Source organism: Bufo gargarizans, chromosome 7, assembly GCF_014858855.1.
Source record: "Bufo gargarizans isolate SCDJY-AF-19 chromosome 7, ASM1485885v1, whole genome shotgun sequence".
Classification (NCBI taxonomy): Eukaryota; Metazoa; Chordata; class Amphibia; order Anura; family Bufonidae; genus Bufo; species Bufo gargarizans.
Genome location: NC_058086.1, coordinates 83,464,232 through 83,608,410, shown reverse-complemented (window position 1 = coordinate 83,608,410; position 144,179 = coordinate 83,464,232).

Genomic DNA, 144,179 nt, shown 5'->3' with positions numbered 1-144,179 from the left:
CTTCTCGTTGTCAGGGATTATGATCCTGAATACAGCTGATAAAAACTTTAGCTTTATAATAAAGTAATATTTAAAGGGCTTCTGTCACCCCACTAAACCGTTTTTTTTTGTTTTTTGTTTACTTATAATCCCTATAGTGCAATTTCTGCACACATAAGCTAAATAATCATTTTGGTTCAGTAGAATTTGTTAAAAACTTAATTTTAAAATATGCAAATTACCTTGCTACCAGCAAGTAGGGCGGCTACTTGCTGGTAGCAGCCGCATCCTCCGATCCTAAAGACGCCCCCTCCGCATGTTGATTGACAGTGACAGGGAACGGGATCGTTCTCTGCTGGCCCTGTTTGAATTCAAAATCTCGCGCCTGCGCCGTACCTGTCTTCAATCGGCGCAGGCCCACTGAGAGGTGGCCGCTCGCTCGGCCACTCCATCCTCAATGCGCCTGCGCCGGGTGTAGATGTGACGTCATCGGCGCAGGCGCATTGAGGATGGAGCGGCCGAGCGAGCGGCCGCCTCTCAGTGCGCCTGCGCCGACTGAATACCGTTACGGCGCAGGCGCGAGATCTTGATAGCAGACAGGGCCAGCAGAGGACGATCCCGTTCCCTGGCCCTGTCAATCAACATGCGGAGGGGGCGTCTTTAGGATCGGAGGATGCAAACTATAGCTCCTATTCTTTAAATATGCAAACTGACCTAACTCACTAAAACAAATTATAAACTATTTTCTGTCAGTTGTTTTGATATATAATATGCATAGTTTCACATGAATGGGGAGATAATGGCAACTGTTGTGGTTGGCGTTTTTCTTTCCTTTTATTATTTTATTATCTAGCACACAATTTTTTATCATTACTTTTTAGCATAAAAAGTTAGGGATATTTGCCTTTCTGGTGAAATTTATAGAAAATGGAAAAAGTTCAAGCTACAGTGATATTATGTCATGGAAGTAGGGCATTTAAGTAGAAGCATGCAATGGTGATTTCCTCATCTCAAACAATTTATTGAAACAAAAGCCAACAAAAATGTTGGGTAAACCACCACAAAAATGTCAATGTCTCAAAAACTTGTCATGTAGCCTTGAGCATCAATTGCAGCTTGACAGCGACATCTCATGCTGTTCACAAGTCAACCTATTGTCTGCTGAGGCATGGCATTGCACTCTTCTTGAAGGGTGGCCCTCAGGTTATTGAGGTTCTAAGCTGATCCCATAGCTTTTCAACAGGAGAAAGTGCAGGTCACTCCATTTGAGGTACACCATTCTCCATCAGCCTTTGCCTAATGATGTGACCTCAATGAGCTGGTGTATTGTCATTTATAAAGATGAAATTAGGCCTGTGTTGTTTATGCAGAGGCACAATGACTGGATTAATGATGTTATTCAAGTATTATGGGATTGTCATTGTACTATTCACAAAGTGGTAGGCAGTTCTATATTGACTAGACACACCTGCCCACACTGTAACACCACCAACACTAAAGGCAAACAGTGGCTTATGCATAGCAGTCTCTTTCATGTCTCCAACATCATTGGCGGCCATCATTTCTGCTCACCGTGAATCAACTTTCATATTTGAGCAGCACTGAGGTCCACTAATTCCTTGTCCAGCGTAGATGCTCCCTGGCCCATACAAGAAAATGACACCTGTGGTCAGGTACCCTTGCAGGTTGTCTATCATGCAGACCACACTGATATAAACAGTTTCGAATGGTCCGACGTGACACTTGGGTGCCTCTCACCTCTCTTAGATGTGCCTGGAGTTGTGTGGCATTCATTATCCGGTTCCGCAGGGCATTCTTCACAATAAAGCGATCATCAGTTTGGGATGTGGCCAAAGGACGTCCACTTCCATACCTTTCTGTGACTCTTCCAGTCTCTCCATATCTCTGTTGCAACCTGCTGATGAAACTCTGTCACACTCTAAGCTCAGTGGCCACTTCCGTCTGAGAACATCCTCCTTAAAGCCTTGCAATGGCAAGGTACTGTTGATCAATTGTTATGTGTCGCTTTGGTCTCATGATGTCAAAATGTGAACATTCAACAGTTGGACATGTGCATTCAAAAGTTTAGAGAAGGTCACATTAAGTTCACCTGTAAAGTTTAGAGTGCATTTTAGGTTCATCCTGAAATTTCACCCACTAGCCAAATATGCCTAACTTGTGAGTATTTTGGAAGTTGTATTTTAGCCACATAATATATATCCCAAATGGTTATTAAAAGACCTTGCTGGACACTGACACTTTTTTTTGTTGCACCATACCGTTTCATTTTTTTCTTAGTATTTTATAATATTTTTTTATCATTTGTTTACTTATTTTTGCCACATAATATGTCACCAAAAGGTCATTAAAAGACCTCTTCCTCTATCTACTGAATAGCGCTCATAGGGGTTGGATACAGTCCTAAAAGATCCCTGACTTTTGCAAAGAAAATGAAGTGAGGATGAGTATAGAATCACCATCCAGGACCACCACCAGCAAACTCTCTACTACCTATCTTCCTTCACCAATTCCCTCAAGGCCAGATGGATTTGGCTGCTAAATCTAGGATCCAAGTTATCTCTGCAGAGTACGGTAGCAGAAAACAGGTGTGAGCTCACAGGTAGTAGGCCTATCAGATGAATGGAAATAACAGGAGAGTTAAACAAGCCAGGACAAAAGTCAATAGCAAACAAAACGCCAGACAAGGGTTTAAGTCAGAAGAAGAGCTGAGAAGGGAAAGCCAGGAGAAACATTTACAGCCGATTAAGTTGTCAATCTGTAAATCCAGAATCTAGCCAAAGGATGGTTGGCTGGAGGGACCAACATAAATGCAGCACAGTTCTGAGCCCATAAAACTCAGAGGAAATCACAGGCAAAATGTCACGGAAGGTGTACAGAAAACTAGAAGACACAAAATGAAGATCCGATTGATTGGATCCAAAACTAAAGAACCAAAGGGAGAGCCCTGCAACAGACCTGGCTCTCTCCCTAACTGCTCAGCCTATGCAAAAATCTTAATGGTAGATGATCGCATATCCTCGTTCCTCGACTGTATAACACCTGAACACCCTATAATAGTGAGGGGACATGACCACCGGCTCCCTACACTAGATACGGAGGGAGTCAGGGTCACCTGGGATCCAGCAAACAGGAAAACACAAATGAATGAACAAAACTTATCTGTAGAAGACTCAGTAGTAGCATCCAGCATGCACACACTCCAGGAAGTTGTATAAACCGCAAAGTGATGCAGTATGGGAAGGGATTTAAAGGGATGCAATCAGTGCAACTACATGACAGCTGAGAGAGGCTAACGAGATGAGAAAACGAAAGCAAAACAAAAGGAACCTCAAGGAGGAGGTTCTGAAGAACGTCTGTGAGAGCTTCTCAGATGTCTGGTGGTGACACAAAGACTAGAGTAAGCACAAGGTTTAAATTACAAACCTGGCCCTGGAATTGGACACAGAGTCAGAAACCTGATTGTAGTTAGTCTCACAGATAAGTTGACCAGCCAAGGGCATGGCTGGTTGGCATAACAACCCTCCTAAACAGACATGCACTGAATCATGGTAAATTCCTGACAGCCTAATTTGTACTGTTGCGGTTGCATTAATAACCAGTACAGTTTATGTAGTGCCCTAGAGCAGGGATACTTTGAAGTCCAGATGTTTGTGGACATTTGCCCTTTTTACCCTATACAAATTCATAAACTCCTTACTCCGATGGGGACAGTCGGCCCTTATGTGCCCAGGCTCGTGACACTGCCAGCAAACCACCGGGGCTGGGTCTGCAGGGGATATGTCCCAGGCGGGTTTTGTTGGCACCGGCTGCCGGGTCTAGGGTGGAGATTTCCGGGGTTTGATTGGCCCGCTCCCAAAAGAACCCCCCTGCAGATTTCTGGTGGCGTTGTAGCACTCCACCAGGTCAACCATCTCTAAGGCATTACTAGGAGACACCTGGCCGATCCAGTGCTGGAGAGGGTATGGCAAAGCCCTCCAAAACACATTCGCCAACACACAGTCCAGCACAGCAGTGGGAGCCAATATGTCAGGCCGCAGCCATTTCTGCAACCGGTGTAGCAGATCATAATATTGTGGTCTGGCGGGTTCAGCCGAGTTAAATTCCTACTGGAGCACCCGCTGAGCCCGGACCAATACATTCACCCCCAGTCTCACCAGGATCTCACCTTTCACGGTCAGGTAGTCGGCCGCTTGATCATCGGGGAGATCAAAAAACACTTGCTGGGGTCCAGACGCCAGGAACGGAGGGACAACCTCAGCCCACTGGTCTCGGGGTAACTTCTCCCTCAAGGCCATCTTTTCGAACATCACCAGATAGGTCTCGCCGTCATCCGTGGGGGGCATATTAGGAATCACGACCGCCTCTTTTTTTATCCAGGGACACGGTCGTAACCTTGCCGGCTTACTATAGGACATTCACTTGTGCCCGGGAAAACCTAAAAAAACTTTTTGGCCTTCGGGCCTGCCTCACTGCGTTTGCCTGCATCCGACACCAATTGTGGGGTATTGCTTTGGTAGACAGGTTAGCGGACACGGTCTAGAGGCAATCACAAAGTCTTTAACTTAAACAGTTCGGTGTTTATTTACACATAAGGATAAATAAAATGACCGTTCACAGTCTTGGTGTTTGTTCACCATGCAATGTCCATAGAACAAAATCTTCACCTGGTTAGCAGTTTTCCACCCGCAGTCCACAGCAGGCTTTAGGGGCCTGTTTCCCGGCATGCAGCTCTCAGCCCTTTAACACAGCGTAAATTCACAGGTCAGATGGAGGATAAACCACACCCTGCTGAGACTGCTGGGTGGGTTTTATATAGGCCAAAAAAGACCCGGCCTGGAGCGTGGGGAGAAGCCACCCACCCTGCACTTTGGCTACTCCCAGTAAGAGCCACCCGGATCGGCTTTACAGCCATACTAACAGGGGAGCAGTCAGAGCCCCTAGTGTTCTGCAGTTAGGGATCAGTACTTAGAAGTAGAGACTCTGCCAGACTACTTGAGCAACCAGAAGAAAACGCTGAGACAGGGATACTCTGCCACAGACCCTGTATCACCTTGACAAGGATACCAGCCATCTGAGAGAGGGACACCTGGCTCAAGCCTTTCCTCAGAACCAAACGTTCTTCCAGGGAGGAGACTGGAGAAGCCAGCTCAGTTTGTTTTGCACTTGAGATCCCCCAGTAAAGAAGTACACTGGTTTACTGAAGACCCTGACTCTCTAGACTTATTTCCCATTGAGGTGCACCACGCCTTACCATCCCTTCCAGAGAGCTGCAACATGTGGTGACACCTCTATGGTGTCTGGGGGACCCAGCGTAGCGTTGTGGCTGCCCAAAACTTGGCCACTGCAGTAGCAGGCCAAGGTTTTCCCGTGCTTATGCTAGGTGACAGATTTTTTTTGTGGAAAAAGAGGAAGACATTTAGGACTGGCCTATTTATCATCTGTCACAGCAGATTGATATTGATGTTGGACATTGTGCCTTTCAGCCAGGTTTCAGCACATTCCTCCTGCTCCTCCATGCAGTCCCATAGAATCCTTTCATTTACATCATCTCTGTCTTTACTGCTCCTTTCCAGTGGTGCGCCTTCTTTTTTCCTAAGAAGCGACAACACCCTGGGTGCTATGAAAGATAGTCCAGATAGTCATCCTGTTGATGAGTTGTGTGAGAAAAGTCAGTATTTCGAATGCAATGAGGAGATAGATTCAGATGGATGCGGGAGACCTGATAACTAAAATGTATAGCTGTATTGGTTTTCGCAATATTTTGCTAATTTGTGGCCTAATATTCGCCATAAATTCGCAAAATCTAGAATTCGTTATCTCCAGTCATTATTTTCTTGATTGCGAAAATTGGCAGTGTAATATGGGCGTATTGCATGCACAATACAGGTGTGGATCACTTTTGCTACAATTTTCAAGCTGCTAAACAAAATCCCTATCACAGCACAGTAATTCTTATCACACTACCTAACACCCTGCACTGCAACCTATCAGCTACACTATATCACTATCTAACCTACACTGACTATCTTCCACTAGCTATCTGTATTATATAATTGAATAATAATCCAGATGACTCAACAAAGCACAGAGCACAGCAATGACACTGTTCTCTCTCAAAACAGGGAGTTTCCTATATAGCAAGGGGTAGGCAACTTTCCTATTGGTTGCTAGGAATGTTGCTAAGCTCAGACAAAGATATTGAAGCCTTCTCATTGGTCCACAAGCAAGAAGCAGTGAGGGTACTGATGAAAAAAATCTAGAATATTTGCGATTACGAAGATATAGCACTATATTCTAGATCTTCGTGAATTCTCGAAGTGCCAATATTCGCAATAAAAATTTGTGATTAGACTATTTGCGATCAACACTAATAGGTAGTTGTACTAATGGCACTTGTAGGCTTGGTGGTGGTGGTGGTAGGGACATTGCTATACATGGTGGTAGTGGTACGTGGAGCAACTACAGAAGAGGGGATAGTGAGAGTGGGCAAGGAGCCCATGACATATCACAGACTGAATAAAGAAGCCGGGAGGATGGTGACTCATAATGATTGGGTGTTGGGACAGGTACCGGTTGTGACAAACCACCCGCCAATCCCGTCGCACTATGCCACACTTGCCATACAGGTCTCGTCCACTAGAGACTTCTGGAGGCGAATCCACTGTGAGCACCGTAGACGTTTAAGATTGGTTGGTGTGCCCATACATGATACAATCAGAAAAATAAAATGATCAATTTCAAGCTGGAAATCAGATTCATTTGCAGCCACCACTCTTCGTATTGAATCGGGGCGAAGAGACCCCGGCTAGCTAATCCTAAAGGGATGAAACGGTTATTTGCAACCCAGCTAACCAATTAAGAATTTATAAAAAATAAGAAAGAAACAAAATATATTTTGTGTGGTCTTCCAAGCGGCACAATCAGAAGCAGTCCCAAACAAGAGGAGTAGGTATGTTCTCCTTTTTTAACCAAGATAAACCACAATTCAGGGTCCGCGCTTGAACTTCCTCAGTAAGAGACAGTTCACACACAGCAACACTTCCAAAAGACGATTTTATCTCCATTCAAAATAATTCCAGCTCATCGGTCTCAATATCCACCAGCAATCACAGCTCTTTTATCCTTTAAAAGGAACACGACCCAGTGCAATACCCACGGGTTATTGAAACAATACAGATTTTATTTTAAAAATAAAGCATAATTAGAGCAGCTCTCACCTGCCTGGAAATTCCAACCTTTGGGGCACGGAACCGCTTCCTCACCCGGACTGTGAGCAATGAAGGTAAGTGAAAAAGAGGAGTTGTCCAGCCTTTCTTTGTGGAATTCCAAAAGCACTTTATTGAATATCAAATATTAAAAACATCCAAGTACAGGTTGCATCAGTCTACGTGTTTTGGGCAGAAAAACAATTTTAGCCCTTACTCATGACCGCTAAAAATACACTAAATCTTTACCTTTATAGGATGAGAAAGCCACACCTGGGCCAATCAAGGGGTCATGTGGCTCCTCCCTCCTCCACAGGTGCATGACGGTAAAACAAGCTTAAAATATCATCATAATAATAATAAATGGCTTGAAGATATGGGAAACCAAATGTTAGTATTGTAAGATCAGGTCTAATCTTTTGTTTAACCCTTGAGGTTGGCGACTTTCTAACCGGAAAATACAGTAGGTTTCTCTATTTAAAAGTTTCCTTTTACGGTCACCTCCTCTTGCTGGTTTATTGACCCTTTCAATACCTTGTACAGACATATCTGTGGTGTCACCACATGAACTACCACGAAGTGAAGACTTGCCGCTGAAATATTGCGGCTTTCATGGTGTGGCACATCTGAGATATGTTTCCTTATCCGTGTCTTTATAGCATTCGTTGTACAACCCACATATTGTAACATACACTTGGTACAGGTAATCAGATATATGGCATAAGTTGTATTACAATTTAAGAATGATTTCATCACAAAGCTCTGGCCATTAACACAGGATTCAAAGGATCTAGAAGTTTTCATACATTTGCAGCAAGTACACACAGAGTGCCCACATTTAGTTACCTTTGGTTGATAACGAAGTACTTTGTGATGTCAAAGTTGTTGTTTTTTTAAAAAAAGACTTGGGCTCACTGTTTTGGCTACAGTGGGGGCTTTACGTGCCACACATTTTACACCATTTTGTGCTACTTACATCCAGTTTTTATCACATGCTAGCACTGGAAAATGTTTTTTTTCACTGCTGAATTGTGTAACAAAGACATTCTTCTTTGTGTAGTTTGTATCACAATTCATCTCCATTCTTTTTACATTAGTTTTCTTGGGGCCAGCTAAGATCAGTTTGTCCCTATTCATATCCAGAACCTCTTTATTGTGTTTTATCATTATGTGTTTGGAATATGCTCTACAAGACACAACCACAATGAAAAAAACAACATACACGCCATACTCACGGCTCTCATGTCCCATTCGATATTAAGACCTGCTGGTTGTAGCGTGTTTGAAGGGGCTTCACTGGGAATTAAAGGGGTATTCAGGTAGGTAAAAGTTATCCCCTATCAAACAGGATAGGGGATAACTATCAGATCGGCTGGGTCCTGCCGCTGGGAACTCCACCGATCATGAGAGTGGGGGTCCTGTGCCCCTTGCAGGCCCCCTGCTGGTCCCCTGAAATGAACAAAGCAGCCAATTGCACATGCACATGGCTGCTCCATTCATTTCTATGGAAGTTTTGGAGATAGCCCAGCAGTAGGACCCCCACCAATCTGATAGTTATCCCCTATCCTGTGGATAGGGGCTAACTTTTACCTACCAAAATACCCTTTTAACCCCTTTAGGACACAGCCTTATTTCACCTTAAGGACCAGGCCATTTTTTGCAAATCTGACCAGTGTCACTTTAAGTGATGATAACTTTAAACCGCTTTGACTTATCCAGGCCATTCTGAGATTGTTTTTTTCGTCACATATTGTACTTCATGACACTGGTAAAATGAAGTTAAAAAAAAAAATCAATTTATAAAAAAAATACCAAATTTACCCAAAAATTGTAAAAAATAGCAAATTTCCAAGTATTAATTTCTCTACTTCTATAATACATAGTAATACCTCCAAAAAAGTTATTACTTTACATTCCCCATATGTCTACTTCATGTTTGGATAATTTTGGGAATGATATTTTATATTTTGGGCATGTTACAAGGCTTGGAAGTTTAGAAGCAAATCTTGAAATTTTTCAGACATTTTCAAAAAAACAATTTTTAGGGACCAGTTCAGGTCTGAAGTCACTTTGTGAGTTTTACATAATAGAAACTGTGACGAACTGCGACCGCCGCAGCCACAATACGTCACTAAACCGTCACAGCGCCCCTAGTGGTCAATCCGCAAACAGGCCTCCCGCCCACTTTCAGCACACCGACAGTTTAACTTGAGTTCGTACAGTCGATAGGCTGAAAGCGCAGGGAGTGGACCGCCGACCGACCGCAAGTAAGCGTGTGACGAACTGCGATCGGAACCACACACAGGATAGTTTAACTGCCACCACCTTGCAATTTATGGGAGCAAGGAACCCACTATCTAGATAACAGAACCGAGTAGCTTTCTCTTCGGAGAGGCTAGGGTAAGTTTTTGCAGTGTTTGAAAACAGGCATATGGCTAGAGAAATGACTTGGAGGTCATTTATTATATATCTATATACAATACAAATTATCACGATGCACAGTAATTATAACACAATAATCAAGGAAAGTATAGTCCAATAAACAAAAGTGAGAAAAGAAAGAAAATACGTAGTTTCCGCAGAAAAGATGTCCGTTGGTGAAATAGTCCGTTGCAGGGATAAAGTCCAAGAAGCCTTTGTCCAGTGTAATATGCCTACAGCCCACGGGTTCTCTGGCTGAGGCCCTCTTCAGGTGTTGTTAAAAGTGGAGAACTCCTTTGGCAGATTCTAGGTCTTTGTTATAAAGGGTCCCAGAATCAAGGCGGGGAATTGAGAGTCCGCCTGCTGGGCAGGCTGTATTCTTGAGGTGAATGTCAGTTCTGAAATATGGCATGTGCCATATCGCGGGATGTCTCCGCTGTACACAAGTAACAAGCACATATTCACATTCCCCACAAAATATGGAGTTCAGGGATACAAAATATTACTATTATAACTGGTTCTATGATGGGGTAACACCATAACTTTACCTGGGCACATCTTAGAGTTATGTTTGTCATATGTAATGTACGATGATGTAATTTTTACGTCCGTAAGATGCACGGTCTCTCTTAAAAAGGTAAAAATCATATCTCAGATTCATGTTGCAATCTGGATACCTTGGTGCCGGCCTGTCTGCAGCAAGCTATCTTACAAACCCCTTATGGCAGCGACACCAAATGGCTCCCCCCAGGTGCAGTCTTCACACCTAGCTGTGATATCTCTGCAGAAAGGGAAGTTCTTTTGTCAACCTGAGGAAGCCAGCTGTAATTGTGTTATCTGCTGGGCATCTATTGACTGACTTGAACAAAAGGGCTATTTTGTTCTCTGGGTACACAGGAGACGCTCTGAGTAATCAAATTGTAGGTTCTGGGGCCTAGGGAAATAATTACTGTTTAATAGACCTACTGCTCAATAAGGGAGAGTAATATTGATAATATTGGGAGGACAGTTCAATATTCTCGCGGATCATCCGTGACAGAAACCACCCAAAAATGACCCCATTCTAGAAACTACACCCCTCAAGCTATTCAAAACTGATTTTACAAACGTTATTAACCCTTTAGGTGTTCCACAAGAGTTAATGACAAATGGAGATAAAATTTCAGAATTTAGATTTTTTGGAAACTTTTCAATTTTAATCCATTTTTTTCCCAGTAATAAAGCAAGGGTTAACCTTAGCCAAAAAATTGCTATATTTATTCCCCCGATTCTGTAGTTTGCAGAAACACCCCATATGTGGTCGTAAACTACTGTACGGGCACACAGTAGGGCGTAGAGGGAAAGGTGTGCCGTGTGGTTTTTGGAAGGCAGATTTAGCTGGACTGGTTTATTTACACCATGTCCCATTTGAAGCCCCCCTGATGCACCCTTAGAGTAGAAACTCCATAAAAGTGACCCCATCTAAGAAACTACACCCCTCAAGGTATTCAAAACTGATTTTACGAACTTTGTTAAACCTTTAGGTGTTGCACAAGAGTTATTGGCAAATGGGCATGAAATGTGAGTTTTTGGGCCAAATTTTCAATTTTAACCCATTTTTTCCACTAACAAAGCAAGAGTTAACAGCCAAACAAGACTGTATCTTTATTTCCCTGACTCTGCCGTTTACAGAAACACCCCATATGCGGTCGTACACTACTGTATGGCCACACAGCGGGGCGTAGAGGGAAAGGAGCGTTGTGTGGTTTTTGGAGGGCTGATTTTTATGGACCAGTTTATTTACACCTTGCCCTGTTTCAAGCCCCCCTGATGTACCCCTGGAGTACAAACTCCCTAAAAGTGACCCCATCTAAGAAACTACACCCCTAAAAGTATTCAAAACTGATCTTACAAGCTATGTTAACCCTTTAGGTGCTCCACAAGAGTTATTGGCAAATGGAGATGAAATTTAGGAATTACATTTTTTTGCCAAATTTTCAATTTTAACCCATTTTTTCCACTAACAAAGCAAGAGTTAACAGCCAAACAAGACTGTATCTTTGTTTCCCTGACTCTGCCGTTTACAGAAACACCCCATATGTGGTTGTACACTACTGTGCGGCCACACGGCGGGGCGTAGAGGGAAAGGAGTGCCGTGTGGTTTTTGGAGGGCTGATTTTTATAGAATGGTTTATTTACACCGTGTCCTGTTTCAAGCCCCCCTGATTCACCCCTGGAGTAAAAACTCCCTAAAAGTGACCCCATTTTGGAAACTACGGGATAAGGTGGCGGTTCTGTTGGGACTATATTTATGGTACATATGATTTTTGGTTTCTCTATATTAAATTTTTTTGAGGTCAGGTTACCAAAAATTTAAATTATGAAATTTCATCTCCATTTGCCATTAAGAGTTTGAGGAACACCTAAAGGGTTAATAAAGTTTGTAAAATCAGTTTTGAAAACCTTGAGAGGTGTAGTTTCTTAAATGGGGTGTAGTACTGTAGGGGTGCATCAAGGGGGATTCAAAAGGGACATGGTGTCAATAAAAAAGGCCATCAAAATCGGCCTTCCAGAAACCATGTCGGTCCTTTCCTTTTGCGCCCTGCCTTTTAGTGATACAGCAGTTTGTGACCACAAATATGGCATTTCTGTAAACTGCAGTATTAGGGTAATAAATATTAAATTTTGTTTAGTTGTTAACCCTTGCTTTGTTACCGGAAAAAAAGGATTTAAATGGAAAAGTGCCAAAAATAGCTGTTTTGGCACCGTTTTAAATTTTCTTTTTTGACCGTGTTAATTTGGGGGTTTTTTATAGAGGAGATTCTTACGGATGCGGCGATGCCTAATAAGTCTACTTTTTTACAATTATTTAGGTTTTAGACTATATTATCCTTTTTGATACAAAAAAAATAATTGTTTTGTATCTCTAAAGTCTAAGAGTCATTTCTTTTTTGTTTTTTAGCCAATTATATTAGGTAGGGGCTCATTTTTTGCGGGATGAGGGGACGGTTCAAAGGTCATGGGGTATTTTTATAGAGGAGATTATTACTGACGTGGCAATACCTAATTTGTATACTTTTTTAAAATAATTTTTGTTTTACCAACTTTTTGAACAATTTTTTTTGGTGTCTCAAGTCTGAGAACCATAGTATTTTTTATCCGATTGTCAGTGGCTAAATTGGGATATTAATTTAGTACTCCATGGAAGTGTGGTACTCTCTGAAGCAACCAATAATGCAGAGGCCCGTGTCACATTGAGTAGTGGTGTCCTTTCGTATCCCCCTTCCTTGACACACTCTGCACCTTTTTTGGTTCCGTACCTTCTTTCCAGTATGGGAGACCACACCTGGAAAGTGTTGGCCAGGCACGATCCGGGCACCTCCAGTTCCTGAGGTACTCCGGCCTGCTCTTTCCCGGTCAGAAAAGATCAGGGCCTTGAGGACTGCCTCATAGAACTGAAGGAATGTCCCTGTGTTGCCAGCGCTCTGGGACAGCACAAAAGAGTTGTACAAGGCAACCTGTACCAAGTAGACCGCAACTTTTTTGTACCATGCCCGGGTTTGAGGACTTGGCTTGAGGACTTGATTAGAGAAATCAACTCCTCCAATATACCGATTGTAGTCGAGGATACAATCGGGCTTGAGGACCGTTGCCACGGTACCTCGCACAGGGACAGGGGTGATGCCATTACCATGAATTGTGGACAGTACAAGGACATCCCTCTTGCCCTTATATTTGACCAGCAACAGGTTTCCAGTGGTAAGGGCACAGGTCTCTCTCCTGGGGATAGGTACCTGGAGGGGATGGGCAGGGAGGCCTCGTTGATTTTTCCGCACGGTCCCACAAGCGGACGTTGATCTGGCGGCGAGGTACTGGAACAAGGGGATACTAGTATAAAAGTTATCCACGTACAGGTGGTAACCCTTATCTAGCAGTGAGTGCATAAGGTCCCACACAAGTTTCCCGCTAACACCCAGAGTGGGGGGACATTCTGGGGGTTGAATACGGGAATCTCGCCCCTCGTACACAAAACTTGTAAGTGTACCCTGAGGGGGGGGGGGGACATGCTGCATTATCTGAATAATGCAGGCATTTCCGGGTGGCCTCAAACCGGGAGCGTGTCATGGCCATACTGTAAAGTGGGGTCTGGTAGAGGACGTCCCCACTCCAGTAATGCCTGACACTAGGTTTCTTGACTAGGTCCATATGCAGCACGAGGCCCCAAAATGTCCTCATCTCGACTTCACTGACCGGTGTCCAGCCACCGGGCTTAGCCAAAAAGGAGCCCGGGTGTTGAGCAACGAACAGGTTCGTCTGCTCTACCATTAGATTTACTAGTTGGTCACTGAAAAAATGACGAAAAAAGTCATATTTAGTGAAGCCCACTGTGGAAATCTGGATTCCTGGTTGGCCTACAAAATCAGGAATCACAGGCTCAAATTGCTCTGGGGTACACCAGACAAGTTCACCGGCAGGGGGCTCCAGTGGATTTAACTGGTGGGCTGGAAAACTAGTACGAGCCCCAGAGCTGCTTGTACTAGGGTGGGCCACAGGGTCCCTATCATGGCGGTCCCCTTGCTCCGCCTGGCAGCGTCTTCGCCGCCTTGGGGGCTCATCATCATTGCTAGATGATGAGAAGGACGCGGATGACAACAGGAAAGTGGGGTCATCCTTGTCCTCACTGGGACTCTCGGACTCGGAGGCAAGCTGGGTATATGCCTCTTCGGCTGAGAATATCCGGCGGGCCATAGGGGAGTGTGTGTCTGCGTGTGTGTGTGCGTGTAAGTCTTTATTCAGTGTGCATGTGTGTGGGGGCGTGGGTGTTTGCGAACTCATCCCTAAAACTAACAGAAAAAAAAGACTAACTAAAAAAAGGGCAAAAAATGTGAAAAAATAAATAAAATTCAATTCAAAACCGCTGATCAACCGTCCGAAGTTGATCAGCGATGGGGTGTGTGATGCGCTAACAGTGGCTGGACGCTAAGAGTGCCGGCCACAGTCAGCGTACACAAAAAAAAAATGCCTGCGCCCCAAAAAAGTTGTGGGGGGGGGGGGGCAGGGGGGAAAGTGGCAGTACCCCGGGGGGGGGGGGGGGTCACACAGCTGTGCTGTGGACCCCAGGCACCCTATTTAGGGTGATGCAATCAAAGTTTTTCCCCCCACTAACTTTCCCTTTTATATCCCTGCCTAGCCCAACCTTTCCCTAGCCTTTCCCTAATTACCTGGCTGACAGGCAGGCAGGCAGCGCTCCTCTCTCCTCTGCTTCCCGGACACAAAAGGAGGAGGAGAAGAGCGCTGCCAAGGTTTGAACCTCCCGCCGCCCGCCCACCTCAGGATTGCAGGATAGTGATTAGTGGTGTAAAATCACACCACCGATCACCATTCTGTTCTGGGTTATCGGGTCCTCAGAGACCCGAATAACCCGGAAATGCAGCAAACCGCAGGTCTGAATTGACCTGCGGTTTGCTGCGATCCTCGACATGGGGGGTCACAGGACCCCCCGGCGCATCTAGCCAAGGTGCCTGCTCAATGATTTAAGCAGGCACCGGGTTCTGATCACCGCCCGCCTGCCGGGCGGCGGTGATCGGAACTATACATGACGTACCGGTACGTCATGTGTCCTTAAGTACCAGGACAACATGCTGTACTGGTACGTAATGTGTCCTTAAGTACCAGGACAACATGCCGTACTGGTACGTCATGTGTCCTGAAGAGGTTTAAGGGCATCTGTCAGCAGATTTGCACATGAAACTTGCTGACCTGTTGCATTTGCGCTTCACAGCTAAAGGCATCTGTGTTGGTTCCATGTTCATATGTGCCCACATTGCTGAGAAAAATTATGTTTTAATATATATAAATGAAGCTCCAGGAGCAGCGGGGGCGTTGTCTTTAAACCTACAGGGAGTGCAGAATTATTAGGCAAATTAGTATTTTGACCACATCATCCTCTTTATGCATGTTGTCTTACTCTAAGCTGTATAGGCTCGAAAGCCTACTACCAATTAAGCATATTAGGTGATGTGCATCTCTGTAATGAGAAGGGGTGTGGTCTAATGACATCAACACCCTATATCAGGTGTGCATAATTATTAGGCAACTTCCTTTCCTTTGGCAAAATGGGTCAAAAGAAGGACTTGACAGGCTCAGAAAAGTCAAAAATAGTGAGATATCTTGCAGAGGGATGCAGCACTCTTAAAATTGCAAAGCTTCTGAAGCGTGATCATCGAACAATCAAGCGTTTCATTCAAAATAGTCAACAGGGTCGCAAGAAGCGTGTGGAAAAACCAAGGCGCAAAATAACTGCCCATGAACTGACAAAAGTCAAGCGTGCAGCTGCCAAGATGCCACTTGCCACCAGTTGGGTCATATTTCAGAGCTGCAACATCACTGGAGTGCCCAAAAGCACAAGGTGTGCAATACTCAGAGACATGGCCAAGGTAGGAAAGTCTGAAAGACGACCACCACTGAACAAGACACACAAGCTGAAACGTCAAGACTGGGCCAAGAAATATCTCAAGACTGATTTTTCTAAGGTTTTATGGACTGATGAAATGAGAGTGAGTCTTGATGGGCCAGATGGATGGGCCCGTGGCTGGATTGGTAAAGGGCAGAGAGCTCCAGTCCGACTCAGACGCCAGCAAGGTGGAGGTGGAGTACTGGTTTGGGCTGGTATCATCAAAGATGAGCTTGTGGGGCCTTTTCGGGTTAAGGATGGAGTCAAGCTGAACTCCCAGTCCTACTGCCAGTTTCTGGAAGACACCTTCTTCAAGCAGTGGTACAGGAAGAAGTCTGCAACATTCAAGAAAAACATGATTTTCATGCAGGACAATGCTCCATCACACGCGTCCAAGTACTCCACAGCGTGGCTGGCAAGAAAGGGTATAAAAGAAGAAAAACTAATGACATGGCCTCCTTGTTCACCTGATCTGAACCCCATTGAGAGCCTGTGGTCCATCATCAAATGTGAGATTTACAAGGAGGGAAAATAGTACACCTCTCTGAACAGTGTCTGGGAGGCTGTGGTTGCTGCTGCACGCAATGTTGATGGTGAACAGATCAAAACACTGACAGAATCCATGGATGGCAGGCTTTTGAGTGTCCTTGCAAAGAAAGGTGGCTATATTGGTCACTGATTAGTTTTTGTTTTGTTTTTGAATGTCAGAAATGTATATTTGTGAATGTTGAGATGTTATATTGGTTTCACTGGTAAAAATAAATAATTGAAATGGGTATATATTTGTTTTTTGTTAAGTTGCCTAATAATTATGCACAGTAATAGTCACATGCACACACAGATATCCCCCTAAAATAGCTAAAACTAAAAACAAACTAAAAACTACTTCCAAAAATATTCAGCTTTGATATTAATGAGTTTTTTGGGTTCATTGAGAACATGGTTGTTGTTCAATAATAAAATTAATCCTCAAAAATACAACTTGCCTAATAATTCTGCACTCCCTGTAGAGGCTTAGCTCTATCTGCAACTGCTGCGCCCTCTGTGCTTTAATTTACAGGGTAGGTGTGATGACGTTTACACTGCCTAGCCCAATCAATCAAAATAGAAAGGGTGTGGCAGAGAGAGCAGAGCCTCTAGGTGTGATATCAATTTCCACATTGCTCCTAAAGGATCATTTGCATATATTAAAGCATAATTTTTATCAGCAATGCGGGCACATATGAACATGGGACCAACACAGATGCCTTCAGCTGCCAAGCGTACATGCAACAGGTCAGCCAGTTTCATAGGTACAAATCTGCTGACAGATGCCCTTTAAGGCCTTTTCAGGCCTAGTCACTAAAGGGTTAACCAATGAGAGCTTTCCCTGCTAGTAAGGGAACATACTTCCTAGTTACTGCAGGACACCAGTCACACAGATATAACTTATAACTGGAGAGGAGGGGGGGGGGGGGGGGCAGGAGGTAGTAATCACCAATGAGTGTCTTCCTCTTTAGTGAAGGAAAGTGCTTGTTTATTAATAGGAGGCAGGATGGAAGGAAATGTTGCCACTTAAGCGTCCATTACACTGTATGATTTTCCTTCCAGTTGCTAGGAAAAAGTATTCATAGGAATGCTCATTCATGATAACCAACCTGTATAATTGTGCCACTGATCAGCTCTTAAAAAAAGACTCGTTTGTCAGCTGATTTGCATCTTTTATCAGAATGAAAGGCGTACGCTAATCGGCAGCACATTTCTATGTGTAATCAGGGATTTACTGCCAATAATCACTGAATCAGGGAGAAATGACTGTGATAGTGATCAAATCTCCTCACTTGTATTGACCTGTATAATAGGCTGATGCAAACAAACCATTATCGACATTCTTTTTTTCTGTCATGGAAATAGAGCAATGTGACAAATGCAGCCCACAAACCTAGCCTCGCCCCCAAGCAGTGCCTGTGAAAACTTTACATCCCCCAGCTTCCTACTTCAACTTATGTGTACAGTCATGGCCAAAAGTTTAGAGAATTACATAAATATTGGAAATTGGAAAAGTTGCTGCTTAAGTTTTTATAATAGCAATTTGCATATACTCCAGAATGTTATGAAGAGTGATCAGATGAATTGATTAGTCCTTCTTTGCCATGAAAATTAACTTAATCCCCCCAAAAAATTTCCACTGCATTTCATTGCTGTCATTAAAGGACCTGCTGAGATCATTTCAGTAATCATCTTGTTAACTCAGGTGAGAATGTTGACGAGCACAAGACTTGACTTGTTAAAAGGAGGGTGATGCTTGAAATCATTGTTCTTCCATTGTTAACCATGGTGACCTGCAAAGAAACGCGTGCAGCCATCATTGCGTTGCATAAAAATGGCTTCACAGGCAAGGATATTGTGGCTACTAAGATTGCACCTCAATCAACAATTTATAGGATCATCAAGAACTTCAAGGAAAGAGGTTCAATTCTTGTTAAGAAGGCTTTAGGGCGTCCAAGAAAGTCCAGCAAGCACCAGGATTATCTCCTAAAGAGGATTCAGCTGTGGGATCGGAGTGCCACCAGTGCAGAGCTTGCTGAGGAATGGCAGCAGGCAGGTGTGAGCGCATCTGCACGCACAGTGAGGCGAAGACTTTTGGAAGATGGCCTGGTGTCAAGAAGGGCAGCAAAGAAGCCACTTCTCTCCAAAAAAAAACATCAGGGACAGATTGATCTTCTGCAGAAAATATGGTGAATGGACTGCTGAGTCATATTCTCCAATGAATCCTCTTTCCGATTGAGGCATCAGGAAAAAGGCTTGTCCGGAGAAGAAAAGGTGAGCGCTACCATCAGTCCTCTGTCATGCCAACAGTAAAGCATCCTGAGACCATTCATGTGTGGGGTTGCTTCTCATCCAAGGGAGTGGGCTCACTCACAATTTTGCCCAAAAACACAGCCATGAATAAAGAATGGTACCAAAACACCCTCCAACAGCAACTTCTTCCAAAAATCTAACAACAGTTTGGTGAAGAACAATGCATTTTCCAGCACGATAGAGCACCGTGCCATAAGGCAAAAGTGATAACTAAGTGGCTCGGGGACCAAAACGTTGACATTTTGGGTCTATGGCCTGAAAACTCCCCAGATCTTAATCCCATTGAGAACTTGTGGTCAATCCTCAAGAGGCGGGTGGACAAACAAAAACCCACTAATTCTGACAAACTCCAAGAAGGGATTATGAAAGAATGGGTTGCTATCAGTCAGGAATTGGCCCAGAAGTTGATTGAGAGCATGCCCAGTCGAATTGCAGAGGTCCTGAAAAAGAAGGGCCAACACTGCAAATACTGACTCTTTGCATAAATGTAATGTAATTGTTGATAAAAGCCTTTGAAACGTATGACGTGCGTGTAATTATATATTTCACTACATCACAGAAACAACTGAAACAAAGATCTAAAAGCAGTTTAGCAGCAAACTCTGTGAAAACTAATATTTGTGTCATTCTCAAAACTTTTGGCCACGACTGTACAGTTAGACCAACAGTCACCATCTTACACCATCACTTTGTTGCATCAGTGTGAGCATTTGATCCAGCATATAAAAAGGTAAAATTCCAGCAAGTTGGAAAATTCCAGATCAAGTGCTGCAAAGGCAGACCGTTTTGTCCCAGCAAATCTAGGAGGTCATTCTTAGCCAAAAAACAGCTGAAATCTGCACACACTCTCTTGAACATAGCACTGCTTGCCTGCCAGTGTGTGTGTCAGGCTCACAGCCTTGCAAGTGCATAGTGTCACCAGCGCAGCTCATATCTGGTGTCACATTCGATTCTATTTTGAAGAAAAACAACAATTTTGACTGAATAAATAGCAGTCAGTTGCACACACGTGTTTGCGTGTCTAAGGCCCAGTGCAGTGCATAGTGTCACTTCAGCGCCATTCATATCTGGTGTCACATTCAAATACATTTAAAGAAAAACAACAATTTTGACTGAATAAATAGCAGTCAGTTGCACACACGTGTTTGTGTGTTTAAGGCTCAGTGCCAGTGCATAGTGTCACTTCAGCACCATTCATATCGGTGTCACATTTGATTATATTTAAAGAAAAACAACAATTTTGACAGTGAATAAAGAGCAGTCAGTTACACACGTGTTTGTGTGTTTAAGGCCCAGCTTCAAGCGCATAGTGTCACTTCAGTGCAACTCATATCTGGTGTCACAGTAGCTTGCACGCATAGTACAACTTAACTAATCTAAAAAAATGACAGGCAGAGGCAGGCCACCCCGCGGGGGCCGTCATGGCCGTGGTGCTGTGATTCCCTTTGGTCCTAGAATAATGCCCAGTGTTCAGAGGCCACGTACCCTGAACTCGAAAAGTTCTGAGGACATAGTTGACTGGCTAACACAGGACACCCAATCTTCTACAGCTTCTGCTCGGAACATCCTCCTCCAGCTCAGCTTCGGGCACCTCTTAACTTACCATTCGCCTGCCTGCCGCCACCACCAACACTAGCACTACAGCCGCTTAAACACAAATGCAATGGCACTCTTCAACCAGCACTCTGCCCTGCCTCTATGCTGGATGTTGAATGAGGCATTAGTGTACATTTTGGCCAAAGCGTAATAAGCCACTCACCACGTCAAGGTTGCCTCTATGAGTGGTCCCTAACACTAGTTCCTACCTCGGATCCAGGGATGCAAGTACCAACATGCATGCTGAGCCCACTATATACAAACCGGATTCCAAAAAAGTTGGGACACTATACAAATCGTGAATAAAAACTGAATGCAATGATGTGGAGGTGTCTACTTCTAATATTTTATTCAGAATAGAACATAAATCACGGAACAAAAGTTTAAACTGAGAAAATGTACCATTTTAAGGGAAAAATATGTTGAATCAGAATTTCATGGTGTCAACAAATCCCCCAAAAGTTGGGACAAGGCCATTTTCACCACTGTGTGGCATCTCCCCTTCTTCTTACAACACTCAACAGACGTCTGGGGACCGAGGAGACCAGTTTCTCAAGTTTAGAAATAGGAATGCTCTCCCATTCTTGTCTAATACAGGCCTCTAACTGTTCAATCGTCTTAGGCCTTCTTTGTTGCACCTTCCTCTTTATGATGCGCCAAATGTTCTCTATAGGTGAAAGATCTGGACTGCAGACTGGCCATTTCAGTACCCGGATCCTTCTCCTATGCAGCCATGATATTGTGATCGATGCAGAACATGGTCTGGTATTATCTTGTTGAAAAATGCAGGGTCTTCCCTGAAAGAGATGACGTCTGGATGGGAGCATATGTTGTTCTAGAATCTGAATATATTTTTCTGCATTGATGGTGCCTTTCCAGACATGCAAGCTGTCCATGCCACACGCACTCATGCAACCCCATACCATCAGAGATGCAGGCTTCTGAACTGAGCGTTGATAACAACTTGGGTTGTCCTTGTCCTCTTTGGTCCAGATGACATGGCGTCCCAGATTTCCAAAAATAACTTTAAATCGTGACTCGTCTGACCACAGAACAGTCTTCCATTTTGCCACACTCCATTTTAAATGATCCCTGGCCCAGTGAAAATGCCTGGCTTCTTCTTTGCACTGTAGAGTTTCAGCTGGCAACGGCGGATGGCACGGTGGATTGTGTTCATTGACAATGGTTTCTGGAAGTATTCCTGAGCCCATTCTGTGATTTCCTTTACAGTAGCATTCCTGTTTGTGGTGCAGTGTCGTTTAAGGGCCCGGAGATCACGGGCATCCAGTATGGTTTTACGGCCTTGACCCTTACGCACAGAGATTGCTCCAGATTCTCTGAATCTTCTGATGATGTTATGCACAGTTGATGATGATAGATGCAAAGTCTTTGCAATTTTTCGCTGGGTAATACCTTTCTGATATTGCTCCACTATCTTTCTGCGCGACATTGTGGGAATTGGTGATCCTCTACCCATCTTGGCTTCTGAGAGACACTGTCACTCTGAGAAGCTCTTTTTATACCCAATCATGTTGCCAATTGACCTAATTAGTGTTAATTGGTCTTCCAGCCCTTCGTTATGCTCAAATTTACTGCTTATTGCTACTTGTCCCAACTTTTTGGGGATTTGTTGACACCGTGAAAATTTGAATCAACGTATTTTTCCTTTAGAATGATACATTTACTCGGATTTAACGTTTGATCTGTCATCTACGTTCTATTACAAATAAAATATTGACATTTGCCATCTCCACATTATTGCATTCAGTTTTTATTCACAATTTGTTTAGTGTCCCAACTTTTTGGGAATCCGGTTTGTACTTCTCCTGGAGCCAAATGGCTACTGGTAGGTGCTATAAAAGCAGACTCAGTTTTATACTGACTTTAAAACCAGCCTCCAGGGCAGACTAACTGGTCAGGTGTGCATGACTGCATGGAGATCGCCACACCTCCAATATATACTACGAAGAAAAAATGTGGGGGGTTCAGTCAGCACAACCCTGTATGCAGGTGCACATTGCTATGGCAAAATACACATACAAACACAAAAACACAAATGCAATGGCACTCTGCAACCAGCACTCTGCCCTGCCTCTATGCTGGATGTTGAATGAGGCATTAGTGTACATTTTGGCCAAAGCGTAATAAGCCACTCACCACGTCAAGGTCGCCTCTATGAGTAGTCCCTAACACTAGTTCCTACCTGTTATGGGCCATGACAGCCACACAAAGTCCAGGGAGTGCAGGTACAGCATGCACGCCAGGCACACTCTGCTTTTAACCCCTATAGTGCCATAACAGCTTCCATCGGATCCAGGGATGCAAGTACCAACATGCATGCTGAGCCCACTATATACTTTTCCTGGAGCCAAATGGCTACTGTTAGGCGCTATAAAAGCAGACTCAGTTTTATACTGACTTTAAAACCAGCCGCTTCACTTGATCTGTCAGAGGAGTTATTTAGACATCAGTTGGAAGAAATGAGTGATGAGCAACTATTATTGCAAGAGGATGTAGATAACAGGGGTATGTCTCAGTCAGGCAGCATTACACAGATGGACGTACTGTGTGATGATGATGATGTTGTACCTGCTGCTGCTTCCTTTGCTGAGTTGTCAGATGCAAGTGAAGCGGTTGATAATGACGATGTGTCCGTGGATGTCACGTGGGTGCCCGCTCGAAGAGAAGAAAAACAGGGGGAAAGTTCCGATGGGGAGACAGAGAGGAGGAGGAGGAGACGAGTTGGAAGCAGGGGGAGGTCGTTGCAAGGAGCTAGTGGCACAGTCAGACAGCATGTATCAGCACCCGGGGTCAGCCAGACAACACGCCAATCAACGCATGCTGTTGCCACCATCAGAATGCCGTCATTGCAAAGCTCAGCAGTGTTGAATTGTTTTGTGTGTCTGCCTCTGATAACAGCGATGCCATTTGCAACCCGTGCCAAAAGAAACTGAGTCGTGGGAAGTCCAACACCCACCTAGGTACAACTGCTTTGCGAAGGCACATTATCTCACATCACAAACACCAATGGGATCAACACATGAGCCACCATCCTCCTCCTGGTCCAGAATCTTTAGCCATGTGAACCACTGCTGTCCTCCTTACCCCCTCTCAACCACCCGCCACTCCGCCTCTCGCCTTGAGCAGTTCCTGCTCATTTACCCAAAGTCAGGTGTCTGTCAAGGACATGTTTGAGCGTAAGAAGCCAATGTCACAAAGTCACCCCCTTGCCCTGCGTCTAATAGCTGGCTTGTCGGGAACTCTTAGCCCGCCAGCTTTTACCATACAAGGTGGTGGAGTCTGAGGCCTTTAAAAAATTGGGACACCGCAGTTGAAGGTACCCGGACAAAATTTCTTTGCACAAGAGGCAATCCCCAACCTGTACTCGATTGTGCAAAAGGAAGTCATGGCATGTCTGGCACACAGTGTTGGGGCAAGGGTCCATCTGACCACTGATACCTGGTCTGCAAAGCACGGTCAGGCCAGGTATATCACCTACACTGCACATTGGGTAAACCTGCTGACGGCTGCCAAGCATGGAATGCATGACTCTGCAGAGGAGTTGGTGACACCACCACGACTTGCAGGCAGGCCTGCTGCCACCTCCTCTACTCCTCCTACTCCATCCTCTTCCATAACCTCCTGGGCTGAGTCCTCTTCTGCTGCTGCATCTTGCTCCACATCAATGGCACCCCCCCAGCTCCCCAGGGGCTATTCCACATCCCGGATATGACAGTGTCATGCAGTCTTGGGGTTGACTTGCCTGAAAGCAGAGAGTCACACCGGACCAGCACTCCTGTCCGCCCTGAACGCACAGGTGGATCAGTGGCTGACTCTGCACCAACTGGAGATTGGCAAAGTGGTGTGTGACAACGGAAGCAATTTGTTGGCGGCATTGAATTTGGGCAAGTTGCCACATGTGCCGTGCAGGGCACATGTGTGTAATCTGATCGTACAACGTATTGTGAATAAGTACCCAGGCTTACAGGACGTCCTCAAGCAGGCCAGGAAGGTGTGTGGCCATTTCAGGCGTTCCTACACGGCCATGGCGCACTTTCCAGACATTCAGCGCCGAAACAACATGCCAGTGATGCGCTTGATTTGCGACAGCCCGACACGTTGGAATTCAACACTCCTAATATTCGACCGCCTGCTCCAATAAGAAAAAGCCGTCAACGAGTATTTGGATGACCGGGGTGCTAGGACAGCCTCTGCGGAGCTGGGAATTTTTTTGCCACGTTACTGGACGCTCATGCGCAATGCCTGTAGGCTCATGCGTTCTTTTGAGGAGGTGACAAACCTAGTCAGTCGCACCGAAAGCACCATCAGAGGAGGAAGAGTTGTGGTCACCATCATCACCACCAGAAACAGCCTTATCAGCATCGCTTGCTGGACCTGCGGCAACGCTGAAGAGGAAGGAGTATGAGGAAGAGGAGTCAGAGGACGAATGTGGCTTTGAGGAGGAGGAATACCAACCACAGCAGGCATCCCAGGGTGCTCATTGTCACCTATCTGGTACCCATGGTGTTGTACGTGGCTGGGGAGAAGAACAGACCTTCAGTGAGATCAGTGAGGACGAGGAACGGGACATGAGGAGCTCGGCATCCAACCTTATGCAAATGGGGTCTTTCATGCTGTGTGCCTGTTGAGGGACCCTCGTATAAAATTACCGGAAGTCGGAAAGGATGCAGCAGTTCCAAAATAAATTAAAAAGTATGCTTTACACAGCATATAAGGGTAATGTCACAGCACAACGGGAATCTAACAGGGGAAGAGGTGAAAGTAATCCTCCTCCTATCACGACCACGCCGACAAGGACAGGACGCTTTACAGACGTGTTGTCGATGGAGGACATGCAGTGCTTTTTAAATCCTACGCATCGCCACAGCCCTTTGGGGTCCACCCTCAGAGAACGACTCGACCGACAGGTAGCAGACTACCTCGCCTTAACTGTAGATATCGACACTCTGAGGAGCGATGAACCCCTTGACTACTGGATGTGCAGGCTTGACCTGTGGGCTGAGCTATCCCAATTTGCGATAGAACTTCTGGCCTGCCCCGCTTCAAGTGTCCTGTCAGAAAGGACCTTCAGTGCAGCAGGAGGTATTGTCACTGAGAAGAGAAGTCGCCTTGGTCAAAAAAGTCTAGATTACCTCACCTTTATTAAGATGAATCAGGGATGAATCCCGAAGGGACTGACAGTGGGTGATACATTCGACTAAAAATGGCCTGATGACTGAGATGAGCTGCCTTGGGCTAAAAATGATCCACACGCTGCTGTATTTTATCTCTGAATGCTGGATGACTTGCGTGACAATGTGTCAATTCCCCTTTGTGATCGTTACCTTGTTGTGGTGAAGGGGCTTGCGTATCTCAATTAAGCGACCACCTCTATGAGTGTGTTGGCAATAGCTATGTTGGCACACCCCAGATGATAAGGTCGTTGCTTCATTGTGAACAGAACAAAAGTGATCGGCTGGATAATTTTGCATAGAAAAAACATACATTTTCTTTGTGATCATCTAAGGTGATCATTAAAGCCTACTAGACCAACAATGGGCCCACACTGCAGAATCATTGTTTTCTGGGTCACTTAACTGTCACTTAACTACCTCAGCACGACCACAGGCTTTGAAAAACCGCCATCACCTGCAATCTCCCAAACGTGCGCACAAGCACAGTCATCACTACACCAAGATTGACGCAAAGAGGAATAAAATTTATGTCATGAGTGTGATAGGGGACGTAACAGGGATTAAACTGATAGGAATAGTACTACTTAACACACCTTATAATAATAATAATAATACTAGTGAACGTAACAGGGATTAAACTGATTAAAGCATCTTTTTCCATCTACCGGTTCCGAAAATTGATTCCATATACACGTCCCCTGATAAGGGACGTAACAGGGATTAAACTGATAGGAATAATACTACCTAACACACCACTCATATCTGGTGTCACATTCGATTGCACACGCAGTGCCCCAAATTGGAAGTAGGAGGACCAACCAAGCATCTTTTTACATCTCCCGGTTCCTAAAATCGATTCCATATATACGTCCCCTGATAGGGGACGTAACAGGGATTAAACTGATAGGAATAGTACTACTTAACACACCACTCATATCTGGTGGCACATTCGATTGCACACGTAGTGCCCCAAATTGGAAGTGAGAGGACCAACCAAGCATTTTTTTCCATCTCCTGGTTCCTAAAATCTATTCCATATACACGTCCCCTGATAGGGGACGTAACAGGGATTAAACTGATAGGAATAGTACTGCTTAACACACCACTCCTATCTGGTGGCACAGTATATTTCACGCGCAGTGCCCCAAATTGTAAGTAGAAGGACCAACCAAGCATCTTTTTCCATCTCCCGGTTCCTAAAATCTATTCCATACACGTCCCTTGATAGGGAACGTAACAGGGATTAAACTGATAGGAATAGTACTACTTAACACACCTTATAATAATGCAGAGAGAGGCAACGCAGAGAGAGGAGTCCAAACACAGCAGGCGTCCCAGGGGGCTTATTGTCACCTTTCGGGGACCCTTGGTGTTGTACGTGGCTGGGTGGAGGAAAAAACCTTCAATGACATCAGTGAGGACAAGGAATGGGACATGGCTAGCTTGGTATCCAACCTTGTGCAAATGGGGAGTTTGCGGTTTTGCAAATGGTCTGTTTTCAGTTGTATGAGGTGCGTTAAACAGGGAGTTTGGTCTGTCAGAGTTTGGTCTGTCACTGTGAAGCGGGCGTAACCGTTACACTACCTGATCGATACAACATCATACCTTATGTTTTAAAGCACGTTATTCCAAACAATTTAGGAATGTTAGGTGATTTATGCCCTTTATGGATTAAAACCCGACTCTGCGTCAACTACGTAATTTTCCATGGGAGTTTTGCCATGGATACCCCTCTGGCATGCCACAGTCCAGGTGTTTGTCCCCTTGAAACAGCCTTTCCATCACTATTGAGGCCAGAAAGATTCCCTGCCTATTGAAGTCAATGGCGGTTCGCCCGGTTCGCACGTTCGCGAACATTTGCGGAAATTCGCGTTCGCAAACAGAAAATTTTATGTTCGCAACATCTCTACATAGCAATGGTACAATGCAGAGAGCATGTTTTATATTCCACAAATGAGTTCAGCCACAATGTTCCTGCCATTATCGCTGACTACATTGATCAGTTCCACTTGTTGGTGAGATGTCTAGCGGGAACATTGATGCTTGATGCATTGTGGCATCATTATTTTTAAGAAAGCATGGCAGCACTTCAGCCTACACATATGATAGGAGGGTGGACAAATGGAAGCAACCTGGGATGGGAATAGGTCCATTGAGGAGAAGAGATGTCCCGAACTATTCGCCGGCGAACACGCTTGCTCATGTTTGCCACGGCGGGTGAACATATGCGATGTTCGGTCCACCCCCTATTTGTCATCATTGAGCAAACTTTGACCCTATACCTCACAGTCAGCAGACACATTTCAGCCAATCAGCAGCAGACCCTCCCTTCCAGACCCTCCCACCTCCTATCAAAAAGCAAGGACATCATCCATCTTAGATTCATTCTGAAGCTGCAGTGTTAGTGAGAGCAGGCAGAGTACTGCTGCTGCTGATTTAATAGGGCAATCATTAGCTAGGCCAGTGTTCTGTGTCCACTCCAGTCCTCAAAGAGTCATCTGATCTGCTGTAAGGACAGCGTCCTGACAGCACCCCAAAAAGCTCTTTTTAGGGCTAGTACATCCGTCTGCTTTTTTTCTTCTTCTCTGTAATATAATTGCAGTTGCCTGCCAGCGTGTGTCAGGCCCACAGAGTGTACTGTGCCCACTGCCAGTGCCCACCACCAATTATATCTGGTGGCGTAGTAGCTTGCATTTGAAACAGTAAAAAAAAAAATCTCTGTAATATAATTGCAGTTGCCTGCCAGAGTGTGTCAGGCCCACAGAGTGTACTGTGCCCACTGCCATTACCCACCACTCATATCGGGTGGCACAGTACCTTGCACACATAGTACCACTAATCTAAAAAAAATGACAGGCAGAGGCAGGCCACCCCGCAGGGGCCGTCATGGTCGTGGTGCTGTGATTTCCTTTGGCCCTAGAATAATGCCCAGTGTTCAGAGGCCACGTACCCTGAACTCGAAAAGTTCTGAGGACATAGTTGACTGGCTAACACAGGACACCCAATCTTCTACAACTTCCGCTCGGAACCTTGACGCACCATCCTCCTCCAGCTCAGCTTTGGGCACCTCTCAAGTTACCACTCGCCCGCCTGCCGCCACCACCAACACTAGCACCACAGCCGCTTCACTTGATCTGTCAGAGGAGTTATTTACACATTAGTTGGAAGAAATGAGGGATGCGCAACCATTATTGCCAGAGGATGTAGATAACGGGGATATGTCTCAGTCAGGCAGCATTACACAGATGGACGTACGGTGTGATGATGATAATGTTGTACCCGCTGCTGCTGCCTTTGCTGAGTTGTCAGATACAAGTGAAGCGGTTGATGATGACCATGTGTCCGTGGATGTCACGTGGGTGCCCGCTCGAAGAGAAGAAGAACAGGGGGAAAGTTCAGATGGGGAGACAGAGAGGAGGAGGAGACGAGTTTGAAGCAGGGGAAGTCGTCGCAAGGAGCTAGTGGCACAGTCAGACAGCATGCATCGGCACCCGGGGTCAGCCAGACAGCACACCAATCAACGCATGCTGTTGCCACCACCAGAATGCCGTCATTGCAAAGCTCAGCAGTGTGTAATTTTTTTTGTGTGTCTGCCTCTGATAACAGCGATGCCATTTGAAACCTGTGCCAAAATAAACCGAGTCGTGGGAAGTCCAACACCCATCTAGGTACAACTGCTTTGCGAAGGGACATGATCTCACATCACAAACGCCTATGGGATCAACACATGATGACGAGTACAAGCAGCACACAAGCTCAAAGCCACCATCCTCCTTCTGGTCCAGCATCTTCAGCCACATCAACCACTGCTGTCCTCCTTGCCCCCTCTCAACCACCTGCCACTCCGCCTCTCGCTTTGAGCAGTTCCTGCTCATCTGCCCACAGTCAGGTGTCTGTCAAGGAAATGTTTGAGCGTAAGAAGCCAATGTCACAAAGTCACCCCCTTGCCCGGCGTCTGACAGTTGGCTTGTCGGAACTCTTAGCTTTTACCATACAAGCTGGTGGAGTCTGAGGCCTTCAAAAAAATTTGGGCTATTGGGACACCACAGTGGAAGGTTCCTGGACTATTTTTTTTTTTCACAAAAGGCAATCTTCAACCTGTACTCTATTGTGGAAAAAGAAGTAATGGCATGTCTGGCACACAGTGTTGGGGCAAGGGTCCATCTGACCACTGATACCTGGTCTGCAAAGCACGGTCAGGGCAGGTATATCACCTACACTGCGCATTGGGTAAACCTGCTGACGGCTGCCAAGCATGGAATGCGTGGCTCTGCAGAGGAGTTGGTGACACCGCCACGACTTGCAGGCAGGCCTGCTGCCACCTCCTCTACTCCTCCTACTCCATCCTCTTCGCTAACCTCCTCGGCTGAGTCCTCTTCTGCTGCTGCGTCTTGCTCCACATCAACTGCACCCCCCCCCCAGCTCCCCAGGGGCTATTTCTCATCCCGGATACGACAGTGTCATGCCGTCTTGGGGTTGACTTGCCTGAAAGCAGAGAGTCACACCTGACCAGCACTCCTGTCTGCAAAGTGGTGTGTGACAACGGTAGCAATTTTTGGGCTTACAGGACATCCTCAAGCAGGCCAGGAAGGTGTGTGGCCATTTCAGCCGTTCCTACGCGACCATGGCGCACTTTTCAGATATCCGGCGAAACAACATGCCAGTGAGGCGCTTGATTTGTGACAGCCTGACACGTTGGAATTCAACATTCCTAATGTTCGACCTCCTGCTTCAACAAGTAAAAGCCGTCAACGAGTATTTGTATGACCGGGGTGCTAGGACAGCCTCTGCAGAGCTGGGTACTTTTTTTGCCACGTTACTGGACGCTCATGCGCAATGCCTGTAGGCTCATGCGTCCTTTTGAGGAGGGGACAAACCTAGTCAGTCGCACCGAAGGCACCATCAGCGACATCATCCCATTTGTTTTCGTCCTGGAGCGTGCCTTGCAAAGAGTGCTGGATCAGGCCGTAGATGAGCGTGAAGAGGAAGAGTTGTGGTCACAATCACCACCAGAAACAGCCTTATCAGCATCGCTTGCTGGACCTGCGGCAATGCTGGAAGAGGAGTCTGAGGAAGAGGAGTCAGAGGAGGAAGACCAACCACAGCAGGCATCCCAGGGTGTTCGTTGTCACCTATCTGGTACCCGTGGTGTTGTACGTGGCTGGGGGGAAAAACAGGCCTTCAATGAGATCAGTGAGGATGAGGAACAGGACATGAGTAGCTCGGCATCCAACCTTGTGCAAATGGGGTCTTTCATGCTGTCATGCCTGTTGAGGGACCCTCGTATAAAACGGCTGAAGGAGAACGACCTGTACTGGATGGCAGACTACCTCGCCTTAACTGCAGATATCGACACTCTGAGCAGTGATGAACCCCTTGACTTCTGGGTGTGCAGGCTTGACCTGTGGCCTAAGCTATCCCAATTTGCGATAGAACTTCTGGCCTGCCCCTCTTCAAGTGTCCTGTCAGAAAGGACCTTCAGCGCAGCAGGAGGTATTGTCACTGAGAAGAGAAGTCGCCTAGGTCAAAAATGTCTAGATTACCTCACCTTTATTAAGATGAATGAGGCATGTATCCCGAAGGAAATGACAGTGGGCGATACATTTTTACTAAAAAAGGCCTTATGAGATGCCTTGGGCTAAAAATGGTCCACACGCTGCTGTATTTAATCTCTGCATGCCTTGCGTGACTTCTCCGCCACCGACTAGGGTTCAAACCGCAATGTTTTAGTGCACTTTCTGCCTGGAAAACATCAATTTTTCCGGCCGCTGTTACTGTAGCATCTGCAACAATACCTAATTTTTCAGGCATGTGTACATGCCTAATTTTTCTGGCCTCTGGTGCTGCACTGTGGCTGCAAAAACTAAACAAAAAAAAGGCACATACATGTGTCAATTCCCCTTCGTGATCGTTACCTTGTTGCGGTGAAGGTGCTTGCGTATCACAATGAAGTGATCACCTCTATGAGTGTGTTGGCAATGCAATGTTGGCACACCCCAGATGATAAGGTCGTTGCTTCATTGTGAACAGACCAAAAGCGATTGGCTGGATAATTTTGCATAGAAAAAACATAAATTTTCTTTGTGATTATCTAAGGTGATCATTAAAGCCTACTAGGCCAACAATGGGCCCACACTGCAGAATCATTGTTTTCTGGGTCACTTAACTGTCACTTAACTACCTCAGCACGACCATAGGCTTTGAAAAACCGCCATTGCCTGCAATCTCCCAAACGTGCGCACGAGCACAATCATCTCTACACCAAGATTGACGCATAGAGGAATAAAATTTATGTCATGAGTGTGTCAACTACTGACAACTCTTTGTGGTTGTCTAAAATCTATTCGATACACATCCCCTCATAGGGGACGTAACAGTTATTAAACTGATAAGAATAGTACTACTTAACACACCACAAGTGCAGTGCCCCAAATTGGAAGGAGGAGGACCAACCAAGCATCTTTTTCCATCTCCCGGTTACTAAAGTCTATTCCATAGACCGGCCCCTGATAGTGGACTTAACAGGGATTAAACTGATAGGAATAGTACTACTTAACATACCACTCATATTGGGATTGCACAGTACATTGCACGGCGCACGTGCAGTGCCCCAAATTGGAAGTAAGAGGACCGACCAAGCATCTTTTTCCATCTCCCGGTTCCTAAAATCTATTCCATACACCGGCCCCTGATAAGGGATATAACAGGGATTAAACTGATAGGAATAGTACTACTTAACATACCACTCAGATCGGGTAGCACAATACATTGCACGGTGCTTGAGCAGCTCCCCAAATTGGAAGTAGGAGGACCAACCAAACAACTTTTTCCATCTCCCGGTTCCTAAAATCTATTCCATAGACCGGCCCCTGATAGAGGACGTAACAGGTATTAAACTTATAGGAATAGTACTACTTAACACATTAATCATATAGTGTGGCACAGTACATTGCACGGCGCACACGCAGTGTCACAGATTGGAAGTAAGAGGACCGACCAATCATCTTTTTCCATCTCCTGGTTCCTAAAATCTATTCCATACACGCCCCCTGATAGGGGACGTAACAGGGATTAAACTGATAGAAATAGTACTACTTAGCATACCACTCAGATCGGGTAGCACAATACATTGCACGGCGCACGCGCCGTGCCCCAAGTTGGAAGTAGGAGGACCAACCAAGTATCTTTTTCCATCTCCCGGTTCCTAAAATCTATTCCATACATCGGCCCCTGATAGGGGACAAAACAGAGATTAAACTGGTAAGAACAGATTTTTTTTATTTAAAAAAAGGAGGACAGTCTCTGCGGAGCTGGGTATTTTTTGGGCGCGTTACTGAACGCTCATGCACAATGGCTTTAGGCTCATGCGTCCTTTTGCGGAAGTGACAAACCTGGTCAGTCAAACCCAAGGCAACATCATCAACCTCATCCCATATGCCTTTTTTCTGGAGAGTGCCCTTCGAAGTGTGCTGGATCAGGCCGTAGATGAGCATGAAGAGGAAGAGATGTGTCGTCACCATCACCACCAGAAGCAGCCTTGTCGTCATTGATTGCTGGACCTGCGGCAACGCACAGAGAGGAGTCTGAAGAAGAGGAGTCAGAGGAGGAAGGTGGCTTTGAGGAGGCGTAAGACCAACCACAGCAGGCGTCCCAGGGGGCTTGTTGTCACCTTTCGGGGACCCTTGGTGTTGTACGTGGCTGAGTGGAGGAAGAGACCTTCAATGACGTCAGTGAGGACAAGGAACGGGACGTGGCTATCTTGGTATCCAACCTTGTGCAAATGGGGAGTTTGCGGTTGTTCAAATGGACTGTTTGCGGTGCGTTAAACGGGGAGTTTAGTCTGTTATAGTTTGGTCTGTCACTGTGAAGCAGGCGTAACCGTTACACTACCTGATCGATACTGATGTTTTAAAGCTTGCTATTTCAAACAATTTAGGAATGTTAGGTGATTTATGCCCTTTATGGATTAGAACCCGACTGTGCGTCAACTATGTAATTTTAATAATGATTAGGACCTAACCTGGGTAAGGTTTATTAACAAATAATTTTACAAATGCCTAGGAAGGCAATATGACCTATCTTGACCCAGGTGAAATTTAATACTTCATTTTTATTATTATATATATTAAAATCTGAATTACTAAGTGAGTGCTCATTTTATTTACCTTTATTAACTATTTTACAAACCAAAAAAATACTATATTAAAATAAATAAAATTTTGGTTTGTAAAATAGTTAATAAAGGTAAATAAAATAAACTACGTAATTTTCCATGAGAGTTTTGCCATGGATCCCCCTCCGGCATGCCACAGTCCAGGTGTTAGTCCCCTTGAAACAACTTTTCCATCACTATTGTGGCCAGAAATAGTCCCTGTGGGTTTTAAATTTGCCTGCCTATTGAAGTCTATGGCGGTTCGCCCGTTCGCGAACATTTGCAGAAATTCACGTTCGCGGAAAATTTTATGTTCGAAACATCTCTATGGAGGACTTGGAGGAGGTCAATAAGTCCCTGGTGTGGGAACCAGACCTGCACAACCATGGAGGTGTCAGTAGTACTTGGCTGTGTTAAGGTGGTGCTGTGCAAAATGTGCTTAAGTGGCCACTCCTTATTCTCTGCCTGTAGAACTTGCACACTGTGATGGTTCTGTTGGCTGGCAATGTTGTGAAAAATTCCCACACACAAGATGCCCTCACAGAGCCACCACATGAACTTTCCCTAGGTCTGACAGCTTTTTTGACACTAAAACAGCAGTGGCATTACTTGTTCCCGAACTGACCACAGAAGCAGATCTGCCCCTGGCAGGTTTTTTCAATGTTTTTTGTCACCCTGATCAGGTTCCCAGGTCCTGTCCAACAAACAATCAACATAGCTATCATTGTCATCCCCAACAGTATTCAGTGTAAAAAATAACAAGGAATTCTGCCAAGAGCTGCTAATGTAGAAAATCAGAGTCATTTATTGACATGTATTAAAGCAAAGATAGGCTATAGAAACAATTGATACAGACATGTTGTTAAGAAGGGGTGGGAGAGGGAAAAAGGGTGCAAAAACCAGGCAAAATGGCTTTTGACCCCCAGAAAGCCATAAAAAGACATAGTATTAATGATTAAATAAGACACGAGGAGTTATAAGTGTATAACAAAATAGTCTAATAAAGTACAGCAAGAGGAATTGATACACAATATAATTATTAGTGATGAGCGAAGTTATGTAAAATTTGATTTGACTGCTTTGCCAAATTTCACTAAGAAATTTGATTCGCTACTTTGTCACATAGCGGATTCCTTTTTATGTAGGAGACACAATGACAGGGAACGGCAATCGCGCTGCCCCCTGTCATTGAAGCCCTCAGATGCCGTGTTCAACCCTGATCAAGGTATCTGATGGTATAATTGAGACCTTTCAGGGGTTAATAAGGGTAAAAATTCCATCTTGATTGAATACACCATACGAAATCTCACGTGGTGACGTGGTGACATCATCACGTCATTACACTGGCCCAGTGCGGTGACATCATCACTGATCAATCACTTCAATCAAGATGGCTGCAACGGCCTCTCCGCGAGCATATGGATGAGGTATGTTTTTTTTTTACCGCTATTTCAGGGAAAATAGATTACGGTAGTTCCCACAAAATGCGAGGAAATGGACTTCCAGTTCCGGCACGGGCATGTAGAGACGCTGGAGACTGATGCTCCGCTCCACCGCCGAACATATCTGCTTGTCCTGCTTCTCTGAGAGCAGCTGGAGGGTCATCGCTGATAAAGTGAGGCTTTGGCGATTGCATAGAGCGATATCTGCTGAGAAGTGGGCAGAAATCTACTACCCAGGCAGCAACTGACACTGTGAGTACAGACGGGACCTGTCCTAAGATGGCGCCATTTCCTCCCTCCTCGCCGAGACATGCATCGGCAGACGATCAGGACGCCCCAGCTACTAATACACAGCTGAATCTATTTTAAACATTTGGCAAAGCGGTAGATGTCAAATTGTTAGCAATTGAAGTGGCGAAACAGTTAGCACCTGATATTATTGCCTCGTTATCTACTACCCTGCATGCGGCGCTTAACAAGTTACAAGAGGAGGTGGAATTGCAAGACCACAGGGTATCTGAGGTGGAGCAGTGGGTGGCCTGTATTGAGGAGGAGGCTACTGACACTGCGCAGAAGATGCAGGACTTATTTCAACTGGCTGAAAAGCTAAATGATTGTGTTAAGGACCTTGAAACCTGGTCCAGGCCCAGCAACTTACGCTTGGTCGGTATACCTGAATCTGTGCCACTGCGCCACGTTTTTGAAGTTGCCTTAACGCAGGCTCTGGGTCTCCAGGGAGGAAGAAGGAAGGTGGAGAGGGCTCATAGAGTGGGACCCTGGAGGGATCAAACGTCGTCTGCCAATCGTAGAGCGGATCAGAGGCCAAGACAGGCAATTTGTAAGTACCTGGACTACTCCGATAAGGAGGACATTCTGCGGGCTTACCGTGCGAGAAGGGAGCCATTGATTGTAAAAGGTACTAAGGTCCTGCTGTTCGCCGATTATTCGGCGGAAGTGGCGCGAAAGCGGAGGGCCTTTGGGGCAGTCTGCACTAACCTCTATAAGGCCGGGACCAGATTTCAACTGGCCTACCCTGCTATTTTGAGGATACAGCTGTCTGATGGAGGCTCCAAGCATTTTACAGATCCTATGGAGGCGGAGGAGTTTATACGAATTCTAGCAGGCAGGGATCTGCTGACATGGAGGAAGTTCGTCGAGACACCAGAATGTGGGATGGAGGCAATGGGTGGCATCAGGTGCCGCAGATTTCTTCATCTCTTCCACAGAGGATGTCTAAGTTTCAGAAATCTTTGGGAGCAGAATTTGCGAGGAAGACGGGAGGACTGTGATTCCATCGTCAGGTTCCGTCATGGTCAATTGGACCTATTCTGCTAATCTTGTGTTATTGTTTTTTTCCCCCCTTTCTAGTGTTCTAGGAATGCTTACAGGGACATTTTATAATTTCTGGGGACTTTCCGCTATAACAACTAGCTGGCGGTGGTGTGCCGCGTCTAATGCCAGAAAAAAGGGAGTTCTTGAGCTAATTGTGGTGACTAATAACTGTTTTTTACTTTTGTTAGAGTTGTCCGCTTTTCTTAGCCATCGTTCTAATGTGGCTTTTTTGTTTTTTTCTGTTTTGGGGCAATGTATGAGCAATCAATTTGTGATAATCCATTGAGTGCTGTCGGGCTGGGAGGAGGTGCTTCGATAGATACCTTTCAAGCTATGACGGAGAGGTGGGAAGAGGTTCTCTGTCGACAGGTGGGTCTTGCGTTAGTGACAAATTTATGAGAATAATCTCGTGGAACGTGAAAGGACTGAAGTCTCCTAACAAGTGCATGAAGGTTCTGAGACAATTGCGTAGGATGAAGGCAGATAGTGCCTTGTTGCAGGAGATCCACCTGTCGACAGCGGACTTCTATAGGATGAGGAAGCTATGGGTGGGAGAGGTGTATGGTTCTGCGGCTGTAGATAGGAAAGCAGGAGTTTTAATTTTAATTGGTCGTCACTTGTCGCATATAGTTAATTCGGAAGAAGCAGATGACACGGGGAGGGTGGTGCATCTTCACATTTCGGGTCCTTTTAGTGACTTTAGTTTATACAATATTTATGCACCGAATCAGGGCCAAAAAGCCTTCTTTGACTCTCTGGGTACTAGAATCTTGCAGGACACGCATGGTGCAAAAGTAGTGGGAGGGGACTTCAATGCTGTGATGAACCAGAATGAGGATAGGAGGTCAGCTGGTGGCCATAGTCATCAATATTCTCTGGGGGACTTTGCTGAGTCGATGTCTCTCAGGGATGTTTGGAGGTACTCTAATCCTCAGGGGAGAGAATTCACACACTATTCGCATGCGCACAAGAGCTGGTCCAGAATCGATTATTTGTTCTTGTCATCAACGATTTTGCATAGAGTGGCGGACATTGCCATAGGTGATATGGTAATTTCAGATCATTCTCCTCTTCTTATAGATATTAGGGAAATGTATACTGGGGGAAGTGAATTCATTTGGAGGTTTCCCAATTATTTGGTGAAGGATGACGAGTTTGTGAAACTTATGAAGGGATGGTGGATGGAATTTATGGATGACAACAGGGAGCATGCGAATGATCCGGTATTGTTTTGGGAAACGGCTAAAGCTGTTTTGAGAGGGAGGCTGTTGGCTTACGTCTCTTCCATCAAGAAGGTTGCTAGGACGCAGTATGAAAAAGCGAGTGCATGTTTAAGGGAGGCTTACAGCAACTTTCTCTTAGCCCAGACCCAGACTGCCAAAGAATGCTGGGTTTCGGCTAAGAGAGACTTTGATGCATGGGCAGAGAAACTTGAGATTTCAAAAAAGTCTCAGCTAGATGCTAATTTGCATAGATTTGGCAACAAATCTGGAAAGTTGTTGGCCTCATTGGCCAAGGGTAGGTGTCCATTAAATCATATTCAGGTGGTGAGGAAAAGTGACGGGACCAGGGAGCACAGGCTGCAACAGATCAATAAGTTGTTTGGACACTATATGGCAGCATCAAAATGCTGGGGATAGGGTGGAAGAGGGGAAGGCTTTCTTAGGGCGCATCTCTTTACCAACTCTGACAGCAAAGCAGCTAGATGCTCTGAACGCCCCATTAACGGCAGTGGAAGTGCAGGCTACTGTAAAATCCTTTCCCTCTGATAAAGCCCCAGGCCCGGATGGGTATACGTCTGACTTTTACAAAGTTATGGATGCTCAGGTGGTTCCGTATTTGACGTCGCTTTATTCTTCTCTAGTCGAGGAGGAGGTGTTGCCCGAGCGAATGAATACAGCCCACATAACATTACTTCATAAGGCTGGAAAAGATCCGGAAAGCCTGACATCTTATAGGCCAATATCCCTAATAAATCACGATCTTAAAATTCTATCGAAGTTGCTTGCTAATAGGTTGGCAGGTGTTCTCCCCACTTTAATTTCTCCTGCGCAAGTAGGTTTCATTAAAGGTAGGGCGGCTGTCACCAATTTAAGGAAGGTACTGCAAGCCCTTTCAGTGGCAGAGAAGGCGGAATACCGGGGGCAAGATCCAGCCATTCTCACTTTAGATGCAGAAAAGGCTTTTGATAGTATTAACTGGAAATGGCTGGGTCTTACCCTGGATTCGGTAGGTATTAATGGGATGTTTCGTACGCTTCTAGATGGGTTGTATTAGGTCCGAGGGCAAGGGTATGTACAGGAGGTTGTCTGTCTGATTCTTTCTTGTTGCAAAGATGAACCAGGCAGGGTTGCCCTCTATCTCCTCTCTTGTTTGACATGGCGATAGAGCCATTGTCAAGATGTCTGGATTCAGAGGATTTGTTTGAGGGTTTGTGGGTAGGTAAGAAGCAGATGCGTTCGGCTTTATTTGCTGATGACATCTTACCTTTCATGTCTAACCCTGTTAGGGATATTGGGAGGATTACTGGGGCATTAGAGGAATTTGGTTCTCTATCTGGGCTAAAAATCAATAGATCAAAGAGTGAGTTCCTATTCTTGAAGGGCAGGGGGTGGCAGGTGACGGCGGGTGACGGGGAGTGACCTGGGGGGTATACCAATTGCACGTTCTCACATAACTTACCTGGGTATTAGAGTGGGGGCCACTCCTGAGTCCATATATAGACTTAACTATGACCTGTTAATAACTAAAATAGTTAAGGAACTACATAGATGGCATGATCTTCCGCTGTCGTTGCTGGGGCGTAATCATCTTATTAAGATGATGTCAGTCTCTAAATTGCTTTATCCCATGCAGACTATCCCCATTTTGTTAAAACATAAAGATGTCTCAAAAATTGTTAAAGCATTCAAGAACTTTTTGTGGCATGGCAAGAGGCTCAGGATACCAATGCGTTCCCTAATGAAGGGGATTGAACAAGGAGGGATTGCTTTTCCTGATATCAGGAGTTATAATTTGGCTTGCATGGCAAGGGATGTCTGCGACTGGATAAACGGTTCTAGTTTCTACTCAGCCCTAATGTTAGAGAGGGAATTCTGTGCTCCCTGGTCTCCAGTGGCGTTGCTACATTCAAGGTTGCGGGTGATTCCGTTGTGGATCAAGCAATCTTTGTTGTTCAAAGATACAATAGCTGCGTGGAGGATTCAACGGAAAAAGTACTGGCTGTCCTACAGGATCTCTAAGCATCTTCCTTTATGGAATAATTCAGAATTTGTACAGGGTAATAAGAATAAATTGTTTGAGGAATGGAGGCGGAAGGGGATTTTATATGTGAAACATTTATTACATGACACTGAGCCTAGATGGCTGACAAGTGAAGAATTGATTGCAAAGTTCTCTCTGTCGTTCTTCCAAATTATTCAATGGTCTCAGGTGAAGGTGGCTGTGATAAATCAACTGGGGTTGGTGCAGAAAGAGATTCGTAGGAATAATCTAGATAGGATCCTGGATTTAGGAGGTGGGAAGGTCTCGATTTCCACAATCTACACTGACATGAGGAAGGAAGATGGGACTAGAGATAGGAGTAACAGTTTTGGGAAATGGGCCGAGCAGCTGGATGATGGGGATATTGAACAACAGATAGTGAAAGGTTGGGAAGTGGTCAGGAGGCATGTTGTTAATGAGTCATGGAGGCACTTATGTATCAGGCTATCTATGGCTTTAATATCCCCCCTCATCCAGCGAAACCAGATAGGATAACTAGCTGCCCGTAGTGTGGAGTGGATTTCTCTGACTTATTTCATGGGATTTAAACGTGCCCACAGAGTAAGTGGTTGTGGGAGGATGTGGGGAATTTGGTTCGGAGGATCTGGGGAAAGGAGTTTCCATTGTCCCCCCAACTATATTTATTTCATTATGAGGAAGGAGAGGCAGGTCAAGGGGGGCTACCCCGTTTGTTTCATATGGTGTGTATGGTAGTGAAACGCAGTATTCTGCAAAAATGGCTGCAAGCTGATGCTCCGGGGTTACAACTTATAATAGAACAACTAAAGAATGTATTTCATTTGGAGAGATTAAACTCGCTGTAAAAGAACGACAAGCTAAGTGGTTGTTTCAGAAATGGAAACCGTTTATTGTTCATTGTATGTCCAACGAGGAGATACAATTAATTGTGAGACTGTTCACACTTACGGAATGGTACCTTGTGGGTCAACTGAAGGGGACCTTGGGTCGTCTGTTGCTCCGATCTGCTAGTCTGTCTTAATTCTATGGGAGTATTGCTTAATTATGTCATCATATCTTGATTGCTTGTACTGATTGTACTTTATTTATAACTGCATAATGCCACTATGTATGTTATTGAATTGCTCATTGCACTTGTAGTGCTGTTTTGTGTTCAGAGATGTACACTCTGGATGTATTGTCCGTCTTGTTGATAAAATAATAAAGAATTGATAAAAAAAAAAAAATGCGAGGAAATTCGGCTTTGAGGCAAATTTTTCCTGAACTACAGATCAAAGTCAATTAGTTTGGCTTCAATTCACTCACCACTAATCAAAACAATTAACCTAACAAAAGCTTAATTAAAGGCTTAAAATAAATAATTATAAAAATAAGCAAGATCCATTAAGAGGCCCACATTTCATAAAGATAGCTTTACCATATCATTAACGCCATTGGGCTGTAGGCTTGACAATTTGTATGTCCACTTTGTACATTTTCTCTGTCTTAGGGCTCATGCACATGACACGACCGTATGTATTTTGCAGTCCGCAAAAAAAGATCCGCAAAAAAGATGACATCCGTGTGCATTCTGTATTTTGCGGAAAGGAACAGCTGGCCCTTCATAGAACAGTACTATCCTTGTATGTAATGCGGACAATAATAGGACATGTTCTATTTTTGTGCGGAATGGAAATACGGACATTGAAGTGAATGGTTCCGCATACGGTCCACAAAAAAACCCGGAACGGACATGGAAAGAAAATACATTTGTGTGCATGAGCTTTTAGTTTCAGGAATCGATTTGGAGTATTAACAGGTATCTGTCCAATAGGGGTAATGATGATATCTAAAAAAAACACAGCTATGCAGCTGCACAATGACGGGACATGCTGTTTTAAATAACCTTTATGAACATTGGAGCTGTGGCTGTTCATTCTTCACCTCAGAGTAATGTGATCAATGTATTGTAAACGGCAAGAAGATTGGAACAAATAGAAGACATGGTCAGAACAACAATTAAGAAAATTCATAATCTCAAATTATTTATTGTATACTAGCAGGGCCAGCTTCAGGTTCATGTGGGCCCTTGGGCAATAAATCCCAGTGGGCCCCCTTGAGGCATTTTTGTACATTTACATGTCCCTCTGTGGCTCCCACGCGGTATAATGACACTAGGGGTTATACTGTATGGGGGGGGGGGGCACTGGGGGTCATTATACTGTATGGTGGTCACTGGGGGTCATTATATTGACTGGGGGCTCTGGTGGTCATCATACTGTGTGGAGGGTCATTGAGGATCATTGTAAGGGGCCCTCACAGCGTAATGACCCCCACAGTGCAACCCTCACATACCTATCATTGCTGGAGCGCAGGGGAGCCAGCGGACCTGTTATTCACTAACCGCAGCTCCCTGCGCTCCTTCTCTTCTCAGGCCTGCTGCAGTAGTGAGACACACATCATGACGTCACTGCTGGGCTGGGCCTGGAGGAGAGAAGGAGCTGTGCAGTGATGTAGCTAGAACTGCCTGGGCCCCACAGACAATTTTAGTGCGCCCCTCCAGTGGGTTCACATCACGTTTTTCCTATCAATTTTATGTATACAAATGTGCAGCACTCCACGTTTTTGTAGTCTGCAGAGTCCAGTAAAAAGTTAACGTATATGTTTTTTTTAACCATGGAACTGTATGGTGAACGGATGCCACTGTACGACATCAGTCTGAGGCATCTGTTAACATATACATTTTTAGTATGTATTAAAAGGATGGCAAAAATGGGACGTGAACCCAGCCCTAGTGTCAGAATAAGCACCAGTACACAGCGGAGCAGCAGGACGGAGAGGGGAGGCCGCCATGACTGATAGAGCTCTAACTGGTCCCGGTGGTCAGGGGTGAGGACTGTGTTTCCCAAGGATCATTTATCTGCTGAGAAATACAGGGCACAGTATAATACACTAGAATCTATATAATATAAAGATATTAACCCTACCCCTGAATAATAATAAAATTTGGGGGTCATTTATTATATAGAAATACGTCCATATTTGTCGTATTTCTGAAACAGATTGGACTGGATAAAAGGGTATAAGAGGGCACAGAACAAGGAATGACTAGGGGCACTGTACAGGGTGTGGTAAGAGGGCACAATGCAGGGTATAAGGGGGCACAGTATGGGATGAGGGGCACTGTACGGGTGGGTGGCACAATACGGGGTGGGGGGCACAGTCACATGACCCTGTGGCACGTTAGAAGGTCCTTATGGTGAATGTGGTTCAGACGCCAACATAATGAGAGGCAGAGGAGTAAGACAGGGGCCCGGGGCACTGGATGGAGAGGAGGGGTGAACACAGCAAGTAGGTGGAAGGGGCTCTGAGGGGGATTCATACAAGAAGTAGTGGCAGGAGGTCTGTGCAGGGCAGCAACAGGAGATAGGAGGGTGGAACAGGAGATCTGGTTACATGAGGGAGGAAAGGAGACAGAAGGGGATCCATGAGGACGAGATGGGACAGGATATGGGGGGGGGGCAGGTGTCATGGAGGCAAACTGCTTAATGAATCAGTAAAACAACTCAATAGCATTAAGTAGCATCCAGCAGCAGCTCGAATAGTTCTCCCCTCTTGTCCCAAAGAGAAGAGACAGTCACAGTTCAGGCTGACGGAAAAACTCTGTGTGTCTGAAGCTGGTAAGGTAACCTGCTGCTCTGCTGAACAGAGTGAAGAGGGGGCGTGTCTGAAGCTCTGCGGCAGCCGCCTAATGTGACTCAGAGGGCCCACCAGAGGGGTACTGCGTAAGTGAAATGACAGCAATGAGTGCTTCCATCTGTATTGATGAAAGTGCTAATAGCAGCTCAGTGAGCCCCCTCAGGAGCAGTGGGCCCCGGCATTTGCCCGGGGTTTGCCGAGTACTGATGCTGGCCCTGTATACTAGTTTACCAGTAGTGGTAGGTCTTTCTACACTGGTATTGCTTAGCAGGATCCCTTTTTATTTTTTACACTGGTTACCCATCATTACTATCTGCGGAAATCTCTGAGCTGATACCCCATAAGGTGGGGTGGATTCATTACCTCCTATTCCTCTTTGTTGTCGGGGTCATTGTGCTACATGGTGCCATTTTTTTTATTTCTTTACAGACTGTGATATATCATAGACTCTTTGCTCTTCCTCATAATTTTTTCGTTCCGCTACCACCACAGTTACCATTGCGCGTTCCACAACCACCATAGCTACAAGTGCCACTATCACCACAAAGCTATACATTTCAGTCATTTTGTCCTCCTCCAGCTATACCTCCTTCTCATGGCAGTCCAGACCCTGACTGTTCTCATACAGCTCGTCAACACTATCTGCAATATCCTCCTTTGCACCCGGGGTGTTGTCTCTTGGTGAAAAAAAAGGCACCCAACTAGGAGTGGTCGGTGAAGACAGATGATGGAAAATAAATTCTTTCATCAAGCCTCAAATTAACTGTTATGGAGGAAGAGCAGGAGGAATGCGCTGATCACTGGTTCCATGACACAGTGTATGACTCAGAGGCAATGTCAACATCATCATACTGTATAAATAGGAGGGTAGGTTCAGTGCTCCACAAAATAGTAAATCCTTTATTTAGAAACCGGAACACATTAAAATCAATTCAGCCTACATGTTTCAAGTATAAGTCATGACATACATAAAGGCAATCTCCAAATGTTTAAATACACATAAAGCTTGGTGGGAAAAGTAACACATAGAAAACTACAATATAGAAATATCCAAGTCACCATTAACATTAAGGCTAGGGCTACCCAGCAACCCTCAGTTGTCTTTTTTCTAAACTAAATTACCTTTATGTTGATAATCTTTCTAGGTACTGTAGTCCACCCATTCCAGTTATTACTTTGGTTGCCCTCCTTTGAACCCTCCCCAGCTCTGCTTTGTGTGTCTTGTTCACTGGAGCCCAGAACTGTACACAGTACTCCATGTATGGTCTGACTAGCGATTTATAAAGTGTCAGGACTATGCTCTCATGACGGGCATCTATGCCTCTTTTGATTCACCCATAATCTTATTGGCCTTGGCAGCAGCTGCCTGACACTGGTTTCTACAGTTAAGTTTGCTGAAATTCCTAAGTCCCTTTCCATGTCAGTGTTACCCAGTGTTTTACCATTTAGTATGTACTGGTGACATGTATTTTCCCTTCCCATGTGCAGAACCTTCTGCCACTTCTCTGCCCAAGCCTCCAATCTATCCAGATCCATCTTTTTGCTTTCCTCTTTTGTGTTAATTACTTTACTGTCATCTTCAAAAATTTATATTTTACTGTGCAAGCCTTCTACAGAGGGGCGGATTGACCATATACCCTACAGAGAAATTTCCCAGTGGGTGGATGCCCCAGGGGGGCCACTCAAGTCCTCCTCTCTGCCACTGACAGGGTACATAATAAGCTCTCAACAGTAATTAACACTTTGAAAATCAGGTACTCATGTACCCAGCCAGCGACTGTCCATGTCCTCCTGAATTCAACTGCTGTGGACCACACCTCACCTCCTAAGACCCCTGCTCCATAGACAACTGGTGGAGAAGGATTGAAGATGGTAGCTATTGATGACTAGCACACGAGGGACAGCTTTTGGTGCAGTATATTGTGCTCCCCTGTGCTATTGCTGGGATGGTATTTTGCACTATGGTATTGTCGCCTACTTGTGTTGCCCCGTCCTCTGTTAATTTGGACTTGCCTGCAAAATGGGGCCACTTTTAGTTTTTTTTTCCAGGGCCACTTTAACTTCCCAGTCCACCCCTGCTTCTACAAGATCGTTAATAAATATATTAAAGAGAATAGGGCCCAATACAGACCCCTGTGGTACCCCGCTACGCTGGCGGAGACCCAATCTGATTATGTACTGTTAATAACCACTCTCTGTTTTCTATCACTGAGCCAGTTACTTACCCACATTTTCTCCCAGTCCAAGCATCCTCACCCCAGTCCAGTTTAGAACTTACCTTGTCATAGAAACTGATTAAATTCGTTTAGCAGGATCGATCTCTCATGAGGCTATGCAATTCGGGGTTATAAACTTATTATCATTGAGATACTCCAGGATAGTATCTCTTAGAAAGCCTTCAAACTGTTTACCCACTATGATGTTAGACTTACCGGTCTAACTTCTAGGCTCTGTTTTGTCTCCTTTTTGAATACTAGCACCACATTTGCTAAGTGCCAATCCCTTGGAACACTCCCTGTCATTATAGAGTCCTTAAAGGGCTTCTGTCACCCCACTAAACTTTTATTTATTTTTTTGGTTTACTTATAATCCCTACACTGCGATTTCTGCATACATAAGCTAAATAATCATTTTGTAATTTTAAAATATGCAAATTACCTTGCTACCAGCAAGTAGGGCGGCTACTTGCTGGTAGCAACCGCATCCTCCGATTCCAAAAATGCCCCCTCCGCATGTTGATTGACAGGGCCAGGGAACGGGCTCGTCCTCTGCTGGCCCTGTTTGAATTCAAAATATCGCACCTGCGCCGTACCTGTCTTCAATCGGCGCAGGCGCACTGAGAGGCGGCCGCTCGCTCGGCCGCTCCATCCTCAATGCGCCTGCACCGGGTGTAGATGTGACTTCATCGACGCAGGCGCATTGAGGATGGAGCGGCCGAGCGAGCGGCCGCCTCTCAGTGCGCCTGCGCCGATTGAAGACAGGTACGGCGCAGGCGCGATATTTTGAATTCAAACGGGGCCAGCAGAGGACGATCCCGTTCCCTGGCCCTGTCAATCAACATGCGGAAGGGAGTCTTTAGGATCGGTGGATGCGGCTGCTACCAGCAAGTAGCCGCCCTACTTGCTGGTAGCAAGGTAATTTGCCCTTTAAATATCAAAATAAAGGGTCTGTCTATGACACCACTTAACTCTCTTAGAATACTAGGGGGGTGTATAACATCTGGATCCGGCAATTTAGCTATTTTAATCTTAATCTAATTCTAAATTCCTAATTGTAATGTTTAATCTGATCTTTAAGACGCCACTACACTTCTTCCTGGGTCATACAGGCCACATTTAATGGGGAGTTTACTTGGATGCTCTGTGTCTCATCTGACAGTTCATTTTCATCAGTGAATACAGTGGAGAAAAAAAAACTTGATAGATTTGTTTTTTTACTCATCATCCTCTACAACTTCTTCCTTATCATTCCTTAAGGGGTCAACACTTTCAGGTTAATTTTTTTTTACCATTTATATAATTGAAGAACATTTTTGGGTGAGTTTTACTCTCTTTGGCATTGAGTCTCTTTGTCTCCAGTTTGGCCTCTTTTATCACACTTTTACATATTACATTTTTTTCTTTATAGTTTTTCAACACTTCCGCAACCCCCCTGTTTTAGTGATTGTGAGGAATTTGGATTAATATTTACTGTCAGCCATGTTCCAACACCAACCATCTGCTGAAAGGTAGCAGAGGTAGTGAGCTCCACAGGGGGGGCCTTCTTCAAAGCCCAGCCAACTGTCAGAGAACTTCTTGCAGGCCACCTTTTTTTTAAATATAATTTCACACATCTATTAAGCCAGCCAGGAACCAAGCTAATGGAACAGGAAAGACCTCTCTGCAGGGGGTCTAGGCCAGTACCCAGTTCAGTCAGAATTATCAGACATATTGGAGCAGGCGATTTATAAGGAATTATGAATCGCCCGGCCATCACAGGCACAGCCCAGATACATATTTATGTCCTTGTGGCCAAAATGAACAGGCCCGTGGTCATAGCCTGGCGGTGGGATGCCAGGGAGGGGAGATATACATATCTCCCCACAGAAACCACATAATGGTACTATGATAATGGTTCCCCAAGTAGAGCCCCTCTGTAAACACACACACTCTCAGACCTAGAGGTCCCCTTTACTCTTTTTTTAAAAGAGAAATATCCTATTGCTGGAGCTGCTACCTAGTTAATTGAAAATGACACTTTCCGGTCATAAAGATAAGGACATGAGCTTCAAAAGCCTCCTGCCAAGGGCATCGTAAAATATTAGATCCTGGAATAGCACGAGTCAGACCTTCTGACTACAGTCCCAGCAGGATACCAGGGAGAGATGTGAAAGCGACCTCCCATCGACCTATTAGGAAATCAAACATTGTCATTTTTCATATCTCGGGTTGCATGCATAATTTGCACTGACTAAGGCCAGATTCAGCCTCGGTGGACCACTGTGGTCACGAAGGTACCGAATAGTACGTCCCTGTGCCTTTAAAGGCTGAAAAGCCAGCTTTAAGCCATCCTGGGGGAACCACAAGTCCCAGCAGTGTCAAGTTTGGTCTTGTTAGACTTGTAAAATCATAATGGTCATTACAGTATTTTTCGCCCTATAAGACGCACCGGCCCATAAGACGCACCCAGGTTTTTGGGGAGGAAAATAAGAAAAAAACATTTTTTAACCAAAAGGTGTGCTTTTGGTGGGTTTGGAACTAATGGTGGTCTGTGGATGGCACTATTACTGGGGATCTTTGGATGACGGACACTGTTATGGGGGATCTGTGGATGACGGGCACTGTTATGGGGGGAATCTGTGGATGACGGACACTGTTATGGGGGATCTGTGGATCACGGACACTGTTATGGGGGGATCTGTGGATGAAGGACACTGTTATGGGAGGATCTGTGGATGACAGACACTGTTATGGGGGTATCTGTGGATGACGGACACTGTTATGGGGGTATCTGTGGATGACGAACACTGTTATGGGGGTATCTGTGGATGACGGACACTGTTATGGGGGTATCTGTGGATGACGAACACTGTTATGGGGGGATCTGTGGATGACGGACACTGTTATGGGGGGATCTGTGATGGACACTGTTATGGGGGGGATCTGTGGCTGGCACTGTTACAGGGGGGATCTGTAGATGGCACTGTTACAGGGGGATCTGTGGATGGCACTGTTACAGGGGGGATCTGTGGATGGCACTGTTACAGGGGGGATCTGTGGATGGCACTGTTACAGGGGGGATCTGTGGATGGCACTGTTAGAGGAGGGATCTGTGGGTGGCACTGTTATATATGTGCCATCCACAGACCCCCCAACCCATAACAGTGCCATCTACAGACCCCCCAACCCATAACAGTGCCATCCACAGACCCCCCCAGCCCATAACAGTGCCATCCACAGACCCCCCAGCCCATAACAGTGCCATCCACAGACCCCCCAGCACATAACTGTGTCATCGAAAGACCCCCCCAGCCCATAACTGTGCCATTCACAGATCCCCCCCGCCGCTCCAGTATACAAATATAATGTCTTATTCAATTAAAAGTTATTACACATGCCCCCAAACTCATAATAGTACCGTACATCCGCTTCAGTACAACAAAGGCATGCAGGCCGGGCAGCGCGTCACTCACTGATGTCACTTGCCTGCGCCGCCTGCTTCATTCATAAAGTAGGCGGCACAGGCACGTGACATCAGGGAGTTACGCTGCCGCCCACCCGGCCTGCCTGCCTGCATTCTACTGAAGCGGTTAGGATGTAAGGTACTAATAGGAGTGAGGGGGCATGTTTAATAACTATTAATTGAATAAGTAACGAAAAATGGGCAGCACTCCGGTCTTGTAGTGAAATATCAGTGATGTTTATTCACACCCCAAAGCAATGCAGCGTTTCAGCTCTCTCAATGGAGCCTTTGTCAAGATATTTTTTTCTTTTGTCTATTAATTGAATAAGACATTTCATATTAGTATACTGGAGGGCGGGGCTATACAGGGAGTGCAGAATTATTAGGCAAGTTGTATTTTTGAGGATTAATTTTATTATTGAACAACAACCATGTTCTCAATGAACCCAAAAAACTCATTAATATCAAAGCTGAATATTTTTGGAAGTAGTTTTTAGTTTGTTTTTAGTTTTAGCTATTTTAGGGGGATATCTGTGTGTGCAGGTGACTATTACTGTGCATAATTATTAGGCAACTTGTAAATCTCACATTTGATGATGGACCACAGGTTCTCAATGGGGTTCAGATCAGGTGAAAAAGGAGGCCATGTCATTAGTTTTTCTTCTTTTATACCCTTTCTTGCCAGCCACGCAAGTACCCACGGAGTACTTGGACGCGTGTGATGGAGCATTGTCCTGCATGAAAATCATGTTTTTCTTGAAGGATGCAGACTTCTTCCTGTACCACTGCTTGAAGAAGGTGTCTTCCAGAAACTGGCAGTAGGACTGGGAATTGAGCTTGACTCCATCCTCAACCCGAAAAGGCCCCACAAGCTCATCTTTGATGATACCAGCCCAAACCAGTACTCCACCTCCACCTTGCTGGCGTCTGAGTCGGACTGGAGCTCTCTGCCCTTTACCAATCCAGCCACGGGCCCATCCATCTGGACCATCAAGACTCACTCTCATTTCATCAGTCCATAAAACCTTAGAAAAATCAGTCTTGAGATATTTCTTGGCCCAGTCTTGACGTTTCAGCTTGTGTGTCTTGTTCAGTGGTGGTTGTCTTTCAGCCTTTCTTACCTTGGCCATGTCTCTGAGTATTGCACACCTTGTGCTTTTGGGCACTCCAGTGATGTTGCAGCTCTGAAATATGGCCAAACTGGTGGCAAGTGGCATCTTGGCAGCTGCACGCTTGACTTTTCTCAGTTCATGGGCAGTTATTTTGCACCTTGGTTTTTCCACACGCTTCTTGCGACCCTGTTGACTATTTTGAATGAAACGCTTGATTGTTCGATGATCACGCTTCAGAAGCTTTGCAATTTTAAGAGTGCTGCATCCCTCTGCAAGATATCTCACTATTTTTGACTTTTCTGAGCCTGTCAAGTCCTTCTTTTGACCCATTTTGCCAAAGGAAAGGAAGTTGCCTAATAATTATGCACACCTGATATAGGGTGTTGATGTCATTAGACCACACCCCTTCTCATTACAGAGATGCACATCACCTAATATGCTTAATTGGTAGTAGGCTTTCGAGCCTATACAGCTTGGAGTAAGACAACATGCATAAAGAGGATGATGTGGTCAAAATACTCATTTGCCTAATAATTCTGCACTCCCTGTAGTACACTGACTGCACCGCTGCGCCGCTATTGCCGGCCCCCAGCTCCTCCTCCCAGTCCCTCCCCCGCTCTTGCATACATCGCAGCCAGCGATGTAAAACTACCGGCATTCACCCCATAAGACGCAGGGGTATTTTCCCCCCATTTTGGGGGGAGAAAAAGTGCGTCTTATGGGGTGAAAAATACGGTAATACCTGAATGTCATATCTGTGTTTAATGGTTCCACTGAGTTGTGGGCTATGCCAGAATAATGACATTCTGGGTTGGCCCTAGCTGGGTCATCAGCCTTGATGACACCTCCTCTGCCCTGCTCACACGTTGGTACAATTAGTGGGCAGAATTTCTGACACCTCCTGTTTGAGAACTGTTAAAAGATGCTGGCAGGATATTGTGAGGTCCCTGCCTTACCACCTGGATTTTATTGCATTCTGAATGTCAGTGATCAGGGTCCACTGATATAGTACCAATTGGATTGTACAACAACTTCAAGGACTGAATCAGAGAAACTAAAGTATAGTTTTCATCTGTTATCCCGTTTATTTGAACTGTCGTAAATTATTGTCTTGAATAGTCTTTTTTTCTGTAAATATATATATGCACTGTTGTTTCTTTCTATTTGCCTTTTTATTAAATAGATAGAAAAATCTTAATTGCTAAGTCTTCCATGTTCTAAGCAAAAAAACTAACTAATTAGGGGAAAGAGGGGAGTAACGTTACCATTGGTGTGAGAAATACCATTTTGCTTGTTGCTTGGCTGAACGATTGCAATCAGTCAGCAAGCGGTAGCTGGTTCATTCCCTGCTCTGCGTGAGGGTGAGTGACCGGTAGTTGGTTTGTGTGCTCTGTTTAATCCTGTTTGTACCATACCACCTGTATTTGTTACCTCAGACCACTGTATGTATCCTCGTGTGTATAATGTATTGTCTAGTGAGCCCTTAAGGCGATTAAATATATAACTTAATCTTGTGCTGTCTGGTATCTCGATCACGAATCCCCACATCCGTGTTTCGGCCTAGTAATACGCTACCGCGGGTTGATTTCTTACCCTATATAATCCTGTTAGCGGACCGGGCTTATATCAAACAAGCGACTGAGAATGCGCTGTTTCACTGGGGCAGTGAAAAGGCTCTCTCAGCTTGTTGCCCCTCTGTGCCCGTGTGGACAGGAGGAGTCTGTGAAAGCTGTACCAAGACTGACCTTACCCACTCCTCCAGGAGGGCGTAACGTCACGCCTTGGTAACCAGTGACCATACTGTATCTCGCTGGCTCTACGTAGTTGACGTCCGACGTCAGTTGGGGTACGGTATTTGTCACAGTGATTTAAATACTTTCTTTTTTCATTTATTGCCCCCTTTACATTGTATTTATCCACATTGTCTTTTTCTTGTTTCTCACCCTTTTATTCCCATAAGGTATGTACCTCTCATATTTAGAGTTTAGAATACTTTTAAAAATATCTCATTTTGTGACTGTATTGTTATTTTTGAGGACATTCTCCCAGTTAGTGAGGCCAAAGGCCTCTGTTAGCTGGCCAAATTTAGCTTTTTGGAAGTTTAGCGTTTTCGTGCCTGTCACGTACGGGAACCGCCCTGTCACGTGACCCAGGTGTGACAACCAAGGGTCAATCTATTTCACGCACTCAATCTCTTGCACCCCTACATACAGGCCTCAGATTGAGCCTTGATCACACCCTGACACAGCCTCTCATGCACCCCAACACCTTGCCACCATCTATGACATTTAAATCAATACACAAATTAATTAAGGGCTCATAGAAAACCCCACAGAGCCCCACTCGCAAGCAGACTCACAGTGGCACAGGCCACATGTATAGCAAATACACGGTAACGCAAACCGCACTCATACACTTAAAAAATGGAGGTTACTGGGCTCGTTCAGGGCACAAGGCAAAACCATTAAATATGTGCTTTAATGTACTAAATATGTACAGTACTTAGTTACAAATAGTTAAAAGAAATAAGACATACATAAACGTGCACAAAACAGTATAAAAATAAAAGGATAAAAAGAAGAAAGGTTCTTACTCAACGATTTGTGTGATCAGAGTTCCTTCTGGTTTCCAGGGACAGGAGGAAAGTGGAGCACAACCCAATGCTGATCGGATCCCCAAATTGTGTCAAAGAAATGCTCCCAATAGTTAATTTTTATCCCCATTCGGCAGAGGGTGGAGCTGAGAGGAGTCTCCCTCCTATTCTATCCCAGCCTTCTGGGATTGTCCTCATTACCTTTGCAAGCTCCACCTCTCTTACTCAGCTGGCAGACATGAAATATTATTAAAACATGGCTTCCTGTCCACACTAATGGATATTCAGGACCCAACTTGTTTTAATAATCTATATTATATCCGGCTGATCATTTTGATGTATAGAAATAAAAAAGGAAAAAACGAGGGTCAGTTAGATCCTAAGGATATGTAAATCCGAAAGATAAGGCAGACTAGGAGGCGCCAGTGGAAATTGAGTATTAGCCGTGGGTGGCCTTTAAGACTAGGAAATTAGACTATCTGCGTGTGAAATCAGATCTGTGACAACCAGTTGATGAGATGTGGGCCCATCAATCATAGATGGACACCTACAAACCAGCCAGATGCATGACCCAACAAAAAAGCGCTAAGAACCCCTAAAGTGGACCATACAGGAAGAATAATCACACCAATGTTAGTAAAGTAGTTGAAAATAACTAGTGCAGAGCTAGTTGAATATTGGTGGAATGTGATCATGGAAAGAAATCAGAGCAGCATAGACGCTCAATGGTACATAAAATAGAAAGTTGTAAATAACTCTCATAAAAGAATCGCATTTAAACAATTGTGTTAAAACCAGATAGGTAAAAACCCTCCCGATAAGATTCAATATTAGTCAAATTCAATATCGATGACATGTTTACTCACCTCACTGGAGAGTGGTTTGCCACATCTCATCAACTGGTTCTCACATATCTGATCATTTTGATACCACACATGACCAGTGTGGTTGTCCCAGAAGGTGAGATACTGGTTATGTGGGCAGCATGGCTGCCAGCATGGCCATCATGGATGGGATGTTTAGATCCCCTATGATGCCCACATCATGCAGAATACAATGATCACAATTAATATGTGAGTTGTATCAGAGATGAGTTATTGCTTATGAGATAATTTCTTCATCCCCTGTCACTGTATTTGAAAAGCTTCTGGACCCCTGTGGGGTGAGGTTCCAGGCTGTCTGAGTGGCTGCATTTCCAGGAACCACCTAATTACCAAAGGGCCAGTTTTTTTTACATTCAGGTGATAAACTGATTTCCTCCAAGGATAATGCGTATTCCAACTGCAGACCCAGACAGAACGGCATGAACAATCACAGAATGGCATCAAAATGTATAGGATCACATGACAGTTATAAAAACATACACAGATAAAATTTTGAGACTTGTTGTCCATTTCTCACAGTGCCTCCTTGAAGAAAGACATCCAAATATTTTAGTTTCCCAATCTGTATCTGGGAAATTGAAGTCCCCCATAATAATGACCTCATTATGATTTGTCGACTCGTCTATTTCGCTTTTAGTAGCAGATTTTCTGTAGTGTTGCAGCAAAATAGACCCCTATAAAACATAACTTTTATTCATAAACAGTTGATGCGAAGAACCCACCACAGTGGTTCACCAGTGGAATCTGTGAAGGGAAGATAGTGCTCAGATAAAGTGGATATCTACATAGGGTACCCAGCTGTTGAGACGGTTATGCAGATAAGCGTAACAAGGGCAAAAATTGGGGAGTGTCAGAAGTCTCACCTGTCCCTTCACTCTCCCTAAGTTAAATCTCAGCCCGGGGATGTCCCCTGATGGTGGGGACTCCCTGTCCTCGAGCCTGGACTGACTGCCCTTAGCATACCCTACTGCTAACATACAATATAGGGGTACCCTATGGTAAGACAGAGACCATATCACGGGTTCAGAATATCACACGTAATAAAAAACAGCCCATTTAGGTATATTAAAAAAGGTGCTGGGGTGTATAGTATCAGCTACATCACCATACACAAAACCCTAACAGGGTGCCAAGGTATCTAATATCTCTCTCGGCTTAGTAAACACAACCCCCGATGCGTTTCCCCTATTCATAGGTTCATCAGGGGGTAGGTATATAACAAGTCATGGGAGAAAAACTGTCAAAAAATAATCAAGTGAGATATACTCATGATACAAATGGAGGATCCGCAGCCAGATAGCGAGGATACTGGTGTGAACACAGGACCAAGGGGAACAACAGATAAGTCCCACCTGTGAATAGAAGGTACAAATGTATCAGGGGGAGAGATCTCAGAGATAATCACCACTAATTACCCCCGTTACAGCACTTACTTAGCTCAAAGCATGAGGTCAGATAAACCAGAAACCCACAAGGATAAGGGGCCAACAGTCTGCCAAAAGCTGTAAAGGAATAATGAATCACTCCAATGTCGACATGAGATACACCTTGCTACATCAAATAAAGGTCCAGTACTCACAATGCCTCGCGTTCTAGTGCCATCCTGCTCCTCCAAATCGCCACACAATGTAGTGGCTGCTTGATCCCTATAAATATCCCATGTTCAGGTGTTCAATTTGCGCACTGGGATGCCGGAAGAATTACTTCTGGTCTCGTAGTGTCCCCTAGTGCGTCACTTCCGGTCTATGGAACGCAACTGCTCGTCACATCCGGTCTGTTGAACACAGTACTCCTAACTGCTGTTGTTTTCCATCGCTAAGACAACGGAAACGTCACTTCCAGTCCATGGTGCCTCCGTTAGAATGCAAGACTTGGATACAGGTAAATAACTACACTGCAGCAATGAAAAAATAACGCAAATTGCGCTAAGATGTCCCAAAACATACAGATTAATGGGCATCCTGTCAGAGGACAGACCTAGTAGATTTTCTGTGGTATATTAGATGACTTAAACCAAACTCCTATCAGTATTTTATTGTTGTTTTTGCCTCCATGTATTTCTACCCTACATGTTCATTTCCCTTGCTTATATAGTCCTGGAGTATGGGCTTTAGACAGGACTTTACATAAAGACAAACCCCTTCCCCACTTCAGTTTTTGTGATCCTTTCTAAACAGTATGTAACACTGTAAGGTAAACCGCCCAGTCATATCTATCATCCAGCCATGTCTCAGTTATTCCTACTATGCCATAGTCCTCCTCAGACATTACTAATTCCAGTTCACCAATTATATTAGTCAGGCTTCTGGCATTAGTATACATACAAATAAAAGGTTTTTGGATGTTTTTACCCTACATATTTCCTTATGAACTGTTTTAGTTTCTCCCTCTCTCCATTCTACCCCAGTTTCATTACCTTGCCCCAAGTCACCATCTTCCACCCTATAATATAAGTACTTCCCCCCTCAGTCCCTAGTTTAACCAACTCAGCTCCCCTAGCTTAAACCCCCTTAATGACCAGACCACTTTTTACCATTCTGCCCTAAACTACTTTCATGGTTTATTGCTCGGTCATACAACTTACCATCCAAATGATTTTTTACCTCCTTTTCTTCTCACTAATAGAGCTTTCATTTAGAGGTATTTCATTGCTGCTGCCGTTTTTATTTTTTTGATATTAATCAAAATTGACCGAAATCTTTGCAAAAAAACGTCATTTTTCACTTTCTGTTGTAACATTTTTCAATTAAAACTACATTTCTATATAAATTTTTCTCTAAATCTATTGTTCTACATGTCTGATAAAAAAAATGAAATAAGTGTATAGTTATTGGTTTGGGTAAAAGTTGTAGCATTTACAAACTATGGTGCAAAAATGTGAATTTACACACTTTGACTTTCTGAGCACCTGTCATGTTTCCTGAGGTTCTACAATGCCCAGACAGTAGAAACACCCCACAAATTACCCCATTTCGGAAAGTAGACACCCTAAGGTATTCGCTGATGGGCATAGTGAGTTCATGGAAGTTTTTATTTTTAGTCACAAGTTAGCGTAAAATGATTTTTTATTTTTTATTTTTTTTCTTACAAAGTCTCATACTAACTTGTGACAAAAAATAAAATTTTACATGAACTCAACATACCCCTCACGGAATACCTTGGGGTGTATTCTTTCCAAAATGGGGTCACTTGTGGGGTATTTATACTACCCTGGCATTTTAGGGGACCTAAAGTGTGAGAAGTAGTTTGGAATCCAAATGCGTAAAAAATGCCCTGTGAAATCCTAAAGGTGCTCTTTAGAATTTGGGCCCCTTTGCGCACCTAAGCTGCAAAAAAGTGTCACACATGTGGTATCGCCGTACTCAGAAGAAGTAGAGCAATGTGTTTTGGGGTGTATTTTTACATATACCCATGCTGGGTGAGAGAAATATCTCTGTAAATGGCAACTTTTCCCATTTTTTTTATACAAAGTTTACAGAGATATTTCTCTCAAACCACATTGCCCTACTTCTACTGAGTACGGTGATACCACATGTGTGACACTTTTTTGCAGCCTAGGTGCGCAAATGGGCCCAAATTCCAATGAGTATCTTTTAGGAGGGCATTTTTAGGCATTTGGATTCCAGACTTCTTCTCACACTTTAGGGCCCCTAAAATGCCAGGGCAGTATTAATACCCCACATGTGGCCCCATTTTGGAAAGAAGACACTCCAAGGTATTCCATGAGGGGCATGGCGAGTTCATAGAAGTTATTTTTTTGCCCCAAGTTAGCGGAAATTGTTTTTTTTTTTTCTCACAAAGTCTCCTTTTCCGCTAACTTGGGACAAAAAGTTCAATCTTTCATGGACTCAATATGCCCCTCAGCGAATACCTTCAGGGTGTCTACTTTCTGAAATGGGGTCATTTGTGGGGTGTGTTTACTGTTCTGGCATTTTGGGCGGAGCTAAATTGTGACAACCCTGTAAAGCCTAAAGGTACTCGTTGGACTTTCGGCCCCTTTACGCACCTAGGCTGCAAAAAAGTGTCACACATGTGGTATCGCTGTACTCAGGAGAAGTAGGGCAATGTGTTTTGGGGTGTATTTTTACATATACCCATGCTGGGTGAGAGAAATATCTCTGTAAATTGACAACTTTGTATACAATTTTTTAAAAAGTTGTCAATTTACAGAGATATTTCTCACACACAGTATGGGTATGTGTAAAAATACACCCCAAAACACATTGCCCTACTTCTCCTGAGTACGGCAATACTACATGTGTAAAACTTTTTTGCAGCCTAGGTGCGCAAAGGGGCCCAAATTCCAATGAGTACCTTTTAGGAGGGCATTTTTAGGCATTTGGATTCCAGACTTCTTCTCACGCTTTAGGTCCCCTAAAATGCTAGGACAGTATAAATACCCCACATGTGACCCCATTTTGGAAAGAAGACACCCCAAGTGTCTGACAAGTTAGCTGAAAATGATTTTGTAAGAGAAAAAAAAAAACATTTTCTGCTAACTTGTGCCCCCCCCCCCAAAAATATTCTAGGAACTCGCCATGCCCCTCACGGAATACCTTTGGGTGTCTTCTTTCCAAAATGGGGTCACTTATGGGGTATTTATACTGACCTGGCATTTTAGGAGCCCTAAAGCGTGAGAAGAAGTCTGGAATATAAATGTCAAAAAAAATTTACGCATTTGGATTCCGTGAGGGGTATGGTGAGTTCATGTGAGATTTTATTTTTTGTCACAAGTTAGTGGAATATGAGACTTTGTAATAAAAAAAATAAAAAATAAATTAAAAAAAAACTATTTCCGCTAACTTGTGACAATTTTTTTTTATCTTCTATGAACTCGCCGTGCCCCTCAAAAGCGATCTTTATAGTGCCGCAGCGATTTTACTGTGTTTTTGCAGTGATCAGAAAAAAATTAAATTGCGGACAAGAAAAGGCATTTTCTATATAGTTCTGGCAATGTGCGGATCCGCAAAATGCGGAAAGCACATTGCCGGTGTCCGTGTTTTGCAGATCCACGGTGTCCGTGTTTTGCGGAAAACACATACGGACGTCTGAATGGAGCCTTACAGGGGGGTGATCAATGACAGGGGGGTGATCAGGGGTTAATAAGGGGTTAATAAGTGACAGGGAGGGGGGTGTAGTGTAGTGTGGTACTTGGTGCTACTTATTACAGAGCTGCCTGTGTCCTCTGGTGGTCGATCCAAGCAAAAGGGACCACCAGAGGACCAGGCAGCAGGTATATCAGACACTGTTAACAAAACAGCGTCTGCTCTTAGGCACCTGCTAATCAGACGATGATATGCCATTTAACTGATAGGAATGATCGCTGGTTATAATCCTATGTGCATTTTACTTATTCATTGTATTTATGACCATCTGCTTGTATACATTTACTTGTACACAGCCACGACTTGTAATTGGGCTGTTTTTGTCTCTTTGATGTATTGTTCTTTTCTTGGCTCTCTCAAATAAAAGAATTTGAACAAAACAGCATCTGATATACCTTTCAAGGGTTAAAAAATATCGCATCTACAGCCTGCCAGCGAATGATCGCCGCTGGCAGGCTGTAGATCAACTTGTTTACCTTACGATCCTGTGAACCCCGCGCTCCTGCGAGCGCGCGTTCACAGGAAATCTCGCGTCTCGCGAGATGAAGCGCCGGCGCGTCAACATGGAATAACCGGGCCGCCCGCAGGACGCAATCCTGCGTTAGGCGGTTGGGTAGTGGTTAAACACTTCTTGAACGTTCTAGCCCTCTTCGCCCCCAAAATAGCTGTGCCTTCCCCACTGAGGTACAGCCCATCCCTACGATAGAGCCTGTAGCCGACAGAGAAGTCGGCCCAATTCTCCAGGAACCCAAACCCCTCCTTCCTACACTAGTTCTTAAGCCACTTGTTAAACTACCTAATCTGCTTCTTTTCTGGTGTGGCTTGTGGTACAGGTAGTATTTAAAAAACACCACCTTTAAGGTCCTTGCCCTGAACTTTCGATCTAAGGGCCCTTGCAGACGAGTGTTGGTCACGCTGCGAGTTCGCATATCAGCTCTCGGCCTGAACTCCCAGCGCTGCCGGGGGTCACATAGCATTATATTGATTTATGATGCTATGTAACCCTTACAGTTATGGAATGTATTGGATAACACTGGCAGAATGCAGCGCTGGGAGTTCAAGCTGGGAGCTGCGATGTGGACTCGCAGTGTGACAAACGCTCGTCTGCAAGGGCCCTATGTCCCTGAAATCATTTTTAAGGACCCTCCTATCGGCCTGTCTCTGTCACTGCCGGCCCTGGGAGAGATTTTAGAAGTTCAAATATACGGAAGACTCAGGAGTCTATCTGACAGATTTCTTGTTTTCTCCTGCCTGCCAGGGTGGCTCTAGATTCCAAATATATTGATGTATTGATGTAGTTTGTCCTGATGCACGGTTTTAAATCTAATGCACTGGACAAAGAGATCTCAGTGTTCGCTATTGATTCTGCTCCCCTTTCTCAAAAAACTTTGACTCACATGGTGCAGGATATCCATTTAAGGGTGGGGGATTCTCATGTTGAGGGTATTTCTTGTTTTATACTGAAGGGACTGCCGGCATCTCTGGTGCTAGGGTTGCCATGATTGACCAAACATAACCCTACCATTGATTGGCAAGCGAGACAGATCAAATGCTGGAGTGATTACTGTATGGCCAACTGTCTCGTCATATCTGTTGCTGGGATATCCACTAAGATGTTACCCCCGTTTCTCTCATATTTTTCTGATGTGTTCACTGAGAGTGTGGATCAGGAGTTGCCCCTCGAAGAGAATATGATTGTCCTGTCAATCTGATTCCTGGAGCTAAGTTGCCAAAGTCTCGGTTGTATAACCTTTCTGAACCCGAAAGAGTTGCTATGTGAAAGTATATTACTGAGAGTTTGGCAAAGGTACACATCAGACCATCTAAGTCACCTATGGCGGCATGGTTCTTTTTTGTAAAGAAAAAAGATGGGACATTGAGACCGTGTCTAGATTTCTGAGAGTTGAATTGCAGTATTTCAACATTTCATCAATTACATTTATCATCATTTGGTGGGAAGGTTTGTTATCGTATACCTGGATGACATATTGATTTACTCGCCCGACATGTAGAGTCATCAGGATCATTTGTGACAAGTCTTGACGATCCTCCGGGAGAATAAGTTATATGCCAAGTTAGAAAAATGTGTGTTTGCTGTTCAAGATATTCCTTTTCTGGGTTAGTTGCTTTCCGCTTCGGGCTTTCGCATGGATCCCGAAAAAGTCTGTGCGGTCTTGGAATGGGATCTGCCCGAGAAACAGAAAGTGCTTATGAGGTTTTGGGGGTTTACCAATTACTACAGAAAATGTATCTTGAATTATTCCACTGTTGTCAAACCTCTGACTGACATGACTAAGAAAGGGGTGGATTTCTCTGTGTGGTCGGAAGAGGCGTTACATGCTTTTTCCACTATAAAGAAATGTTTTTCTTCTGCTCCCATTTTGGTGCAGCTGGATGTGTCTCAGCCATTTATTGTTGAGGTGGACGCATCAGAAGTGGGAGTTGGTGCAGTTCTGTCACAGGGTCCTTCTCCTGGCAAATGGCACCCTTTTGCTTTTTTTTTTTTAAAAAACTCTCCTCTGCTGAGAGAAATTATGATGTTGGCAATAGAAAGGAATGGCGTCATTAGTTAGAAGGAGCGATTCATCCCATTACTGTATTTACCCGATCATAAAAATCTGGCCTACCTGGAGTCGGCTAAATGTTTGAACCCAAGGCAGGCCAGTCTTTTTTTTTACCAGATTTAATTTCATTGTCATTGTCACTTTTCGCCCTGCGGTCAATAATGTCAAGGCGAATGCCTTGTCACGTAGCTTCCCTGGGGGGGAAGGGGAGGATACTGAGGATCCTGGATCCTGGTCTGATTTTGGCTGATGGGGTGTTGTATCCACCCTATATTCTGAACTGGAGGCAGAGGTGTTGGAAGTTCAGGGAGAGGCACCTGATTCCTGTCCCCCAGGGAGGTTGTTTGTTCCTTCTGAGCTTCATCACAAGGTGTTTAAGGAACATCATGATACTGTCCTTGCTGGACACCCTGGGAGCAGATCCACTGCTGATCTTATTAGTCAGAGATTCTGGTGGCCAGGTTTACGTAAGAGCATTGAGGGCTATGTGGCAGCTTGTGAGACCTGTGCACACGCCAAGATGACTCATACTCGGCCCTCAGGATCTCTTCTTCCTTTGTCAATCCCGTCCCGTCCCTGGATGCACTTGTCCATGGACTTTATCACCGATTTGCCCAGTTCTTCGGGGATGACGGTGATTTTCGTGGTGGTCGACCGCTGCAGTAAAATGGCACACTTCATTCAATTTTCTGGTTTACCCAATGACAAAACTCTGGCTCAGACCTTTGTGGATCACATTGTGAAATTACACGGTATTCCCTCTGATGTGGTGGCTGATAGAGGGACTCAATTTGTGACCAGATTCTGGAAGGCTTTCTGTACTCGCCTGGCGATTTGTTTGTCCTTCTCTTCGGCTTTTCCCCCTCAGTTGAACAGACAAACTGAATGCACTAACCAGAATCTGGAGACATATTTGAGTTGTTTTGTTGCTGAGAATCAGGAGAAGTGGTCCTCATTTTTGTCTTTGGCAGAATTTGCTTTGAATAACCGTTGTCAGGAGTCCACTGATAAGTCACAATTTTTTGGTGCATATGTGTTTCACCCTCAGTTTGGTATGTTCTCTGGGAATAGTTCATCTGGTATACCTAATGAGGAGAGATTTGCTTCTTCCTTATCATCTATCTGGTGGAAAATTCTAATCAATTTTAAAAAGATAGGTATAAATGTATGGCTGACAAGAAACGTGTGTCTGGTCTGGACCTGAATGTGGGTGATTTGGTGTGGTTGTCCACCAAGAACATTAAGTTGAAGGTGCCATACTGGAAGTTAGGTCCAAGATTTATTGGTCCATATAAGAGCTCTGCCATTATTAATACGGTTTCTTTTCGTCTTGAACTTCTGCAAGCTTGGAAGATCCATAATGTCTTCCATAAATCTTTGTTAAAGAGTTATGTGTTACCTGCTGTACCTTCTTCCTTGCCACCTCCACCTGTCTTGGTTGATGGGAATCCGGAGTTTCAAATTTCCAGAGTTGTTGACTCTAGTGTCCTTTGGGGTTCCCTTCAATACCTCGTTCATTGGAAAGGTTACAGTCCGGATAAGATAATGTGGGTCCCAGCAACTGATGTGAATGCCAGTCGGCTTATGAAGGCCTTTCACAGAGCCCACCCTGATAAAGTTGGTCCTGATAAAGAGGGCACCAATAAAAGGGGGGTTCTGTCACCACCAGCCCTGGGAGAGATCTTAGAAGTTCAAATAGACGGAAAACTCAGGAGTCTATTTGACAGATTTCTTGTTTTCATTGTTGCTGACAGGTTCCACCCCTTCGCAGATGCTGCTCATTATCAGTCAGGTGCCTCTTTATATGTTCCGCCTCTCATTTGTTTCATTGCGGCTGTTAGCTCTTCTGTGGAGTGCTCTGCTTGTGTGGTGGTTCTACTGTTCCAGTTACATCTTAAGCTAAGTCCTTTCCCTTTTCTCTGTGTGTCTGTCCTGACTAGGCCGCAGGGAGACAATAGCTCCTTCATAGGCGTGTGCAGCCTATTGCATTAGGGTGTGCACCCTAAAGCACAAACACACACACCACACGCGTGTATGCATGTGTGTGTGTATATATATATATATATATATATATATATATATATAGCCTTTATGCCATTAGCCCCATTATCAGCACTTATGCCTCATTAGCCCCTCATTATGCCTCTCATTAGCCCCCATTATGCCTCTCATTAGCCCCTATTAGGTCTCATTAGCCCCCATATGCCTCTCATTAGCCCCCCATAATGCCCCCAACAGCCTCATTTTTTATAAAATAAAATAAAACACTTACCTCTCTGCTCCTGGACGTTGACACTCCTCGCCACCCCGATCCTCTTCCTCCTGCACCTCACGTGCCTCACGCTGTGCGCAGCCCTGCACACCCGACAGCCGAGGACCAGGAAGCGGTAAGTACAGAGCGTTTACCACTTCCTGGTCCTCCGGTACTAATGAGCGCTTCCAAAATGGAAGCTCTCATTAGTATTCGCCGGCCAGCAGGCTTGATTAGGGTGTGCCCAGGCACACCCGGCACACCCCCTGCGCACGCCTATGAGCTCCTTCAGTTTGGAAGGAGCTGGTTGCCTCTTTCCCTGTTCCCTAAGCTGAGGGTTTGGTGCAGTGTTTCAGCAGTCTCAGGTTCCGATACATGTGCATTTCTACCATTGAGATTTGCTAATGTTGTTAGCAGCTTAGGGAGAGTATCAGACAATGCTAGTAGGTGACCTCATTATTCCCTAGGTTTGGGGCCTAGTCTGTTGTTGTTTAGTTGTGGTTCCCTTTGATTGTCTTTCCTTCCCCGTACTTCCAGTGACATTCTCCTACTACCAGCACCTGTCTGGACTGCTCTGCATGCCTGGTCCCCTGCTTACTGGGGCTGACATTCCCTGGGTTGGCAGAGAAAGTGTCTTGCTGCAACAGTGCTATCCCTGAACTGACATCCCCCTCATCTGCCAACCATTGCAAACCACCCTCTCCCTCATTTACACCTTAGATTGTCTGTAAAGTGAGCAGCAAACTATTTTCTATATTGCCAAGGTATCTCAGTGTTTGCTCATTTAGATAGAGCATCTCGGATTCCAAACGTACAATTTGCTCACATTTTGCACAAAAACATATACCCTCAGACTTTGACACAGCAAGTCACGCAATACAAAAATATGTGCGACTTATGGGAGAGGCTTAACTGTGATGAGTGGGTGAAGCGCTTCCCCTGACCTAGCTGGCTGTGTTGTGCCGGAAGCCAGGAGCGAGGGTAAGCCTAGTAGTGGGCATACCCTAAAAGGGAGTGTTTGAGAACAGGGGGGGTGGGTGGGTGTGAACAGAAGCGCCCTGAGGAGCTGGAGGCTGGGGCTTAAGAAGGTAATATGCCCCTCCCACAAATTCAGGCTGACTTTTCAGCCTTCCACTTATGGGAGAGGCTTAACTGTGATGAGTGGGTGAAGCGCTTCCCCTGACCTAGCTGGCTGTGTTGTGCCGGAAGCCAGGAGCGAGGGTAAGCCTAGTAGTGGGCAAAAATAAACGAGGAGAGCAGAGTAGTGACCAAAAGCCTTCAAAACCACCCAGAGAGCAAGATTACAAAATGCCTGGGAAATCTCAACATGCGGGTTCGGGATGTATCTCGTGAAGCAAGAAGAGCGCCACCTACCCAAGCATTTAACCCGTGCGCCGAGACCCCGTTTTCGATGCTGAGGGCGCAGCTCCAGTTCAGAGCGAGAGTCCCGTGGTGGCCAGCGGGTTACGACCGAGACCTGAGGCCAGCGTTATGATGTGGACCACAAAACTGGATTGATGACAGGTGGCCCCCAACGCCAAGGAAGCAGCGGGGCCTCTGGGGAGGCCATTGCAACGGGGCCAGCAATTGACGGGGGACCATGACTGGGCACCAATCGTTGGAGGTTTTAAAACCTGACCTCCGAGGATGGTCCATGCTGATTGGCCTTCGTGGAAGGGAGCCAGAGGCCACAAAGGTCATGGGCCCAGGACAACTGTCGCACCGGCAACCCCTAACGTTTAGGGGAGGTGCTGGTGAACTCACCTGGCCCGAGGAACCCGCAAAACCCGAGATACACGGCTGCCCTAACAATCAAACTAGGAGAGTGGCCAAAAAGGAAATCCATCCAGCGCGGACGAGAGTCTCCCAAACATCTCACCGGAGACAGGCTGCGCGCCACCTACCCGCATGGCGCAGTGCTGTCTCCCCGCTAGGTACAGCTTGATGGTGTTAAATGACAGCCTGAGATTTGCAGTGACAGTGGGCTATGAACGCCAGGGTGTAGGAGACATCGTTCAAGCCACCTGCGGGTGGGACCTTAAAAAAAACTTTGGAAACCTTGACGCCGGCTTGGTAGTTTCCTGATGGTACGGGAAAACCTCTGAGCGTTTCAGGCAAATATATTGGATCCTGACCGATTCAGGAAAATGCGAACAACCTGTGGGAAATAAGACCTGAGCGATTTCAGGGAAATACGTGACCTGAGTGAATCAGGAAAATACATAGTAACATAATAACATAGTACATAAGGCCGAAAAAGACATTTGTCCATCCAGTTCGGCCTGACATCCTGCAAGTTGATCCAGAGGAAGGCAAAAAACCCCTGTGAGGTAGAAGCCAATTTTCCTCATTTCAGGGGAATAAAAACTCCAATCAGGCAATCAGAATAACTCCCTGGATCAACGATCTCTCTAGTAGCTATAGCCTGTAAAATTAATACATACACCCTGGAAATACCGACAACCTGAAGAGACAGGAAAATACAAACCTGAGCGATTCAGGGAAAATACGTAAAACCTGAGCGATTCAGGGGAATACATAAAACCCAAGCGATTCAGGGAAATGAGACCTGGGGTGCGTCAGAAACCCCCTCCCCGGAAACCCCCCTAAAAATATATACATATTTCCCCCCTTTTTTTTTTTTTATATATATATTTTTTTTTATGGAGGTGCGTAAAGCCGCCACCCGGCTCGACCTTACCTGAAACCTGGCACCGTGGAATAACCAGACACGGAGACGCCCTGTGACACAATTGAGGAAGGATCGAAATTCCGGTGGCCTGAGGCCCTGCTTACCTGAAATAAACTAGCGTTGGTACGAGACCCGGAGAGAGGTGTGATCTGGTGGCACTGGAATGAAGCGACGGAGAACCAGGATGCAGCCTGGGCATCATGGCCAACTGCTGGATGACCCTGAACTGCCAGAATCAGGGCCCGAAGTCGCGCTGCATGCAACAAGACCTGTGGGAAACAGAAATCCAGACGTGCCGGACACGAACCGGGTAACCAGGAACCAGCCGGACCCTGCTGAGAAACCCCCGAGCGTTCCAGGCAGCTGCATGGAACCTGAGCGATTCAGGCAAATACATTGAATCCTGAGCTTACCTACACCTTTCGGGGAGGATGACAGGCCTGGGTGAACCAGGAGGCAGAGGTAGGAATGAGCCTGGGCGAACCAGGAGACAGAAGAAGGTGCGTGCCTGGGCGATCCAGGAGGCAGAGGTAGGAATGAGCCTGGGCGAACCAGGAGACAGAAGAAGGTGCGTGCCTGGGCGATCCAGGAGGCAGAGGTAGGTATGAGCCTGGGCGATCCAGGAGGCAGAGGTAGGTATGAGCCTGGACGAACCAGGAGGCAGAGGTAGGTATGAGCCTGGACGAACCAGGAGGCAGAGGTAGGTATGAGCCTGGACGAACCAGGAAGAGGTAGGTATGAGCCTGACGACCAGGAGAGGTAGGTATGAGCCTGGACGAACCAGGAGACAGAGGTAGGTATGAGCCTGGACGAACCAGGAGACAGAGGTAGGTATGAGCCTGGACGAACCAGGAGACAGAGGTAGGTATGAGCCTGGACGAACCAGGAGACAGAGGTAGGTATGAGCCTGGACGAACCAGGAGACAGAGGTAGGTATGAGCCTGGACGAACCAGGAGACAGAGGTAGGTATGAGCCTGGACGAACCAGGAGACAGAGGTAGGTATGAGCCTGGACGAACCAGGAGACAGAGGTAGGTATGAGCCTGGACGAACCAGGAGACAGAGGTAGGTATGAGCCTGGACGAACCAGGAGACAGAGGTAGGTATGAGCCTGGACGAACCAGGAGACAGAGGTAGGTATGAGCCTGGACGAACCAGGAGACAGAGGTAGGTATGAGCCTGGACGAACCAGGAGACAGAGGTAGGTATGAGCCTGGACGAACCAGGAGACAGAGGTAGGTATGAGCCTGGACGAACCAGGAGACAGAGGTAGGTATGAGCCTGGACGAACCAGGAGACAGAGGTAGGTATGAGCCTGGACGAACCAGGAGACAGAGGTAGGTATGAGCCTGGACGAACCAGGAGACAGAGGTAGGTATGAGCCTGGACGAACCAGGAGACAGAGGTAGGTATGAGCCTGGACGAACCAGGAGACAGAGGAAGGTAGGTGCGTGCCTGGACGAACCAGGAGACAGAGGAAGGTAGGTGCGTGCCTGGGCGATCCAGGAGGCAGAGGAAGGTAGGTGCGTGCCTGGGCGATCCAGGAGGCAGAGGAAGGTAGGTGCGTGCCTGGGCGATCCAGGAGGCAGAGGTAGGTAGGTGCGTGCCTGGGCGATCCAGGAGGCAGAGGTAGGTAGGTGCGTGCCTGGGCGATCCAGGAGGCAGAGGTAGGTAGGTGCGTGCCTGGGCGATCCAGGAGGCAGAGGTAGGTAGGTGCGTGCCTGGGCGATCCAGGAGGCAGAGGTAGGTGCGTGCCTGGGCGATCCAGGAGGCAGAGGTAGGTGCGTGCCTGGGCGATCCAGGAGGCAGAGGTAGGTGCGTGCCTGGGCGATCCAGGAGGCAGAGGTAGGTGCGTGCCTGGGCGATCCAGGAGGCAGAGGTAGGTGCGTGCCTGGGCGATCCAGGAGGCAGAGGTAGGTGCGTGCCTGGGCGATCCAGGAGGCAGAGGTAGGTGCGTGCCTGGGCGATCCAGGAGGCAGAGGTAGGTGCGTGCCTGGGCGATCCAGGAGGCAGAGGTAGGTGCGTGCCTGGGCGATCCAGGAGGCAGAGGTAGGTGCGTGCCTGGGCGATCCAGGAGGCAGAGGTAGGTGCGTGCCTGGGCGATCCAGGAGGCAGAGGTAGGTGCGTGCCTGGGCGATCCAGGAGGCAGAGGTAGGTGCGTGCCTGGGCGATCCAGGAGGCAGAGGTAGGTGCGTGCCTGGGCGATCCAGGAGGCAGAGGTAGGTGCGTGCCTGGGCGATCCAGGAGGCAGAGGTAGGTGCGTGCCTGGGCGATCCAGGAGGCAGAGGTAGGTGCGTGCCTGGGCGATCCAGGAGGCAGAGGTAGGTGCGTGCCTGGGCGATCCAGGAGGCAGAGGTAGGTGCGTGCCTGGGCGATCCAGGAGGCAGAGGTAGGTATGAGCCTGGCGAGCCAGGAGACAGAAGTAGGTAGTAGATGAGACAGCAGTATATCACGTGAAGCATAGGTATATAACATGTGGCATGTCGCCCATAGAGTAGAAGACTGCGGTGAGCGTATGGTGACCGCTGAATGGGTATGGCGAGGAATGATGGCCTGGACTACTTATGGTGAGCCCCCCAATTTTTTTTTATTTTTTTTTTAACCCGTGCTAACCTGGTCCCTTCCAGCCCAGCGGAATGAGGAACCAAGGATGACTGCCTCGCTCCCGCACGGCGGGAGTGAGTATGAAATGGCTGGAGATTGGAACCTACCGATTAACTTGTAGATCTATTAAAATTTCTTTATAAAATAAAATTTTATTGTATAATTTTTTTTTTTTTTTTTTTTTAATATATTGTAAGAGAATGTCTGGAGTGGTAGTGGATGGAAGATACGTACCACCGGGGGTCGTGGCCCTGGTGGAGTAAGAGCAGGGTGGGTGTCTGTTCCCCACGGACCACCACGGGTGGACAGGTTTCAGTTGTTGGTGTCAGTCTACACTGATCCTGGCAGGTTGGTTATCTCTGGCCTTAGTTGGGTAGGGAAGGAGTTAATCCTTCACTATGCTTGCTGGGTGTGGTCTGCCTGCTACACCCAGGGCTGTGAATATAGGTTTGATGCTCACTGACTGTGGGGCTGCTGATGAAGTGTGGTCTCCTGTCTCACTGCAGGAGGCTGATCGCTCGGTCGGGCTGAGCGCTGTAGTCCGCTCGTCTACCAAGGACTGCCCAATTGCTGCAGGCTCAGCGAAGGACCAAAAGAAGGGGATCCTGTGGCCGGAGCCAATCCCTTGTCCAGGCCGACACGTGGCCTGTCTAACTTGCATGAACTTGGACAAACCCACCCCATGACAAGGTGTAGTACTGACCACGGATGTGAGAGACTGTGTGAACAGGCACCAAGACGCCTGCAGCGTTTGGGGATCCTTTGTGGGAGGTGGGGGTTTATGGACATTGCTGTTGTGTTGAATTGCACAGTTTAGATGTGATGCACTGGAGTGAATAAAAGAGCACGGTTTTTCCCTTAACAAAAGAGTCATGGTGCATAGTGATTTTAACTTTGACAGGGTTTCTGATGTACATTTATGGGCCCAGGCCTGACGGAAGCACTCCGGCGTGCGCTCCAAGCTGGAACGCACGCCGCACACGCGACCAGGCCCAGACCCGGCCGAGGGACTCCGGCGTGCGCTCCAAGCCGGAACGCACGCCGGCCACGTGACCCGGCCCATGCCTGCGGCGGATTTCCGGCGTGCGCTCCACGCTGGAACGCACGCCGGCTTGCAGTGGGGCCTGAGGTGAGGACGGGGAGGCCGTGTGGAGAGGGGGATCTGCGGGCCAGACCCTGCCCCCCCTGCTATCTCGGGAGGAAGTTGGAGGGGAACACAGGGAGGGAACCAAGGAAGGAGACAAGAAGAAATTTGGTGCGGACATGAGAATTGGCACGCGTTCCACGCTGGAACGCATGCCAACTCGGGGAGCCGGGAGTATGTGACCGCGGCTGATGGAGCCCTTGTGGCACATTGTTTGCGCAAAATTACCTCTCCTGAAGACGTGTATGAAAACGAAACCAAACGAACCGAACCGAACCAGATGAAAGCTACTCACAACATGCACAGATGCAGCACCAGAGCAGACGACTCCCTATCCAGAATGTGAACAGAAGCGCCCTGAGGAGCTGGAGGCTGGGGCTTAAGAAGGTAATATGCCCCTCCCACAAATTCAGGCTGACTTTTCAGCCTTCCACTTGTCTGCAAGTTGCTGTTGCATGGCTATTTTAGATCTGGAATTTGACTGTGAAAACACAGACAAGTCACAGCCATGTCACAGGTGAGTTGCAAGCGAGGCTACTTATATTGAAGTAAATGGAATGAATTTTGCACACGATATGCGACTTACGATACTAAATAAGGGCTCTTTCACATCTGCGTTCTTTTCTTCCGGCATAGAGTTCCGTCGTCGGGGCTCTATGCCGGAAGAATACTGATCAGGATTATCCTAATGCATTCTGAATGGACAGTCCGTCCTTCAGGATGCATCAGGATGTCTTCCGTTCCGGAACGGAAAGTTTTTTGGCCGCAGCAAATAGCACAGCATGCTGCGCTTTTTGCTCCGGCCAAAAATCCGGAACACTTGCCGCAAGACCGGATCCGGAATGAATGCCCATTGAAAGGCATTGATCCGGCCTTAAGCTAAACGTCGTTTCGGCGCATTGCCGGATGCGACGTTTAGCTTTTTCTCAATGGTTACCATGGCTGCCGGGACGCTAAAGTCCTGGCAGCCATGGTAAAGTGTAGTGGGGAGCGGGGAGCAGCATACTTACCATCCGTGCGGCTCCTGGGGCGCTCCAGAGTGACGTCAGGGCGCCCCAAGTGCATGGATGACGTGATCGCATGGATCACATGATCCATGCGCATGGGGCACTCTGACGTCATTCTGGAGCGCCCCAGGAGCCGCACGGACTGTAAGTATACTGCTCCCCCGCTCCCCACTTCTACTATGGCAACCAGGACTTTAATAGCGTCCTGGGTGCCATAGTAACACTGAAAGCATTTTGAAGACGGATCCGTCTTCAAATGCTTTCAGTACACTTGCGTTTTTCCGGATCCGGCGTGTAATTCCGGCAAGTGGAGTACACGCCGGATCCGGACAACGCAAGTGTGAAAGAGGCCTAAAGCATGTCTGGATTTTTTGTGCCTGTCGTGACTCTACATAGCTAGGGCTACATGTCACCTTGTAGCCCTAGCCTTAGAAATGCTATTCAAAAGTTTGTCAATTCTTGTTCTAAAATTATGTGTAGTACATCCAATATATTGAACTTTACAGGGTGTACATTCAATGATATAAACAATATAGTATACAGTCGATCCACAATTAATAAAAGCATTAATTATGTTAATACATTATTTGATGTAGATGTGACATTAAAATGTTTTATTGTCCACAGTGCTGTGGTTGATGTGATTTAGGGCTCTTTCACACTTGCGTTCTTTTGTTCCGGCATAGAGTTCGGTCGTCGGGGCTCTATGCTGGAAGAATCCTGATCAGGATTATCCCCATGCATTCTGAATGTAGAGAAATCCATTCAGGATGCATCAGGATGTCTTCAGTTCAGGACCGGAACGTTTTTTTGTCCGGAGAAAATACCGCAGCATGCTGTGCTTTTTGCTCCGGCCAAAAATCCTGAACACTTGCCGCAAGGCCGGATCCGGAATGAATGCCCATTGAAAGGTATTAATCCGGATCCGGCCTTAAGCTAAACGTCGTTTTGGCGCATTGCCGGATCCGACGTTTAGCTTTTTCTGAATGGTTACCATGGCTGCCGGGACGCTAAAGTCCTGGCAGCCATGGTAAAGTGTAGTGGGGAGCGGGGGAGCAGTATACTTACCGTCCGTGCGGCTCCCGGGGCGCTTCAGAGTGACGTCAGGGCGCCCCACGCGCTAGGATGAGGTGATCGCATGGCACGTCATCCATGCGCATGGGGTGCTCTGACGTCATTCTGGAGCACCCCGGGAGCCGCATGGACCGTAAGTATACTGCTCCCCCGCTCCCCACTACTACTATGGCAACCAGGACTTTAATATCGTCCTGGCTGCCATAGTAACACTGAACGCATTTTGAAGACGGATCCGTCTTCAAATGCTTTAAGTTCACTTGCGTTTTTACGGATCCGGCGTGTAATTCCGGCAAATGGAGTACACGACGGATCCGGACAACGCAAGTGTGAAAGAGCCCTTAGAGACATACCCCATTTAGATACAAAATAGCATCCCGGATATAAGATTTTTTTTATTGGTAATGTCTTCTTCAAGCATTGGTAAATACGTCTAAATTATCTCCTTTGTTTTGTTACATTCCAAGGAATATCTAGTAGTAAATGTAATATGTATAATTTTTTCATTATCAGTACAGCAGTCATAAGATAAAGTTAATAGCTTGTTTTACAAGATGCCATATTTTTAGCTCTGGAAAGCATCCAAGGCTTGTAATTGCGAGCTATTAAAGGGTAACTGTCATTTTTTATTTTATTTGCTAGTTTATTAGAGCTAGGCATGTATACCTGAGTGAGTCTGTCAATGATTGCCAAAAGATCTGTAATTACCTTATAATAACAGCTTTCAATTATGTCCTCTGTCCCTTTCCACTGGTCCCTTAAAAGACTGTTGCTAGGGATTGTCTGTCTTCCCTTTAGTGTAAACAGAAGACAGAGGGGCAGTTCTCCACACTGCATGCCTGCATTAGACTTCAGAGTGAGGAGGCGTGTCATTCAGTAATCCAATCTGATTGGCTGGCAGTAAGCTGCTGGCTATAGCAAGTGTGTATGAGAAGTGAGGGAAAGCAGTTTTGGCCTCAGAGAACTGGCAGAGGAGCCATCTTGAGAAGGTCCTCATATTGTAAATGTTTAAACAGCCGTAACTAAGGTAAAAACTAAAGGAAAACAGTGGTATGTGAAGGAACTAAAGATTGCTTTATGCATAATGCTGCTGCAGAGGTAACATATGCAAAAAAAAAAAATTTTTTATGAAAACATGACAGTTACCCTTTAAATGAGGATCTATAGTGTGTTGTTCAGCATAAAAATCTGCTATGTCTGAACATGATCTAAGAACGCAGGTGTATACCCCAACTGGTATGCTGTGAATAGTATAGGTGGGATGGCAACTTTGTGCTAATAAAATATTATTATGTGACACTGGTTTGCAATACAGTTTGGTGGTTGTACTACCAGAATGACATTACCAATTAAAGATAAATCCCAAAAAGAAATAATAGTAGAATGGCAAAAAAAAGGAAATTCTAAATTGCAGTCATTATTATTTAAATAGGAGAAAAAGGCTGGTATGGACGCCGAAGAACCAGCCCAAATAATGAGCAAATTATCAATACAGCGCCCATACCAACTGATGTCATGTAAAAAAAGATTAGATTCAGAAACCACGTGCATTTCCTCAAACTATGACATAATATATAAAAACATGCACCCACTGTGCAACCACAGATCTATAAATAACATGTATCAAAAGAAAAATATTTTTGGGTCAAAAAAACTGAGTAACATCAAGTAAATGTTCTTTAAGATCAGAAGTATAATAGCTGCATTTATGTAGGTGGGAACCAGCCCTGTCTTTGTGCACCACTCTGCTATCAGTGGAGATGCGGGCGCAGGGAGCGTTCAGACAGTCACTGCGCCTGCGCTGAATACAGACACATGCGGCGCAGGCGCGAGAATTCGTCCGATGGCTGAGATGGAGGATGGCATTCTAGAGGAGATGGGTGGGCTTGACGGACGAGCGGGGCGGCATACAGTGTGAGTAGACCGAGCCTCTAGGCTCATTAGCATATCAATAAAAGTTAGTTTTTTAGTGAAACGGATCCACACAAAGGTCTGAAAATAGCATTGTTAGGTAGATCAGACACTAGCAGATCGCTAGTGTCTGAGAGCTAATTAGGTCAAAATCAGGTATTAGAAACCCTTTAAGACAAACCCACCAGAATGGAGTCTTGTTATCCACTTCCTTCTCATCTTCCCTGTATTCTGATATATGAAATGATGCACACCATTTTAGATAAATAGGGGGGAACAAATCCCTAAAACGTCTGATTTGCTAGAAATCAACGTTTGGTGAAATTTGTAACCAATTTAATTCTTGTAGAATCAATTTGCTCATCTCTAGTTGGCAATGTTTCCTGATTTATACCTCCAATGTTTTCTATCCCACTTTCTAATAAATAAAACGCCAAACACCAAGGATGCAATATAAAAATATAATATTTTATTAAAGACAGCAAAATATAATAAGACATTAAAACAATGAAGTGAGTATAGCGGGGTATTATAAATATCAAACAATAAATAGAAACACATAATAATTAGAGATGTTGCGAACATAAAATTTTCCGTTCGCGAACGGCAAACGTGAATTTCTGCAAATGTTCACGAACGGGGCGAACCGGGTGAACCGCCATAGACTTCAATAGGCAGGTGAATTTTAAAACCCACAGGGACTCTTTCTAGCCACAGTAGTGATGGAAAAGTTGTTTCAAGGGGACTAACACCTGGACTGTGGCATGCCGGAGGGGGATCCATGGCAAAACTTCCATGGAAAATTACATTGACGTTGACGCAGAGTTGGATTTTAATCCATAAAAGGCATAAATCACATAACAATACTATTTTTTTTTGAACAACGTAGTTTAAAACATCCAGTGTGTGTATACGATCAGGTATGATATTGTGTCAATCAGGTAGTGTAAGGGTTACGCCCGCTTCACAGACATTGATAGACCAAACTCCCCTTTTAATGCACCGCAAACAGTCCATTTGCCCAACCGCAAACTTCCCATTTGCACAAGGTTGGATACCAAGCTAGCCATGTCCCGTTGATGTCATTGAAGGTTTCTTCCTCCACCCAGCCACGTACAACACCAAGGGTCCCCAAAAGGTGAATTAAATAGATTTTTCAAACGGGAAGATGGTTAAAAAAACACTTTTTTGTTTGCTCCCTCCCCTTTGTTTGAATCCACGCCACGGTCACTGCGTCTGCGCCGTGCAATTTACTGTCACACCCGATATGAGTGGTATTTTCTGTAGAACTATTCTCATCAGTTTAATTCTTGTTACGTGACGTCCCCAATCTGGGGTCCATTTATTAAATTGATTTTTCGAACGGGAAGATGGTTAAAAAAACGCTGGCTCCCTCCCCTTTGTTTGAATCCACGCCACGGTCACTGCATCTGTGCCGTACAATTTACTGTCACACCCGATATGAGTGGTATTTTCTGTAGTACTATTCTCATCAGTTTAATCCCTGTTACGTGACGTCCCCAATCTGGGGTCCATTTATTAAATAGATTTCTCGAACGGGGAGGTGGTTAAAAAAACGCTGGCTCCCTCCCCTTTGTTTGAATCCACGCCACGGTCACTGCGTCTGCGCCGTGCAATTTACTGTCACACCCGATATGAGTGGTATTTTCTGTAGTACTATTCTCATCAGTTTAATCCCTGTTACGTCCCATTTTTTGTTAAATTTTTTTTAGGCTGGGTACCTTCGACTGCCTTCACAGTGACAGACCAAACTCTGGTACACCAAACTGAATTGATTTTAGGAACCGGGAGATGGAAAAAGCAGCTTGGTCGGTCCTCTTACTCCCAAGTTGGGGCACTGCGCGTGCACGGAGCAATGTGCTGTGACACCCTATATGAGTGGTGTCTTAACTAGTACTATTCCTATCAGTTTAATCCCTGTTATGTCCCCTATCCGGGGACGTGTGTCGAATTGATTAATCATTGTCGAATTAACGACATCGTGAAATAATTTTGTTCTGAGCTCTGTACTTGCTTTGTATTGGAATTGATAGGGATTTTTTTTTAATTATCTGCATTATTTCTAATAAACTATTAAGAGACTTTATTATGATTTTTTTATTTTATGTATTAAAAACTCATACAACTTAAAAAAAATAAAAAAAAATAATGTTTTTTCTATGAAAAATTATCCAGCCGATCGCTTTTAGTCTGATCATAATGAAGCAACGGCCTTATCTGGGGTGTGGCAACATTGCCAACACACTCATAGAGGTGATGATCGCTTCATTGTGATATGCAAGCCCCTTCACCATAACAAGGTACCGATCACGAAGGGGAATTGACACATGTATGTGCCTTCTTTTTTGTTTTGTTTTTGCAGCCACAGTGCAGCACTAGAGGCCAGAAAAATTAGGCATGTACACATGCCTGAAAACTTAGGTATTGTTGCAGCCGCTGCCGTTGCAGTGGCTGGAAAAATTTATGTTTTACAGGCAGAAAGGTGACTAAAACATTGCGGCTTGAACCCAAGTTGGTGGCGGAGAATTCACGAAAGTCACCTGGTATGCAGACATTAAACACAGCAGCGTGGGGAGCGTTTTGATACCAAGGCATGTCATCAAACCTTTTGTTAGTCAAACGTATCCCCCACTGTCAGTCCCTTCAGGGTCCTTGCCTCATTCATCTTAATGAAGGTGAGGTAATCAACACTTTTTTGACCAAGGCGACTTCTTTTGTCAGTGACAATGCCTCCTGCTGCACTGAAGGTCCTTTCTGACAGGACACTTGAAGCGGCACAGGCCAGAAGTTCTATCGCAAACTGGGATAGCTCAGGCCACAGGTCAAGCCTGCACACCCAGTAGTCAAGGGGTTCATCGCTCCTCAGAGTCTCGATATCTGCAGTTAAGGCGAGGTAGTCTGCCACCTGTCGGTCGAGTCGTTCTGGGTGGACCCCGAAGGGCTGTGGCGATGCGTAGGACTGAAAAAGCTCCGCATGTCCTCCATCAACAACACATCTGTAAAGCATCCTGTCCTTGCCGCCATGGTCGTGGTAGGAGGAGGATTACTTTCACCTCTTCCCCTGTTAGATTCCCGTTGTGCTGTAACATCCCCCTTATAAGCTGTGCAAAGCATATTTTTTAGTTTGGTTTTGAACTGCTGCATCCTTTCTGACTGTCGGTAATTTGGTAACATTTCCGCGACTTTCTGCTTATACCAGGGGTCTAGTAGTGTGGCCACCCAGTACAGGTCGTTCTCCTTCATCCTTTTTATACAAGGGGCCCTCAACAGACCTGACAGCATGAAAGACCCCATTTGCACAAGGTTGGATGCCGAGCTACTCATTTCCCGTTCTTCGTCCTCACTGATGTAATTGAAGGTCTGTTCTTCCCCCCAGCCACGTACAACACCACGGGTCCCAGATAGGTGACAACAACGAGCACCCTGGTGGGATGCCTGCTTGTGGTTGGTCTTCGTCCTCCTCAAAGCCACATTCCTCCTCTGACTCCTCTTCCTCATACTCCTCTTGCAGCGTTGCCGCAGGTCTGGCAAGCGATGATGACAAGGCTGTTTCTGGTGGTGATGGTGACCACAACTCTTCCTCTTACTCTTCACGCTCATCTACAGCCTGATCCAGCACTCTTCGCAGGGCACGCTCCAGGAAGAAAACAAATGGGATGAGGTCGCTGATGGTGCCTTCGGTGCGACTGACTAGGTTTGTCACCGCCTCAAAAGGACGCATGAACCTACAGGCATTGCGCATGAGCGTTCAGTAACGTGGCAAAAAAATTCCCAGCTCCGCAGAGGCTGTCCTAGCACCCCGGTCATACAAATACTCGTAGACGACTATTTCTTGTTGGAGCAGGTGGTCGAACATTAGGAGTGTTGAATTCCAACGTGTCGGGCTGTCGCAAATCAAGCGCATCACTGGCATGTTGTTTCGGCGCTGAATGTCTGAAAAGTGCGCCATGGCCGTGTAGGAACACCTGAAATGGCCACACACCTTCCTGGTCTGCTTGAGGACGTCCTGTAAGCCTGTGTACTTATGCACAAAGCATTGTACGATCAGATTACACACATGTGCTATGCACGGTACATGTGTCAACTTGCCCAAATTCAAAGCCGCCAACAAATTGCTTCCGTTGTCACACACCACTTTGCCGATCTCCAGTTGGTGCAGAGTCAGCCACTGATCCACAGGGCAGAGAGGAGTGCTGGTCTGGTGTGGCTCTCTGCTTTCAGGCAAGTCAACCCCAAGACAGCGTGACACTGTCATATCCGGGATGTGGAATAGCCCCTGGGAGCTGGGGGGATTCAGTTGATGTGCAGCCAGACGCCGCAGCAGAAGATTACTCAGCCGAGGAGGTTATCAAAGAGGATGGAGTAGGAGGAGTAGAGGAGGTGGCAGTAGGCCTGCCTGCAAGTCATGGCGGTGTCACCAACTCCGCTGCAGAACCACGCATTCCATGCTTGACAGCCGTCAGCAGGTTGACCCAATGCGCAGTGTAGGTGATATACCTGCCCTGACCGTGCTTTGCAGACCAGGTATCAGTGGTCAGATGGACCCTTGCCCCAACACTGTATGCCAGAGATGCCATGACTTCCTTTTCAATCACTGAGTAGAGGTTTGGGATTGCCTTTTTTGAAAAACAATTTCGTCCGGGTACCTTCCACTGTGGTGTCCTAATAGCGACAAATTTTTGGAATGCCTCAGACTCCACCAGCTGGTATGGTAAAAGCTGGTGAGCTAAGAGTTCCGTCAAGCCAGCTGTCAGACGCCGGGCAAGGGGGTGACTCTGTGACATTGGCTTCTTACGCTCAAACATTTCCTTTGCAGACACCTGACTGTGGGCAGATGAGATGGAGCTTCTGAAGGTGAGAGGCGGAGTGGCGGGTGGTTGAGAGGGGGCAAGGAGGACAGCAGTGGTTGACGTGGCTGAAGATGCTGGACCAGGAGGAGGATGGTGGCTTTGAGCTTGTGTGCTGCTTCTACTCGTCATCATGTGTTGATCCCATAGGCGTTTGTGATGTGCGATCATGTGCCTTTGCAAAGCAGGTGTACCTAGGTGGGTGTTGGATTTCCCATGACTCAGTTTCTTTTGGCACAGGTTGCAAATGGCATCACTGTTGTCAGAGGCAGACACACAAAAAAAAAGTCACACTGCTGAGCTTTGCAATGACGGCATTCTGGTGGTGGCAATAGCATGCGTTGATTGGCGTGCTGTCTGGCTGACCCCGGGTGCCGATACATGCTGTCTGACTGTGCCACTAGCTCCTTGTGATGACCTCCCCCTGCTTCCAACTTGTCTCCTCCTTCTCTCTGGCTCCCCTTCTGAACTTTCCCCCTCTTCTTCTTCTCTTCGAGCAGGCACCCACGTGGCATCCATGGACACATCGTCATCATCAACCACTTCACTTGTATCTGACAACTCAGCAATGGAAGCAGCAGTGGGTATAACATCATCATCATCATCACACTGTACGTCCATGTGTGTAATGCTGCCTGACTGAGTAATATCCCTGTTATCTACATCCTCTGGCAATAATGGTTGTGCATCACTAATTTCATCCAACTGATGTGTAAATAACTCCTCTGAGGGATCAAGTGAAGCGGCTGTGGTGGCTGTGGTGGTAGTGGTGGTGGTGGCGGCGGGCGGGAGAGTGGTAACTTGAGAGCAGGTGACCAAAGCTGAGCTGGAGGAGGACGGTGTGTAAAGGTTCTTAGCGGAAGCTGTTGAAGATTGGGTGTCCTGTCTAAGCCAGTCAACTATTTTCTCTGAATTTTTTGGGTTCAGGGTACATGGCCTCTGAACACTGGGTATTATTCCAGGGCCAGTGGAAATCACAGCACCACAACCACGACGGCCCCTGCGGGGTGGCCTGCCTCTGCCTGTCATTTTTTTTTTAGATAAGTGGTACTATGCGTGCAAGGTACTGTGCCGCCTGACACACACAGGCTTGCAACTGTGATTATATGACAGAAAAATATTAAATAGAATCTTTTTTATTTGCAAGGTATTTGAGTGACACCCTGTAACGGTATGAGTGGAGACCTAGCCACTAGCCAGTGGCCACAATACAGTCTGTGTGGGCCTGACACACACGGGCTTGCAACTGTCATTATATCACTGAAAAATATTAAATAGAATCTTTTTTATTTGCAAGGTATTTTAGTGAGTGACACCCTGTAACGGTATGAGTGGAGGCCTAGCCACTAGCTAGTGGCCACAGTACAGTCTGTGTGGGCCTGACACACACTGGCTTGCAACTGTGATTATATCACAGAAAAATATTTAATATAATTGTTTTAATTTGCAAGGTATTTGAGTGAGTGACACCCTGTAGCGGTATGAGTGGAGGCCTAGCCAGTGGCCACAATACAGTCTGTGTTTAACACATATTCAATATTCATATGCAGATCAAAGCAGCTATGAGATCACAACGGCGGTCACATCCCCAACGGCTGTTGTTTCTACTGGGGGATGGTCCAGAAGAAACAATAGTGAAATATGTGTTCTCATTTTACATACAGTATGCAATATTTTTTGTAGAACTCTTTTTACATTTTACATTATTCCCTATTGGCTTTCAGCAAACAACCGGCTGTGGATTATTATTATTTCTTATATTTATGTTGTGTTTTCCAACTGGTGAATTGATTAAATGTTGTCTTCTGCTTCACAGCATTTTTCTGAGGCAGTGTTCACATGGGCTAAATTTGCAGCTGATTCATCAGCTGAAAATACCAATTTTACGCATCCACATTCAAAACGCCATCTACACTTTACCATTGACCTTAATTTTAAAAACGTGCCCACTGTCACGTGGTTTTTCAACAGCTGATTTGAAAAATACCTATTTTCAGCTGATATTTCTGTTACTGGTATTTCTGCCATTAATTTTGCCATGTGAACATAGCCTTAAAGCAGGGATGTAGATAGAAATCACAGGGTCGCACAGCAAAATCAGAATCAGGTCACTCTCTTACTCACAAAAAAATAAATCCTTGCACACTTCTAAAGGTGCATTTACTGTAGATGATCCAATAATCGTACAGATTATAGGGAATGACGATTCTTGTGAACACTCATTCCTGATCATCTGGCCATCAAAATGTGGTGCAGATCACCTAATGAACGACCAAAACACTCTTTCATCGGGTGATCCTGTCGTTTATGCAGGCTCCACCAATCATCATTTCTAGGCAGCAGCAGATCTTGCTGTCTAAACAGCAATCTGCTGTCCATAAACCATGATTCTGTATGGGGACGAGGGATTACAATATTAATCCCTCGTCCCCATACTGTGAAAAAGATCGCTGCATATAAAAGCAGAGGTCTCAACTGAACGAGCAGCGAACACTTCCTTCCCGACAATCGGCAGCTCCATAGGCCCTTGTAAACTCACCTTTAGTGATATTGAGAAAATAACATGCGGGAGTGATATATCAAAACTAATGCAAAGGAAAACTGGCTTAGTTGCCCATAGCAACCAGATCGATCCTTTTGTTTTCCAAAAGAGCTCTGAAAAAACGAAAGGTGGGATCTGATTGGTTGCAATAAGCAACTAAACCATTTTGCATCAGTTTTGATAAATTTCCCCAAAAATTTTGTCCAATGTAGAAAACAGTGGACCACATTTATTAAATGTTACTTCACATAGATTTGGGTGTAATTGCACCAAAATTTAGTACAATCTGGCATATCTAGGTTTAGAGAAAGTATTAGTGCCTACCCATAAAAGGGGACAGAGCTTACTGGCAAAAGTGTAGAGTCCTGAGATGTGATGCTTGGCGCCACCATTCTGGTTTCAAATTCTGTCCCCAAGCAAGCCAACCCATAGTTGGTATACAGCCAGAGAAAAGTGTCTATCCTTTCACCAGATTTATCATCCAGCCTGAGCCACTGAGATACATCTGGTGCAGGTCTAGACAGCCTGTCAAAGCTTATGCCATTTTTAGGAGTAGTAAATTTTCCCCAGGGGGTGTTACAGTAATTATACCGCAAAATTTCTAATCTGCAGCCTCCCTCAAAAGCCAAGCTTTATCTCCATGTGAATGGGAATAAAAAATACAATCTACTCTGATGGATGTACTTTAGCATTCTTTCCAAGCTTTACTTCACAATGCGAACTAAGGGCCCATTCAAACAACCATGGTCCACATCAGATCTGCAATTTTTGTGTATTGGATGCAGACTCATTCATTTCAATAGGGCCACAAAAATGTGCTGACCGCATCCGTATGTCTGTTCCACGGCCCTGCAAACAAGATAGAACATGTTCTATTCTTGTCCATTTTGCTGAGAAGAATAGGCATTGTTATGATGGGTCAAGAAAAAAAACTGATGCAATACGGACATCACACAAATGTCATCTGTATTTTTTGAGGATCCGTGTTTTGCAGACTGTCATGTGAATGACACACCATACTTATACTAAAAACCCAACAAACACGAAGTCCACCACAACAACTGGTCACTAATCGCCCTTACCCACAGTACACAGTGCTCATACACCTCCGACAAAGACAAACCCCAGAGCCTGGATAGCCCCCAGCACACAAGATCCTCTCATTCCTACCCCACCAGCATCACACAGAATCATGATCTGCTCCCACCCCAATACAGAGCAGTCTACTCTCTATCACAACACATGAAGCTGCACCAACCCTGAGATCGGCAAGAGCAGCATCCTTCTTCCCCCTGCTGGTATGATCTTCGTTAATTGACAGGAAGCTTCCTCTGGCTGTAATCAGGAAACCTCCCCCTCTTCAAACATGCCTCCCCTCCACTTTTTGTATCAGAGATTTCCTTTTCCTGATTGGTGGAAAGCCTGTTAGCTGACAAGCTTTCCACCAATCGTTTCTTCAGGAAAAGGGAAACTGCTCTAGCAGATGATCGGAGGTTGCCATACTGTGTGAGAGGATCCTGCAAGCTGCTGTATGAGAGTAGTTTCAGCCCTGTCTAACCCCTCTAGTTGTTAGTCCACAGCTGGCAATCTCCTATCCTCCAAAGGCCTCATAGCAAGGGCATCTGTCAGCATATTTGTACCTTTAAAACCGTCTGACCTGTTGCATGTGCGCTTGGCAGCTGAAGGCATCTGTGTTGGTCGCATGTTCATATGTGCCAGAATTGCTGATGTTTATGTTTTAATATATGCAAATAAACCTCTAGGAATCACGGGGGCATTGCAATTAGACCTCAAGGCTCTGCTCTCCACCCTCTGCACATCGATTGACAGGGCCAGGTAGTGGAAACGTTATAATCTCTGGCCCTGTCAATCAAAGCTCAGAGGGCACAGCAGTTGCAGAAGTGTAACTGCAATGCCCCCGTTGCTCCTAGGGGCTCATTTGCATATATTAAAACTATTGCATATACAGTACAGACCAAAAGTTTGGACACACCTTCTCATTCAAAGAGTTTTCTTTATTTTCATGACTATGAAAATTGTAGATTCACACTGAAGGCATCAAAACTATGAATTAACACATGTGGAATTATATACATAACTAAAAAGTGTGAAACAACTGAAAATATGTCATATTCTAGGTTCTTCAAAGTAGCCACCTTTTGCTTTGATTACTGCTTTGCACACTCTTGGCATTCTCTTGTTGAGCTTCAAGAGGTAGTCACCTGAAATGGTTTTCACTTCACAGGTGTGCCCTGTCAGGTTTAATAAGTGGGATTTCTTTCCTTATAAATGGGGTTGGGACCATCAGTTGCGTTGTGGAGAAGTCAGGTGGATACACAGCTGATAGTCCTACTGAATAGACTGTTAGAATTTGTATTATGGCAAGAGAAAAGCAGCTAAGCAAAGAAAAACGAGTGGCCATCATTACTTTAAGAAATGAAGGTCAGTCAGTCTGAAAAATTGGGAAAACTTTGAAAGTGTCCCCAAGTGCAGTAACAAAAACCATCAAGCACAACAAAGAAACTGGCTCACATGCGGACCGCCCCAGGAAAGGAAGACCAAGAGTCACCTCTGCTGCGGAGGATAAGTTCATCCGAGTCACCAGCCTCAGAAATCGCAGGTTAACAGCAGCTCAGATTAGAGACCAGGTCAATGCCACAAAGAGTTCTAGCAGCAGACACATCTCTAGAACAACTGTTAAGAGGAGACTGTGTAAATCAGGCCTTCATGGTAGAATATCTGCTAGGAAACCACTGCTAATAACAGGCAACAAGCAGAAGAGACTTGTTTGGGCTAAAGAACACAAGGAATGGACATTAGACCAGTGGAAATATGTGCTTTGGTATGATGAGTCCAAATTTGAGATCTTTGGTTCCAACCACCGTGTCTTTGTGCGACGCAGAAAAGGTGAACGGATGGACTCTACATGCCTGGTTTCCACCGTGAAGCATGGAGGAGGAGGTGTGATGGTGTGGGGGTGCTTTGCTGGTGACACTGTTTGGGATTTATTCAAAATGGAAGGCATACTGAACCAGCATGGCTACCACAGCATCTTGCAGCGGCATGCTATTCCATCCGGTTGTTTCGGAAGGTGTACAGAAAACTAGAAGACACAAAATGAAGATCCGACTGGATCCAAAACTAAGGAACCAAAGGGAGAGCCCTGCAACAGACCTGGCTCTCTCCCTAACTGCTCAGCCTATGAAAAAATCTCAATGGTAGATGATCGCATATCCTCATTCCTCGACTGTATAACACCTGAACACCCTATAATAGTGAGGGGACACGACCACCGGCTCCCTACACTTGATACGGAGGGAATCAGGGTCACCTGGGATCCAGCAAACAGGAAAAAACAAATGAATGAACAAAACTTATCTGTAGAAGACTCAGTAGTAGCATCCAGCATGCACACACTCCAGGAAGTTGTATAAACCGCAAAGTGATGCAGTATGGGAAGGGATTCAAAGGGATGCAATCAGTGCAACTACATGACAGCTGAGAGAGGCTAATGAGATGAGAAAACGAAAGCAAAACAAAAGGAACCTTAAGGAGGAGGTTCTGAAGAACGTCTGTCAGAGCTTCTCAGATGTCTGGTGGTGACACCGGTTTGCGTTTAGTTGGACCATCATTTATTTTTCAACAGGACAATGACCCCAAACAAGCTATTTGACCATGAAGGAGAATGATGGGGTGCTGTGCCAGATGACCTGGCCTCCACAGTCACCGGACCTGAACCCAATTGAGATGGTTTGGGGTGAGCTGGACCGCAGAGTGAAGGCAAAGAGCCAACAAGTGCTAACCATCTCTGGGAACTCCTTCAAGACTGTTGGAAGACCATTACAGGTGACTACCTCTTGAAGCTCATCAAGAGATTGCCAAGAGTGTGCAAAGCAGCAATCAAAGCAAAAGGTGGCTACTTTGAATAACCTAGAATATGACATATTTTCTGTTGTTTCACACTTTTTTGTTATGTATATAATTCCACCTGTGTTAATTCATAGTTTTGATGCCTTCAGTGTGAATCCACAATTTTCATAGTCATGAAAATAAAGAAAACTCTTTGAATGAGAAGGTGTGTCCAAACTTTTGGTCTGTACTGTATAAAAAAATGTAACATTTCTCTCAGCAATTCTGGCACATATGAACATGTCAACATGAAGACAGGAAAGCACCACTTGTTAGTCGATTTCAATAAAAGAATGGCGGCGGTGTTCGCAGTGTCAGGCCCCGACCTGAGGGACCCATTGGTAGCCAAAGAAGATATGAAAAAATGCAGCACTCCCAGTCTTGAGTCCAATCTTGTGTTTATTAACACCGAAAAAGATAGCAATGTTTCGACACCAAAGTCTTTTTCAAGCTATAGATAAATATTGGGGCATCAACACAATTCTAAAAGTTTTGGCTCTATACACCACCACAATGGATTTGAAATGAAACAAAGAAGATGTGCTTTAACTGCAGACTGTCAGCTTTAATTTGAGGGTATTTACATCCAACGGTGTAGGAATTACAACAGTTTGCATGTGTGCCTCCCACTTGTTAAGGGACCAAAAGTAATGGGACATAATAATCAGTAAATCAAACTTTCACTTTTTAATACTTGGTTTCAAATCCTTTGCAGTCAATTACAGCCTGAAGTCTGGAATGCATCGATATCACCGGACGCTGGGTTTCATTCCTGGTGATGCTCTGCCAGGCCTCTACTGCAACTTCAGTTCCTGCTTGTTCTTGGGGCATTTTCCCTGCAGTTTTGTCTTCAGCAAATAAAATGCTTGCTCAATCGGATTCAGGTCAGGTGATTGACTTGGCCATTGCATAACATTCCACTTCTTTCCCTTAAAAAACTCTTTGTTTGCTTTTGCACTATGCTTTGGGTCATTGTCCATCTGCACTGTGAAGCGCCATCCAATGAGTTCTGAAGCATTTGGCTGAATATGAGCAGATAATATTGCTCAAAACACTTCAGAATTCATCCTGTTGCTTTTGTCAGCAGTCACATCATTAATAAATACAAGAGAACCAGTTCCATTGGCAGCCATACATGCCCACGCCATGACACTATCACCGCCATGCTTCACTGATGAGGTGGTATGCTTAGGATCATGAGCAGTTCCTTTCCTTCTCCATACTCTTCTCTACCCATCACTCTGGTGCAAGTTGATCTTGGTCTCATCTGTCCATAGGATGTTGTTCCAGAACTGTGAAGGCTTTTTTAGATGTCGTTTGGCAAACTCTAATCTGGCCTTCCTGTTTTTGAGGCTCACCAATGGTTTACATCTTGTGGTAAACCCTCTGTATTCACTCTGGTGAAGTCTTCTCTTGATTGTTGACTTTGACACACATACACCTACCTCCTGGAGAGTGTTCTTGATCTGGCCAACTGTTGTGAAGGGTGTTTTCTTCACCAGGGAAAGAATTCTTCGGTCATCCACCACAGTTGTTTTCTGTGGCCTTCCGGGTCTTTTGGTGTTGCTGAGCTCACCAGTGCGTTCCTTTTTTTTAAGAATGTTCCAAACAGTTGTTTTGGCCATGCCTAATGTTTTTCACCTGATTTGGACGTAAATACCCTCAAATTAAGGGCTCTTTCACACCTGCGTTCTTGTCTTCCGGCATAGAGTTCCGTCGCCGGGGCTCTATGCCGGAAGAATCCTGATCAGTTTTATCCTAATGCATTCTGAATGGAGTGAAATCCGTTCAGGTTGCATCAGGATGTCTTCAGTTCTGGAACGGAACGTTTTTTGGCTGGAGAAAATACAGCAGCATGCTGCGCTTTTTGCTCCGGCCAAAAATCCTGAAGACTTGCCGCAAGGCCGGATCCGGAATTAATGCCCAATGAAAGGCATTGATCCGGATCCGGCCTTAAGCTAAACGTTGTTTCGGCGCATTGCCGGATCCGATGTTTAGCTTTTTCTGAATGGTTACCATGGCTGCCGGGATGCTAAAGTCCTGGCAGCCATGGTAAAGTGTAGCGGGGAGCGGGGGAGCAGCATACTTACCGTCCGTGCGGCTTCCGGGGCGCTCCAGAGTGAGTCAGGGCGCCCCAAGCGCATGGATCATGTGATCGCATGGCACGTCATCCATGCGCATGGGGCGCTCTGACATCATTCTGGAGCGCCCCGGGAGCCGCGCGGACTGTAAGTATACCGCTCCCCCGCTCCCCGATCCTACTATGGCAACCAGGACTTTGATAACATCCTGGCTGCCATAGTAACACTGAAAGCATTTTGAAGACGGATCTGTCTTCAAATGCTTTCAGTACACTTGCGTTTTTCCGGATCCGGCGTGTAATTCCGGCAAGTGGAGTACCAGAAGAGGTGTGGAGTGGGCTCGGCATGCATGTTGGCACCTGCATTCTTTGGATATGATGGAGGCAATTTTGACACCAAAGATGACAGAAATTAAAGCAGGCCCGGCATGCATTTGGAACCTACACTCCCTGAATTGTATGGTAGCTGTCATGGCACATAAAGGGTAGTATTTAGTGTTAGGACCCATCTTACAGAGATCGCCTTGACGTGCAGCAGATGGGCTCAAATAATTTTGTACAAAATGTATTTGCCAAGCATCTCTAATTTATAAGTATAGCATTAACAATTATTATGCATTTTTGCACTTTATTTGGTTTGCAGAGAGCTGTTGCATTGCATGTTTTGTTTTACAGTGTTGTTTTCAGCCATAGCAATGTGCCCCTGCGCATTGGGATGTGCTGACTGCCCCCCTTTTTTCTATTCAAACAGGATTGGTTGGGGGGCTGTCCCAAGGGACCAGGAGTAACCCCTCCCCTTAGACAATTCCTCCAGTGATATCCACAATGACCTCATTGCCCACAGCCTACATATGTGACAAAAATCCATGTATAAATTAGTACTTGCATCTCAGCTGAGCCCAATGAACAAACAGACTCGTCGAGTGAGGTGAACAGCGTCGCCAGCATGCTACTGTGCATACTACTGCGCATGCATGACTCTCATTTCCTGCTTTTCACAGTAGGCCAGCATCTCCAGCGATCATGTGCTCGGCCTAGTAATCACATGACTAGGACCCAAAGCCGCTGCTAGGACGCTACACCTGTTGCCAGTCACCTAACTCATCACATGCTCCTATGTGTCTCCGTATCCCAGAAACCTCAGGTCCTATTCAGTGATTAATATCTTCATTATAGCCAGGTTCCATACATAAGAAAGAAACCCATCGCTAAGGCAAGATCTGTATGCGCTGTTCACCTACACTCTGCATATCATATATAGGTATTACAAAACACTATAAACAGTTTCTGGTGCAACATCAACTTCGGAGCTAGCCATTTAACGGGGCTTGTTATAAACAGGTCCCTATTATTTAATGGATAAATAAATACCACTGGATATGTTCATGGGGTATACTAATCAATATATTGTACCAAATGACCCACAAACAGGTCCGTCACCATCTCCTAGGGTCTAGCGGAGGGCAAAGCATCTGGTGTTGTGGCTAAGAGATACAGGGACATAAGAGTGCAACCCCAATTAGGGGAAAGGGAACATAAAATGTACAAATGGTTCTCACCAGCGGGGAGTGTGTAGAGATTACAGCAATTGCCATTCACATCAGGGACAAAAAAGGGTAGGTGCACCTCCTAACCCCTAGAAACGGGGAGGTCAGGTGTCCATGCCCTAGCGAAATACCATATGAATGAGAGAAGTTTCAGCCCTGTCTCACCCCACTAGTTGTTAGTCCACAGCTGACAATCCCCTATCCTCCAAAGGCCTCATAGCAATGGCCTACCCTGTCTCCATGGTAGGTACGCCACAGCCTCGAAGGGCATCTGTCAGCATATTTGCACCTATGAAACTGGCTGACCTGTTGCATGTGCGCTTGGCAGCTGAAGGCATATGTGTTGGTCTCATGTTCATATGTCCCAAAATTTCTGAGACAAATGATGTTTTAATATATGCAAATAAACCTCTAGAAATCACGGGGGCATTGCCATTACACTTCAAGGCTCTGCTCTCCACCCTCTGCACATCGATTGACAGGGCCAAGTAGTGGAAACGTTATAATCTCTGGCCCTAACAATCAAAGTTCAGAGGGCACAGCAGTTGCAGAGGTGTAACTGCAATGCCCCCGTGATATATTAAAACTATTGCATATATAAAAAAATTTAACATTTCTCTCAGCAATGCTGGCACATATGAACACAGGACCAACACAAATGTCTTTGTCTGCCAAGCGCACATACAACAGAAGGTCAGACAGTTTCATAGGTACAAATCTAAAACTTTTATGACAGGTGGTTGGTTGTCCTCCATTTAAAAGAAGAAAAACTGCTACAAGAGGACATAGTTTTAAATTAGAGGGGCAAAGGTTTAAAAGTAATATTAGGAAGTATTACTTTACTGAGAGAGTAGTGGATGCATGGAATAGCCTTCATGCAGAAGTGGTAGCTGCAAATACAGTGTTGCTTTTATTTTCACTTTCACCAACATTCACTATATCCTGATTTCTAACAGCTATATCTTCCCATGTAGTGAAGATAACACTGGCATTATGATATTTTTTGAAAGCTTTCAATTTTAGCAATACAAAGATCATGTCTCTAGCTGCAACCAAACTAGAGCAGCTAAAGCAGCTGCCACTACTCTCCTTCAGTTTGGAGGAGGAGGGGGAGCAGTTGCAGAGCTGAAAGTCTGCAAGAGGAAAGGAAAAATAGGAAAAATACTGTATATAGAAATGTGGCATTATCTAGACTGTACTGACCCATACAGTAGAATTATGTTATTTTTTTCCACACAGTGTAAATAAACTCCACAAAATGTTAAAATTGCAGTTTTTTAAATCTTTCCCCCTAAAAATACAATAATAACTATTTACTACACTATATAAACCCCCAAATGGTTCCTAAAAACCTGCAACTAATCCTGCAAAAAATAAAAATGACTGTTGGAACACAAACAAAGAAAATATTATTGGTTCTTAACCACCACCCGACCGCCTAATGCAGGGATGCGTCCTGTGGGCGGCCGGGTTATTCCTCCTTGACGCATCTACGCGTCATCTCGCGAGACGCAGTGCGGGTCGGCAAAAGGCGCACAAGGAGTTGGTCACCAGCCTGCCAGCCAATGATCAGCGCTGGCAGGTTGGTGACTTTTAAAATAACGAACCACCAGACATATAACACATTATATTTATAAATATAATGTGTTAAATGACTTCTGTGCTCTCTGCTGGGTCCTTTTCGTCGGTTGGTCCCAGCAGAGAGCACAGATCACAGTGAGTACACCAAGCACTACATATTTAGCCCCAGATCACCCCCCCCCCCATCACCCTAATTAACCCCTTGATCACCCCTGTCAATCACTAGTGAAAGGGAAAAAAGTGATCAGTGTAAACTGTCACTTTTTTTTCCCCACCAGTATTGACTGTTAGGTTTAGGTTAGTTTAGGCCCCTTTGGTAGGTAGTTAGCTTCAGTTAGCGCCCAGCCCACCGCACCATAGTCACTGATTAGCTGATTAGCGTATCTCTAATCAGCATTGGTACTTTATAGTATCTGGAAATGATCAGAACTGATCACAGTCAGATCTATAATAGTATTAGTGTCACCTTAGCTCGCACTCCATCCAAAACGCAGTGTTTGCCCGATCAGGCCGAATCGGTTGCCCACACGTGCGCTCACCCACGCCCGCCCAGCCGCAGTGACAATTTTTTTTTTTTATCACTGCACAATCACTACACAAGTGCTGCGGCGATAAAAAAAACTGTTTTGATATTTTTTATCAATTGCAGTGGCTTCCTGTACTTTGCTAGCCTCCCATTTGTAAGACAGGCTTGCTTTTTTACTTGGGTAGTCTCAGGGAATACCCCCTAAATTTTGTTGACCAAATGGCAAGGAAGGGGTATTCTTCTGAAGAGGCCTATAGGCTTCTGACCCAGTCGGATGAGGAATGGGAACCCTCATCTGACGAATCCAGCGGGTCAGAATACGAACCTGTAGAATGCAGTGGCAGTCTGACCCAAAGTTCAGACGATGAGGTTGAGGTCCCTGATACCACCAGGTGTACCCGGCCCCGTGTTGCTAGACCAAAGGTTGCGCAGGATCCGCTTCAAGGGCAGCAGAGTGGGGCTGGCACTGTCGGATTACGTGGTGAGGCATACACCAGCAGCACAGCCCATCCTGGTCCTAGTACCAGCACTGCTGTACAACATGGTGAAGTGGCGAGCACAAGAAGGGCAGTTGAAGCTGGTACGGTGGCACGTGCAGTAGTTCCCCCGTCGCAGCCACCGCACAGACAGGCCCGTAGAGCCCCTAGAGTCCCTGAGGTGCGGGCAAACCCAGATTGGCAGCCCCCATCTTTAGCCGCACCAGTAGTTCCCCCTTTCACAGCCCAGTCTGGAGTTCGGGTTGAGACAGCTCAGATCGGATCGGCACTGGGGTTTTTTGAGCTGTTCTTCACTGCGGAGCTCTTTGACTTAGTCGTTGCAGAAACAAACCGGTATGCCACTCAATTTATAGCCGCCAACCCGGGAAGCTTTTATGCCCAGTCTTTCCGGTGGAAACCCGTCCAAGTTTCAAAACTTAAGACTTTTCTGGTCCTTCTCCTCAACATGGGCCTGACAAAAAAGCATGAATTGCGGTCATATTGGTCCACGAACCCAATTCATCACATGCCCATGTTCTCTGCTGCCATGTCCAGGACACGATTTGAGACCATCCTGCATTTCCTGCACTTAAGTGATAACAGCACCTCTCGTCCCAGAGACCACCCAGCTTTTGACCGGCTCAACAAAATTCGGCCCCTCATAGACCACTTTTACACGAAATTTGCAGATTTGTATACCCCTGAGCAAAACATCTGCATAGACGAGTCCCTGATACATTTTACTGGGCGCCTTGGCTTCAAACAATACATCCCAAGCAAGCGCACCCGGTATGGGGTCAAATTGTATAAGCTCTGTGAAAGGGCCACAGGCTATACGCACAAATTTCGTGTCTATGAGGGTAAAGATCAGACCCTGGAGCCGGTCGGTTGCCCTGACTACCTGGGGAGCAGTGGGAAGACAGTCTGGGACTTGGTGTCACCCTTATTTGGCAAGGGGTACCACCTTTATGTGGACAATTTCTACACAAGTGTGCCCCTCTTCAGGCATTTGTTTCTAGAACAGATTGGCTGCTGTGGCACCACGCGACCTAGCCCCCAACGGCTCGTTACCACCCGTCTTGCAAGGGGGGAGAGGGCTGCCTCGTGTAACGAAGAACTGCTTGCAGTGAAATGGAGAGACAAGCTTGACGTTTACACGCTCTCCTCCATTCACGCAGACACGACAATCCAAATTGAACGGGCAACCAGTGTCATTGAAAAGCCCCTCTCGGTCCACGACGATAATTTGCTCATGGGAGGGGTGGACTTCAATGACCAGATGTTGGCTCCTTATTTACTCTCCCGCAATACCAGATGCTGGTATAAGAAGGTGTCTGTATACCTAATTCAATTGGCTATGTACAATAGTTTTGTTCTCTACAGTAAGGCTGGGAGAATAGGATCCTTCCTCAAATTTCAGGAAGAGATCATCGAGAACCTCCTGTATCCAGGAGGTTCCGTGGCCCCAACCACCAGTGTAGTGAGCCGTCTACACGAGCGACATTTCCCCAATGTCGTTGCTGGTACCTCAAACCAAGCGTCACCCCGAAAAAGATGTTGTGTCTGTAGCAGGAGTGGAATAAGGCGTGACACCCGCTATTTCTGTCCTGACTGCCCTGACCACCCTTCCCTGTGCTTAGGGGAGTGTTTCCAGAAGTACCACACACAGGTACACTTAGTATAGGGATTGCGTGACACAGGACAGGCACACAGGGGTCTTAGGGCCCTTTCACACAGAGCTGCTGCAAACCTCTCCTTTCACCTGGGACAAAGTGCATAATGTACTTCGCCACATCTCTGGGTGATTTGCGCTTTGCACATTGTCCCATGGGGAAGGAGAGGTTTGTCCTCTTCCAAAAGTTCAATAAAGTTTATAAAAGTTAATGTTCTGTTTCAAATGTTATATAAAGTTAATGTTAAGAAATTTATTGCATTGCTGCCTGTTTTTTTGTTTTGTTTTTTTTTACCTACTAGGTGGACCAACCGATCAACCAGCTGCAGCACTGATGTGCATTCTGACAGAAGCATTGCGCTGCTGTCAGATTACACAAAAGTCAGTGTATGCGGTGCTGCAAGACAAGATCGCTCCTCTGCAGTAAAAAAGATACATTTGCCGAGGCTTATGAGCTGAGGGGCGGTGTTCATATGCTTTGGCAAACTCTTTGCATATATATAAAAAAAATCCCGGCAATGATTTATTCATCCACATCGATTGATGTGAATGGAGAATTCGGGTTTGCCAGGGCATACGAGCTGAGTGGGTTTGGATGTTGGGCGGAGCTCCTATGTCCTGGCAGACGCCTTTCCCCTCCTTTTTTTTTGCACATTATTTGGCAGAGATTTTTTCATCCACATTGATCGATGTGAATGAAGAAATCTGTGCCGTTCATTTTTTCTTTCAGCCCAAAATTTTATTACCCGTAAGCTCAATATAAGGAAAATAGCAGAAACTCCTAATGCTGGCCATACATGTAATGATTGTGGAGACCCTCAAATGCCAGGGCAGTACAAACCCCTCACAAATGACCCCATTTTGGAAAGAAGACACCCCAAGGTATTCGCTGAGGGGCATGAAAGATTTAACTCTTTGTCCCAAGTTAGCGGAAAGGGAGACTTTGTGAGAAAAAAAAATAATAATCAATTTCCGCTAACTTGTGCCAAAAAAAAATCTTCTATGAACTCGCCATGCCCCTCACGGAATACCTTGGGGTGTCTTCTTTCCAAAATGGGGTCACATGTGGGGTATTTATACTGCCCTGGCATTTTAGGGGCCCTAAAGCGTGAGAAGAAGTCTGGAATCCAAATGTCTAAAAATGCCCTCCTAAAAGGTACTCATTGGAATTTGGTCCCCTTTGTGCACCTAGGCTGCAAAAAAGTGTCACACATGTGGTATCGCCATACTCAGGAGAAGAAGGGCAAAGTGTTTTGGGGTGTATTTTTAGATATACCAATGCTGGGTGAGAGAAATATCTCTGTAAAATGACAACTTTGTATAACACAATGGGAAAAGTTGTCTTTTACAGAGATATATCTCACCCAGCATGGGTATATGTAAAAATACACCACAAAACACATTGCCCTACTTCTTCTGAGTATGTCGATACCACATGTGTGACACTTATTTGCAGCCTAGTTCCGCAAAGGGGCCCAAATTCCAATGAGTACCTTTTACGATTTCACAAGGCATTTTTTACGCATTTGGATTCCAAACTACTTCTCACGCTTTATGTCCCCTAAAATACCAGGGCAGTATAAATACCCCACAAGTGACCCCATTTTGGAAAGAAAACACCCCAAGGTATTCTATGAGGGGTATGGTGAGTTCATGTACAATTTTATAGGGAACTATAGGCCAGTAGTAGCACTCTTCACCCTCCTCACTGTGAAGCTGCATTATCGTAGCAGGACTGCAAGATGCCTGCCACATAAAATAAACAATAATTAAACGAATCTTGATACCACACTCTGTCAGTTTTAGCTGCAATGTGAATAAGCCCCCCTTACACCCTCCGCACAGACTAAGCTGTGGGATGTCACAAATCTGAGTTACCTTTACTCTAGATCAGGGGTGTCAAACTCAAATTCATCGGGGGCCGCATCAGCAGTTTGGTCATCCTCAAAGGGCCGGTTGTATCGGACTTATGGGGGATCTGTGGGTGACACTTATGGGGGATCTGCCCACCCCCTAGGACCGCCCCCTAAAACCGTCCCTTTAGAGAACAGGGATGCAAGTAAAATTTGGGGGGGCTATAAAAGTCCAGCCCAGCAAAGAAACCCCCCAGATGGGGATGGCACTGTTAATGGGGGATCTGGGGATAGCATCCACAGATCCCCCATCCTATAACAGTGCCATCCACAGACCCCCCACCCCATAACAGTGCCATCCACAGACCCCCCCACCCCATAACAGTGCCATCCACAGACCCCCCCCACCCCATAACAGTGCCATCCACAGACCCCCCCACCCCATAACAGTGCCATCCACAGATCCCCCACCCCATAACAGTGCCATCCACAGACCCCCCACCTCAAAACAGTGCCATCCACAGACCCCCACCCACCCCATAACAGTGCCATCCACAGACCCCCCCCTATTGCCGCTCCAGTACAGACTAGTTATAAAATGTGTACAATTGATAAGGATTCTATTCATGAGGCCCCCTCTGCAGTAGAACATTCAATATAGCCACATCCTACTCACAGGGCTGTTATCTTAATGCTGGCCGGCCGGGCAGACGAGCGGCAGCGTCGCTACTGACGTCACATGCCTGCGCCGCCTCCTTCATTCAGAAAGTAGGCCGGGCACATGACGTCAGTCGTGACGCTGCCGCTCGTCTACCCGGCCGGCCAGCATTAAGATAACAGCCCTGTGAGTAGGATGTGGCTATATTGAATGTTCTACTGCAGAGGGGGTCTCATGAATAGAATCCTTATTAATTGTACACATTTTATAACTACTGGAACTGGGGGCCGGAGCACAGTGAACGCACCGGCCCCCAGCTCCTCCTCCCAGTCCCTCCCCGCTGATACATCGCAGCCTGCGATGCTGGAGCATGGCAGGCTGCGATGTCAAAAGGTGGCGGAACGCCGTTCCGGTGCGTTCCGCCAGAAAAAAAGCCCTGCCGCTCATTATGCGATTTATTATCACTTCCTGCAGGGGCCGCCTGCAGGAAGTGATAATAAAAGGTGATGGCTGGCGGCCGGCCACATGGCGAGGTCTGGCGGGCCGGATTCGACCCGCGGGCCTTGTGTTTGACACCCGTGCTCTAGATGTTTTCTCTCAAGTCCTAGGTCCTTTTGGGATGTGTCTGGAGTTTTTTTGCAGGCACAGGTCAGGTCAGAGTGTCTTGAACCTGGAGATATGCCCCGGCTAGCTGCGCAGCTCCTTTAGTTCAATCTTGTGGTTCATGCTCGTACAGAGCAGGAGTCACGTCACTACTGTGACTACGGGTAGTCACAGATATCACTAAGCCTTGGCGCGCTTCGGAAGGAGTTGCTATCCTTCGTCAGAAATGGCCACGGACAGTGGTATCTGTGACTACCCGTAGTCACAGTAGTGATGTCCAGACCTTAACACCATTGAGAATCTTTGGGATGTGCTGGAGAAGACATTGCTCAGCAGTCAGACTCTACCATCATCAATGCAAGATCTTGGTGAAAAATGAATGCAACACTGGATTGAAATAAATCTTGTGACATTGCAGAAGCTTATCGAAACAATTCCACAGCGAATGTGTGCCGTAATCAAAGCTAAAGGCGATCCAACGAAATATTAGAGTGTGTGACCTTTTTTTTTTGGGTGGCGACTTTTTTTTTTGGACAGGCAGTGTATGTGTCTATATATATGCATTTATGTCTATATATCTATGTATGCCTGTGTGTGTGTGTGTGCATATACAGGGAGTGCAGAATTATTAGGCAAGTTGTATTTTTGAGGATTAATTTTATTATTGAACAACAACCATGTTCTCAATGAACCCAAAAAACTCATTAATATCAAAGTTGAATATTTTTGGAAGTAGTTTTTAGTTTGTTTTTAGTTTTAGCTATTTTAGGGGGATATCTGTGTGTGCAGGTGACTATTACTGTGCAGGCAACTTAACAAAAAACAAATATATACCCATTTCAATTATTTATTTTTACCAGTGAAATCAATATAACATCTCAACATTCACAAATATACATTTCTGACATTCAAAAACAAAACAAAAACAAATCAGTGACCAATATAGCCACCTTTCTTTGCAAGGACACTCAAAAGCCTGCCATCCATGGATTCTGTCAGTGTTTTGATCTGTTCGCCATCAACATTGCGTGCAGCAGCAACCACAGCCTCCCAGACACTGTTCAGAGAGGTGTACTGTTTTCCCTCCTTGTAAATCTCACATTTGATGATGGACCACAGGTTCTTAATGGGGTTCAGATCAGGTGAACAAGGAGGCCATGTCATTAGATTTTCTTCTTTTATACCCCTTCTTGCCAGCCACGTTGTGGAGTACTTGGACGCGTGTGATGGAGCATTGTCCTGCATGAAAATCATGTTTTTCTTACCTTGCAGACTTCTTCCTGTACCACTGCTTGAAGAAGGTGTCTTCCAGAAACTGGCAGTAGGACTGGGAGTTGAGCTTGACTCCATCCTCAACCCAAAAAGGTCCCACAAGCTCATCTTTGATGATACCAGCCCAAACCAGTACTCCACCTCCACCTCGCTGGCGTCAGAGTCGGACTGGAGCTCTCTGCCCTGTACCATACCAGCCATCTGGCCCATCAAGACTCACTCTCATTTCATCAGTCCATAAAACCTTAGAAAAATCAGTCTTGAGATATTTCTTGGCCCAGTCTTGACGTTTCAGCTTGTGTGTCTTGTTCAGTGGTGGTCGTCTTTCAGCCTTTCTTACCTTGGCCATGTCTCTGAGTATTGCACACCTTGTGCTTTTGGGCACTCCATGATGTTGCAGCTCTGAAATATGGCCAAACTGGTGGCAAGTGGCATCTTGGCAGCTGCACGCTTGACTTTTCTCAGTTCATGGGCAGTTATTTTGCGCCTTGGTTTTTCCACACGCTTCTTGCGACCCTGTTGACTATTTTGAATGAAACGCTTGATTGTTCGATGATCACGCTTCAGAAGCTTTGCAATTTTAAGAGTGCTGCATCCCTCTGCAAGATATCTCACTATTTTTGACTTTTCTGAGCCTGTCAAGTCCTTCTTTTGACCCATTTTGCCAAAGGAAAGGAAGTTGCCTAATAATTATGCACACCTGATATAGGGTGTTGATGTCATTAGACCACACCCCTTCTCATTACAGAGATGCACATCACCTAATATGCTTAATTGGTAGTAGGCTTTCGAGCCTATACAGCTTGGAGTAAGACAACATGCATAAAGAGGATGATGTGGTCAAAATACTCATTTGCCTAATAATTCTGCACGTAGTGTGTGTATATATATATATATATATATATATAAAAAATGTGTGTCTTTACGTCTATAGTTTATGCCTATGCATGTATTTGTCGCACTCACTCACTTTCTTTCTTTCTTTCTGTGTGTCCGTCCCTGTGTGTGTCACCATCACCATTCCGACAGTGTTCCTACGTCTTTGACGCAGCTGTATCAGAAGGTTATGTGCGGGGGAAGAAGAAGAAGAAAGAGGAGGCAGCGCCACCAGCATGGAGTCCGGTGGGAGAGACACAGGGAGGCACACTAAGTACGTAAGTAACACTACCACATTATCTACACTAGTGTTATCTGTGGTTTTACATAAGACTGCAGGTAACACTACTACATTTTCGGTAATCAGAGATTTATCACTGTGTTACCTCTGGTGTTACATAGGACTGCAAATGACATTAACATTATCTGTACTTGTACTTGTACAGATCTGGCAGGACAGTCTCAGAGTTTGGTGGATGTCTTGCCTTCCTGGGAGGGCTGTGGCATGTCTAGCTCTTACCTGTCTCTGCATTTTATAGGATGCAGAGACAGTTGCGTGCAATGGTGCTGTCATGTGTGTTCTAATCACCAGGGGAACAGGACGATTTTGATTTTTTATTTTATTAACAATTCAGGGGCCTGCACTAGTGTGAGGGGCCACTAAAGGAGGCGTTCTACTGTAAGGGGGAATTCAGTTTTGTTGGGGACTCGTATAGATAGATATTAAGCTGGGTTAGAGGCATAGCTGCTGCTGATCATGGTCTTCCTTGCGCTTTTTAACAATTTAAAACTATGACCATATACTAAATTATCTGTATTTAGAGAGCTATCACTGTGTTATTTGTAATGTTACATAGGACTGCAGGTAAAACTTTTGTGGAATATCCACAGGAGTCCCATAGATTCAGATACCACAAGGTTTTGTTCCTACGGCATTCCCTTTGCCGCAAAACTGACCTGTTACCTTCATTCTCTGGGTCAGTATGAATACATACGAACGTATGTATACATTTCTTTATTGGCAAATGGGGGTGTGGCAGGGGAGGAGCCAGGACAGGAGGTGGGATGGGCCCAGGGGTGATCAGTGGGTGGGGTTAGGGGTCCCAATTCAGATTCTTGCTATGGGGTCCAGTGATTTCTATGCACGCCCCTGGTGTTATGTATATGTATTTCCATCTTTTGTGGGAGCTATGTGGGTGCTTTGGGATCCATACTCAGTACGGTGTTTGTGGACATTGTTCTATATCTAGATGTTTCGTCCCCATTTTACATGATTTATGTCTACATATTTATTTATATATGCTACAATATATATGCAAGGTTCTGAGTTCTGCTTACTTTTTCCCTGTTATAGGGTTTTTGTATAGGTTGTCACATAAAGTACTGTGTACAGTTCTGGGCTCCTGTGAACAAGACAAATACAGCAGAGCTGGAGAGGGTTCATAGGAAGGCAACTAAAGTAATAACTGGAATGGGTGGGCTACAATACCCAGAAAGATTATCAAAATTAGGGTTATTCAGTTTTTTTTCCCCAGAAAAAAAGATGACTGAAGGGAGATCTAATAACCATGTGTAAATATATCAGGGGGCAGTACAAACATATCTCCCATCATTTATATCTATTTTTACCCAGGACTGTGACGAGGGGACATCCTTTGTGTCTAGAGTAAGAAAGGTTTCTACACAAATATAGAACAGGATTCTTTACTGTAAGTGCAGTGAGTCATTTATACTTAATCTGTTCTGTTATACATAGACTTAGGGTCTATTCACAGGTCCTGATTTTGTTCATAATGAAAAACGGTCAGTTTATTGCGGATCCGTTGTTCAGCAATTCTTTCCTTTTTAATGGCATTGTACACCCGAATCCGTTCCGTTCTTCCGCAAAAAACGAACGGTGTGTCTCCGAATGTCATCCGTTCAGAAGCCAGAATAAATTTAAATAATTTATTGTTGCTAGGATATCGAATAAAAATTAAATCATGTGATCGACCAGGCGCCATTTTGTTTGGTTTGACGTGTCATACAGAGCTATGAGGGAAACCCTAGCTTGACATAGTCAGTGTTTTCTTGCCATTTGTAAGAATATGCCAAAAGATATCAAATCAGTTCTCTTTCACTGGCTCCTATCTCGCCAATATGGACAGCAAGCAGCGATGCTGGAGGAGGAACCAGAGAGAAGGAGGCGACAGTGGGTTCATCCCATTGTCGCACAGAGTCAATGGAAGGGACAATTCCATACATTATTTAATGACCTGCGACAGGACCTATTGACATTCCAGAGTTACTGCCGCATGTCCATGGAGACATTCGATCGTCTGCTGGTGTGTCTACATCCAGACCTGACCTTCATGGACACGAGCATGAGGCGCAGCATCTCTGCAGAGCAAAGGCTAATCATCACTTTGAGGTAAAAATCTCTAATAATAGTCATTATTGTATTTTATATGAAATATATATATTATATTATAATGTATTAATACATTTTTTTTCCCCACAGATTCCAGGCAACTGGAAATTCTTTCGCTTCGCTGCACTTCGAGTTTCTGCTAGGAATCTCAACTATCTCTGCAATTGTCTGCCATACTTATAAAGTAATATGGCAGCATCTCAGAGAAACGGTGATGCCCACCCCCAAGGCGGAAGATTGGCTTTGTGTCACTGAGAGTTTTTACCAATTAGCGCACTTTCCAAACTGCATACTCCACACTGGACGACAAACATATCCGTGTCAAGAAGCTGCCTCACTCAGGGTCCTGGTACTTCAATTACAAGCAGTATTTTTCTGTAGTACTGATGGCCTAGGTTGACAGTAACTACGGGTTTGTAATTGTAGATATCGGGGCCTATGGGAGTACTTCAGACGCCCGCATCTTTACTGCTTCCAGAATTGGTGAATGGCTTCAAGCAAACCAGCTTGCCCTGCCAGAGCCAAGTAGACTTCCCAGATCTGCAGGTCCGCTGGCTCCATTTGGGATCGTGGCAGTCGAAGAATTCGCATTGGCACCCCACTTAATGCGGCCCTTCCCTAGACGTGATCTGGATGACCGGAAGCGCATCTTCAACTATCGATTGCCTCGCGCCTGTCGGTATGTGGAGTGCAATTTCGGAATACTGTCCACCAAGTGGAGAGTATTCATGTCATCCATACAGATGAATCCGGACAATTCCACCCTGGTGATACAGGATTGTGTGCTCCTTCACAACGTCACCAGGATACATGATGCCTCCGCTGATGCATCTTCTGTCATTTTAGACCAGAGTCGGCCTGGACGACCTGGAACAGCTGGACTAGCTGTTCGGGAACTCTATGCCGACTATTTCTACAGCCCAGAGGGGGCATTATCGTGGCAGTTGGAAGCCATCCGTGGTAGTCGATTTCAGATTCTGGTTATTAAATTACTGTAAATTTATATATTTTTAGTTAGTTCACCATTTGTTAGTTTAGATTAGTGACTCGCAAGAGAATGAGGACCCTTGACGTGGGCTTGCGGGCTGAGGTATTTTGTAAATTCCATATTCCTCTATCAATGTTAATTTTTGATATTGATATATATATTTTTTAATTTAATAAAAAAATATATTTTTGGGAATTTGGTTAAAATACCTTCTAATACCTCATTAAAAAAGAGATATTTAAGAAATGGTCATGAAATCATTTTTTTAACAAGCCAAATTACCCGCATAATGTTACCATTGTTTGACATTTAAAAAAATCTATTTTTTTAAGAGAATTTTTTTAAAATATTTGAGCAAAAATTTATAGAAAATATAAAAAAAATTATATAATAATTACTTATCAAATTTGGTTATTATTATATATATATATATAAAATATTTTATATTCCACTTTCATATTACACATTTTCTCGTAGGGTGTCATGTTGAGTACACGTCCATAAAAGTACAAACTCATTAGATGAGACATTATATGATTAAATATAACAATATTTATTTTTAAAGTTCAAAAAGATCCCTAGTAAAAGGGCCAGGGTTTGATGGAGGACGACTGGCCTCTACAACATTTCCAGAAGATTGGTACTCCCCTCTGTAGTATTGATCTCTGGAGTAGCCTTGGCTACTACCAAAAAAACTAGTAGGAGGAGGAGTTGTTTGGCTGAAAGGTATAACGTGCTTTTTCTATTTTATGCACTAAATGCACGGGTTCACTAGGCCCTGCAAATAGGTCCAGCACCATTGCTATCGCCGCTATACAACGCGTTTGTCGTTCATCTGGTACACGCCTCATATAAGGGGCTAAACTCCTCAATAAACCTTCCTCCTTACTCTCACCACGAATCTGATTTCGATACTCGAGCACCCTACAATCAATGATGGCTCGAGTATCCAAAGCAGAATCCTGTTGAGGGGCCCTCTGGCGTCTAGCAGATGAACAACGTTGCAAATCTGCTCCAGGCTGCTCTGTGGTCCCAGGCCTTGTTGGTTGATCTTGCTGGGTCATATCGGGAGGCTGTGATAAGTCTGGATCCACGGCTGTTTATAAATCTTGGACTTCTGGTTCTGATCCATGATGTGCTGCTTCACAACCTCGTTCTTCGTTAAAAGAAGATTGGGATTCGGCTGGTTCTTCATCCAAATTGTCAACAGTTCTAATAAAAAAAAAATATATATTTATTTAAATAAAATGTTTAAAATGTTTATTTTACAAAATTTTATTGTCTATACTTTACTTAATATATATTATATAATTATTTAGTGAAAAAAGCACATAAAACAGAATGCATTCAGGTAATTTCCCATCAGGGTTATCCCATCACAGACAATGGTGGGATATTGCTGCGATATGTTAACATTGTCGGATAGTTTTGTGTCCTACCTTTGGAACAACCAACTGCAAGGAGAATAGAGCACAAAAAGGTGAAGAGAGTGCACCATGAATGCACAGCAACCACATTTTCCATTTAGCTAATAAAAAAAAAAAAAAAAAAAATCAACATTTTTTATCAGCTACAACAAGACTATGAGCGGTGCACTCACATTCACTTTGAAGGGAGCAGCGGGGAGCAACGCCTGGTGGTTGACAGACCCCGGCAAACCTGGGGTCCTTCTGCCACAGCTCTCCCCACTCTTTTCTCCTTGTAGGTGTGTGTTCCAGCAGTGGGACCCGCACCTTTCAGACAATTGGGGCATGTATTTTAAATATGCCCCCATAGTGTTTGTTTGATTAAACCCATTAAATAGTTAATAAGCCACAATAAATATATAATTTAAAAAGCTTCTATTCTAACGTTGCATACTAAAATATTCTAATGATGCGGTGCATATTGGACCACACGCAGTCCTATAGTAACGCAAAAATTATTTAATTTCATTGCGGGACAATAGTCCAGCGGCAGGCCCAACATGCACATCATCAGATACTGTCCACTTTCTATATCAAAATGTATGCTGCTCTGAGATATATGTTCCATTTAGGGACCATATGTCTAAAATCACATCATATGTGAATGAGACCTAAGTGGAATAAAATATTTAAAGGGGTTGGCCACCTTATGGATAAAAAATAAAATAAAAATGGCCCCAGATAATAACTAAAGCCAAGAGATATTAGTATAATGATAGATATACTGTGTATGTATAATTTTTCTAATGTGTTCAGCATAGTATGCTCCCATAGATGAGAGGCTGTGTGGGCGGAGCAGCTGCAAAGTGAAAGTAAAAATCCCAGCATGCATCACAGCAAGCATCTTCAAAGGAGTGGTCACATGACATCCCTGGCCAACTGTGATACCATAGTAACAACAGCACCTCAGATGTCATTTCATCAAGTCAGCATCTGTCTGTCTATTTATCTATCTTCTATCTATTTCATATATATCTATCTCATAGCTATCTATCTATCTATCTATCTATCTCATAGCTATCAATTCAATTTTTGGGATACTGTCTTATGTAAGGGCTCTTTATTTTTATTGGACAATTGTCTTATGTAGGGTGTCATTTTTTGCAGGATGAGATGGCAGTTTAATTGGAACTATTTTGGGGGGCATACGCCTTTTTGATAGCTTGGTATTAAACTTTTTGTGATGTAAGATGACAAAAAATTGCTTATTTCACACCGTTTTCATTTTTTTTTTACAGTGTTCATCTGAGGGGTTAGGTCATGTGATATTTTTATAGAGCAGGTTCTTACGGATGCGGCGATTTCTAATATGTCTAATATGTTTTTATTTTTATTTTTTTACTTTTACACAATAATAGCATTTAATAAAATAAAATAAAAGTTTTAGTGTCTCCATAGTCTGAGAGCTATATTTTATTAATTTTTTGGACGATTGTCTCATGTAGGGCCCATTTTTTGCAAGATGTGGTGACGGTTTGATTGGTACCATTTTGGCGTACATACAACTTTTTTGATCACTTTTATTACCTTTTTTGGAAGTGAGATTTTTTTATGGCATTCTGGGAAAGTAACATGACCCTTTCATAGATCAGGTCGTTACGGACGCGGTGATATCAAATATGTAGTGCATTTTATTTTTTTATAATTGGTGATAAATGTGCGGCTATAAGAAGAATTTTTTTTTTTGACCCAGACCCACTTGGTTCTTGTAGATCCACTGGGTCTGATGCCTATATAATGCACTACAGTACATTACATAGTGTACTGTAGTGTACTGTGACTTTACACACAGGCTGATCAAGCTGCTGCTGCCTTTAGCAGAAGCCTGATCCAGCTTAGCTATACCATGGCAAGCCGAAAGTCTGTGAAGGCATCAGGTTGCCATGGTAACCATCAGCGGCTGCCATAACAGAGCAGCCACTGATGGGTGAGGGAGGGAGGGGCCCTCCCTCTGTGATCTTGTCAAGAATCGGGTGGCTGCACAGGCACAGCAGCACCCGATGGAAGATGGAGGGTGCTCCCTCACTGTTAACCCCTTTCATACAGCGGTCACTATGGACCACGGCATGGAAGGGGTTAAATGGCTTGTCCATCCTGAAAATTAGAGAGGGAGAGGAGGGGGAGGATTGGGGAATTGCCGCTAAGTAAATAAAATAAGGGGGCACATTTGAGGGCTGCAGGGGGGAGGATCAGGGAATCACGTGTAGTACTGGTGCAAGGATTTTTGCCACCCCCCCTCATGCAGCAGTATTCATGCCGGAACCCAACAAACCCATTATAGTGAATGGGATCTGGTAGGTTCCAGCGGTGTTCAGCATATTTTGACACGAATATGGGGCATTACATGATGTAATACCACCCAACTTTCCTGCTGTCCAGCATGGCACATGCGTAGAGACATGAGAAAGGTGTGACGAAGTGAGTGCCCCCCTTCCACCATCCTCTGTGTCATGCAGGACAGCTGGGAGACAGTGACATTACTCGCTATCCTGCATGACACATGTGCAAAGACAGGAGTCTCTGGGAAAGCTGATTGAACCCCTCCCCTTGCCTTTCCATGTTCTTATTATCTGCATTTATGCCTTACAGGAAATCTGAGTTACATTGCATGATTAGTGGCTAATCTAGGATCAATATATATGGGGGGGGGGGGGGAGACTAATAATTTTCACCAGCTAATCATACTACTGAAAAATACAATATACGTTATAGCTCATACACCATGCTGTACAGTATATATAGGATTATAATATATATTGTACAGCATGTTTATGAACAATACTGTATATTATACTGTGGCATGGTGTATGGATTATAATGTATATTGTATGGCATGGTACAAGGATTATAATGTATACTCTACATCAAATGTATGGAGGTTACACCATGCCGGACAATATAACCCCTGCGCCATGCTGTACAATAAACAGTATAACCCCTACACAGTGTAGCGGTATACTGTATATTGTGTGGCAGAGTGTAGAGGTATACTGTATATTGTGTGGCACAGTGTAGAGGTATTCTGTACATTGTGTGGCACAGTGTAGAGGTATACTGTATATTGTGTGGCACAGTGTAGAGGTATTCTGTACATTGTGTGGCACAGTGTAGAGGTATACTGTATATTGTGGGGCACAGTGTAGCGGTATACTGTATATTGTGGGGCACAGTGTAGCGGTATACTGTATATTGTGGGGCACAGTGTAGCGGTATACTGTATATTGTGTAGCAGAGTGTAGAGGTATACTGTATATTGTGTGGCACAGTGTAGAGGTATTCTGTATATTGTGTGGCACAGTGTAGAGGTATACTGTACATTGTGTGGCACAGTGTAGAGGTATACAGTACATTGTGTGGCACAGTGTAGAGGTATACAGTACATTATGTGGCACAGTGTAGAGGTATACTGTACATTGTGTGGCACGGTGTATCGGTATTCTGTACATTGTGTTGCACAGTGTAGAGGTATACTGTACATTGTGTTGCACAGTGTAGAGGTATACTGTACATTTTGTGGCACAGTGTAGAGGTATACTGTATATTGTGTGGCACAGTGTAGAGGTATACTGTATATTGTGTGGCACAGTGTAGAGGTATTCTGTATATTGTGTGGCACAGTGTAGAGGTATTCTGTATATTGTGAGGCACAGTGTAGAGGTATTCTGTATATTGTGTGGCACAGTATAGAGGTATTCTGTATATTGTGTGGCACAGTGTAGAGGTATACTGTATATTGTGTGGCACAGTGTAGAGGAATACTGTATATTGTGTGGCACAGTGTAGAGGTATACTGTATATTGTGTGGCACAGTGTAGCGGTATACTGTATATTGTGTGGCACAGTGTAGAGGTATACTGTATATTGTGTGGCACAGTGTAGAGGAATACTGTATATTGTGTGGCACAGTGTAGAGGTATACTGTATATTGTGTGGCACAGTGTAGAGGTATACTGTATATTGTGTGGCACAGTGTAGAGGAATACTGTATATTGTGTGGCACAGTGTAGGCTATATGTGTATAACAAACATACTCCACATGAAAGCTTACAATTACTTGGCTGGACCTTGGTGATCTCTGATGCCACTTTAACACTTTGGCTAGGGGGCTAGGTGTAAGAAAATGCCGTCCCCTGGGCTGTATGGTTTTTGGGTTCTTCCTCTTCGGACTCTGTACAAGCTGTAACACATAAAGGATGTTACACGTCTAGATCCATCTGCTCACTTACATCTATATTCGCTTCATGGAAAACTATGGAAACAATATAGTATAGGTTTCTAGACAAATTGCAGATGCTGAGGCAAACAGCGTGGTGAATGTATGCTGCCCCATAACAACCAGATGCCTGTCCAGCCAATCTGAGGGACGGTCACGGACTGAAATGTCCCAGTCCCCATGGCTAGTTAATCACATTACATGACCAGGCCCGGCAGCTGTTCCGTTCTTTTCCTACTCTGTCTGTATATTTTTTCATAGTGTAATACTGTTGAGGAGGCCCTGACAAAATCTTTTAGTCCTCCTCCTCCTGGATGGGCCCCTTCTAGGTCAGGGCCCCAAAGCAGCTGCTTCCCCTGCAGCTACGCTCCTGGCGCCGGGCTAATATAAATAAGGGGTATCAGGGTACATTGGGTGTAATATAACTAAGGAGGGCTATCAGACATTATAAAGGGGTAATATAGCTTACAATACCCATTTATTACGTCCCTGATAGGATAGCACTCCTCAGTTATGTTACCCCTGTATAATGCACCCTGATACCCCTTAGTTATATTGTATAACTAAGGGATATCAGGGTACATTACACAGGGGTAATATAACTGAGGGGTATCAGGGTACATTATACAAGGGTAATATAACTGAGGAAGGCTATCATGGGACATTATACAGGGGTAATGTAAGCTATATTACCACAGTATAATGCCTGATAGGCCTCCTGAGTTATATTACCCCTGTATAATAATGTACCCCGATACCCCTTAGTTATATGACCCTGTCGGGATCATATAACTAAGGGGTATCCGGGTACATAATTATACACGGGTAATATAAGTTACTCAGGAGGCCTATCAGGCATTATACGGTGGTAATATAAGTTATATTACCCCTGTATAATGTACAAACCAAAAAAGACAAGGTGGCATTAGCAGAAGGTGCTCAAACTCCAGGCTACTTGAGAAACCTTGACGTGGTGCCGGGACTTAGACATGTTCTACACCGTAGGATATGTTGACTAATCTCTCAATTTTAAAATCAGTTTGAGGGTTTAGTGAGACTGCAGAGTGCACCTGTATTTGTTATTGTTTTGTTATATTGTTATATTGATTATGACATCCGCACTTGTTACCTTGTGTGAGATGTCTATTGTGGTACTTGTGGTTCGCCGCGGGCATCCTCCACCGTATGCATTTTTCTGGGGATCGCCATTAGCAATGGGCCACAAGTGCAGGATTTGCTCCCCTGTATATATGCACGACTGCATGTGGGTTTGAGCACCTTCTGCTAATGCCACCTTGTCTTTTTTGGTTTGTATATATAGATTCCTGGAGGTGTATAAACTCCAATTTAAATGTGCCTGTTTTCCATCTACAGGCCACATTTAGGTGCACCTGTGAGGCCTGGGCCATATCAGTCAGTCTTGAGTGGGACTCGCAGACTCCTCCCTCCTCCCATTGCAAGCATGGTTACATGCTGGAGGTAACTGGTGAGCTGTTTGTGAGTCGGCCTCATGCTCCCGTAATTTGCCCACTGGCTCCTGGTATCGCCCATACGGCGCAGGTAGGAGAGTGTTAGGTCCCGGGCTACTTGAGAAACCTTGGCACGGTGCCCGGGCTTAGACATGTTCTGCACCGTAGGACATGTTGACTAATCTCTCAATTTTAAAATCAGTTTGAGGGTTTAGTGAGACTGCAGAGTGCACCTGTATTTGTTATTGTTTTGTTACCCTGTATAATGTACCCTGATACCCCTTGGTTATATTACCCCCTGTATAATGTACCCTGATTACCCTCAGTTATATAACTGAGGGGTATCAGGGGACATTATGGGCAATATTATAACTAAGGGGTATCAGGGTACATTATACAAGGGTAATATAACTGAGGAGGACTCCGTGCTATCAGGGGACATTATACAGGAGTCCTTAGTTATATTACCCCTGTATAATGTTCCCTGATACCCTTAAGTTATAGGTGTATCAGGGTTGAGGAGGGGCTGGGCGCAAGCAGGCAGGCCATGAGGCGAGGTAGTGGGGGTACATACTTTTAAAAAACGTTTTATTCTTACTTTGTTTTCTCTAGGGCAGAGTTGAGAAGTTGCCACACACAGTCACAGTCAGTAGTCCTCCTCTCCTGTCCGACAGTCCGAAGCTGGGGCCTGGGCTAGGCAGTGGGGCACAGACAGAGACAGGCTCACTAAGTCACTAGACTAGCAGCAGACGCAGTAACAGAAGATGAAGCAAATGTTTGCGCGGGTGGGCAGGATCGCAGCTTTACGTGGTGACGTCAACTCGTCTCTGCGGCTACCGCACTCCCAGCCTGCGACCGCCCTGCCTCCGCTGGGTCCGAACGCCGCCCCCACCCCATCTGTCATGTGACTCATGTCTGTGTATCTGTGTTGTCTGTAGTGTGTACTTGAATCACTGAGTCACTCAGTAGTGCGGGCGGCCGGCCGGGCGCAGCAGCGATTAGCGAATCAGCGGGGTGGGCACCCGGGGGGGCAATTGACCCCTCTTTTCCCCCTGTAGTGACACCACTGACAAAGCTGAGTGACCCCCCCTCCTCCACACACATACACCTCTGCACTGTCCTCACGTCACTTACTCCATTACTGGTGGGGTTGTGGCAATCCAGAGGAATCATCGTGGTTAAGCTAGCAGGCGGGAGGCGGAGCTAGAAGGCGGGAGGACAGGCTAGGAGGTGGGAGGCGGGGCTATCAGACGGGAGACAGTTCGGAAGATAGACGGGGGCGGGGATTCTCCACTAAGTTATTCACTTTACTTGCCTCTGTGTAATTGCAGAGAAGCACTGGCAGAGGCATCATCAAACGAGATGCGCTGGAAGATGGCGCAATAAATTAGCTAGGAGGCGGTGCCGTGGGCCCGGTCTTCCGGCTCGCTTATAAAATATGGAGGCACATTGAGGGCTGCAGGGGGGGAGGATTGAGAAATCGCGTGCCCGGTAAGTAAAGAAAATGGGGGGGCACTTTGAAGGCTGCAGGGGGGGAAAGGACATTATATCTACATTTTAGAAGTTTCTGATCTCCACAGTCACTGTGGAGATGAGAACCTTTCCTCCGTGCACTCTGTGGCAAGCTGGCCATGCTATGGCAGGGGCAGACTGGGCATGCACTGCAATGCGATGTGGAAAAGCAGCGCATGCTCATTTACACAGTAGGCATGGACGGAGCTTCTCCATGTAGCGTGCAGCCATGGACGGACTGACTGCACATCAGAGCAGGGCTCAGGGGGCATGGCTTCAGATTGTTGAAAAAATAGGCATATCTACTTAAATACATATATTAGGAAATATCCTTTTTCCCTTCCTCCCACACAGTTGCAGAAAATACATGGAGTGGCCAACCCCTTTAATAATTTATTTCTCAACATATACTATGTAGGCATAGCGCTATCTAATATATTCACCTTATTGTCTTATAGTTGTGGTTCAAACAACTGAGACCCGCACCTATGACTGATCGTTTTCCATCAGAGATATATAAATGATACAGTGGGCGGTCATGTGCGGTATGCTCACATTCTTCTCATACGGAGATCCATCTTGTTGTCGGTCAGACGGCGTTGCTCCAGCCACCATCTTGCGATGCTCCATTCTGGATATAGGTGAGTGTACCCGTGGTGGCACACACACCTATAAGACAACAAGTGTCTGTCTATATTTGCAATATGCCACCATTGTACATAAAAAAAAATCTAAAAAATATTCTACTTCATAGTGTATCACAAAGGGAGTCTTTCACCAAAAATCCCATAAAAAAAAAAAATCTATTGCAAACCACATATTTTAAACTTAAATTTCATATTGCTGTCCATCGCCTATTTTATATGAAACTATATTTTATTCAATATGCTAATTCGATTCTTAATGTGCCCGGGGGGCGCCTTTTATGCGGACAGTGCCCAGGCCCCACGGCAATTTATTAATTAAAACACTCCCCTTTTAACCCTCTTGACCGCCCAAGATTCTTCATATTCCATTCTCCGATTATTTTAAAATACGGCACCTGCGCAACCCATTACCCACTGCGGACAAAGGCTGCAAAGTAATTAACGCGCATGCGTCAGCCCATACCGCCAGATCTAGCCGCCAGAAGTAAACTGTCTCATGAGAGGGCAGTAAAGGCCTTCAAAAACTAATTAGCATATTTAATTAAATTTTATTTTAAAGAAAATAGAAGATGGACATCAATATAAAAGTTTAGACTATAATATGGTGAATGAAATGGATTTCTTGTAATAACACAAGATTTTAAAGAATATTTAATAAAAAAAACTTACGGTCTTAATTCCATAATAGGCCTTAAATTTTTTTTGATATTAAGTATATAAATATATTTTTTTTCGACAAAGAATCATCTCCACTCTTTCTTTTCATATTCAGTTCTCTCCGAAATTGATCCCGGTGTTCTGCCGAAAGTCTATGGTTTGCCGAAAGTCTATAGCGGAAGTCACATGGTGCGCTGCGCAAGCGCACAAGCGTAGTTCCGCGAATCATTCCTGCAGCCTCCACTGCAGTAGTTCGCACACCGCGGGTATCGACTTCTTAAAATGACAGTCTCTATACCCCCCCAGCGCTCATTAATCTATATTAGGTTGTACCCTCGCGGACTCGCTTTGCTCACCACGCATCGGGCTCGGCCTCGCTGCGCTCGGCATTTAGTAAGACTGACTCTATGCCGCCATTGATAGTAAAGAAGGAAATGGATGGTAAAAAAAGAGATAGTCTCTTTCTTTACCATCCATTTCCTTCTTTACTATCAATGGCGGCAGAGAGTCAGTTTTACTAAATGCCGAGCCCGATACGTGGCGAGCGTACAACCTAATGTAGATGCTGTATTTTACTGGAGATGACTGTCACTTTAAGACGATGATTCCGATAATTCCTTGAAGTGCGCTTGTGCGCTTGCGCAGCGCACCACGTGACTTCTGCTATAGACTTTCGGCAAACTATAGACTTTCGGTAGAACACCGGCATGAATTCCATTGGTTTTTAATTTTGGATACAAAAAAAATAATATTTAAATTTATAAATATTTGAATATCATTATATTTTTATGATAATTCTATATGATGTTTGATAAGTATTAAAAATCCCCCCAAAAAGCATGCATATTCAGCTGCACATAGCAGTTGCTATGACACATTTTGTAAAGTTCATATGTTTGCTGCAAGGATACATATGCAGCTGGACCTAGACAGCTGGACAGTTTGCAAAGCACTTTTTTTTTTAGCAGCAATGGGTTACTTGCGATGCAAAAATGAATATACATGAAAAGCTATACATATCAGTTGCTATGCATGATTTATTGCATTGCAAATGCTTAAACCCCTTGCAGATTTTTTTGCATTGCAAGTGCTGCCTATGTATGCTTTTTTTTTTTTTTTACATCTGGATTATTATGTACATAGGTGCCTTCCTATGCAAAATTATGCAAATTAAATGTTTTAAAATAAATGAGGTTTAAAATGCATCAACATAGAATTAAAATTTTACATTTTGACTTGTAATACATCAAATAAGCAATATGTCAGCCATGCCCAACCTGTAGCTCTCCTGCTGTTATTTTTCTGTACTTCAGTTGGTAAACTACAACTCCCTACAGCTCAGCATGTTGAGAGTTGTAGTTTTTTAACTGTTGGGGAGCCATAGGTTGGCCAGCACTACTATGTGATGTGCAATTATACTTTTGATGTGCATACATATACTCTATTCTGAATAATTTAACTTATTTCTTCTTTTAGAATCCAACTTGTCCCATTCAGATCCAGACAGTTCTTTTGCAATTTCTTCCCGTGACCGGTCTTTGCGTATCCGATCATGGTATGCATCACAACTAGTGTCCCATAGATTTGCATGTCTTTTATTTACGGATTTTTACGGCAATTTACGGATAATAATAGGACATGTAGATTTTATTTTACGGATCTGCGGAACGGACTATCGGTGTGCTGTCCGCATTTTTCCAGGACCCATTGAAATGAATGGAGCCGCATCAACTCCACAAAAATTGCGGATTGGATGCGGATCGGATCAGGATAAAAAATCAGGACGTGTAAATGTACCCTTACTGTTGTGGGCGGTCAGGGACATGGCCATGAGACTGGTGAGGGTGACATAAGTAACAACCAGACAGTAGTGGATGTAGCCAATCACACATGGGACCTTGGTGAAGAGGGGGTATCATCATCAGGGGGTGAGGGTAGCAGCAGGCCCATGAGACAGCAGCAGGGTGACAGCGTTCCGATGAACCAGCAGTGGGAGATCTGGAGCTAAACTCACCCGAGGTAGACTATCTGCTACTCAGGACTGTACCTGTCAGGAAACAACTAGTGGTGCATGGGTTCATAAACGCAGCAGTAGGCAGTCAGCATGGAGTGGTGGGGGTAAAATGCAATACTCAACAGTTTGGGAATTTTTTTATCAAGTTGCTGTAGGACGTTAGCTCAGCAGTATGCAGGATATGTGGGCAGAAGGTGAAGCGCGATCCTGGCACCACGGCCCTGCATTAACATGGATCTTCAGCATAAAGTGGCCTGGCAAAACCGTGGCACTAATGTAGTGGTACAGCCTGATGCAGCAACTGCTGAATCTCTCAGTGGCCCGCACGCCAGCAGTCAGGGCTCCTCAACCTCAGCTGAAGGAAGCTGTCGTTTCTTCCCTTTGTCTATTGCTCCTGATGTTCCTCCTCATCCTACTCCTCGCCATGTGTTTGTGTTTGCCAGTAATTGATCACTGAGGTGATTGCAAAGAGACAACAATATGCGTGCACTCATCCAATGACAAAGAAGCTGAACGCGCACCTGGCCAAGTTCCTGGTACTACAGTCACTCCCTTTCCATATTGTGGAAAGGGAGGAACTGTAGTGAACATTTTAGAAAACTGATGGCTTGTGCCCACCCATGGTGCAGTGTCCCAAGCCGTCATTACATCTCTAAATAGGCTGTACCACCCCTGCATACGTATGTTAAGCAGAAAGTGGGCCAGTCCTTGAGCCTGTCGGCATCTGGTACAGTCGCCACCTGGATGTAACTAAGCAAATAGTTATGAGCCTCCTATTGGATAATTACTGCATGGGCAATTATTTTTCAGCTGGCAACAAGTTATTTAACCCCAACTGGTGCAATAAGTTGCTTCTCATTTCTTAAACAACCATGTCGAAAGACATCTCGTGGTCGTGGAAAAGATGTTAGTCTGTTTGAGAAGGGTCAAATCATTGGCATGCATCAAGCAGAGAAAACATCTCAGGAGATTGCAGAAACTACTAAAATTGGGTTAATAACTGTCCAACGCATTATTAAAAACTGGAAGGATAGTGAAGACCCATCGTATTCGAGGAAGAAATGTGGCGGGAAAAAAAATTATGAATGATCGTGATCGGCGATCACTTAAACGTTTGGTGAAATCAAATCGAAGAAAAACAACAGTGGAACTCAAGGCTATGTTTAATAGCGAAAGTAAGAGCATTTTCACACGCACAATGTGAGGGGGAACTCAAGGGATTGGGACTGAACAGCTGTGTAGTCGTAAGAAAACCACTCAGTGAGGCAAACCAGAAAAGAAGGCTTCAATTTGCTAGGGAGCATAAAGATTTGACTCTAGAGCAATGGAAGAATGTCATGTGGTCTGATGAGTCCATATTTACCCTGTTCCAGAGTGATGGGCGCATGAGGGTAAGATAAGAAGTAGATGAAGTGATGCACCCCACTAGTGCCTACTGTACAAGCCTGTGGGGGCAGTGCTATCATCTGGGGTTGCTGCTGTTGGTCAGGTCTAGGTTCAGCAACAGTATGTGCTTCAAGAATGAGGTCAGCTGACTACCTGAACATACTGATTGACCAGGTTATTCCATCAATGGATTTTTTCTTCCCTGATGGCACGGGCATATTCCAAGATGACAATGCCAGGATTCATCGGGATCAAATTGTGAAAGAGTGGTTCAGGGAGCATAAGACATCATTTTCACACATGGATTGGCCACCACAGAGTCCAGACCTTAACCCCATTGAGAATCTTTGGGATGTGCTGGAGAAGGCTTTGCACAGCAGTCAGACTCTACCATCATCAATGCAAGATCTTGGTGAAAACTTAATGCAACACTGGATGAAAATAAATCTTGTGACATTGCAGAAATGTATCGAAACAATGCCAGAGCGAATGCGTGCCGTAATCAAAGCTAAAGGCTTTTTTTTTTGGGTGGCAGTGTATGTCCTTTACAGCCCACTGGGTAAATGTGGCTTCAGCCTAGACACACCAGCAACTTGGCCAGGTGATGGCAATGCATTGTAATCGTGGGATTTCTGTGTCAGTGTCCTCCTTTTTCCTCCTTATTAGGGATGAGTGATTTGCATAAAACGTTGTATTCGCATAAAACATTTGATTATTTCGATTCGCACAAAACTTTGTAGAATGTATTGGCTCCAATGAGCCGAAGTTATTACTTTGCTAATTTCAGTAATTGATTTAGACTGTAAAAAAACATTTCCCGAACTAGGGTTCAATTCCAAGGTACCAATTGGAACCGAACCCGAGTTTGGAAAATGTTTTTTTTACAGTCTAAATCAATTTCTGAAGTTGTCACCCGGTTCTGCACCTGGTCAGCCTAGGCGAACAGTCACACCAGGGGTGTTAATGGGCTTTGCATCATCAACCAAGAAATCTAATCCTGGCCTGGTCTCCTTGCTAACTGAAGATAGGATCCATGGTCACCAATAACGGGAAGAACATTCTGTCTGTGCTGCAACAGGGAGGGCTGATCCATGCATCCAGAATGGCACATGACTTCAATTTGTCTGTCTTGAAGTCTTCCACCTAACAGCAAGACGTCATGAAAATGTCAAGGAAACTTTGTATGCACTTTAGCCATTCCTATTGTGCAAAACACGCCCTCCTTGAGCTGCAAAGGCAGAATGGTTTTTCCCTACATCACCTCATATGCGACGTTTCCAACCTGTGGCCGATTTCTTGCAGACGGACAGGACTACTCCCCAATGTAACTTCGACATTAGACAGTGGCAGTTTATCTGGGACACCTGCCATTTGCTCAGGCCCTTTGAGGAGGCCACTTTATTTGTCAGTCACTAGGACTACAGAATAAATGATGCTATTCCACTACTTAACATCCTGACAGGTATGCTGATAAATCTGACTGGCGATGGGACAGATGACATGGTGCCTACATCTCACGGCCACCTGAGCTCTGTGGAGGATGACCTGGCACAGGAGGAAGAGGGGAACGAGGAGGAGCTGTATGCTGCCCGGCTCAGACAGCACGATAATGATGATATCATTGTGCTGCCTACTCCGGTCTTTGAAGAGCTTCAGGCCTAGTACCTGTAGCCTATTAGAGGGAATGGCAGGGCATGGAGAAATCGCTCCCGTGTCCTGACCAGTGCAGTTTCCAGGTAAAATTTATTTCAGGGCGAGTGTAAAAAAAACTCCCCCCCCCCCAGCCCCTATATTAGGCCCAAAATTGCGGAACGCATGCGGACCCATTTTGCGGACGTGTGAATGGAGCCTAACCCCTACACAGTGTAGAGGTATACTGTATATTGTGTGGCACAGTGTATGTTATGTATGCTATGTGTGTATTACATAAACATATTTCACATGAAAACTTACAATTACTTGGCTTGGCCCTTGGGGATCTCGGACGCCACTTCAACACTTTGGCCGGGGGCTCGGCGGAGCTGATGTGTTTTATCCTAATGAGAAAGATTTCATAATAAGGATTAAGGGGCAGAGGGATAGCAGAGCAGGGAGAGGCTGGTGCTGCTACTAGGGGGTCATACCATGGGGGAGTAATAAAGCCCACCATAATGCCCCCCAGTAGTAATAATTCTCCTTATAATGTACAAAACATACCCCCTTGTAATGCCCCCAGTTGAGCTAATGTTCCCATAATGTGCCAATATAAAATACCCCTTCTCAGTGTCCCCGTAGATGACCCCATAGTGCTCCTCTCCCCCCTTCCCCATAGTACCCACCATAATGTGTCCCAGTATAAAATGCCCCTATACAGAGCCCCCATAAAAAATACCCCTTCTTTTTAGCCTCTGTAGATGTCCCTATAGTGCCACCCAATATTGTGCCAGTAATAAGTGCCCCAATAGATGCCCCCCCAATCATGTACCAGTAAGATGTGCCCCCCTAGATGCCCCCCAATCATGTGCCAGTAATAAGAGCCCCCCACCATCATGGGCCAGTAGCCTGAGTGCCCCCCTATCATGTGCCAGTAGCCCCCCTATCATGTGCCAGTAGCCCCCCTATCAAGTGCCAGTAGCCTCCTATCATGTGCCAGTAGCCCCCCTTATGTGTCAGTAGCCCCCCTTATGTCTGTGCCAGCCCAGCAGCCCCCCTTATGTCTGTGCCAGCCCAGCAGCCCCCTTATGTGCCAGGATTGTCATTTTTACATATAAAAAATAAACCTATACTTGCCTCCTCCAGGATGTGATGCAGGTCTCTTCCGGCCTGTGTCCCTCGCTGGCTCAGGCGGCGCGATGACGTCATTGGGCCGCCTGCACCGGCCTCTGATAGGCTGCCGGCCTAGTGCTGGTAGCCTATCAGGGGAACAGGGAGGGGGACACACCTCTCCCTGCCCTGCCGCATTACAGACATTTGTATCGCCGTCCTTATCGCCGTCCCAAGGACGGCGATACAGATGAGATGACTTTGGAGATGAGTGAGCGCTTCCACAATGGAAGCGCAGCGCTCATCTCCTGCTGTGCCCTGCCGGCACCCCCCTTCTGACAGCGCCCCGGGCGGCTGCCCAGCCCGCCCGCCCCAAGAAACGGCCCTGGTCCTGACACAGCAATTAGCTGTATCATTATCCAGAGGATAGCAATAGAGTTGAATATCGAGACATGAGCTCTTCCACAATGGAAGCACTCATGGCCCTGGCACCATCCCCAGCTTACCGCCTGAGGCAATCACCTCTCCTCGTTGGTGAGGTGCCCCTGATTGGAAGTCGATTGACGTGTCAGTACAAATGCTGTTTATGTTTTCCTATGAAGGTTGGCTGTTAGCTTAATTTTATTATTTTTAGCACTGGGTGTGGATGAAATAGAAAACCCACTAATTACAAGGGATGTCACGTAATTTTGCTCATGGAGTGTTTGTGAATATGTGACATGTAAGCTAGAACTGTACTATACATGGGAGTTTGAAAACCTGACAAAAACAGCACAGTTTGTAAACAATCTCATTAACCCTTGCCTGATGAAGTGTTTTCAGTTTTAGTTTTTTACTCCTTGCCTTCCTTACTTTTCCATTCACATTGCTGTATGAGGACTTGTTTTATGGAAGACAAGTTTCACTTTCCAATGGTACCATTTAATATTCCATACAATGTAGTGGGAAGCTAGAATAAAATACCAAATGTGGTGGAATTAGAAAAAAAACACAATTCCGCCACAGTTTTATGGGTTTAGTTTTTACGGCATTCACTATGTGGGAAAACTGACCTGTTACCTTTATTCTCTGGATCAGTACTTTTACAGTGATATTACCTTTTTATAGTGTAGGGATTAGCTCTTATGCAGGGGTCAGTCACACAATGATCTTCATCCACCGCAGGATTAGGGGCCAAACATTGCATTTACTTTGCATACAGGTCAGCCCAGTTACACACCACTGGGTAGGGTGAGTTTCCCCACGTACACCAAAACAAAATAAATACCTGCCCGGCTGAGCCCTGACTTAACAGAGGTATTCCCTGATTCACCTCTAAGCCCCGTTCACACAGGTGAAGTACATGCAGCTTTTCCCACCTTGTAGTCCTCCAGCCCCTAGGCTGAGCAAATAAAAAGTCCCTTGGGGAAGCTGGGCTCTCTAGTCCACCCAACTAGGACCCTGCGACCCATTCCCAGGCATCGCTCTGTGCTCCCCAAGTCCTCCAGCCCCCAGGCTGTGCAACAACACCTTTCCAGGATCTCACTCTTTTCTGACTGACAGTCTGGGCTGTGTTGTTATCCCCAGACTGATTGTACACCTTGTGGAATAGGGGTGTGGACCGCACTATCCACCCCTTCCTTGCCTCTCTGTGAGATCTGTCAATATCTCACAATAGTTTTTCTTGTGTTTTAATACTTACAAAAATAAAAAAAATGTTGAATTTTTTATTTTTTTTGCTGTAGTCTGACCCCATTAACTTTTATATGTACATCTACAGAACAGTGTGAGGTGTGTATAACTTTTTGATCACTTTTTATAAAATGTTTTTTTTGGGAGGGAAAGTGACAAAAAACCAGCAAATCGGCCATTTCGATTTTTTCCAGTACAGAGTTCACTATACGGGATAACACATTTATGTTGTAATAGTTCAGTTATTTTGGGGAGCGACATGATGTTTATTTTTTGTTTACTTATTTTTATTATGGGGAAAGGGGGGTGGGTGTTTTATCCGAAGCTTGATTCGCTCAAGCCAAGTCTTGAAGTGTAATCTTTAGATTACTATTTCTCCTATTGTGACTTTAAACAGCAGATTATTAGGAATTCAGCATTTTCCTTCAATCCTTACCTGCAGGCCTCCATAGGAACTATGGGGGACATTTATGAAAACTGGCAATTTAGTGTTATTGCATACACTAGCCCTGGGTGTCTGCCGTATTTAACAGTAGGCATCCAGTGGCTATGTGACCCACATTGATCAGCTGTTTGAAACAACCACATTGTTCAGACGAGTGGCTTCTTCATACTATTCCAGGCAGAACACAGTGCATTTGTGTGGTGGCTGTGCTTGGAATTCCAGTACAGTCCAATTCACGTGAATGGGGCTTAGCTGAAGACAAAATATGTGACATGACATTAATGGCCTAGGAAGAGGTTGCGGTACTCACCCAACACTGCGTCATCTTCAAACAACTGATTAGGGGGGTTGCAGGAAATTGGACCCCTGCTGATTAGATATTGATGACCCATACTGAGGAAAACCCCTCTAACTCCTTCCTGACAGTCATTTCTCACCTTCCTAAGCCTAATATGACATGTCACTTTATAAGGTAATAACTTTGGAGTGCTTTTACTAAATCCAACTGATTCTCAGATTGTTTTCTTGTGACATACTATATTGCATGTTAGTGGTAACTTTGGGTCAATATATTTAACATTTATTTATTTTTTAAAAATCCAAAATTTACATTAGTTATTTTCTAAATCTGTATTTCTCTGCCCTTAAGACAATACCTCATAAAAAGTTATTAAATTCAGCATACACTACTCACAAAAACATAGCCTTCAGGTGAAATTTATGGAAAATGTAGGGCATTTAAGTAGAAGCATGCAATGGTGATTTCCTCATCTCAAACCATTTATTCAAACAAAAGCCAACAACAGTGGTGGGTATACCCCCAGTGAGGATTCGCTCTGGTAGGCAGGTAGGGCCGGTGCAAGGATTTTTGCCAACACAAGCGAAGCTACATTTTGGAGCCCCCCCTCTCGCAGCTCACCTGGCCCTGGTCCCTTCTGCAGCAGCTGGCTTCTCCTCTGTATGGTCCTGGTATCTTCTCTCTGCTCCAGACAATCGCTAGTTTGAGGACCGTATTTTTCGCATCGGCCCATAAGATGCATCTAGGATTTAGAAGAGGATAATAATATTTTCCATTTCACCTCAGGTCAGACCAGCAATCAGACCCCCAATGCCTCAGATCATCCCCCCATGTCAGCAATCAGCCCCCATCCATTAACCCCCCATGTCAGCTATAATGCCCCCATGTCAGCTATCATGCCCCCATGTCAGCTATCATGCCCCCATGTCAGCTATCATGCCCCCATGTCAGCCATCATGCCCCCATGTCAGCCATCATGCCCCCATGTCAGCCATCATGCCCCCATTTCAGCCATCATGCCCCCATTTCAGCCATCATGCCTCCCATGTCAGCCATCATGCCCCCATGTCAGCCATCATGCCCCCATTTCAGCCATCATGCCTCCCATGTCAGCCATCATGCCCCCATGTCAGCCATCATGCCCCCATGTCAGCCATCATGCCTCCCATGTCAGCCATCATGCCCCCCATGTCAGCCATCATGCCCCCCATGTCAGCCATCATGCCCCCCCATGTCAGCCATCATGCCCCCCCATGTCAGCCATCATTCCCCCCATTTCAGCCATCATTCCCCCCCATGTCAGCCATCATGCCCCCCATGTCAGCCATCATTCCCCCCCATGTCAGCCATCAGCACAAATAAAATAAAATAAAAAATAACGTACCTCTCCTGCTCCTGGATGCCGCCGTTCCAGCACTCTCTCTCTTCTTCCTGGTTCTCAGCTGTCAGTTGTGAAGGCTGCGCACAGTGGGGTCACATGGTGCGCAGACCTTTACAGCGGACAGCTGGGCGGAGGACCAGGAAGCGGTGAGTACAGATCCTTCACCGCTTCCCTTCCAGTACTAATGAAGCGCTTCCAAAATGGAAGCGCTTCATTAGTATTCGCCATCTAAGACCCAGTTGTTGGTCTGCCTTATTATAGCGCCGGCCCTATAGGCAGGGTAAGCGGACACAGTACAGAGGCAAAAAAACCTGTTTCAGTGTTTATTCACACATAAGGCCAAAACAACTCTTTTCAGTCTTGTTGTTAGTTCACAAAATGGAAAGTCCACAGAACAAAAAAATCACCTTGTTTGCAGTTTTATCTCCAGAGGTCCACAGCAGGCTTTAGGGGGCCTGTTTCCCAGCATGCGGCTCTCAGCCCTCCAGCCCGGCACAAAGCATCAGATCCCAAACACAGAGACTGACACTGCAGTCTGGGTTTGATATAGGCCAGTCAAGACCCGGCCTGGAACGTGGGGAGTAGTCATCCACCCAGCACTTTTGACTACTCCCAGTAAGAGCAATCCCAGATCAGCTATACAGCCATACTACAATAGTAAAAGTGTCAATCAGCACTAGCTGCCACTGACACCGGAAATTACCGGCCAGGAACCTCAGTGACACATACCTTCCGTCAACGACGGACCCTTGTGCCTTCCTACGTACCTCCCCCTTTGTTCAACCCTGAGGGGGTGAACACTTTGCAGACAGTGTATCTGAGACAGGGCATCCGCGTTTCCCTGTAACCGGCCTGCCTTGTGTTCCACTGAGAACTTGAAGTTCTGTAATGTCAAGATGTCACAACCAGACATCTGAGAAGCTCTGACAGATGCCTTTCAGAACCTCCTCCTTGAGCTTTCTTTGTTTTGGTTTTCAGTTCCTCATCTCGTTAGCCTCTCTCAGCTGTCTTGTAGTTGGACTGATTGCATCCCTTTAAATTCCTCCCCATAATGCATTAGTGTGCGGTTTATACAACTTCCTGGAGTGTGTGTGCATGCTGATCCTATTTCCCAGTCTTCTACAAGATAAGTGTTGTACATTAATTTGTTATTTTATGTTTGCTGGATCCCAGGTGACCCTGACTCCCTCCGTGTCTAGTGTAGGGAGCCAGTGGTAGTGTCCCCTCACTATTGTAGGGTGTTCAGGTGTTATATAGTCGAGGTACGAGGATATGCGATCATCCACCATTGGGGTGTTCGCATAGGCTGAACAGTCAGGGAGAGTGCCAGGTCTTATGCAGGGGTCTCCCTTTTTCTTCCTTAGTTTTGGATCCAGTGAGTCATATATTCATTTTGCATTGTCTTGTTTCCTGTACACCTTCCGTGACACAAGAATCATCTGGTGACCAGAGCATTCCTCTCTTTGGCCTGGCTAATCCACTTGAGAGGAGAGTGGTCAGTGACAAGACGGAACATTCTCCCCAACAGATAATAGCGGAGAGATTTGAGTGCCCATTTGATGGCCAGGCACTGTCTCTCCACTATACTGTACCTAGTCTCGGCTGGGGTGAGTTTGCGGCTCAGGAAAACAATGGGATGTTCCTCCCCATTGATTTCCTGAGAGAGTACAGCTTAGAGGCCTACTTCAGAGCCATCGGTCTGTACCACAAACACCCTCTTGAAGTCTGGACCCACAGGAACGACTTCATTGCGGAAAAAGCCTCTTTCGCCTGGTCATTCCAGCGGACCGTCACTGACTTGCGTCCCTTTTTGAGCCCTGTCAACGGACCTGCTAACGTGGGAAAATGGGGAACGAACCTCATTGCAAGTGCCCGACTGTATAGGGAGGGTGCTTAGGGACTGATGGTCCTCCCCCCATTCCCCCTTTTCCTAGGGCATTCAGGGAGCTGGCCCTATCATGTTAATGGTTAAATAGGTGGTAGATTATTGAGATATTCAATAAATGTCAATAGGGATTGTTCAGTATCTCTCCATAGAAGGAAAATATCGTAACCATGTGGTTGTGGCAGATAGTTCTCCTGTACTGAAAATATAGTTTTCTTCAAACATGGCCATGAAAATATTAGCAAAACTTGGTGCTGCGGAGGACTCCATCGAAGTCCCCCGCAGCTGCAAGTAATAGAAATCGTCAAATCGAAAGTAGTTTTTAGTGAGGACGAATTCTAGGAGGGTCATAAGAAAAGCTATGGTCCTATTATCCATTGTTGCATCCTGCATAAGAATCTCCCTGATGCACTGCAGACCCTCCTGTTGAGGGATGTTGGTATATAAACTTTGTACATCAAGGGTACATAAATATGTTACCCCCTCGCTGGTTTCTGTATCTAACAGGCATCTATTTAATTTTTTAGCCTTATCTTGTAGAAAGGAATCAATATAAATAGATATAGATTGTAAGAGGGATCCTATGCAGGAAACAATGGGTCGTCCCATTTTTTCTCCCGATCCTTATCAATCTTGGGAAGCAAATACAGAATGGGCACTTTAGGTTGTTCACATAGCAATGCGTTTGCGGTTTTATCATTTATGATACCTGTATTGGTATATTCTGTTAGTGATATTTTCAATTGTCTAGTAAATATAGGGGTGGGATTGCCTTTGAGTTTTTTATAGGTGTTTTCATCATTTAATTATTTATGTGCCTCTGCTATATATGCTTCCCGTTTCATAACGACGATCACCCCTCCTTTATCGGCTCTTTTCCCTACTATAGAGGTATCTTTTTGTAGTGTTTCTAATGCCATTCTTTCTTTTTTTGTACAATTATTTTTCTTTTTTTGGACATCGGACCATTTAGATATAACCTCATTAGTAACAGCTTGTTCAAAGGATTTTAACATATCGCATGGTATGTACGGGTCAAATGCACCTCCTCTTTTTAAAGAGGCAGTTCATTTAAAGGGGACACACCAGGTTTAGATGCAACATTTTTTTCTGCCCAAAACATTTCAATACGTAGTTGTCTACAGAACTTGTAGAAGTCCACCAAAAAGTCAAAGTCCGAAATATGTTCTTTTGGCACAAAGCCTAGTCCTTTTTCTAATATTGATAGTTCTTCTTCGATCATCCCTATTGACATTTATTGAATATATCAATTCATGTTATGAAACAATTAAATTTCAACTACATTACCATTCCACTACAATACAATATCTAGATGTAGAACTCACTAAAGAAGAAACAGGATGTTTTAACACCATATTATACTCCAAACCCACTTATCGAAACTATCTATTGCTTTATGCTAGCCACCACGCCCCACATATTTTTAAAGGTATACCAAAAAGTCAACTGATACGAGCTAAACATAGATTATATAAAACAAAAAAAAGCCATATCTAAAAAAAAATGAAACCGAGGATACCCTAAAAATATCATCGATACAGCAGAAAAAGAAATTGAACATATCCCAAGAGACACCCTATTTATTAGGAAAAATAAGAAAAACGCAAATGAACGCCCAGTACATATAGGCGCCTACGATTGTCATGCGACTTTAATAAAAAAAAAACTATCAATAAATATTTGGATATTTTGCAACATGATAAAAAATACGGAAATCTTTTAAAATCAAAACCTAATTTTGCGTACCGAAAAGGGCGAACAATAGGTAATAGATTAATTAAGGGAGATATAAAAATACTAAAAAAGGATCGACAATCCTTCTTAGACACACAAAAAAGAGGCACACTCCCATGCTTGTCATGTATGAACTGCAGCAAAATTATAAAGGGAGAGTTCATTAATCATCCCAGGAAGGGATATAGAATTCCCATGCGCCATTATACTACATGCATGACCAAAAATGTTGTCTACGGTCTGAGATGTCCTTGCAGCATGTGGTATATAGGACAAACTAAAAGAGAAATACGTACAAGACTCATAGAACATAAATCCAACATAAGAAGATATGTGGAATCTACCGATAGCAAAAAAGAGGAAAAAAATAAATATCAAGAAACTACATTGTTGCAACATTGTTATGAAAGGAAACATAAAAGGAATAAAAATAAAATGGGCAATACTAGAATACATTAAACCTGGATTTACTCCAGAAAATAATAAGAATAAATTGCTGCAACATGAAACTAGATGGATTACAAAAATGGAAACATTAAAACCAAAAGGGTTGAATGACATCTGTAATTTTAAAGTATTTTTGTGAAATGTCAATTTGTAAGCAAATGAATGCTTTTAGACACCAATTGAGATTCGAGACAGACTACGCCCGTGCCCTAGAATATTTAAGGCTGTTGGTTACACCTGACCCCCGAAACGTCGCGCTTGAATGTGGTTTACAACTCGCCGAACTCTGAACAAGTGGGCCTGAGAGCCATGCTACACTTTTTAATTGTGAAAAATAAAGTAAAGAAAGGACCAAGAGGTCTTCTGAAGTGTAGTATCCTTCTCATCTAACAACAAATATTCAAAATGTTATATGTCTAAATTGCATATAAAGTCTGAGTATCTGAGTCAAAGTGAGACTCTTAGGCCCCTTTTACACGGGTGAGATTTCCACACCGGTGCAATGCGTGAGGTGAGTGCATTGCACCCACGTTGAATCTGGACCTATTCATTTCTATGGGGCTGTGCACATGAGCGGTGATTTTTACGCATCACCTGTGCTTTGCGTGAAAATCGCAGCATGCTCTATATTGTGCATTTTCCACGCAACGCAGGCCCCATAGAAGTGAATGGGGCTGCGTGAACACATTGTTATAAGGGAAAATAAAAGCATTCTTTAATACAGAATGCTTAGTAGAAGGTCAATTGAGGGTTAAAAAAATATATATATTAACTCACCTCCTCATCTTGATTGCGTAGCAGACTTATCTTATTTCTTTAATCATGAGCTGCTGGCTAAAGGACCTGTGGTGACGTCACATCACATGGTCCATCACCGTGATGTCACCACAGGTCCTTTGACAGGTCCTGAAGAAAGAACAGGAGACCAGCAGCTACGCGATCAATTGGAGGAGGTGAGTTAAATTTTTTTTTTTTTAACCCTCAATTGACCTTGTACTAAGCATTTTGTATTAACCGCCTCCGGAACCGCCTAACGCAGATCCGTGGTCCGGAGGCGGCAGCTGCAGGCAGACTGACGCATATAAGCGTCGCATCATCAGCTTGCCAGCCAATGATCGTGGCTGGCAAGCTGATGATTTTTAAAAAATCCAATCAAAGGCCAGATAACAGATCATATTAGTAAATATGATCTGTTATATGGCTGCCCTGCTCCTCTGCTGGTCCTTTTAGTCGGTTGGATCCAGCAGAGGAGCAGGCTTCACAGTGAGTACACCAAACACCACACACTAGCCCCAGATCACCCCCTGCACCTTAATTAACCCTTTGATCACCCATTTGATCGCCCCTGTCAATCACTAGTGAAAAGAAAAAAGTGATCAGTGTAAACTGTCGCTTTTTTTTTTCACTGGTATTGACCGTTAGGTTTTAGGATAGTTTAGGCCCCTTGGTTAGGTAGTTTAGGGATCAGTTAGCGCCCAGCCCACCGCACCGCAGTCCCTTATTCGCTGATTAGCGTATCGCTAATCAGCATTTGTACTTTTATAGTATCTGGAAGTGATCAAAACTGATCACAGTCAGATCTATAATAGTATTAGTGTCACTTTAGTTCGCCCTCCACCCAAAACGCAGTGTTTGCCCGATCGGTCGCCCACACGTGCGTTCGCCCACACCCGCCCCACAGCAGTGACCAAAAAATTTTTTTTTGGATCACTGCACATTCACTTTACATGCGCTGCAGCGATAAAAAAAATCTGTTTTGATATTTTAGTTGCCCAAATGTCAAACAGGGGGTATTCTTCTGAAGAGGCCTACAGGCTTCTGACCAAGTCGGATGAGGAATGGGAACCCTCATCTGACGAATCTGGCGGGTCAGAATATGAACCTGTAGAAAGCAGTGGCACTCTGACCCAAAGTTCGGACGAGGAGGCTGAGGTCTCTGATAGCACCAGGCGTACCCGGCCCCGTGTCGCTAGACCACAGGTTGCGCAGGATCCGCTTCAAGGGCAGCAGAGTGGGGCTGGCGCTGTCGGATTACATGATGAGGCATACACCAGCAGCGCATCCCTCCCTGGACCTAGTACCAGCACTGCCGTACAACCTGGTGAAGTGGCGAGCACCAGAAGGGCAGTTAAAGCTGGTACAGTGGCACGTGCATTAGTTACCCCGTCGCAGCCACCGCAAAGACGGGCCCGTAGACCCCCTAGAATCCCTGAGGTGCTGGCAAACCCTGATTGGCAGTCCCCAACTTCAGCCGCACCTGTAGTTCCCCCTTTCACCGCCCAGTCTGGAGTTCGGGTTGAGACAGCTCAGATCGGTTCGTCCCTGGGATTTTTTGAGCTGTTCTTGACTGCAGAGCTCTTAGAAACAAACCGGTATGCCACACAATTTATAACCGCCAACCCGGGAAGCTATTATGCCCAGCCTTTCCGGTGGAAACCAGTCCAAGTTTCCGAAATTATAATTTTTCTGGGCCTTCTCCTCAACATGGGTCTAACTAAAAAGCATGAATTGCGGTCATATTGGTCCACGAACCCAATTCATCACATGCCCATGTTCTCTGCTGCTATGTCCAGGGCACGTTTTGAGGCCATCCTGCGTTTCCTGCACTTTAGCGACAACACCACCTCCCGTCCCAGAGGCCACCCAGCTTTTGACCGGCTCCACAAAATTCGGCCCCTCATAGACCATTTCAACCAGAAATTTGCAGATTTGTATACCCCAGAGCAAAACATCTGCATAGACGAGTCCCTAATACATTTTACTGGGCGCCTTGGCTTCAAACAATACATCCCAAGCAAGCGCACCCGGTATGGGGTCAAATTGTATAAGCTCTGTGAAAGGGCCACAAGCTATACCTACAAATTTCGTGTCTATGAGGGAAAAGATCAGACCCTGGAGCCGGTCGGTTGCCCTGACTACCTGGGGAGCAGTGGAAAGACAGTTTGGGACTTGGTGTCACCCTTATTCGGCAAGGGGTACCATCTTTATGTGGATAATTTCTACACAAGTGTGGCCCTCTTCAGGCATTTGTTTCTAGAACAGATTGACTGCTGTGGCACCGCGCGAACTAGTCGCGTGGGCTTCCCCCAACGGCTCGTTACCACCCGTCTTGCAAGGGGGGAGAGGGCTGCCTTGTGTAACGAAGAACTTCTAGCGGTGAAATGGAGAGACAAGAGTGACGTTTACATGCTCTCCTCCTTTCACGCAGACACGACCATACAAATTGAGTGAGCAACCCGTGTCATTGAAAAGCCCCTCTCAGTCCACGACTATAACCTTCACATGGGAGGGGTGGACTTCAATGACCAGATGTTGTCTCCGTATTTAGTTTCCTGCAGAACCAGACGCTGGTATAAGAAGGTATCTGTATATTTGATTCAATTGGCTCTGTATAATAGTTTTGCTCTCTACAGTAAGGCTGGGAGAACACGATCCTTCCTCAAATTTCAGGAAGAGATCATCGAGAACCTCCTGTACCCAGGAGGTTCCGTGGCCCCATCCACCAGTGTAGTTAGCCGTCTACACGAGCGACATTTCCCCAATGTCGTTGCCGGTACCTCAACCCAACCGTCACCCCGAAAAAGATGTTGTGTCTGTAGCAGGAGTGGAATAAGGCGTGACACCCGCTATTTCTGTCCTGACTGCCCTGACCACCCTGCCCTATGCTTAGGGGAGTGTTTCCGGAAGTACCACACACAGGTACACCTAGCATAGGGATCACATCTCACCAGGACAGGCACACAGGGCTATTAGGGCCCATTCACACAGAGTTGCTGCAAATGCCTCCTTTCACCTGGGACAAAGTGCATAACACACTTCGCCACATCTTTGGGCGATTTGCGCTTTGCACATTGTCCCATGGGGAAGGAGAGGTTTGTTCTATAAAGGTAAAAAAACAAAACAAAAAAAAAATCACCAGTAAGCAAAAAGGTTAATGTTCAGCTCAAAAAGTTAAAGTTTATATGTTCTGTTCCAAAGTTAATAAAATTATTGCGTTGCGGCCTGTTTTTTTTTTTTTTTTACCTTCCAGGTGGTCCAATCAATCGACTAGCTGCAGCACTGATGTGCATTCTGACAGAAGCATCGCGCTGCTGTCAGATTACACACAAGTCGGGGTATGCAGCGCTGCAAGACGAGATTTCTCCTCTGCAGTAAAAGATACGTTTGCCGAGGCATATGAGCTGAGGAGGAGGCGGTGTTCCTATGCTTTGGCAAACACTTTGTATATAAAAAATAAATAAAAAAATCCCGGCAATGATTTATTCATCCGCATCGATTGATGTGAATGGAGAAATCTGGTTTGCCAGGGCATACGAGCTAAGTGGGTATGGATGTTGGGCGGAGCTCCTATGTCCTGGCAGACGACATTCCCCTTCTTTTTTTGGCAGCGATTTTTTCATCCACATTAATCGATGCGAATGAAGAAATCTGTGCCGTTCATTTTTTTCTTTCAGCCCAGAGGCTGAACGGAAAAAAAATATCTCATTACCTGTATGCTCAATAAAGGAGAATAGCAGAAACTCCTAATGCTGGCCATACATGTAATGATTGCGGAGACCCTCAAATGCCAGGGCAGTACAAAGACCCCACAACTGACCCCATTTTGGAAAGAAGACACCCCAAGGTATTCGCTGAGGGGCATATTGAGTCCATGAAAAATTGAAATTTTTGTCCCAAGTTAGCGGAAAGTGAGACTTTGTGAGAAAAAAACAAAAAAAAAATCAATTTCCGCTAACTTATGCCCAAATTTTTTTTTATATGAACTCGCCAGGCCTCTCATTGAATACCTTTGGGTGTCTTCTTTCCAAAGTGGGGTCACATGTGGGGTATTTACACTGCCCTGGATTTTTAGGGGCCCTAAAGCGTGAGAAGAAGTCTGGGATCCAAATGTCTAAAAATGCCCTCCTAAAAGGAATTTGGGCACCTTTGCGCATCTAGGCTGCAAAAAAGTCACACATGTGGTATCGCCGTACTCAGGAGAAGTTGGGGAATGTGTTTTGGGGTGTCATTTTACATATACCTATGCTGGGTGAGATAAATATTTTTTTTATCAAAGACATCTAAAACAATAAATTTAGGGAAAAATTTATATATAGATGTCATTTTTTTTGAAAAATTTTACAACTGAAAGTGAAAAATGTCATTTTTTTGCAAAAATTTAGTTATACATATACCCATGCTGGGTGAGATAAATATCTTGGTCAAATGCCAACTTTGTATAAAAAAATGGGAAAAGTTGTCTTTTGCCAAGATATTTCTCTCACCCAGCAAGGATATATGTAAAATGACACCCCAAAACACATTCCCCAACTTCTCCTGAGTACGGCGATACCAGATGTGTGACACTTTAGTGCAGCCTAGGTGGGCAAAGGGGCACACATTCCAAAGAGCACCTTTCGGATTTCACCGGTCATTTTTTACAGATTTTGATTGCAAACTACTTCTCACGCATATGGGCCCCTAAAATTCCAGGGCAGTATAACTACCCCACAAGTGACCCCATTTTTGAAAAAAGACACCCCAAGGTATTCTGTGAGGGGCATGGCGAGTTCCTAGAATTTTTTTATTTTTTGTCGCAAGTTAGTGGAATATGAGACTTTGTAAGAAATAAATAAATAAATAAATAAATCATCATTTTCCGCTAACTTGTGACAAAAAATAAAAAGTTCCATGAACTCACTATGCCCATCAGCGAATACCTTAGGGTGTCTACTTTCCGAAATGGGGTCATTTGTGGGGGGTTTCTACTGTCTGGGCATTGTAGAACCTCAGGAAACATGACAGGTGCTCAGAAAGTCAGAGCTGCTTCAAAAAGCGGAAATTCACATTTTTGTACCATAGTTTGTAAACGCTATAACTTTTACCCAAACCATTTTTTTTTTCACCCAAACATTTTTTTTTATCAAAGACATGTAAAACAATAAATTTAGGGAAAAACTTATATATAGATGTCATTTTTTTTGAAAAATTTTACAACTGAAAGTGAAAAATGTCATTTTTTTGCAATTTTTTTTTTATACATATAGCCATGCTGGGTGAGATAAATATCTTGGTCAAATGCCAACTTTGTATAAAAAAATGGGAAAAGTTGTCTTTTGCCGAAATATTTATCTCACCCAGCATGGGTATATGTAAAAAGACACCCCAAAACACATTGCACTACTTCTTCTGAGTAAGGCGATACCAGATGTGTGACACTTTTTTGCCGCCTAGGTGGGCAAATGGGCCCACATTCCAAAGAGCACCTTTTGGATTTCACAGGCCATTTTTTACAGATTTTGATTTCAAACTACTTCCCACACATTTGGGCCCCTAAAATGCCAGGGCAGTATAACTACCCCACAAGTGACCCCATTTTGGAAAGAAGACACCCCAAGGTATTTCATGATTGGAATAGTGAGTTCAAGGAAGTTTTTATTTTTTGTCACAAGTTAGTGGAATTCGAGACTTTGTAAAGAAAAAAAAAATCATCATTTTCCGCTAACTTGTGACAAAAAATAAAAAGTTCTACGAACTCACTATGCCCATCAGCGAATACGTTAGGGTGTCTACTTTCCGAAATGGGGTCATTTGTGGGGGTTTTCTACTGTCTGGGCATTGTAGAACCTCAGGAAACATGACAGGTGCTCAGAAAGTCAGAGCTGCTTCAAAAAGTGGAAATTCAAATTTTTGTACCATAGTTTGCAAACGCTATAACTTTTACCCAAACCATTTTTTTTATGCCCAAACATTTTTTTTTAAATCAAAGACATGTAGAACAATAAATTTAGCGAAAAATTTATATATGGATGCCGTTTTTTTGCTAAATTTTACAGCTGAAATTGAAAAATGTCATTTTTTTGCAAAAAAATCGTAAAATTTCGATTAATAACGAGAAGAAAAGGAGGTAAAATTCATTTGGGTGGTAAGTTGCATGACCGAACAATAAACGGTGAAAGTAGTGTAGTGCAGAAGTGTAAAAAGTGGCCTGGTCATTAAGGTGGTTTCAGCTAGCGGGGTTGAAGTGGTTAAAGAATGCTATTATTTTCCCTTAAAACCATGTTATAAGGGAAAATAATTACATCTACACAACACCGAACCCAAATCTGAACTTCAGTGAAGAAGTTTGGGTCTGGGTACCACTCAGATAACCTGTCTGCTAATATTTTGGAATATATTTTAATATCTATATTAACTCAAGAGATAGGCCTATAGTTTGAGGGGGTGGAGTGGTCTTTGCCAGATTTAGGTAGGACGTCAATATGGGCCTCTAGAAATTGAGTAACGAAAGTGGAGTGTGTGTCTATGTTGTTGAAGACCTTTGTCAAGAAGGGGGATAGGGTGTCCTTAAAATGTTTATAGAATGCTGGTGTGAAGTCATCAGGGCCGGGGCTTTTCCCTGTGGGTGAATCCGCAATAGTTTGGGTGACTTCTGCAATTGTAAAGTCCGAGTCTATGGCTTCCACATCCAATTCTGATATTGTAGGAAGAGCTGTTTCAGCAATGTACTCGTCTATATGGGTATTAATAGCTGAAGTGGGTAAATCCGAGAACTGACCCTTTATGTTGTATAGTTGGGAATAGTATGCACGGAACTCTTCCAATATTTCTGTGGGATTATAAGTGTTGTGGCTATCAGCCTTTTTGATGAATGGAATGAAGGTTTGAGGTGTCCTAGGATGTAAAAAACGTCCCAGCGGTCTGCCGCATTTGTTAGAGTAGTCATAGAAAAATCTTTTCCCTTTGTCTATATATCTTTAGTATTTTTGGTCTATTAAGGATTTAATGGAATCCCTGACATTCAGTAGTTCAACATGGGTTGTAGGTGATAGGGTTTATTTATGTTGCATTTCTAGATTATGGGCCTGTGTTAGTAGCATGTGCAGTTTAGTAATTTTTTCCTTTTTTAGTCTGGAACCATGTTTAATAAGAGTTCCTCTAAGGACGCATTTTAATGTTTCCCATTAAGTTGGAAGGGAAGTATTATTAGTGGCGTGTATTTGGAGGAAGTCATCTATTGTCTTTTGAATATCAGTAATACAGACCACATCTTTAAGGAGATTATCATTGAGTCTCCAGTTCCATGGCCTATGTATGGAGTCTGGTAGCTCAATAGAGAAATAAATAGGGGCGTCTTCTGAAAAGAGTATATCTCCAATAGATGCTGTAGGTTTCCATGCTAATGTGTGGTGGCTGGTGAAGAAGAGGTCTATGTGAATATAGGATTTATGTGGGGAAGAGTGGAATGTGTAGTCTTTACCTTGTGGGTATAAAGTTCTCCATATGTCCACGAGTTGTAGAGAGTGAAGATATGAAAATACAGATCTCAGTTGTCGTCCGGAAGAGGTGCCCTGGCCTGCACCGGAGTCCATTGCTGCGTCTAATGTAAAGTTGAAATCTCTGCCGATTATCACCTGTCACTCTGCAAAGTCGACCAGTTGATCTAGGAAAAATCTACATGTAGAAAACAGTTTTTGATTAGGCAGATACCAGTTGACCACAGTGAATAGATTTGATTGTATCCTCAGTTTGATAAAAATATAGACCCCCTCTACATCCATTTTAACATCCTCCATGGCTCCCTGTACAGATCTGTGTAGAGCTACTGAAACTCCTCTAGATCTAGAGTTTGGGCCTGGGTTATGGTACCACTGTGAGTAATATCTATCTCAGGTAGATGGCACATGATCCTTTTTGAAATGTGTTTATTGCAGAAATAAAATCTGCACTTTCTGTTTATGCATGTGATAAAGGATCTGTGACCGCTTCTGGAGGGTACTGAATCCCCGGACATTTAAGGATCTCAGCTTCAAAGTAGCCATCTCTGCCTGTTGCAAGAGAGGGGAGAGTAGAAGAGGAGAGATGGGAGGGGGTAGAGAAGGATAGAGCACTAAGCTTAGAAAGAGAGAAGAGTGATTTGTGTCTGAAAACACACGATAGGGTACCTCTTTGGCGCACAGGGACGACCACAGTTTCAAGGTTTTTGGGTATAAATAATATTTATTGTTCAGTTGACAACGCGTTTCGGAGTTTATAACTCCTTTATCAAGTCTAAAATGAAACAACAAAAAGAAAAAGGGGGAAGAGTTGCCGAAGTCAATAAAACAACAGAAAATCCACAAGAAGGGCCTCCACACGGTTGGGGGGAGGAAATATATATCTATGGGAAAAATACTTATATATATATATATGCGCATAAAATTCATATATATATATATATGTGTATAAAAAATATATATATATTGCACGTTGAGTTTTTAACATTCTGGATAGTTGTTGGAACTAGTGCTAGCCCAAACGTGAATGCAGACAGTTTCTGACCACTTGTATTGGCAAGGGTTTAGTGTACTCCAAACTGTCTGAATTAGACGCTGTTTAAGTGAGGTATATATGTACATACGCACGAGAATGGTGTGAGGGATGTATAATGTTAGACCGTAGTATACAATATGCATTGGTATTATACTGATGTAGTACGTGGTGCTTGTGTGGTGTGATATGGCAACATAAAACGGAGTGTGGTGGATAGATGTCGGTATTATTAGAATAGTGATGTTGGGTGGTCTAGTCTCTGCTTATAATTGATCCTATTATTTTTATTGGGGAACAGGAGGGAAGTATAGCGTTTACCTTAGGGGCGCCAACAGCAAGGGGCAACAGGCAGAAGGTGGCCGGGTGGCTATAGGAGGAAGAAGGATGATTAAATGAATAAAAGGATGATAACACAATTGAATAAAATCATTGAATAAAAAAGCCCAATGTCTGGATGTATAAGGATAAGCTGCAGAGGGAAGCGACAATGTGGCTCAAAAGAGCTGTTGGACGGCTTATTAAATGATGGAGTCAATAATAGAGCATATGAGTAAAGAGGCCCAAAGTATAATATTTAGGTATACATAATGAGGGGAGTTGAGGAGAACCTGTAGAGGAAAATGGACATTGAAGTTCTACAGGGAGTGCAGAATTATTAGGCAAGTTGTATTTTTGAGGATTAATTTTATTATTGAACAACAACCATGTTCTCAATGAACCCAAAAAACTCATTAATATCAAAGCTGAATATTTTTGGAAGTAGTTTTTAGTTTGTTTTTAGTTTTAGCTATTTTAGGGGGATATCTGTGTGTGCAGGTGACTATTACTGTGCATAATTATTAGGCAACTTAACAAAAAACAAATATATACCCATTTCAATTATTTATTTTTACCAGTGAAACCAATATAACATCTCAACATTCACAAATATACATTTCTGACATTCAAAAACAAAACAAAAACAAATCAGTGACCAATATAGCCACCTTTCTTTGCAAGGACACTTAAAAGCCTGCCATCCATGGATTCTGTCAGTGTTTTGATCTGTTCACCATCAACATTGCGTGCAGCAGCAACCACAGCCTCCCAGACACTGTTCAGAGAGGTGTACTGTTTTCCCTCCTTGTAAATCTCACATTTGATGATGGACCACAGGTTCTCAATGGGGTTCAGATCAGGTGAACAAGGAGGCCATGTCATTAGATTTTCTTCTTTTATACCCTTTCTTGCTAGCCACGCTGTGGAGTACTTGGACGCGTGTGATGGAGCATTGTCCTGCATGAAAATCATGTTTTTCTTGAAGGATGCAGACTTATTCTTGTACCACTGCTTGAAGAAGGTGTCTTCCAGAAACTGGCAGTAGGACTGGGAGTTGAGCTTGACTCCATCCTCAACCCGAAAAGGCCCCACAAGCTCATCTTTGATGATACCAGCCCAAACCAGTACTCCACCTCCACCTTTCTGGCGTCTGAGTCAGACTGGAGCTCTCTGCCCTTTACCAATCCAGCCACGGGCCCATCCATCTGGCCCATCAAGACTCATTCTCATTTCATCAGTCCATAAAACCTTAGAAAAATCAGTCTTGAGATATTTCTTGGCCCGGTCTTGACGTTTCAGCTTGTGTGTCTTGTTCAGTGGTGGTCGTCTTTCAGCCTTTCTTACCTTGGCCATGTCTCTGAGTATTGCACACCTTGTGCTTTTGGGCACTCCAGTGATATTGCAGCTCTGAAATATGGCCAAACTGGTGGCAAGTGGCATCTTGGCAGCTGCATGCTTGACTTTTCTCAGTTCATGGGCAGTTATTTTGCGCCTTGGTTTTTCCACACGCTTCTTGCGACCCTGTTGACTATTTTGAATGAAACGCTTGATTGTTCGATGATCACGCTTCAGAAGCTTTGCAATTTTAAGAGTGCTGCATCCCTCTGCAAGATATCTCACTATTTTTGACTTTTCTGAGCCTGTCAAGTCCTTCTTTTGACCCATTTTGCCAAAGGAAAGGAAGTTGCCTAATAATTATGCACACCTGATATAGGGTGTTGATGTCATTAGACCACACCCCTTCTCATTACAGAGATGCACATCACCTAATATGCTTAATTGGTAGTAGGCTTTCGAGCCTATACAGCTTGGAGTAAGACAGCATGCATAAAGAGGATGATGTGGTCAAAATACTCATTTGCCTAATAATTCTGCACTCCCTGTATAGGGCTTAACAATCCCAAGGAGTTTTTGGCAACTCCATCCAAAGGGATTGAACGGGTACCGGCAGCACGGACCTTCCTCACCCTCCCGACCTATTGTGTGTCTAAACCTGTTGTGCGCTTACACCTGCACAACACTCAAAGGTGAGCACATTCAATCCATCACGTTTATCTGCGTATCATCGCTTACTACCCTATGAGCGCCTCTCCCTTTTCTCTCTTGCCATAATTGCTGCTAAACTTAGAAAGAAGAAAGAAGAAAAAAGAGGGGAAGATAGAAAAAGAAAAGTAGATAGAGTTTAGGAGAGGATACTAAACACGTCTAATGTGGACACGAGAAAGGAATGTGTCTCACAACACTGTGACATGATCCCTAAGTGGAAGCGGACTTTCAACAGAGGAGCTACCTCCCCTAGAACAACATTGAGAGACCATAATAGAGATTCTGAATAAAGTGTAAATAGAACAAAAATATCACTATATGTGTAACAGAATGGTAAGCAGACCCATAATCCCTCTGTGCATATAAAGATCGTCATAATCGTGTTTAACAGGGCCTATATGCCTTCTAATATCATGCCTGATTTGTCAATTGGCCCTCCGGGGCACAATAAAGTATAGGCCATGAGGGTATGGGAGTCTATGGCTTGACCTACAACAGGGTATATTTACGTTGGGTACGGTACAACTAACAGCATATCCGGCTTATGCTCCGCTATGTGCCATTGTTGCGGGGAACCATCTCCAGGTCAACCCTTTCCTCATCCCAGAGGAAACCCAAAAAGCACCTAGAGAGCGAGCCCCCGTGAGGTGGCTTAGAGGGAAAATGAGTTAAAATATTGTAAATGTGGGAGTATTGATTGATATTTCCCTCATGTCAGATTTTACCACCATTAGGGGTCATTTTTGTAATCAGAGTTTATGATCAAATGGATATAACACACCGGTATTATTGTATAACCTATAAGGTGATAAAGGCACCAGTAAACATGTGGTCTTATCTTATCCTAAGCCACTTATTATAAAGGAATTATAAATATTGCCCATGTAACCTCTCACACCATGATCGCTGAAGGACATCACCCAGGTTCTCGTCACTGAAAGATGGGCTAGTGTGAAGTTTCAATATATATATACACAGTTGCAAGGAAAAGTATGTGAACCCTTGCATTTTATATAGCACTACTATATTCCGCAGCGCTTTACAGACATTATCATCCAGCTGTCCCCAATGGGGCTCACAATCTAAGGTCCCTATCAGTATGTCTTTGGAGTGTGGGAGGAAAGCGGAGTACCCAGAGGAAACCCCCACAAACACGGGGAGAACATACAAACTCCATGCAGACGTTGCCCTTGGTCGGATTCAAACCTAGGACCTCAGCGCTGCAAGACACTAGTGCTAACCACTAAGCCACCATGCTGCCCACTAATGATAGGGATTTCTGCACAAATTGCTCATAAAATGTGATCTGATCTTCATCTAAGTCACAACAATAGACAATCACAGTGTGCTTAAACTAATAACACACAAATAATTAAATGTTACCATGTTTTTATTGAACACACCATGTAAACATTCACAGTGCAGGTGGAAAAAGTATGTGAACCCCTAGACTAATGATATCTCCAAGAGCTAATTGGAGTGAGGTCTCAGCCAACTGGAGTCCAATCAATGAGATGAGATTTGAGGTGTTGGTTACAGCTGCCCTATAAAAAAACACACACCAGTTCTGGGTTTGCTTTTCACAAGAAGCATTGCCTGATGTAAATGATTCCTCGCACAAAAGAGCTCTCAGAAGACCTAAGATTAAGAATTGTTCACTTGCATAAAGCTGGAAAGGGTTATAAAAGTATCTCCAAAAGCCTTGCATTTCATCAGTCCACGGTAAGACAAATTGTGTATAAATGGAGAAAGTTCAGCACTGCTGCTACTCTCCCTAGGAGTGGCCATCCTGTAAAAATGACTGCAAGAGCACAGTGCAGACTGCTCAATAAGATGAAGAAGAATCCTACAGTGGTAGCTAAAGACTTACAAAAGTCTCTGGCATATGCTAACATCCCTGTTAGCAAATCTACGATACGTAAAACACTAAACAATGGATATCATGGGAGGATACCACAGAGGAAGCCACTGCTGTCCAAAAAACATTGCTGCACGTTTACAGTTTGCACAAGAGCACCTGGATGTTCCACAGCAGTACTGGCAAAATATTCTGTGGACAGATGAAACCAAAGTTGAGTTGTTTGGAAGAAACACAGAACACTATGTGTGGAGAAAAAGAGGCACAGCACACCAACATCAAAACCTCATCCCAACTGTGAAGTATGGTGGTGGGGGCATCATGGTTTTGGGCTGCTTTGCTGCGTCAGGGCCTGGACGGATTACTATCATGGATTACTATCATCGAAGGAGAAATGAATTCCCAAGGTTATCAAGACATTTTGCAGTAGAACTTAAGGCCATCTGTCCACCAGCTGAAGCTCAACAGAAGATGGGTGTTGCAACAGGACAACGACCCAAAGCATAGAAGTAACACGGCCGTGTGCATGAGGCCTAAATAAACAACAGAATGGCTTAAACAGAAGAAAATACGCCTTCTGGAGTGGCCCAGAGTCCTGATCTCAACCCGAATGAGATGCTGTGACATGACCTCAAGAAAGCGTTTCACACCAGACATCCCAAGAATATTGCTGAACTGAAACAGTTCTGTAAGGAGGAATGGTCAAGAATTGCTCCTGACCGTTGTGCACGTCTGATCTGCAACTACAGAAAACGTTTGGTTGAAGTTATTGGTGCCAAAGGAGATTCAACCAGTTATTAAATCCAAGGGTTTACATACTTTTTCCACCTGCACTGTGAATGCTTGGTGTGTTCGATAAAAACATTTAATTATTTGTGTGTTATTAGTTTAAGCACACTGTGATTGTCTATTGTTGTGACTTAGATGAAGATCAGATCACATTTTATGACTAATTTGTGCAGAAATCCATATCATTCCAAAGGGTTCACATACTTTTTCTTGCAACTGTATATATATTGTAGGGATTTGCTCTGGTAGGCAGGGTAAGCGGACTCCATACAGAGGCAAGACCGTGGTTGAAAAAACAAAAGTCCAGTGTTTATTCACACAGAGAAGGCAGAAAAGAAAAACAATGCTTTACAGGGTCCTGGTGTTAGTTCACACAGCAAGAGTTCCCAAAATAACATAAATCACCTGGCAGACCACAGCAGGCTTTAGGGCGCCTGACTCCCAGCAGGCCGCTCTCATGCAGCTCTCAGCCTTGCAGTATGGCCGATCTCCTCAGCTCCCAAAAACACAGAACTTCCACATCTCCATTATCACTTGGAGGATCATACCACACACAGCTGAGCTGCTGGCTGGGTTTTTAAACCCCAGCCCAAAACCTGGCCTGGACGTGGGGAACAGCGACCCACCCTGCTCTTTGGCTGCTCCCATTAAGAACCGGCTTGGATTGGCATTACAGCCACACTAAGTAAGACAGTGTCAGCGAGCACTAGCTGCCGCTGACACACAAAATTACTGGTTCTAATCTCACCGAGGCCAGGAACCTCAGTAACACGTACCTTCTGTCAATGACAGACCCTTGGCCTTTCTACATACCCCCCTTTGTTAAACCCTGAGGGGGTGAACACACACCAAACAGTGTACTCGGGAGAGGGCATCTGCGTTTCCCTTTAACCGGCCTGCCCTGTGTTCTACTGTGAACTTAAAGTTTTGCAGAGACAAGAACCACCTGGTGACCAGAGCATTCCTCTCTTTGGCTTGGCTCATCCACTTGAGAGGGGAGTGATCGGTCACCAAACGGAACTTCCTCCCCAACAGATAATAGCGGAGATACACGAGTGCCCACTTGATGGCCAGGCACTTTCTCTCCACTATACTGTACCAGGTCTCCACCTGGAGTGAGCTTACGGCTGAGGAAGACGTTGACTTCTTGAGACAGTACCGCACTGAGGCCTACTTCGGAGGCATCAGTCTGTACCACAAATTCCCTCTTGAAGTCGGGCATCACCAAAACCAGGGACCCACACAGGGCCGACTTCCATGCGGAGAAAGCCTCTTCTGCCTGGTCATTCCAGCGGACTATTACGGACTTCCATTCCTTTAAGAGCCCTGTCAATGGAGCCGCTAAAGTGGCAAAATGGGGGAAAAACCTCATGTAATAGCCCACCATTCCCAGGAATGACTTTACTTGTCTAGAGGTGGCAGGTCGGGGGCCAATTCCATATCGCCTCTATTTTTGCTTACGTGGGGTTTGATGACTCCGCGCTCAATGACATAGCCAAGGTATTTAGTCTCCTCTAACCCTATCGCACATTTCTTTGGGTTAGCTGTTAGTCCTGCCTTTTGAAGGGAGTCCACTGCGGCCTGTACTTTAGGCAGGTGACTTTCCCAGTCGGTAATGTGAATGATAATATCATCCAGGTAAGCCAAGGCGTACAGCCGATGTGGATGAAGTACAATATCCATTAGACGTTGGAAAGTGGTGGGGCACCATGAAGGCCAAAGGGTAACACCTTATATTGGTACAGCCCCTCTGGTGTAACGAAGGCAGTTTTCTCTTTGGCAGCCTCCATCAAGGGTACCTGCGAGTACCCTTTGGTGAGGTCCAAAACAGAAAAATACCTGGCTTGGCCTAACCTCTCAATAAGGTCATCTACCCGAGGCATGGGATATGCATCGAACTTAGATATTTCGTTTAATTTTCGAAAATCGGTACAAAATAGTAACGTCCCATCTGGCTTGGGAATTAAGACTATAGGACCGACCCACTCACTTTTAGACTCCTCAATGACATCTATCCACAGGATGAGCTGCACTTCCTTCGAGATGGCTTTTCGCAGAGCCTCGGGCACCTGGTATGGCTTTAACCAGACTTTTGCCTGATGCTCAGTGACAATGTCATGTTGGATTACGGAAGTGCGTCCAGGGAGGTCTGAGAACACATCCGTGTTCCGACTAACAAACTTTCTGGTTTCCTGAGCCTGTTTAAAGGAGAGGCTGTCAGCAATTTTTATTGCGGCAATTGCTTCCTTTGCATCAGATAGAGGAGTCGGAACTTCTTGCCCTAGAAAGCCCAGCCGCGGGCTGTCTTCCATACAGGTTTTCCTATCCTTCCAAGGTTTTAGTAAATTAACATGGTAAACCTGCTCCGGTTTTCGCCTCACCAGCTGGTGTACTTTGTAATTTACCTCTCCAATTTTTTCATGTACCTCGTAGGGCTCCTGACACCTGGCTAGGAACTTACTGTCCACGGTTGGCACCAGAACCAAAACCCGATCACCCGGGTTAAAGATCTGGACCCGGGCCTGTCGATTATAGATCTGACACTGGGCTCACTGAGCGGCCTCCATATGCTCCCTGACAAGAGGCAAAATGGTCTCTATCCGCTGTTGCATCTTGGTAACATATTCAAGGAAGCTTTTATGCGGAGTGGGTTGTTGTTGCCATGCCTCTTTGGCTACGTCCAGGATGTCTGCCATATAGCAATTTGAAGGGCGAGAACCCAGTAGAGGCCTGGGGCACCTCTCGCACTGAAAACATGAGATAGGGCAGAAGAAGGTCCCAATCCTTTCCATCTTTGGACACCACCCTTTTTAACATGATTTTTAGAGTTTTGTTAAACCTTTCAACCAGTCCGTCCGTTTGTGGATGGTACACGGATGTCCGTAACTGTTTAATTCGCAGTAACTTACAGAGTTCCCTAATGACCTTGGACATAAAAAAGGTTCCCCTGCTCAGTCAGGACCTCTTTAGGTAACCCCACTCGGGAGAACGTTTCCATTAGCTCTTTAGCTATAAGTTTCACCGATGTATGTCGCAGTGGCACTGCCTCCAGGTACCGAACGACGTAATCAAGGACAACCAAGATGTGTTGGCGTCCCCTAACGGACTTCGGTACTGGGCCTACTAGGTCCATAGCGATTCGCTCAAACTGTACCTCGATGATCGGGAGAGGCACCAAAGGACTGCGGAAAAGGTGCTGGGGGCTAGTTGCCTGGCAGGTCGGGCAAGACTTACAGAACGCGTCCACCTCCTTAAACACACTGGGCCAGTAAAACCAATGTGGTATCCGGTCCTGTGTTTTCTGCATTCCCAGATGACCCCCGAGAACATGGTGGTGGGCTAACTCTAACATGAGTTTGTGATAAGCCTGGGGCACCACCAAGTGTTCAATGGATTCACCTCCCAGATGATTTATCCGATAAAACATATCCTGATGAACCACAAAACGGGGGAACACCAACTCTGCCCCTGGTTGTTGTGGTTTACCATCTACTATTAATACATTTTCCCAGGCTTGGGTCCCGGTACTGGGCGGTACCAAAATTATCCCTGGAGACATTGAGGTCTGCCAGCTCAGGACCCAGTGGCAAGTCCTCCATGTCTCCCACCATCACACTTAGCGGAGTTGTCTCCCCCTCTTCCACCGAAGTGGCGGTCACCCCTACTGCTGGCCCTTCAGACTCAGGTTACCAGAGTTCTGGTCTCCCCCCTGAGTCAGGCCATTCTGCTAGGGTTACCCCTGTCTCATGAGTAACAGTCACTCTCGTTACCGGCCACAGTGCCGGGAAACCCGGGTAGTGTCTCCCTATTATAAGTTCATAGTGTAGGTTGGCTGCGACAGCCACCTTGTGGGTCCACCTGCCGTAAACCGTGGACAGAGACACCATA